This window comes from Ambystoma mexicanum, chromosome 12, assembly GCF_040938575.1.
Source record: "Ambystoma mexicanum isolate Mex_15411 chromosome 12, UKY_AmexF1_1, whole genome shotgun sequence".
NCBI lineage: Eukaryota > Metazoa > Chordata > Amphibia > Caudata > Ambystomatidae > Ambystoma > Ambystoma mexicanum.
Genome location: NC_090936.1, coordinates 527,555,895 through 527,700,073, shown reverse-complemented (window position 1 = coordinate 527,700,073; position 144,179 = coordinate 527,555,895). Strand labels below are relative to the sequence as shown.

At 42.7% G+C, this 144,179-nt stretch overlaps 1 protein-coding gene across 2 annotated transcripts; it reads left to right on the top strand.

Annotated features, from left to right (window-relative positions):
- The first annotated feature begins 27,841 nt into the window (after nucleotides 1–27,841).
- LOC138512987 (lectin-like) lies at nucleotides 27,842–110,285 on the top strand. 2 transcript variants are annotated; one of them, XM_069627704.1, is made up of 6 exons: nucleotides 27,842–27,895; nucleotides 53,310–53,445; nucleotides 73,301–73,441; nucleotides 93,246–93,360; nucleotides 101,315–101,387; nucleotides 110,159–110,285. In XM_069627704.1, the coding sequence occupies exons 2-6, from the start codon at nucleotides 53,416–53,418 to the stop codon at nucleotides 110,175–110,177; spliced, it is 378 nt and encodes a 125-aa protein (XP_069483805.1). In that variant the 5' UTR covers nucleotides 27,842–27,895; nucleotides 53,310–53,415; the 3' UTR covers nucleotides 110,178–110,285. The 2 variants fall into 2 exon arrangements, with proteins under 2 accessions (XP_069483805.1, XP_069483804.1); XM_069627703.1 differs by having other exon boundaries at nucleotides 27,848–27,895; nucleotides 53,315–53,445.
- The last annotated feature ends 33,894 nt before the right edge of the window (nucleotides 110,286–144,179 follow it).

Here is a 144,179-nt window from a genome sequence, read left to right as displayed (position 1 = left end):
TATGGTTCAACAACCTGTCTGTCCCATGACCCATCATCTAATTCACAGCATGCAAGCTCTCAATCTGACCCAACTCATATCAAGCCCCACACACATTGTAGTTCACACCTTAGATGTAGTGTTCAGGTCTTCCAACCTGATCTCTTCCCCCTCACCTGCCCTCTCATCTGGACTGATCACTCTGCTATTCTCTTCTCAGCCCTGGCTCCTGCCCCCCCTGTTGCCTCCCTGCCCCCTGCTGCCTCCCCCAGAATCCAACTGTGGAACAAGGTAACCATCTGCCCTGATCTTTTTGCTGCTCTACTCTCCTCTGTTCCCAATATCCCCCTCCAGGGAGGAACCCCCTCCCCAGACTTTTTCAACCAACGGCTCTCAGATGATCTGTTCCCCTTAAGCCCCACAAAACCCCAATCCCACTGCACAGGTCCTTCCCCCATGGGGTTTAGCCCTCACCTCAAATTTCTCAAACCCTCAACCATGGCCTGCAGCGACACTGGCAGACCAACCCTTTTACCCAAAACAAGGCCACTCTGGCTAGACAGACAAGAGCCTACAGATCCGAAATTAGAAAAGCCAAACATGCCTTCTACACCTCCTGTATCACCAATGCAAACAACCCAAACAAAGAAATCCACAAGATCATCTCTGAGTTCAAGACTCAGACCTGCTCTTCCTCTCTGCCCCCTGTCTCCCGGGTACAGTGCAACACCCTTTCTGACCATAACTGCAATGTAGCCATTGAAAGGAACCTTGCCATCCATGCTAAACTACCAACCCCTTTGGCCCCTATACAGACAGCACCCCGTCTGCTGCCCCCACTTGCACCCTCTTCAGCTCCTTCTCTGTAGTGTACCTTACCAAGTTCTCAAGGCTTCTCTCCAATATCCACCACTCATGTTTCCCGGGAGAACCCTGAACCCGACTGTCCTCTCCTCCACCTGTGCTGGTACCATCGCCAGATCTGTAATCAACCACTCACTAACAGCAGGAATCTTGCCACCAGCATACAACAGCTCTCACATGAAACCACTACTAAATAAGCCCTCTCTTTACCCCCTGCTCCCCTCCAATTACCGCGCCATCTCCAACAACCAAAGTCAAATTACTAGATCGCACAGTATACTCCCAACTCAGCCTCTTCACCGAGGCCCACTGCCTTCTTGACCCTGCCCAGTCTGGCTTCAGACCCCTCCATGGAACTGAATCTTCCCAGGTCTCTATCTGGAATAACTTGAAAAGAACAGCAGACTCTGAGGGATGTGCTGCTCTCATCCTCCTTGACCTCTGAGCAGCCTTCAACATGATTAACCACTCCATCCTCACAGACTTGTTGACCTAGGCATAGGGACCTTGCCCTCAAATGGATCTCCTATTTCCTCTCCAACCACTCCCAAATCAACTCTCTCCATCCTTTTTCATCTGCCCCCTGCCCAGTCCCCCATGGAGTCCCCCAGGGAGCCTCCTTCTCCCGCTCCTCTTCAACCTCTATTTTTCACCCTTCCTCAAGCTTCTCAATTCCCACATCCCACCTGTTACAACTATGCTGATGACACTCAGATCATCCTCAAGATTCCCAACTCTTCCTCCCCACCCCACCCAGACCTGGCATCCTGCCTCTCATACATTCACCTCTGGATGATGAAATCACCTGCTCCTCAACCCTGGAGAAAGCGAAATCCTAATCTGCGTGAAAACTGCTCTCCATACCCAACCTATCTCTTGGCTGCATTCATAAGGAACCGTGCCCACTGCATCCCCCCTCAGTAAAATACCTAGGATGCACTTTCAGCTCAAACCTGTCCCTCTCCCATCACATCAATGCAGTCTCCAGACCGTCCACTTCCACTTCTGCATCCTCAACCAGATATTTCCTTATCTCTCATACCCCCATAGAGGTTCTGCAATCATGGCCATTATCCTCTTGCGCCTAGACTACTCTAACTCCCTCTACCTAGGCATGCCTACATACCTATTCGGAAACCTACAACAGATTCAAAACTCTGCTGCAACGCTCCTCCTTGCACTCTCCCCCAGACAAAACATCAACCCTGCACTCAGGACACTTCATTGGCTGCCCATCAGTCGGTGGTCCTCCTTCATAGCCATGTGCATTACCCAGAGCGCAATGTACAAGAAAGATGCGGAATTCCTCCAAAGCAATCTCACTCACTACCATCCCACCAAAATCCTCAGATCAGACTGAGCACACCTCCTGGTAGTCCCTCCTTTCAACTTCTCCAGATTAGGAGGTGCCTGTTTCTCTGTCCTCGCACCCAAGTTCTGGAACTCCCTCCCCTTCACACTCTGCCTTTAATGTGATATTTTCAGTAACAGATGCACATAATTTGTGATATGGTTGCTTGTCAATGAACTATTTAGCCATAACCACTGTGACTACTGCTGCATATATAGTTTCCCAGTCCCTTCTGATTTGCACTTCTTTAGATCCAACACTGTACCTATGATATTGCACACTGTTTGGTATATTGCCTGTCTTTGCACTTGATGTGTTGTTTACTCCCATTGTTGTCCTCCAACGCCTTGTAGCCTTGGAAATGCACAAGGCACCGGACATTACCAGCTGGCTCATGTGCCTGTTTTCCAATTGGTCCACTCATAGCTTCATACACACACATTTACTGTACCCTTACTCATTCCTTCTACCCTGTATACTATGGGCCCAGTTCCCACATGCATCTTTCCATGCCGTTCCAGGACCTTGCCACTGGTCACACTCAGTGCTGCTCACTACTCACCAGGCTCCAGCACTGGCTGTACTTCACTTGGCATTTTTTCATTTTTTCCTTTCCGACAGGTACTTAGCTATGCCTCCTCTTCATGCTGCATTGCCGTATTGGCCCCCAACTGGGCCAATACCCCCACGCACATGCGCGGTGTCCCCTAGTGACACTATACACGTGCACCGTCTGCTCCACAGAGAAACACTACTCTCGGGAGCATGCCCAATGGCGTCCCACACCTTCTACAGCGCATATACTCAGCTCTGTTTTTCCGGAGTCAGCACAGGTGCCACACTTAGATGCTGGTCCTGATCCACAGCGCCCAGACTTCTGCAGGTAAGCCTGGCTGCCCATCCTACTGCTGGCCTCTCTCCCTGTGAGGCACAGCTCACTCATTGACTCACTTTTTGGCTTCCACCAGGCCTTTCGCTTTTCTTATTCATGGTTCTTTTTTACAATATCTTGCACACAGGGCGAGCTCTTCAGTCTCTCTGCCTGCCATTTCCCATGATGGCTTCCACCTGCGCTGCCCACATTTAAGCCCCACTCCAGCACCTGTTCTTATTCAGATGGATCTTTAAGGTAAACAGTGCCCTTTCATTCTTTGCCTTGTCTAGCACCCAGCACACCTCTCCTTTGTGTGCTCTTAGCAAATGCAGTGTCTCTATTGTTTCAGGGTTCCTGCCCCAAGACAACCTCCCGGACCTTGATTCAACTCCCAGGGGGCCCACGCCTCCACCAGGCAGTTTCGCCTCCCTCTATCCGGCTACCATCAAACTATCTGTCCTACTTGGGACTTCCGACCTTCCAACTGCCCAGTCTGTACCCCCATACTAGCATCTACTCCTGCTCCTAGCACGACCAGTGGTGAGTGTTGGATGTTACTGGAACTAAATAGGTTTTGTCCACATGATTAGATACACCTTTTTACCCACTTAAGCACACAGCTGCTTTTTTAATAAATGTATACATTCTTTTTACTTTTCTCCCACACAGAGTGCCTGTCACGCTCACCTGGTCTCCACGGGGGCATAGCACGTAGTCGTATGACCGATATCTGTACTGGCGTGGTTTTGATGGTATGATGGTGTCTTCTCCCCTGTTATCTCCCCAGGAGGCGTTAGCCTGCAATGTTGAAACAAGATGTTAGCTAATGAGTGGGTTGGATTGGCCCCACTTTCTGCAACCTCCTGATGCCCGACTCCTCTCCGGCTCACCTTTGAGTTTGGTGAGGTAGGCTCTCCGTCCTGCTTGACCTTCAGCAGGGGCGCAGTAGGCTCAGTCTTTCTCTGGCCAAAGTTACTTCACTGTTCCTGAGTGCCTGTTGCTTTGTTTCGGGAATGCTTGGATTAATCAGGTAAGTCTCTATCTCAATGACAGCTTGGTATAGATGCTCAAGTCTTATTGTTCCAAGGTTTAAACGTGTTTTGCCTTTCTTGCAGATGCGGTCTCGTACGGAAGGTTAGAAGAAGAATTGACTCTCCTAGAATGCTGAACTGGTTGTCTCCAGGTAAGTATGAGCGCGGAAGAGTGGCGCTGGATGGCTGAACAATTGTTCGTTTTTGCATTGTGCGCGACTAACCTGCTGTTTTCTGTTCCCTTTTTGCAGGCGCGGCGCGGCCCCAAGATGAAGAATGGAAGAACCACTTCGAAGCAACCCGGAGGAATGCAGAATTCCACGTGCGTATTGGATGCCTGCGCAGAAGTCCTTTTCCAACGGGGGCGGCGATCGGAAGTCCAGCTGGAGACAGAACCGATGGACGGAATTGGAGGTAAGGCCTTTGTCGCTGAAGTAACACCTGTTCCTCTCCTTTTCTTCTTCCAGGCACCAATGGATGGAAATCTCAGACGGGCATGGCTGCAGAACTCGAGGACAGAGCAGACACAGTGATCGTTATGCTGCAGGAGTGCAGAATAACGCAAAGCGTGTTCTGCCTGCAGGGTGTGGCTTAAATATCCTTGCAAGTAGTCCCAGGTAAAGTAGTCCCTTTACCACACCCTGTCTTCTCAGGAAAAGTAGTCCCTCTGCCACACCCTGGATATACAGAAGGCTCAGCCTCACTAGGCAGATTAAATAGTTCCATAAGTTCAGCCCATTTCATGAGCCTGGCGCCAACGGCGCCAGGACTGAGTCCATGAGGCTCTGGGGCATCCTTGGTGGCTGACAAGTCCTTCTGGGTGACAGGGACTGGGGTGGGCCCAACTGCTCCAGGGGTTTCGGAGCACGCATCATGACAGTGCCCTGACTCTGTTGGCCCTAGAAGAAGGCTTTCATCTCTTCAGCCGAAATGCCAGCAGCACACAGACCCAGAGTACACTGGGACTCTACCGAGTGCTGCACTGATATCTCTAACATTTCACCTAGACATAGACCAACTACGAGGTCAGACTCTAGCCGGGCATAGGAGACCTTCAGTTAATGTCTCCTTCATTTTCACTCTCATTCTGTGTTTACTGAACTTAACTACAATGTTCATCATGAATTGCTGTTCACGAAAAATACTCAAATAATATGTAAAGCAAAACCAGAATATCAGCTAATTAATAAAAAGCTGGTATCACCAAAAATCAAGGATACATGTGCTCATTAGCAGTTTGCTTTTGTCTCAAATGGTGAATGCCCTATTTAATTGGGTTTTCACAAGGGTTCAAACCATTATGCATTTAAATTGGATTGCATGAATTTGAATTCTAGAGCGTAGGACAACCCCCAGTCGTAGATCAAGGAACACCTGGCCTTCAGGCAAGCCCTCTAAACCTGGCTGGTCCCTGACTTCTTGATCCTCCCGCACCTATTGCTCGCCTCTCACACACACATTTCATCCTGCAGTCCCCCACCCCCACATCCTTGCACACTCCATCACCTGCCCTTCTCTGCGCTACTAGCTTCTTCTTTTCTTTCAGCTGCTTTGCTCTGACACCCAACCTTCCCTGAGGGATGCCAAGGACTCATGTAGTCACTCCAGCAACTTGCACCTGGAACGAATCCTGACAGTGGGCCAGGTCCTGCACTCATGGGCTTGGAGGTTGGGCAATGCATTGCATTTAAAATGCACATTGGAAAAATCACGCTGATCATCCCGTTGGAGGACAATCAGGCACCTCGGACCCCTCGCTCGTGGTTGGCACTGCATGTAACTCTAAAGCACAGGTGGGTGGGCCAATGCGACCGAATGTAATCATGAAATGGGGACCTTGTTTTCGAACTAAAAGGAACTAGGAATGGCAATCTCTCACTTTAAGAAACTCTCAGAGGGTGAGTATTATGCACTCATCTATCAGTTAGATTGCTCTGTGCACATAGACGGAAACCAGGAAGTAGACATAGTTGTTTGTGCAGGGTTTGTGCACCCGATTCTCCTCTCGCACACCACACCTTTGAAACTTAGCGGAAGTCACAGGCTCACTCCACACACCCTGCACTCATTTATAACATAAACACTATTGCACATCCCCTATGCCATAAGAATGAATCTACTTTTAACAACAAAAAAACGAAACTGTAGCTTCCCACATAACACTCTATCTCCTTAAACACAATCCCCCCTTTAGTCCATAGTATACCTCTGCCGCGCCCATACACACTCCATTTAGACATAAGTCGCTCGCAGGGTCTTGGCCACGCTTGCATAACTTTAATGGGTGAAATGCACACATGCATAATAGTACCTCCCAAATTCTCCCAAATTTCTGGACTACGGTCCCTCCAAGGGCATTCAACCGAAAGCATAGGGGACCATAATTATGCTGAAATGCACTAAAACAATCACAAAATTAAATTAAATGAAAATGATTACAAAGACTGGCCTATGTAGGTCTCCTGCCTGGCACACCGTCTGCATTGTCTGCCCTCTTTAGGGATTTAAATCTCCAGCAGCTATACTGTATCCTCAAGGGATGGCCGCACAGGCTCCCCCATACAGATGCACATTGGAATGCAAACTAGCTTGGAACTAGGAAGACCCATCTAGGATAAAGTTACAGATATAATTCAATTAATATAGCTGTATAGACCGTGGGAGGGGTTGTTAATGTGGGGTAATGATGCACTCCAAATGTATGGCCCTGAAGCAAAACTGAGGGCCATACGTCGGGAAAGGCCGTTCTCCCAAGTAGCAATGACCCCTCCAGTGATCTACAAGGATATTAGAGAATAGTGTAGTAGCAATACATGTTTTGCAGTGATGCAGTAAAGCATGTTAGTTTATTTAATAATGAGCAAACTGCACACAATGTGTTAGTAAATTATACGTGGTTTCATTTTTATAATATTTAAGGTAATAGGTTGTCTGTATATCGTAAGCATTTTAATTGTAAACATTTTTGAAAATGAACAGTTTGTAGCATGGGCTTATTTTAGATGCAATGGTGAAGTGAATGGTTTTACATTACAAGCTTCATAGTAATGATCCATGTTTAAGCTTTTCTTTGCTGTGACAGGTTATGCTTGAATGTCTTGTTGAAAGAAATCTTGCTGGTAAATTGCATTGCTGATTCTTGAATGAAGAGAAATGACTAGAATGCACCTAATACCAATAAATATTGACTGAATTCTGAAGATTCTGATTGATTGGGAGGAGGTCAATTATGACTTATTATGATGATCTATTGGACAAATAGCACTAGGGGAGATTTAATTCCATTTGGACTCATACCAAGTTTTTAAAAATAGTTATATTGTGCTGGAGATTTTAAGATCAATCGCTTAGGCAAAAAGAGAGAGCCTAAGGCAACGCAAATCTTTAAGTAGCTTATAGAGTGAAAATTGACTAAAACACTGATGGAGTGTTCATGCCAAGAAAAATAGTGCATTTTGATGGAGGCCAATGTTTTTATATTTGGATGAAACTTTGAAGTTGCATGTAAACGACATATGTGTGAAACATCCCAGAATCAATATCTTCTACTATTCTATCGTTCAAACAATGGGTGGGTCTTGTTTTAGAGGCATTAAAGCTGAACCTATAGCAAAATTTAATAAAAATAGAAACACCTTAGCTATTTCCTCAGACACCATTTATCAAACAAGGAGACACATTAATTCTGATCTAGTTTAATATTCATCAACTAGCATGCCTATCCAACCACTGACTAGACCTGTTGTGAAATAATTAGACAGCATACAACTTCAAACATTCTTTATTTGTATTAATTTACTGAAACAGTTTATATAGTGCAATCTAACATGAAGGTAACAAAGCACATTAGAATAAAACAAGACATAATATAGACATACACAATAGTAATTATTATAATAAAAAAAACATGTATTAGATTTTGGGAGGACTAATAATACAAGGTCACAAATTAAAACCTTACCAAAAACTAAAATAAATGCCCCCCCACATAATACGAAAAAGACAAAAATTAAGGCTCAACTACAGAAAAGCAACAGGTATTCAGGGCTTTTCTAAATGTTGGGAAAGTGGGGAGTAGTCTAATGCCTGGATGCAAGACATTCCAGGGCTGTGCAGCTGTGTCTGCATGTGGGCATTTCTGAAACAAGGGATGCAAAGTCGAAGAATGGCAGCACTCTGGGTGGATCTTGACCCCCAACATATAGCGTTTGGCAGCAAGTTAGGTAAATTGGTGTAAGACCGACACGCAATATGCATTGCAATAGATATTAAAAAGGGAATGGAAGGGAATTGGGAGGCTCTGAAGTGAAACTAAAATGGAGGTGATGTGCTCAAATGTTCACAGTCCATTAATCAAGCGGACTGCAACATGCAGAACTGATCTCGAAGGTGTAAGTGAGAAGTCTGGAAGTCCATTGAACATGGTATTCCCACTGCCCAAGCAAGATATAATTACGGCCTGGACAGAAAAGATGTACTCTTTCGAAAAATCAACAACCAAAAAAACCAAGATTGATTAAAATGAGAAGTATGAGATTCGAAGTTCAAGCTTCTGTAAGAATAAAAACATAAAGATTTAGCACAGGATACTGGATAGGAGTGAAACCAAAAGAAGGGAGGGGAGAAAGCTACACTTTGGCTTGTGCAGAAAAAGAGGGAGAATAAGAAACCCGGAGAAACTCAGTTTCAGAAGGGTCAAGTTTGAGAGAAAGTGCAGTCATCCATTCCCCATTTACCTTGAGACATTGAAGATGAGACCATAAGATAAATATGGATATCATCTGCATAGCTGTGCACCTCCAAAACCGATCTGATAAATAGACCTCCCTGAAGTTCCATGTAGCTGCTAAACAATATGGATTGCAGAATCGACGCCTGATGATCCCCTCACCACACGGGCAATGGGTCAGATCTCACTGATACTACCTGAACTGGCACCACTTGTGTCCAGAATGCACCGTCCAATAGTCATAGAGCATCATCCATGACCAGAGGGGTCATGGGATTATTGCTATGCCAAGGACGGAAACCAGATGTATAGTTTCTTAGAAACCTATGATGTAACAAGGGAAGGAAAGTTTGAGCTGCTGTTCACTTTTCCACATTTATACCTATAAAAGGCAAGGACGTCATGGGCAAATAGCTGGCATTATCAAAAGGGCCGAGGCTAGATTTCTACAGGAAGGGGTGCATCTGACCACATTTTAATGAATCAAGAAAGTTATGTATTTATCAATAGGAACCAGCGAGAAGACATTATATCAGGGATGGACTAAATGAGGGGGACCAAATGAGAATCATCCAAATAGAGAGTAGGTTTCATAGCAGGGAGACATTTTAGAACAGCATAGCAGAAAAGGAGAGACAATCTGTCCAAACTGTGGACATCTGTTCGCATACCAAGAGAAATAGAGGTCAACAAATGAGAAACTTTGCTATTGTGTGGTAGGTGACTGCTGCAGTCCTCAACTAAAGTTGAGGACCTCTTTTGAGAGCTAATGTGACCTAGCACACAATGAAGACCAATGGTAAGTCTTTCATGATGTTACAGCTTGTGTGGTTGGGAAGGGTGCCTGACCTGAGGCTTCCTGGGACAAAGATTGTTCATAATTGAAATATATTTGTTCTTTTATAATGCACTTAATACCAGCGAGTGGTTTCTAAGCGTGGGATCAGGATTCAAACCTGTGTTGTGCTGTGTTGTCTTGCTTCCAAGACAAACACGGTGCCCCAGAGCTATCCTTCCTCCTTCATGTCTCCTTCACCCTTGCCCAGTGTGTATGCAACAAAGACAAAGGTTTGGAGTGCAGCCTTTAAAGGCAGTTTGAGCCTCCATTCTAAGATACTCGATTGGCTTGAGTACTCTAGGCTGTGAGAATTTCAAAGGAGAAGGGTAGAATGCAGGTTTCTACTGAGGATAGAGCCTGGATTGCACATTTGCTGACTGCCCAAAGGGAAGAAAACATGCTTTAATTAAGCTTTACATACTGTGCCCAAGGCCTCTACCAGGCGTTATGGGCCCTGAAGATGAAGTTAAAGGTCCAAGGACATTTAACAAGGTTTAAAGGTCATGACATGCATTAGGGCCTGATGGTGGGGTCTATACAAGCTATTGTAACCCACATGTGAAAGAATAAAGAGTCAACATGTCAGGCAGGGTGGATGTAAGTATTGCTTTTGTAGGTCTCGATAACAAGTGGATTAACTGTCTTTACTTCCTGGCGGTAGTACCCAGTCCACTTCTTATATAAACATTAACATGAACAGGCAGGTTAAAAGTTTAATCTGAATGGGCAGTCATGGGGAACTGATTTAGAGAACATAGGTCGGGTCCGATGACAGAAAACAAATCCACCTGGGCGGTAGCTAGGACTTGTCTGACGATAAGCTCTGTGCAGCCAGTAGCCTTTGTGTGTAGCACACTGCCGGCACTACCAGCCCTTAAAGCCTGCAGATTGTTCGGTTATAATGGCAAATTCATATTCCAGGTGTTATAAATTATTACTGTGTCATTCAGGAGATATTTTACTTAACAAATACCTTTTCGGGCAAACAAACCCCTCAAAAACATTTACCTTAACTAAAGCATGATTGCATTTTGAAACATTGAATGGCACCAGATATTCATGCAGGTCTATCAATCTCCCAAATGAAAAATTAACAACATCAAACAGCCCAAAAAATAAAATCAAAATGTATTGAAGAAAGGGGGCAGTTGATAAAAAGTAAAGATCAATTATAATGAAATCCAAAGTCAATAATTCAAAAGAAATATTTGTGAAAGTGATGCACCAAAAGCAAAAATAAACGTATTCAGCATGAAGAAATTGAGAAATAATCAAGTCATTTTCTTTTTAAAAAGATCACATGGAACCTATCCCATCATTAACCTGATCTTCTCCAACAATCATGCATGTCAAAAGGTACAGTACATGTGAGCAACTTTTGTACGATACCTGTCAATTTTCAATGAAAAAACTCACATTCAAAAATAGAGAGCATAAAATATAAAAAAAAAATAAATTTCAATTTAAAAAGAATTGTAGTGTTTAACAACGAAAATATGACTAGATACCATTTTAAAGTAGAGGCCTAGTCTAGCAGCTTGGCAGAAGGGAAGGGGCAGTAATGGATATTCAGTGGGTGACCCCTGAAAATATATATATTTAATTAAATAATACATATTGTTCAACTGTCATATTATCCCAGAAAAGTCCACTAAATGGCACAGCATGACAGAAAAACAATCAGAACAAAAGTAAAATACAAGGGAATTAAGAGGTGGCGGTCGTCCTATGTCTTTTTAATGCTGGAAAATATCTATTTAAAAAAGGTGGGATTAAGGTCGATAAAAATGCTTACTCATTTTTTTAATGAGTGAAATTAAATGTGTGTTATGTTATTAGAAAGGTATTCTTCCAGCATTAGAACCCTTTCGTATATATTACTTTTTTATCGGCTGATTCAGCCATATGTTCCCCAGACTTCGACGCTGGTTTGTCACCAAAGCTTCTTTTATACTGATCACATGCCGCCTTTGAAGACACTGCTAATCATTTCACCACTATGTGGCTCTGTGTCAGTCAATGGGACAATGGTAGCAGCCATACTTTCATGCACTTCTCCTGGCCACATGTGCACTTTGATTCACATTCAACTGGGTCCCAGGCATTTATTCAGCCTTTGTTATTTTGCTTTTGATTTATACTCTGCATTTTGCATGTGTTTTTATATATTATCATTTTTTGATTTTTTGGTAGCAGGAAATAAGTGCCAGAACTTAGTGCTCGTGAATGTGTACATTGTATGTTGTTGTTTGTTTAAAAAAAAATGCATTTAATCCTTCATGTCGTCCTACAGTACATATTGAATGCATGGAGCGTATTTGTATCTACTACATCCAACACAAACCGAAACACTCTACAGTATGTTTCCCAAAAAACACCCTGCTCTACCACCTTATGTGAAAGCAATGCTCAGCTCAACCTGTCTTCCCGCTCGGTCAACACCCCTCCCCAGCCGTTGTCACCTGAGAGTAACAAGATCCCATATAAAAACATGCAAAACCTTGCCAGTGTCCAGAAGAGGAATAAAGGAATATGCAGCATGTTAATATCACCAAAAGAGTGCTGCACCCTCAACCTCATGGCATAGCCGCAGGAGCAGCCACCAGAACCTAAAATTAAAGGGCATTGTAAGAAAGGCAAGACCTTAAGAAAGGCTGTCCAAACCATTGCACACATTTCACAATAAACCGACAACAATGTGGTTTTTCTAATTTTACCAAAAAAACACTTTGGTTGTCAAGCAGTTCTGAACCTGTGCTACTATGCACCTTTAGAGTTTATTTCAAAATGCCCTGGACAACTCGATAAATGGAGACAGTATCTTCATTTGGAAAATCAGTGCACAAGTGTGAAAGTATGACCAACCAAGGCACAAGGGTAATTGCTTACCCAAAAGTCGATAACATGTGCCCCCATGCTGTGCTATCTTTCTGTGCACTAAATATTAGTGCTCTGTTTATTATTTGTATTGTTTTCCTATGTTAACCCCTTAAATGCTTAGGGTTTTCCCTTGCAGTGCTGAGCCCCTTTTTGGAGATTTCGGTTTGTCACATTCAATCCCTTCTAATTTTTTCTGTGGAGCCCCAGCAGGGTCCCCCTCACTTCCCAGAGGTAAATTCCGAAATGCAGCCCAGCCAGAGCTCCAGGATGGTCGGGGTGATGTCCCTGGCCTCCGGAACCCTTCTCCCATGTGGGTCGACCATCCGCCAAGCACAGCGGCAGTCCCAGGGAGCCATGGCAGGGTCTGCATCCATTCCCAGAGGGAAATTCTGTAACATAGCCCATCCAGAGCTCCACGGTGGTCGAGGGGATGTTTCTCCCATGTCGGTCGACCATCACCAAGCCCATCCTGGAGCTCTGGCTGGGCTGCATTACAGCTTTTCCCTCCGGGGAAGAATGGGGACTCTGACCGGGTTCCCTGGAACTGCCGCTGGGCTGGGAGACAGCAGCCCATCCAGGAGCTCTGGCTGGCCTGTGTTACAGATTGCTGAATCACATGCCATTTAAAGGGCCAGAGGGCACACGTGGTGGAGAATGTCTGATCAAGAGGGCCCCCATGCTGCTATCCAGGACATGCAGGCAAGGGGTCAGGAGGCTCCACAGTCCACGGCTCCCAGATTCATTGGCTGTTCAGTTGCCAGGGGCCTTCGATGTGTCAGATACAAGTAATATGGGGCCAAGATGGGCCAAATGGATCAGGGATTTTGCTTATAATTTTGGGCCACAGGGCCCACATATGAAGAATGAAGAAAGGCAGAAATGCCTCCTTAAATAGGTGGTGGGATCAGCAACAAGGGACATCATTGATGAAATGTCAGCAACCTCCATTGTCTCAATTCAAGATCTAAAAGGAGCATTGCCAGCCTACTTCACCCACAGACTAACGTAGACTATGAGCGCCATTTATTTCATAGCACAAAGCAGGCAAAGGGCGAGACAATGGATGCTTACTTCATGCACCTATGCATAAAAATGAAGCACTGTGACTTTGCTAATTATTACAACACTGAGGCCCTACGGTTGCAAGTTATCGCTGGCTGCGAGTCTCTGACATTCAGGCACAAACTACTCCAGAAAGCACAAACTCTCCATGAAATCTTGACACTCAGAAGGGCGGAACTGGCGGTAGAACCCCAGGTCAAGAGCTTCAACACTGCCACAACTATAGAATCTGTAGACCGGTTGCGCAACAAACAGATCAAACTACACATAGATGAGGATGTCCCGCCAGTAGCACAGGACTACAGGGGCATATTGGTAAACATTCAGGCGAATGTAGAAGAGGAATTATACAAATTGCTTGAACAGGTTATCATTGAACCAGCCACGGGACCCACCACTTGAGTATCACCCATCGTCCCTGTGCCAAAAAAGGGATCAGACGCCATCCACCTGTGCATTGATATGAGAAGACCGAACCAGGCTATTAAAAGAGAGAGGCGCATGGCTCCACGTATCACAGACATTATACACCTGTCAAACAGTGCCGCAGTCTTCTCAAAGTTGGATGTACAAAGGGGCTATCACCAGCTGGTATTGAGCCTGGAAAACAGGAACATCAACACTTTTGTCACACACTTCGGGTTGTACAGGTATAAAAGACTGAGTTTCGCCATATCCTCCACCACTGAAATCTTTCAGGTAGAGATTCATAATCTCATTAAACACATACCCAACGGTATAAACTACAGTGATGACATTCTGGTGTTTGGGACTGAGGTGGGAAAACATGATGAGACCTTCTGCAGAGTGTACCCATCCTTGGAAGAGGCCAACCTCACCCTCAATCAAGAGAAGTGCAAATTCAGAAAGGGCACACTTAACATTTTTCACTCATATATTTTCAGACACCTGACCCGGACAAAGTCACGGCGCTCAATGAAACACAGCCACCGAGTTAAGATCATTCCTGGGTCTTGCCACTTATTGTACGCGGTACCTTAAAGACTTTGCTATGGTCAGTGAACCACTCCGATCACTGACAAAATCAAAATGCTGTATTTAGCTGGTCTGACGAATGCCAAAAAGCCTTCACCACGATACGAGACAGGGTGGCTCGAGCAGAGAACATATCTTACTTTGACACAAGTCGGAAATCTGAATTAGCAGTTGACACAAGTCCAGTAGGGCTGGAGGCAATCCTAGGTCAAATTGACTCCAATGAACCCAGTCGCACCCACATCATAGCCTACGCCAGTCGCAGCCTCTCCATTGTGCAGCAATCATACTCTCAAGCGGAGAAGGAGAGTCTTGTGGTCGTGTGGGCTTGCAAACACTTTCATCTTTTTCTCTATGGAAAACCATTTAAGGTTGTGATGGACCATCAGGTGCTACTCTTTCTCTACGGCAACCCCAGGCCAAGATGGAGACTGCAATGCCAGATGGGGATTAAGGCTACAAGACTATTCATTTTAGATAGTTCACCGGCCCGGTAAGGAAGAAAACCCGGCTGACTTCTTGTCTCAGCACCCGAAAAGTGGCAGTACACCCAAACTGTCAGTGGCGGACCACTATCTCTGATACCTTATACGTATATAAAACCCGGCTCAACTGGCCCAAGAAATTGAGGCAGACAGGGAATGCCAGATTGTATGTGAGGAACTTCCAGGCAATGGAGAAGAGCAAAAGAGAGAGGTTGCCTCAAGTCAGACGACATCCGGAGAGAAGCGGACAGACTTATACAGGTGAAGTAGGAATTGATCCTCTTTGAAGACAACATTCTACAAAAGGACATAATATGGTAATCCCAACATCTCTAAAAAGGAAAGTGGTGGAACTTTCCCATGAAGGACACTGAGGAGTCATCTCCACGAAGCACATGCTCCGACAAACGGTGTGGTTTCCATAGTTACACTCCTTGGTAGAGGAAATCCTAAGAGGGTGTCCGACATGCTGTCTCATCACTCCAAACCGCAATCCTGAACTGCTGCTAATGTCAGAGTTACCAGAAGGAGTATGGGAAGAGCTAGCGGCAGACTTCTTTGGACCAATCGAAGGGGGAAAGTATGTGCTGGCCCTAATGGATGAATACTCCCGATACCCAGAGGCTCAAATGGTGGTGTCAACAGCGGCTCATCACGTCATCCCCATATTGGACCGCATCTTTACAGCACATGGTATTCCTCGAAGGGTAAAAACAGACAATGGACCTCCCTTCACTTGCCAAGACTTTGCACGGTTCAGTGAGTACATGGGATTTCATCATCAAAAAATCACACCGCTCTGGCCACTGGCAAATGGTCTGATTGAACGCTTCATGGAGAACATAAAATGTGCCTTGCAAGTGGCCCAACTGATGGGTCAACCCTATGAACAAGTTCTTCACCAATTTCTGAGGAACTGCAGGAGCACACCCCACAGCTCCATAGGGAAAAGTCCAGCTGAAGTGATGTTCAGGAGGAATGTATGCACCCGACTGCCTCAACATGGACCCCAACAGGGCGAGTGATTGACTGCCGTGGAATTGAGGGACTTAGACAGAGCTGCCAAACAGAGAATGAAGGAGTATGCAGACAGGCGAATGAGAGCCCAAGATCCTCTGCTGGAAATAGGAGAAGTGGTAGCCGCAAGACAACTGCAGACACACAAGCACACGTCAGTGTTTAAAGAGGAGCCACTCATCACTGAAAGGAAAGGTTCATTGATTATGGGTCAGGGCGATCATGGACTCACCACCAGAAACTCCTCGCATTTCAAAAGGTTTCCCCTAACCAGCCCCAGAAGGTTAAGTGGAAGGGTGGAGATCCGAATGACTATCTCTCGGACAAGTCCTATCAGGGAGATCAAGAAGATGTGGACACCTCTGGCATGGAGTACAGAGGCGGATCAGCGGAAAGATGTTCGATGGACAATACGAACTCGAGACCTCAAAGAGCGAGGAATAAGCCTCGGCGGCTCATTGAACAAATGAACTGATTAGCCTCATCTCTAGTTCATACAAAACCCCCATTTGGGTAACTGTTTAATTTGGGAGGAATATGGTCAATGTGAATGCTCACAACCTGCTACTTTTTCATTTATAGTCAAATTTGTCAAGGTTTAATGTAATTGAATAGGGTGCAAGCCCACTGGAAGGGTGACTCAGTGAAATGGCACACAAGTGAAAGCGAGAAGAAGACCTTGGCCGTGAAGCCAGCAGTGCGGGCTGCACTCCCAAATACCACAGTGTGGTATAATTCTCTTTGTGAATTCTTTCGAATGATTTATCTCAAAAGATTGCCTCTAAATTGGGTGATTTTTCAAAATTAGCTTACTTATTTCCTATTTCCACATTAGCGTTATACAGTTATGAGTCACTGTTCTGGCAGATGCATCAAATGAGCTGTAATTGGCCTATGCATTTCGGATTTGTATCCTTCCTCAGGTACAGCTCATGCTGGTTGACGCCTTTTTTTATCCAATTACTGATTGGAGCTATGTCCCACCATTCGTAAGAGTACAAGCAATTAACCATGAGTACAGATATAATTTCACGTGATATTCATTCCACAATTTATTATGTTTATAGGAGCCATCAATTGCATGTTTGAAAAGTGATCAATATCAAATTGTCAAATGCGGTAAATTGACAATCAAGAAACAGTACGTAGTTGCCACAAGTGCATTATCCCACATTATGATAGCCCAGCATTGGCAGTAGGTGCAATATACATGCAAGTCATTCATTATGTTCAAGAAATAATCGTTATGCATCCATATTAGGTATATTTTGCATGTACATACATGTTTTAGTGTTGCCACATATGATGTTGATGTGCAGCGCAAAGGAAAAGAAAATAATCTAAATTAGCAAAGTAAATGGTGGTTATAAAACTGTTTTTGACAATACACTCTATAAGTACTAACTTCTGGTTCAATCAAGCGTACTGACCTGTGTCAGTTGTTGCCAATGTGTAATTTGGGGGGGATGTCATGTTGACAATCAGTCTCCGGGGTATTCGGGCGGGCTAGGGTGGGACAGGAGGTGGGGAAGGAAGTGACGGGGTATTAGGCGGAAACCTGTGCAGTTCCCTCTGGGACCACTGCAAAAGATTTAGGACTAAAGGCGTTGGCGGTGAACCCACTTGGTAGCAGTCTGCACCACACAGATTCACGTGGTAGCTGTGGCTGAGCAGTCAGACTTCTCTCAAGAAAAGTTGAGCAGTATGTGGAGTATACAAAATAGGGCATTTCTTCACATCAAGACAAGCAAACACGCAACGAGGCTTAGTGTAAAGATATCAAGGTATTTATTTATAACACAACATCTATGGAAAACACTAAAGCAAATCACGGCAAACAAATCAAACACAATTACTCTACGAAGTAGAAAACGATCAATCCCCCTAGCAAAATATCGACAACTCTAGGTTCTACTGGTACCACTTATTTTCAGACAGAGGTGTACCCTCAACCTAGATGACACTCGAATATTAGTTAGGAAGGGAGAGAAAAAGATAGGCAGGTTATGAAATCAACACAGTTCAATCCTACGCGGATAAAATGCAAGACAGGAAGGCAAGAATCGCAATAGATCATAAAGTTCAGAGGCCAGGCCCACTCGGAGAGAGGCAAGGCGCGATGTCCCAAAAAGTCTCTAGTGGAGATGCATTCAAGTCTTTATAGCAAATTGTTATCGGCAGATTGAACCAGTTCAGAACAAAGAATGAGCAAAGCTTGGAGGCGACCCAGCGGAACGGAGAGGATTAAGACACCTCACTCGAACCGAACGAAAGGGAAGCCAGGCGGACACGGTACCTTGTTGTGGAGGGCAGCTCCGGCGGGGGCAGTTGTTCCTGGTGGTGGATGCACGTCGGGTCTTTGCCAAGAGTAGAGATGATCTCGTCGTCGAAGGAAAGTGAAGTCCGGTGCACCACCAGGGAAGAGACCAGCCGCGGAGTGCTCCGTCACAAGGCACCACCTTTTGGTTGCGGTTCAGGGGTAGTGGCTATCCGGTTGCCGAGGTGCTCTGCACGGGCAATCTGACCACTGCGTCCTGAGGCGAATAAAAAGCAAAGGGGACTGGTTGTTCCCACCAGTCAGGGGAAGAGACTCTCTGGCAGGGAGATCTCCTCTGTCGTCGGGAAGTGGTGAGTCGGCTCAGCAGGGCTCCACCGGAGTGTCGTCGTTGCAGGTCGGCTCAGCGCTACCCTCGTCGGATTCTTAGGTCCTGTGGCGACTTCTGAAGATCCAGTCCCAAAAGCCCTGCTTTTATGCAGAGGACCCCTATTCATTCAGCCTAGCTGTCAATCAACACAAGCTAAGTGGTGAGCGGGAACGCTCACCACTTGGGCCAATCACTCCAGAGTGCGACCGGAGTTGGCAAGGCAACTCGGTCCAGGGTGCCTAAACCCCCTCCCACACCCCAGTGGTAACCCAGACAGAATGGCACCACTTTGGAGGGTCTCTGTACAGAGCCCGCCAAAAGTGGAACAAAGGGCTCGACCTTTGGTTTAGGAGTCACAGAGACGAACACAGACGCCATTTAAAAACCGAGTTCTGGCAGAAAATACCATCCGATAAACTTATTTAAGATAAGGAGACCGGTGGTACGTTAGAGATTAACAAGAAAAAGAGCCAATCTCCAACAATGGGACGAATCCCATAGGGTTATGTTCAGGGTCGAACATAACAAGTAGTTTCCACTGCCACCAGCCAAAACTCGACGAGGGGGGACGGGACAGTGCCCCCTCGAGTAACAGATCTAGAAGTAATCGAATTACCCCTACTAGAACGTCCACAATAAGATGGTTTGTACTAGTTCTGTTAGTAAATTTAGGTCTAGTAAAGCCAATGGTGACTTTACATGCCCGGGGAGACAGTAGTCAGTCCCCGGGTATGTAGTCTATGGTGGAGGTCCGCTAGGACGCCCCAGTGTTACGGCACGTAGGGTGCGGTGTAACACACATAGAAAAACTTATGAGACCCTATGGAGTAAAAGACCCCATAGCCCATCGAACACATTGACATTTGAAAGGAATCATACACATACATGTCCAAGAGTGGGAGGAAAAGAGTCTCACTCTTGGCAGGATGGAAAAAAACAAACTCCCGAAATCCAGCAAAGATGCTGGGGGACTCACTAGGTTAGGAAATTCAGCCTAAACAGAGAATTCTCCCTAACACAGGGCATGGGGGGGGGGTAGAAGGGCAGTGCACAGTTAGAGTTGATGAAGTAAAGACATGTTCTGAAGCACTCCTGGCTCCGCTTCATTATTTCCTGCACAGCGTGGTGCGCGGCTGAAATCCAGCTGCCCCTCACTAAGGGAAGCTGCTACATGGGCATTCATACTACTTGTTTTTCGAGTAACGTTATGAATGTGTTTGTTTATGCATGCCACGTACGCTTATATCATCAAAGGGCGCTTGACGTCATTGAAAGTATATAAACCTGTGTTTCAAAATGGCTTCTGTGAACCCGCGATTTGATATCCATTTCTACAAGGCAACGCTCAGCCTAAACACTCAATTTATATATCTAAGCAGCTTGCGTTTTGGAGATTGCCTCCATTAGATTATTCATGTTGTAGCATGCAGGTACACCAGCCCTGGTTTCTTCATTTGTGATGAGGCAATTTTTTAATTTGCACACATGAAAGTGATTCGAGCGCCAGAGGGTACTAAGATACAGCAGATTTGCAGCCTTGCAAAATATTTGACTAGATTTGGAAGGAATTGAAATGGCACTGTTTGTTAGATTCTGGTGCATTATTCAGTTTGCACAAATACATAGCTCTCAACTCACACGCTTTTGGCGGGTGTCACCCGCCTTGTAAAGGGCTGACTCACCCGCCAAGCCTCCTGCACGCCCATACATTCCAATGGGCGCCTCACCCGCCAAAAACAAAATCGGGTGATTTCACCCGCCTTTGCAACACAAATGGTTGAGAGCTATGCAAATAATAAGATAAGTTTCGGTATTCTGATTTCAGCTTTGATTGAATGGATCTACGTAATTACTGTGCACTGTGTTTAACCGAATCCGAAATTGTCGACTTCACAAACAGCAGAATGCAGTGAGCACATGGTTTGCACTGTGCCACTTTCCCCTACCCCAACGCCCGCTCCCTACTTACCTTTGCCTCCTCACACTTACCGTTATTCCCATCTCTTTCTAGTCGCCTCGTCCATCCCCTGTGATGTAAGATTCCTTCTCCTAATGTGGGTAGGGACTCCTGGCACAGGGTCCCTTTTTTTTCTTTTTTGTTTTTCCGGTGCTGCACTCCCGCACTCCTCGCATTGCAAGCTGGGGACACCCCCTGCAATGCCTGATCCCATTATACCAAACAAGGGGGGCGGGGGACACCCCGCAACCCCCATTCAGTATAATGGGATTCTACATTTTGGATCATGCCGAATGCGTAGTAATTGCGCATTCAACATTTTTTCCCTGGTATTTTGGGGCAATGCCGATTGATGCTTGGAAGATAATTTAGCCAGCATTGTGGCTGACTTAATGCCTTTCAATAATTATTCTGTTAGGTGAGTTTACAATTAATGCACAGCTTTAGTAAATGTGTGCAATTTCATGAGTAAAAATGTATTGGAATGTTTGTCTAATTGCGTTACACCGTAATTTTCTAAAGAGCTATGGTTGTCCTTTCACAATAAGCAATGTTGCAAATCAAGAAGTACTCATCACTTTTTGGTGCACATTTTCTTTACTGGATTGCCAACACGTGTTTTGACCTAAACACTCAGGTCTTCTTCAGGGTTGGTATACAACAAATAATCCCAAATTGTTACAAAACGATACAAGTAGAAAATCCATAGAAAAATATATGTCCATATGTGATTGCAATGTGAGCCATGTTAAGACGGATTTCTGAACTCTGTCCTGGAGGCGCAGAAGTTCAGAAGGCCAACCTAATTACTTGGAACAGGGTAACCTCTGGACAAGCAAGACCAATCAGGGTAGCGATCGCGGCGGTCAAGACTAGGTCTCAAGAGGGGTGAGGGTGACTGAAAGCCCGCAATGAGCACACAAAGCAAGGACACTTACAAACTACTCCAAACAGGTGTTATATTAAAAATATATACACATTTATTCCAAGGCCTTTAAAACAATGACGTAGCGAGAAATCACAATACAACTCTAGTAAACCAACACATACCAAACCAATACAATATATATACAAATACAAACAAGTCTAAAGCGTTAGATGCACGAAATGTGTAGTCCACCTAGAAGGGAAGGAAAACAGGCAGTGCAAAATAATGCTTAGACCCAGTCCGCCTTCAGAGGCACCTAACTAAAAGGAAGTCCGAGGCCTACGAAGAGTGGAGCCTTGTGCTCAAAAGTACCTGCACATGCTGGTGCCAACGGGCAAAAAAGGGAGTCTCTTCGAGGGAATCAGGCAGTTCAGTTTGGTGCACAAATGAAGAAGAACAGAGTTCCGCGACTCAAGCGCAGCCTCCACTGTGGGCAGAAGCAGAGCGCGAGTACGGAAAGGCGTGCTGGTTTGACACAGCGGGGAAAAGCTATGGGCTCCTGCAGGAGGGCGACCAGTTCCTAGCTATGCTACTCACCGGTCCCCGATGCAAGCAGTCCCAGACTTCTCCGCGTCAGTTTCAGTGCTGGCAGGTTCAGGAGAGCAGGGGACGTCTCGTCGTTGTGTAGATTCTGCAGCAGCAGAGTTGAGTACAAGATGTCCCAAACGAAGTGAACCCTCACAGTTTGTTACCACAGCAGGGCAACGGAGCGGACGTGTGTATCTCAGTCAAATGTACTCACTACTCACTTCAGACCTGGGAACGCCTAGTGTACGAATCGTGTGAGAGTGAAAAGGACTAGAAATACAACACAACCTGGCGGCGGTTACAGAGCAAGACTCCTGGGTAGGCTGGTCAGTCTGCTTGATGGCCCAGAGACACTTCCGAAGGCTTACGTGCAGGAGATGGTGAAGATGCCAAGAATAGCTGTCCCCGCTATTCCAAGGGTCGAAGTACCAGTACAGGCCTTCTGGTTCGATCAGAGGTAGAAAGGGTTTCACAAGGCGACAGCAGTGCAGAGGAGCAGTCCTTCAGCGGGTCACCAGCGATTCCTCGGTTCAACCTCGTGGTTGCAGGATACTTGGCTCCTGTATTCCTTTGTTCGTGAAATCTCAGGAGATCGACATGGTAGTGGCGTTTCCAGCCCCCTCTTATCCACGGTTCCCTTCGTGCCAAAACGGAGGGGACCCAATGGGAGATCCGCTCATCAACACTCACACCATACGTGGACCTATCACGGACCACGGTGGTCCCAGGCATTCACACCACCCTAGACTCTCTGGCACCCGGGATGTGTATTGGGACCAGACATCCCAGCCCACCTCCTGGAGGCACACACAAGGCCTGTAGAAGCCTGCGAAAGCATCCGTGTTTCGCGGGAAAGTACATGCCCAAATAAGGAAGGCCTCGGGTCGGCTCGACCTGGGGAAGGTGAAGGGAGCAAGACAGTCAGCGGACAGGACAAAGGACCTCGTGGTCTGGCCATTTTGGGAGCCAGGCCACCATTTTGGGCCAAGCTCGAGAAACGCGCTTAAAATGCCAAAAGGAGCTCAAAACATAAGAAACGATCGCTGCCACCATTCCCGTCCGTGATTCACTTGCACCGATCAGTTACAATCCAAAAAGAGTATCTAGGGCCTGTAGAAGGCTAGAGACCCAAGAGAGCAGTAACTTAGCTTACAGTGCCCTCTTGTGTCATGTTGCACGAAAGCCGCAACATGATAAAGAAACTACAGAAAACAGCGTTTCCCGGTACTTACTGTCTTAAGGGCATGTCAGTTTCCCCGTAAGAATGGAGCGAAAGCCCAGAGGAGTGCGGCAGAAGGCTGCACTTCTCTGGCAAAGTCTAGATCATGGTGAAAACAACAGCAAAAAGTTTAGGGGTTGCCACATGGAAGGAAAATTACCCACAATTACGAAATCTTTCCTAACAAGCCACATAAGGTAACCAAGATGAGTTACAGTGACAAGGGAGAGAGATATATGGAAACATTATTTAATTAGTCTGATATAGACAATTCGTTATTCAAACAAACAGCACTTACATATCCAGTGCCCACCAATTGACCAAATTACTGTATCAGGTACAGACTTGACTCCTGGAAAACCACCTACTATCGTCTTATAGGCAGTTGTGCTCACCAAAAATAAATTACACCCAATGTGTCAACAAAAATACACAGTATCCCATCTGTAAAGTTACCAGTGCCACCTCATTGTGTCCAATTGTAATTAACTAAACTGGCCAACTATAATTACCGTTAGAAAATGGGTTGGTAGTTATTGAGGTCTACCAACTATACCACACACCACATTTTTCCTATATATCACCATTAAGCTTAAAATACACTCACCAGTTTTTGCTCAGCATCACACCCCGCAAATAAAGTTATACAGGAGCCTGGTACCCTACCCCAAACATTTGTGTAAGTCCACACTTAATATTTATGATAATTCTAAATAAATGACCTTGAGTTGATGGTCTAGAAGAATGTGCTTGATGTTTCTAGTTAGGCAATTCTTCTTAATGTATTAATTTTGCAGGTTCAATCTGTTGGGATTGTAGACTGTAGCATCCCAATTAACCATATTAAATTGCTTTTGCATAGCAACATCCAACACGTTGCTAAAGAATTGACCGTCAACAACTCACCCATGTTGGTGAATAGAATCCTTACCTCCTATCCAAAGCTTCTATTGCCTTAATGTTGCTAATCAGATGCTGATAGATATGTCAGGATAGTTTGTAGATCAATTATCTAAAAAGATAATAACGTGCACACCAAAAAAAACAATGTACTACAATTATTCCTGTAACCCGTTCCTAGTCTACATCAATTGTGATCACCTCTAATTGGTTTGAAAACCATTCCCCATCCATAAACTTACTTTAAGAAGGGTTTGTTGTGCCCCTCACCCTAATGGGACCAAACTGCAGAATTATGTGTGGCACTGCCATTTTGTAATCCACTCACCTTCATATTCAGTAAGATGGCAGAACGTATGTGATGTCAGACGCCTTACGTTTAGTATAATGACTGTTTACCATGTCAAAATACACTGTGGCAAAAGATACATAACGCTCCCAGAGCTAACTAATCACAATGTTACCATTCTGCTAATAGGCACAGTGTCTTATTGTGTCTATTTAAAGCGGGATGAAGGAATGTAAATAATATTAACACATTTATGTGTAATTCTCCTGCACGTGAGAAAGGTGCTCACAAGAAATTCATAATTTGGTGGTGTGATTTCATAATGACAGAACATGTTGTTATAGGGTGTACTGTACCCCAAGACCATGTCAACAATTCCACACAGTACACACAACTCCCAACATGCAACAATCGGCTGTCAATCTTAGAGGGTTAGTGCACAGTGAGTCAAAGAAGTCTTCAACAAATAATTTACAACATGTCTCTTTCTTGTTAATCTCATTCTCAGCATTTGATGACTAACACCAATCCAAAAATGGCTACTAAACCCAATGCTACTAAATACTTACAATCCCCTAGCTTGTCTCCCTAATGTTATAATACTTTGGTGGTGGCTGCATGCCACAAAAGGTTTGAGCAATATAGACTGCTTCATTGCAAAATGGGTTTGCTCACCATGTTTTTATCAATATCCTCTTATAAAACAGATAATTTAATCCACTTCTTTAACATTAACAAATACACCCATAATATTCTGGGTATGTTGCATCACTACCTGTCACAAAAGGTTTAGACAATATAGACTGCTTCATTGTACCAAGGGTTTTCTCCCCTTCACTATTCTCAATATCCTCTCACAAAACAGAATTTTAATCTGCTCATTTCCATCTGAGGGCTACATAGAGGCTATCTAGAAGAGAAGCTGATTAATCTGGGGCCAGATGAAGAAATTGAGTTCCAATTATTGTAAGTTCTCAATGAAACCACTGCTAAAATTCTACTCCATTAAAGCCATTCCAACATTGACGTATGGCATAGATGTACTCCCAGCAATCGTAACAATGAATTGGGCGAAGTTGGAAGGCCTATTATGGAAAAGCATTTTCTCCCTTATGCAGTCCCTCCCTTTGGTTTCATCAAGGTATGAATTGGGTCTTCATTCTCTCCGCTACCACACAGAGTGGAGAATAGGGACTGCATTTAGATTGATTAGCTGTCCGCAAGTCAACACCCTCTATGAAGACCTTAATACCGAACTAATGAAAAAGGGCAATCCGTTCCTATCAGGCCTAACTGCCTATGTGCAGGACATTTTAAATTCCTGCGATTACGAAGCAAGTGATCTTTGTGATAATCATGTGTTTTGTTAAAAAATGACTAAAAATAAAGGACTCCATAACAATAATCACAGAAATTAGATCAAGAAAATTGTCGCATTCTCACTCACTTCACAATAAACCAGAGGGTTTCCTGCCGGGATACCTAGGGCGGTTTCCAAATACTTGAGGTGGGACTGATTACTTAAGATTCCGTCTGAACATTTTACCAACAAGGGAAATTCTTTACTCCAAGCATAAGAACCTGTATAGCGACAGTACACGCCGAAGATGTAATAGAGTAAGTGCTGAGATGTTGAAACATGTCCTGACTGAATATCCCGGCATTCACTTATACAGGATCAAAAAGCTAACAAGATTTGTGGACAAAGTATGATGGCTGGAGATCCAATCTTTTTGGGACCGGCTTAGTTCTGGACATGAAAGTCTTTCGACTTGGGCGGTGATAACTATCCGATGTGATTTCAGCCTCTTAAAGTGAGATCATGAACGAAGGGCCAAATCCTGGAATATGACAACCTTTTCTGCCTTTTTTGTTCTTATTTTTTCTATTTTATTTCCCCTCCTTCTCTTGTGTTGTTTTATAAAACCTGGATGAAAATGTGTACATTTTATGAATTGTTATTTGTTTTTTTTATCTGTCTTTTGCTATTGTAACTTTGTGAAAAGTCAAATTTGCTGTATTTACTTTGACTGAAACACAATAAATATATAACAATAATAATACACCCACAATATTCTTGGTACATTGTATCACAACATTAAGTCTCCACATACACATCATATTGCATATGAGATGTTCCAAGGCAGAACCTGATTAGTTTTCCTCTCATTGATCATGTGACTTCTGCCAGAACTTGTTGGTTCTCTCTCACAAGTGGTCATTCTCAGGGTTAGCCTTATCTCTGGAACCAGCAGGTGAATGTGGTGCATTTCATTACAATAGTGCGCCAGCTACACCTACACCCACCAAGCGAGCTGGCGTGGAAGTTGGGCTAATGTGGCGCTCCAGGTGCTTGCCCTTGTGGCACGGGCCTAAAGCCGGCCCTTGCAATCTTTAAGCACAATTCACGATCTAATAAAGTACTGGTGTGCATGGACTTACACGTATGCCATCAATGGCTTAGGACTTTTTATTGTTTCTACTATAGGGCCTTTACAAATTTAATTAATAATGTGTGTTTTATTTTTCTCGTCCATGTCTTCCTTTTTGCCCTTCTTTTTCTGATTTGTCTTTTATTCATGTGTTAATTTAAATATGGCAATGTTTTTCAGATGTCTTGCTGTGATTGATTTCTCAGGTTTTTAACACATATTTCACTATTTTAATTTGCAATTTGTAATTGTATTATAAATTACAATTTGACATTCTTGAAAAAGACCTGAGTATAGGTCGAAACATGTGTCGGCTGTGATGTCACATTGAACCTTAAATTCAGAAACAGCAATAAAGGTCCTTAAGAATTTTTCAAAACGTATTTTTAGTTATTCAAACCACTGTTTTTTTTTAGTACATGACGAGAACGCACGTTGGTCAGGACATTGCTTTGCAATTATGTCCAGACATAGACGTACATTTCGTGTGGCTTAACTTGTGTCAATAACATGATTCATGTTAATATTTCTTGCTATCAGGCTAATTAACATCCGGATCTCCGGAGTGTCTTCCTTCCTAAGCTGTGGCAATCAGTTTTGACAAAAGACTATCCGATTCTGTGACTCCTCAACTCATGAACACTCGTTTTCATGGAGCACTGCTCTCTGCTCAAATCAGCCTACCATGCAGCTATGTTAAACCCCTCACCTGCTCCCTTTCAGGCAAATGTAAAACAAGCACCGTTCTCGACACGCTAATAACTGCCTAAAATAATTTAGAAATGTAGTGGATTGATCGCTACTTGTCATACATGTTGATGCTTTCATGTTTTATGTTCTAGGAGAAAATGGAGAAGCTGTACCTAACGCTGCTCTTACTGGCTGAAGGAGGTTTGTCTTGTTTATTCATGTATTTTTATCTGCAACTTTTTGCGCAAATATTTCATCAAGTTGATGTCTTAAGAGACTGTAGGCAATAGCACACACCTCTGCAAATATGTATGACATGGATTTATTTTATGTTTATGTTTATGTTTATTTAGTTTATATAGCGCTTTAATCCAAATTGTTAGACTAACAGTAAAAATCGTAAGCTAGCCGACTTATGTGGTCTTTATCTGGTAGATAAAATAATAGATACGCCATTTAGAGAGGGGAGTCGGGGGGGAGTGAGGTAGAGAAATTAAAGAGACAAAGGAGCACTAGGCATATACAGCCTGAAGATAAATATGGGCACTTGAATAGAGCGGAAGAGCCGTTCAGGGTAACAGTTGAGTTGAGAATGGTGGATCAAGATGAGAGGGCGGGAGGGGCAGAGTGAGCAGAAGGTGCATGATTGAAGAAGCTGAGCTGAAGTTGTGGGGAACATGAACAGGTGGTCAAATATGTTAGTATGAGAGGGATCGTCCACTGAACCACTGTTATATTGTGCAAAAGTGCAAGGAGAATTCCTGAGGCTGGCGGCTTCCTCTTTGCGTCGTGAATAAGATTTGTACCCAGAAAGGGATGGTAATTGTTGGAATTAGGAGATCGGAAAGGTGATGTAAGTCATTGGATTTTAGACCACATCATGCCTGTTCTTACCTTTCAGTGCTGCTTACCACATCAAGAAGTGCTAGTGGCACCCATTTAATTCAAGCGGACACTCCCAAGTTTCCTTTCAGCAGAGAGAGGCAGTGATTTGCGATAAAAAACCTAAGAGCTCAGTATTAGATTAAAGAGCTAGAGTAGGAGCAGGAACATGGCAAGAGAACACATGAGCTATTTTGGAGAAGTCTGGGAAGAGAACTGCATGACCTGTAGTGGAAGTAGAGTCCAGGAGGCTTGAAGATAGGTCCATGAGGCTGTGCCACACTGGAGCCTGGGAACTGGAGGAGAGAACCAGAATACTGTGCTGAGTAGCTAATAGAACTGGAGCTGCTGGTAAGGAGTGACAGTTGGGTGGCCAAATAGAGTAAAAGTGACCTGCAAGAAAGTTGAACCCAAAAGGGTGAAGAGGGCAAAAGGGAGAGAGGATAAGAACCTGCTAAAATACCTTCCCAACGGGGTAAGCCTGGAGAAGTGGCAGAGCTCTCAAGATGGGTAAAGATAGTGACCAAAGGTGCGAAGAAGATGAAAGAGAGAAGTATCTAGGAAGTGGAGACAGTGACCTCTAAAGTGTTGAAGGAAAGGAGGAACAATCTGGAGAGTACAGAAGGTTATGCCCAAGTGAGAGATAGTTATGCCAAAGGGGGTAAAGGAGGTGAAAGCATGACAGATCTGAAGAAAGACAATAGCCATGCTAAAAGGGGCGAAGAAGAAAGAGAAGGTCAAGACTCAGAATTTGTGACAGATTCAGCACACAAAGGCATAGAAGGTGATCAAGAGAGTACAAGAGGTGGAGGATGAATACATCGATGCGAGATGGCTAGAAAATAAGCAATATTGGAAAGGAGAGAACAGCAGTTCCTGGGAATTCTCATCACAAAAAGAGGCAGGTTGTACAATGGAATAAGAGCAAGTGAAGCTGAAGAGTCTAGTAGAGGAATAGGGAAGCAGGACCATCAAGATTTGGAATAGACTACCCTAACTGGAATAGGGACTATGATCCTAGGAGGAGTAGGTGACCCACCCCTTAACCTACTGAGCTTCTTCACCTACCTCCTGGACTTTGGGAAGGACCACACTTGCCACCCAGAATCCTACTTCCCCCGTTACGAGAGAGTGGAGGCATGCCAGGGGCGAATGCCTTTAAGTCCACACCAAGGGAATTACTGTTGAGACTCACCCAGAGCAGCCCAGCAAGGACAAGGGTTAATGGAGAAGTAGAAAGAAAGGGGGGCATAGATGTGACATCAGTGATTACCTCAGCACTCAAGGAACCCTGCAGAAGGCAAATCACAGATACTGGAAAAATGACAGACTGTTTTTTAATGACATAGTTGTTTCTTTTTGCGCCATTTAGCTTCTGTATTAAGAACAACACTCCAATATATTGTTTTGGTTAGGTGAGTAAATTTTTTAGCAAAACGAAAAGGTGATGGCTGGAAGGGCGAAACATGTTTGGGGATGCTTGTGGTCTCGTGCAGAAGGGATGTGGCCTAGCAGTTCGGGCTGGACTGCCCCTTTTGGGGTGGGGCCAAGCCTGATTTGCATATGGTCTTTCCCTTCTGTAATGGCTTGGCAGGCGAAGAACGGTGGTCTGGAGGGTTGCCCAGAGCATTGCCAGTGGTTAAGATTAATTCTAAACCTTCCAGCCATCACCTCTTTGTTTTTGCTATGTCACCCCGAGTGGGACGGGTATGCCCAGACGTGGGTCCCGTGCCTGCTGGGCCTAGAGACCCAAGCTACTCCTCACTGATGAGCCCCAACAAGGGTGAAACATGTTTGGGGATGCTTGTGGTCTCGTGCAGAAGGGATGTGGCCTAGCAGTTCGGGCTGGACTGCCCCTTTTGGGGTGGGGCCAAGCCTGATTTGCATATGGTCTTTCCCTTCTGTAATGGCTTGGCAGGCGAAGAACGGTGGTCTGGAGGGTTGCCCAGAGCATTGCCAGTGGTTAAGATTAATTCTAAACCTTCCAGCCATCACCTCTTTGTTTTTGCTATGTCACCCCGAGTGGGACGGGTATGCCCAGACGTGGGTCCCGTGCCTGCTGGGCCTAGAGACCCAAGCTACTCCTCACTGATGAGCCCCTACAAGGGCGAAACATGTTTGGGGATGCTTGTGGTCTCGTGCAGAAGGGATGTGGCCTAGCAGTTCGGGCTGGACTGCCCCTTTTGGGGTGGGGCCAAGCCTGATTTGCATATGGTCTTTCCCTTCTGTAATGGCTTGGCAGGCGAAGAACGGTGGTCTGGAGGGTTGCCCAGAGCATTGCCAGTGGTTAAGATTAATTCTAAACCTTCCAGCCATCACCTCTTTGTTTTTGCTATGTCACCCCGAGTGGGACGGGTATGCCCAGACGTGGGTCCCGTGCCTGCTGGGCCTAGAGACCCAAGCTACTCCTCACTGATGAGCCCCAACAAGGGCGAAACATGTTTGGGGATGCTTGTGGTCTCGTGCAGAAGGGATGTGGCCTAGCAGTTCGGGCTGGACTGCCCCTTTTGGGGTGGGGCCAAGCCTGATTTGCATATGGTCTTTCCCTTCTGTAATGGCTTGGCAGGCGAAGAACGGTGGTCTGGAGGGTTGCCCAGAGCATTGCCAGTGGTTAAGATTAATTCTAAACCTTCCAGCCATCACCTCTTTGTTTTTGCTATGTCACCCCGAGTGGGACGGGTATGCCCAGACGTGGGTCCCGTGCCTGCTGGGCCTAGAGACCCAAGCTACTCCTCACTGATGAGCCCCAACAAGGGCGAAACATGTTTGGGGATGCTTGTGGTCTCGTGCAGAAGGGATGTGGCCTAGCAGTTCGGGCTGGACTGCCCCTTTTGGGGTGGGACCAAGCCTGATTTGCATATGGTCTTTCCCTTCTGTAATGGCTTGGCAGGCGAAGAACGGTGGTCTGGAGGGTTGCCCAGAGCATTGCCAGTGGTTAAGATTAATTCTAAACCTTCCAGCCATCACCTCTTTGTTTTTGCTATGTCACCCCGAGTGGGACGGGTATGCCCAGACGTGGGTCCCGTGCCTGCTGGGCCTAGAGACCCAAGCTACTCCTCACTGATGAGCCCCAACAAGGGCGAAACATGTTTGGGGATGCTTGTGGTCTCGTGCAGAAGGGATGTGGCCTAGCAGTTCGGGCTGGACTGCCCCTTTTGGGGTGGGGCCAAGCCTGATTTGCATATGGTCTTTCCCTTCTGTAATGGCTTGGCAGGCGAAGAACGGTGGTCTGGAGGGTTGCCCAGAGCATTGCCAGTGGTTAAGATTAATTCTAAACCTTCCAGCCATCACCTCTTTGTTTTTGCTATGTCACCCCGAGTGGGACGGGTATGCCCAGACATGGGTCCCGTGCCTGCTGGGCCTAGAGACCCAAGCTACTCCTCACTGATGAGCCCCAACAAGGGCGAAACATGTTTGGGGATGCTTGTGGTCTCGTGCAGAAGGGATGTGGCCTAGCAGTTCGGGCTGGACTGCCCCTTTTGGGGTGGGGCCAAGCCTGATTTGCATATGGTCTTTCCCTTCTGTAATGGCTTGGCAGGCGAAGAACGGTGGTCTGGAGGGTTGCCCAGAGCATTGCCAGTGGTTAAGATTAATTCTAAACCTTCCAGCCATCACCTCTTTGTTTTTGCTATGTCACCCCGAGTGGGACGGGTATGCCCAGACGTGGGTCCCGTGCCTGCTGGGCCTAGAGACCCAAGCTACTCCTCACTGATGAGCCCCAACAAGGGCGAAACATGTTTGGGGATGCTTGTGGTCTCGTGCAGAAGGGATGTGGCCTAGCAGTTCGGGCTGGACTGCCCCTTTTGGGGTGGGGCCAAGCCTGATTTGCATATGGTCTTTCCCTTCTGTAATGGCTTGGCAGGCGAAGAACGGTGGTCTGGAGGGTTGCCCAGAGCATTGCCAGTGGTTAAGATTAATTCTAAACCTTCCAGCCATCACCTCTTTGTTTTTGCTGAGTACATTTTTTAATACATTAAGTAGGTCATGAGAGATCTCCCAATCACCCCAGACATCTTGCTAGCAACATTGCAAACACAATACCTTGTTGAGAATTTTCATCAAAATGAATTTCAAATGTTATGTCATCAGTGATGTCATCAACGACATCTGTGATGTCACCTTTGATGCCTTAGGCGTTAGTCTTAGCAGTGCACGGTGGTGGTGCAAGTTATGGTTGCTTAGCTTATAATAACTGGTGAATTTCAAAGGTTTTTCAGTTTTACTTGTAATCATAACATCCCTTTAACAACGTTGTTTAACTGAATTTCATAGGTTTTTATTAGTGCAACTTAACCAAAATATTCCTTTAACAAAGTTTTTTCACTGAATTTCATAGGTTTTTACCAGAGCCCCTTAATTTGCTACAATTGCCTTTTACCTATTGTTAATGATTACGCCTAAAAAATCACACTCATCTACAGTGTAGCTACCCCAGAATCTGCGGACAGTGTGATTGTCTGCAGACATCAGGAAGCATCCACAAAACCCAGAAGCACAGGGGACAATAGAAAATATTGTACCCTTCAACCAACAAAAACATATACATGAAACAACATTACTTATATTTACTACACCCAAATATACCTTTTTGTACAATTCATCATTTCAAAATGTAAACATTATTTTTTCATTTAGAACACAATATAATGGAATGCACCAAGCACAAACCATATCTGTACACCTCATATGTTCACTTCACTACAGCTTTTCATACAGATACACCAGGAGCTCATTACAAAACAACTTCTTACCAAACAGTAAGTACGCTGTGTTTATTTCTCTAATATTACCATTCATTATATAAACATTTCTTATAAGCAAATATTACTATTTTTTATTTTAACAGAAATGGCAAACACACTTGAATGGTTTGAAGAAAACTTTCAAAAAGAAGAAATGAATGATGATGACATCTCTAATGGTAAACCATACATCTTTCTATATAAACGAATACTGTAATTTATGCAGAGCTCATTGAAATAATGTCTTCTTTTCTTATAGAACATAGTTCACATGAAAAAAGAGCACCCCAATTTAATTTTGGAGAATCCCAAGAATCACAAAGACAACCCCTATCCCAACTACACATGAAGAAATCACGAGCTTGTCTTCAAAATTGGATGAATTTAGTAATGACTTTAAGGAACTTTTAAAATATGTTAAAAATCATGTTATTAGAAATTTTGATTATCACTGTCCTTTTTGTACCTGCCCACTTTCCCTCAGCAATCCCCCCATCAAATTCCCAAAATATAAATGAAAGACCCTTTGATGAAACGTATCTGCCCTCCTCCCCTGATGATCATTGCATAGAAATTACAAATTCTCCCACTTATGTTTCCCATTCCGATAACCCATCCCTTTCATAAATACATTTATTTTCTATACTATAAATAGCTTGTATATTATTCTGTCATATTTATTTTATTTAAAACCCCAATTTATAGTCCACGGATTATAAGGGTGTTTGGGGTGTCCATTTATGAAATAGGATCTTCGCAGACATTGCGCTGTTTCCAGACACATACAGTCTGACATGATACACTTTTAGACAGCATGGCCATTTGCGGACATCCATGCACATGCTCCCAGTGTCCCCTGCTCGATGGTGTCCACAGAAAAACCCATTAGTGTAGCGGACGCTCCCCAGACGTGATCATTTGACTGCACCCATGTAGCAAGATGGCCTGTCTGCGGATGTTGTTTGTGACCGTGGACAGTTTAAAACCACATTTTCGCCCAATCTAGGATGTTTCAAGTTGAACGCTAACGCTTGCAGAGCTCCTAGACCCATACTTATTGATTTTATTTATTTACTTTGGCATTTATAGCAGTGCAGCAAACCCACAGGCATCAGGGCGGTAGTTAGATACTTTCTTAAATAGTACAAGATGGCATATGTAGAGCATAATCTGGCAAAGCCACACCTTGTGGTGTGGGGGGGGCGGGGTCTACATCAAGTAAACAGGTAGATGAGAGTCAAGAAAGAAGTAGATGGGCAAACTGGCACAGCACACCTCATGGTGCAGGGGGCTACATCAGGAAAACAGATACAAGAGGGAAATGACAATTGCAGTGTATCCAGGTAAGTTAAATGTGAAACACAGCACAGGGCTGCTAAATGTCAATCCAGTGGTTATAGGTAACATTAAGGTAACGTCAGTCTGGCAAAGACATGCCTCGTGGTGCGGGGGGTTGTATCAGGAATACGTATACAAGAAGGAAGTTTCAATCTGGTGGGGACAGGTAGTATCAAGATCAGATGGTGTGTGCAAATCTGGAAGAACCTTGCCTCCTGGTGTGAAGGGCTACTTCAGGTATGCATGATAGAGCTATAGTAGAAGGCGGTACCTTGCTTAGTTCTGAATATGACATGAGCGCATGCAGTATTAATAACAGACAGAAGTAAGGGAACATTAGGTGCTAATTACAAAGATTGACATAGGTGCAAGGGCAGTGTGAGACTGGTGAGACAGATGATATGCATGTATATCTGTCCGTGGATGCCAGGGTACTACAAGGGCTGGGATCTGGGTTAAGTGGTGGTCAGGGTGGTAGGAAGGAGCATAGGGAGGGCCAGAAGAAGAATCATCAGGTGCGAGGAGGGCGCCACTGCACCTCTTACCTGGCATTGGAGCATAGGTAGCTGGAATGCTGGGTAACATCAGTAATTGTACGCGGGAAGAACATGGAGTTACCAGAGCGGCATTACATTCAGCAATCATGGCAAGACAGGAAAAGACAGGGGTAAATGGCCTTGTAGCCGGCCCTTCGGGCTGGGCCGGTTTCACCCTCCGGCTTGATCGGGCCGCTCCTTTGGTGCATCCATCACCAATCAGGATTCAGATTAGGAGCAGGCCCTTCAGGGTACTGAAGGTGCCTGTACTCAGCGTCACGCTCCACGGCGGCCATCTTCAAGGGGCTTATGATGCTGAACGGCTCTGCTGGTTGCAAGGGGGCACTTGCTGGGGCATTGATGGTGCTAGTTCCAGCAGTGATTGCCGAGTGATGAGACCACCACCACTAAGTTGATATGTCAACTTTTTACAACTTTCCAAAGACTATTTTCAACTAGTTAGTTCACGGACAGTCGGGTGGCCCGTGAGCGGTTCCTCTGAAGGGCCCCACCCATTACTTTTAGTCATTCTCAATCTGGCAGGCCAGGAGAGAGCATCTTTTCATAGCTACTTGCTGCAGGAGGCCTAGAATGGCATCTGAAATGGCCATCCCTTCTCCCCAGCCACCACCACTACCACAACAACCACCTGGAGGACCTGGTCATGGGAACAGGCACAGAGCTGCAGAAGAGGTTGAATAGGAAAAGCAAGATGAGGTAGAGGCAGTGCCTACCTCCAGCACCCAGAGTGAGTCATGGGTGTGGTAGTTTTTCACCACTGTTGGGGGTGTACCACAGGCTCAGGCAGACAAGGTGACATGCACTGAGTCCCTCAGTCATGGAACACCTGGCCTGTACTCCTATGGGACCACCTCCATGTACCGCCACATCAGATCCAGCCAACAGGGTGGTTTAAGAAAGCCGGTTCCTTTCTCAGGGAGAAGCAGGTTGACAACCTCTACCCCATCTTTCGCGACCACTCCTGCAACCACACAGGCTACTATGGTGGGGCAGAGGATCCCATCAGACAACTTGCAGGCCATACAGGATGCTCTTTACTTGTACATTCTGAGGGTCACAGTACTCTGCTTTCTTCTTGTTTCAGCGCATTTTGGATATTCAATTGAAAAATCTGATTACTGACATCAGTCAAATGCACTCCATTTCCTCGAAAAATACAATATCAAACTTGATATTTTCATTACGAAAAGATGTAATTCCAAAATCCTGCAAAGAACGCACATACAGCTTGTTTACATTGCACCTTGCTTTCTCGATTTTTGGACAAAATAAATTAGAATGCATCCACATTTGTATTTGAGTCAACTTAGAAAAATCTATCTTGGAATGTGGGAACAGTTCCATTAACTTTGCAAATGCTTCCTTCATGGCAAACTGTAAAGAAATTCCTGTGACATAGCCCAAATAGTTGCCTCCACAGTGACCGACAATAATGTCCAGATGCTTGAAAGTAACCATATTCCCACAAAACATGAGCAAATCTGCCCACTCCATTCCTCAAACTCCATACCATGAAACTTCAAATTCTTCAAATCCAAGATTCTCAGACAATCCACACTGTTCAGAATACAACTTTAACCAATGGACCCAAGAATCGCCCATGATCCAGACACTCTGCTTCCTCAAAGCCATAGCTATAGCCATCTTCACTGTTGTGCATTTAAAATGTAATGTTTCTTTTTAGGATCATTTTGATGAAAGTAAAACAATGCATATGTGCATTTATAGCAGCACTGTGTGTAACTTTTTTCTAAAAGAAAGAAAGAGCAGATGGAAAAGATTTGTAGAAAATCTTTAAGTAGCACTTGGCGTGTTGAAGTTTAATATGTTGGCATTACAGGCGTACTTGCTAACATGACCCGTTCCAATCTGTAGGTGCTTGTCCGGTCTTACTTTTCTCTATGAATTCTGGGACTTGTAGTCCACGCTTTATAATGGGAAAAGTGGAACTACAAGTCCCAGAATGCAAAGAAAAAAAAACAAGACTTGATAAGCACCTACAGATTGGAATGGATCATGTTGGCAAGTATGCATGTACTGCCAACATATTAAACTTCCACACACCAAGTGTAACTTGAAAACTAAAACTTGTACCTGTAAAAATTATAAACCTCTGCTCCTGTATGTAAGTTGTGAAGCTGCTTCTGGTAAAACGTTCTTAATTAAAATAAACAGCAAATTTCTACAAGACTTAACAAACAACAACCTTTCTTCTTTTGTAACATCCTCCATAGGTGTAGCTGCCTACAACTGTTTGCAGTGCGTATAAAGTCATACTGCTCTTCCCAGTTGAACATCAAAACAAATTAGAATACCACAAATGATCAGCAAGAGCTGCTGCTGAAGTACGCAGAATTCTGAAACAAATAAAAGTGCAAAGCAAAAACAAAGAGGTGGTGGCTGGAAGGTTTAGACTGAATCTTAACCACTGGCATTGCTCGGGGCAACCCTCCAGACCATCGTTCTTCGCCTGCCAAGCCATTACAGAAGGGGAAAGACCATATGCAAATCAGGCTTGGCCCCACCCCAAAAAGGGCAGTCCAGCCCGAACTGCTAGGTCACATCCCTTCTGCACGAGACCACAAGCATCCCCTTCTGTAATGGCTTGGCAGGCTGAAAAACGATGGTCTGGAGGGTTGCCCAGAGCTTTGCCCGTGGTTATGATTATTTCAAAACCTTCCAGCCATCATACTTCTGTTTTGACAAATAAAAGTGCTCCTGATAGATGAAGTAAGCATGGTTTCCAAGCATGTTGGCTTTAATTCATCTCAGAAAGCAAAAAGCCCTAAAAACTGACTACTAAGAACTGTTTGGAGGAAAACACATTATAGACCCCCCACCATTAACACCAATAGCAGGTCAACCTATTTTCAAAATATTAGGACACAAACAATGCTGTAACACACTCAGCAGCATTGAAAATGTAAATCATTGGCAACATTTTCCCTACAGAAAACTAACTAAAAACATGTGTCAGTCTACAGATCCCACCTATGCAAACATTTAAAAAAGCACAGCTCTGCTTACTAAAGATGCAAAATCCATCTTATAAATACTAGACTAATCCATGAGCTATATGGGCCAAACACATCTGCACCCTGTGTAATGGCACAATTAACTTAACACAATATAAAACGCATGTCCTTAATGCCAACCCTGGCAAGCTGTAGTCAATTCAACAATGCAATGGTGAAAAAAGAAATGCAACCCATGCTGCATATCAGCTCCACAGACAAACTAGACATGCACAGCATGACACTTCCTTTATGTCAACAAGCAACAGCACAACTAAATAGCTTAGAAAAACGTATCTCCAAAATGGCTGGATCAGAACAATTATTAACTCTGTGTCTGAACTGCATAGTATTTCTAAAATGTAACCTTGACATAGAACACGTTTTAGTCAAAGCAGCAATTGGTACAGTTGTTGGCTTCCAAACATATCCACATGATAACAACATTCAGTTTGTCAACATCCACTTTGACAAACTTGCAGAAGTTAAAATAATTTGCTGCACAATAGCACATTTTCTTCTTTTCAAAGACATGTACATACGCAGAGAATAATTCTCTATATCTCTTGCATATGCTGTCACTATTCACAAATCGCGAACTCTAACCCTAGATCACACATTGATTGACAATAGCAGCAAAGTCTTTAAAGAAGGTATGAATTACGTAGCATTTTCGCCCCTGCTTGCACTCAATGGTCTATTCCCAGTTAACTTTGATGCAAACAAAGTCATTGTTGACATTCCTTGCATCCTAGAATACAACAGGCTATGTGCAGTGTACACACCATCTAGATATGTACCCTGTACCTCAAAAAAGGAAATCTTTTAAAAGAAAACTAATACAAACATACCTTGTAACAGGTTTCCCAACAATGCCACTAAAGAAACAAAGAACTGCTGCTCCATCAAATAATACAACTACAAAACTGTCTAGTCCAAAAACAACTCCACATCCATCAAAAGACAAAGGGACAAATGTCTCTTCTCAAAAAACAACTGTAGGCCCATCAAAGTATACAGAGGCACAACTCTTTGGTCCATTTAAATTTAGCAACACTACTGGAGTAAACTGCTATGCAAATGTAGCAGACAATCTTCTCTTCCAATTGCCACCAATTGTTCACAACCTTTAGTTCAACGGCTCAATTGGGTTTGCAAATGCTCCTCCTTCGTCATAATGCCAGAAATAATCCTGCCAGTACCTACAATGTCTCAGGTATAAGGCAAGAATTGAACTACTGTACAGGAATGTTAAAATTCACCACAAACACACAGGAAGATCCACAAGAATTCCTAATGTACTTACTACAAGTACTAGAAACCAAAAGCATCCCCAAAAATGAGATCTTCCAGATTTCATAAACGTGGAAACATACATGCACTCTCTGCAACCATGTTTCACAAGTGCACATCCCTAATGAATGATTTTTGTATGTATCCATACCAAATTCTGAATCCATTCCATTTCACCAGCTTCTGCAGAATGCAAATCATAGCATATTATGCCATTTTTGTAATTCGTTCCAGCATACAAATAAACTCAAATGGCCAATATGTGATATTAATGCTTCTAAGGTACAATGCAGATGGTATCAAAAACAACTGTAACTTTACTAGATTCACACATGGCCATGTATCTCTTGCAGGAAAGCTTCACAACAGTGGACATAATCTATCACACTGGGCCACAACTACTTCAGGCCACTATACTGGATATGCCAAAAAAATAAGTGGTTGGTTTGAATGTAACAACACTTCTGTTACTCCAAAACGTGGGTTATCAGCAAATCTAACACATTCCTACTTAATATTCCTTCAACCCAAATGTACTCACTAAAGTATAACACAATAAACAGAATACACCAACGGGTATCTAACTACATCCATACTACTAATATAGTACTTTTAAAACCCAATACCATTAGAATATGCCAACATGTATCCAACTACTTCAAAAATACCCTCCATTGCAATTCACTTCAAATATGCCATCACAGTTCTTATTACTGTAATACGTCTTGAAAAATCCAATATAATTACAATACACCAATGTTACCACCAAATCTAAGAAATGCCTACTTAATATTCCTTCACCCCAAATTTACTCACTTAAGTATAATACAATAAACAGATAGAATACGCCAACTGTTATCTAACTGCATCAAAAATACTACAATAGTACTTTTAAAATCGAAGACAGTTAAAATATGCTAACAGGCATCTAGCTAAATTACAAACACCCTTTTTTGTAATACACTTCAAATATGCCATCATAGTTGGTCTTACTGTAAAATCTCTTGTAAAGTCCAATATAGTTAGAACATGACAACAGGTATCTAACTACTTTAAACATTCCCTTAATTACAACACACTTCAAACAAATATATTATCGCACTTACACTCACATAATTACAGTAGGTTTTATTTTAATCCACTATGGATTTTTTCCCATATGAGGGTCACAAAGGAAATCTAAATGAAAAAATTGTATGCAATTAAAAGTTTTAAACTATCTTGCTTAACAAATTATACAGCTTTTTTCACAGAAAAAGAACCAGAGATTCCAGCTTTGTTACAGTATTCAACTAAGTAACCATACAAAGTATTATCCACAAAGAAGCAAATACATATTCCATAAGCCCTATCCTAAATTGTACTACAATCACAAATGCCATATACACTTCAATGATGTCAATCCACCGTATTACAAATACTGTAAACTTTCCTTACAGTACCTATTATGTATTTATTTATTTATTTACATTTGAATAGCGCACTTGCAGCCCGGGGGGTATAATTACTATACATATATTACTATAGTGTGTGCCGCCAGTGGCCAGAACCACAAGAATATAATTAAACCATATAACTAGCACATACAATACCCCTTCAAATAACAAGACTCACCCAGAACCCCCTGTAATCCAAAGGATGTCCGCGCACAGCAAAATTGACCACAGGCTCGGCAGCACCTGCACACCATTTTTTCACCTATAAAAAGAGCTCAATGTCAACTTCATTCCACTCCCCCACCCTGTCCAGGCCCTCGTTAGGCCACCAAATAACACATTTATTTTCCAGACTTTTTTGTAACTGCACTATCCACGGTCAACGGCAGACTCTGCGACACCTGCAAACCTTTTTTTCACCTATAAATTCAGTGAATTTCATAGGTTTGTATGGGTAAACAAGGTTTCATGATGTTACATCACTGTATATAAGCGATTCATATTTCCTCTTTTGACATATATGAAAGAACTATAAACCACCTCAACCATGACCCCCACCCACACCAAGCGACCTACCACTGCACATACCCTGCATCCTAGTTCAGTGTCCACTATAAACTCATAATGCGACCAATGGCCAGTGCTGAAGACTTGCAGCCATGGCCATTCTCCACAATCCTGGGGGCATGGATTTGGCAAAGGCATATGCCCCAATAAGCAAATCATAATAGACATGTTTCCTTGCCAAAGGGCCAGGCCCACTGCCCAGGCACCAAAGTTATATCTATTTTATGTACTTCAATTTTGACATTTTAGAAAAAGTAAAATACAGGACAGATGTGCAAAATCATGCTTTCAGGTCCTTGCTGCTGCTCCTCATGCAAGTTGTATGCAATCCTTTCCATCACTTCAAGCTCTAGCCACCAGCAAAATGTGTTTTCCCATTCAAAACTACGGCTTCGGCCATGCTGCATACCCCAATAAGCAAATCAGAGTACACATTTCTCCTTTCTGCGGGCCAGGAACATTGCCCAGACACCAACGTTATATCACTAGTTTTTGTACTTACATTTTGACACTTAGGAAAAAATAAAACAGGGGACAGATTCACAAAAGCATGCATTCGGGTCCTTGCTGATTCTCCTTACGCACGTTTGTTGTAATCCTGTGCAGCACTTTAGGCTGTAGCCACGAGCAGACATTTTTTTCCCATTCAAATTAGGGCCATCCTGCATGCCCCAATCGGCAAATTATAGTACATATTTGTCCTTGCTCAGGGCCAGGCATGCTGCCCAGGCACCAAAGTTACATACATGTTGACACTTTGGAAAAAATAAAACACTGGGCATATTTGCAAAACCATGCTTTCAGGTCCTTGCTGATGCCCCTTGCTCAAGTTTGCTGCATTCTTGTCCAGCACTTCGGGCTATAGCCACCAGCAGAATTTTTTCCCCATTCAAACCTCTCCCAATTTTGAAAAACTTTACTACATAGACGTCCCTGGTGGCCGTGACCACTTCAACCTGATTGCCGGTCCCTCATGGTCATGGCCATTGGCCATATTGTACAGGTGTTGCCCTGACATTATGCCATGACCCGGACTATCTGTCCACTGCCCATGGCCACAGGCTATACCTCCTGTCACCAAAGGTATAGCACTATTATTTGTACCTACCTTATGACACTTTAAAAAAAGAAACGGACACATTTGCAAAACCATGCTTTCAGGTCTTTTCCAATGCTCCTTGCACCAATTTGCTGAAAATTCATCCATGTTTTATTTTTTGCAAAGTGACAAAATGTACATGCAAATAATAGTCATAAAACATAGCCCCTACTTGACAAAATCCATTCAGACTTTGCACAAAGATTCAAAGTTGGGTCTATAATCTCTTTGCAACCGTTTTTGCAGATTTGTCGAATGGCACCGAAGCTATTAGCCATCTAAAAATATTGAGACCCCCCCTTTAATTGTGCCCCTCTTATCAAAATGCCACCAAACTTTGCAAAAACATTCAAAGTTTCAGTCAAAACATTTTTTGCAAATTTGCACGCAGATACGTCAAACGGCACCAAATTTATAAGCAGTTCAAACATTTTTGGACCCCCCTCTAATTTTGCTCCTTCTAGAAGAAACACTCTCCAAGCTTCGCAGAACCATTCGGGCTGGGTCTAAAATTGTATTTCAAGATTTCATGCAGTTTCATTGAGTGGTGCTAAAATTATAAGACATCCCAAAACTGCTTTTCACAGACATTATAATGCAGAAATATGCATGGATGTCCTCAAACTTTTGTAAAGTTCGCAAACATCCCAGCACTCCCTCTGAACATCTGAGATGTTTGTGGACTTTTCGGCGACAAAAAAACACCTGTTTTTTGTCTTTTGATGGCCATGTACCACCCCATCCTCATCACCCCTCACCTCGCCAGAGATTGTTCAATTAGTTTGACAAGTGTAATGTTGTGTTTTTATAGGTTTTTAATGCAATGTTTGCAGACTACAGGCGCAGTTCGCGAAATCACCATGGCATCCATTTCATGTTTTGAATTGACCAATCAGTGGGTCTGTATGATGTCCACGAAAATCATGTGGCTCTCTGATTAGTCCAGATGCATCCGTGGACACCGAATCAGGGAGTGAGTCCGCGGACCAGACGCAGATATTGCTAATTTATTTTGACCTACTTTTTGGCCATTTTAAAAATATCTACTGGACGGATTTACAACACATTTGCAAAAGCATGCTTTCGGGACCAGCCCATCGCTCCTCACGCAAGTTTGCTGCAAATCTATCCATCGTTTGGGTCTGCAGGTGTGAGCACATTTTCTTTTTCCATTATATATTTTTTCAAGGAAAAATCTTTAGTTGAAGTGCAGTTAAGGTGAGTAAACTTAACACAACAACACCCTTGAAATTCAGCTCATTGGGAAACTCAGGACTGGCTTAAATCCATATGTTCCCATTGCAAATCCCAAGAGCACATGTTCGGCTGTGTCAACTGGCCATGACTAAATGCCGTGGCTAGTGTGCCCAAAAGAAAACTATTGGTACAACATGTAAAATGGCCAGGGCCAAAGGCCATGTCTAGTGAGACCTCAAACTATGCAACATGTTCGGCTGTGGCCACTGGCAATGGCTAGTGGGCCCAAAAGAAATCTATTGGTGCAACATGTACAGTGGCCACAGCTGAACATGTGCTCTTGGGACTGAAGATTTAAAAAACTTTGAAATTCAATGTAACTGCTAAAATTGAGCACTTTCAAGCAACTGCACTTTAACTATGCGGCCCCTGTTTTCCAGTGTATACCCACAATGATGACATCATTGGCGACATCACTAATTAATTCACACATGGCATCACTGATGTCATCACTGGTGGTGTTACCAATGACATAGAAGACATCACTGATGAGATCGTAATTACATCATATATGACATTATTGATCATATAAGTTAGAATATCTTTGTTCACCTCTTGTGATACATATTTTATTTTATTACTTTACAATAATAACATAACATTTAACAACAGGCTGATGCAGAAGTATAATTTGATCAACACATATTGGGAGCGCCCCTTTTTGCAGCGGTTGCTGGGGTAAAATAACAAAAGACACATATAAATCCACCATTTAGATTATTGATTCCAAGCAATAAGTAAAACATTTCAACCTGTGCAGTATCAGTAAAATCCCGCTGGGTAGAGTTCCCAGGTGACACTGAACACAATATAGAAAGCTAAATTATAAGTATCAGATGGCAGACAACAATGGAAGTTATATTGAATCACTATGGTTTAATTTTTATCAATTGTATGTCAAGGAACAAATCAATAAAGTATACAATTGAGCAACAAGGTTTGTGTGACAGAACCAATAAATGTGCAGTGGGGGAACAAAAGACCCAACAGGGGGGTGATGGTGTTTGAGCTAAAAATTCAAACAGATCAGCACCGATTTCTGTTGTTTCCAATATCATGAGTGAAAATAAGAAAATGTGTTTGAAAAAAATACAGTAGAAGGATCAAAAGGTAAAGATTTAGGATGGGGTGAAAGACATATGCAATTGTTTTTTGGATTATGTCATCAAAACCACTCCTAATGTTCAAACCAAATTGCCTATCATTTGGTTTGTTGTACAGTTTACAGCATGTATTTAATACATTGCTTACTGTTGATAACATACAGAATGTGTTTAATACATTACTTGCACGATAGCTTAATTTCCTGACAGAAGTTCTAATTGGTACATAATGTATGAAACTAATTTGGCTATATGTCTGCTTTCAACTGAATTGTAGAATGCTAAAGTTATTTCTGCTTGTGGGTCTGCCTACGTGTGTGAAGTTTCACAAATGTATAGAACAACATGGCTTGTACATCAAGGATCCCTCATCTGTACACGTTTTGGCGGTCGACGGACAATTGTTGAAAACGTCTTCCTCAGGGCACGATAAAGACCCTAGAGGGACATAGACATGTGCATCAGTGTCACTTAAGAAAATACCCTTCTAATTAATCTCAGCCCATTGTTCAACACCCTGGGGCCACTTACCCTGTATTGGCAAGAGACGTGGTTGTTCCATAAATCACAACCCATACAAGGGCATGCATCATGTCTGAAGAGTTGGTCCTGCACTACTTTGACATATGTAGTTGAAGTACCTAGTTTTAAAAAAAACATACCATTGGCGTGGCTCGGAATAACAAAAGTATGAATGCCTAATTGGTCTGGTGCCACAAGCAACCCCTACCTTGTTGTCCTCATAGCCGTTTGTGACTTGTACTGCAAGTTGTCAGGATCTGGGAAAGAGGAAACATGAATAATTGTCAGACTGGGCTCTAGGTCAAGTGAAAGGTATGAAATGCATCATTATTGATCATATAAGTCACAATAGCTCTGTTCATCTCTTTTGATACATATTTTATTTTATTACACTTAGTAATAATACTAACATACCATTTAACAACATGCTGATGCAGAAATATCAAATTATTACACTGGGTCATTCATTTATAGTACTTATCAGCGTATAAATAAAACAAATATGTAACGTTACAAATGGTTTGAATCCCGGGCATTAGTAAGCAATTAGAATACTGCATTGCAGGGAACATACTTGATTAAGGAACATCTATTTCAGGTATTTCAAACAAAATATAATAATGATATGTAGTAGTAAAACAAAATAAGAATAGATAGAAGTAGAAACCGGTTTAATAGTAAGTGTTATGAAAACAGTAAATGTACACATTTCAATTTACAATTGTCCTTACTGTATTAACATTACATGAACACATTATTTTCTAAATGACAAGTTGTATTAAAAAAATAATCAAATAAAATATAAAGCGTGTTCCTGGGTGCATTGTAATAGTATGGAATCTAAAAATGTAAAGTTTGGGTAATATACAAAAACAAATCAGTTTTTGTATACTATATAATGATATGTAAGAAAACAGAGTTGTCACATTTTAAAATGTAATTAATGAAACCATGAATATCATTAAGGTCATCAGTGATGTCATCAGTTATGCCATCAGAGAAGTCATCAATTATGTGATGTGTGATGTAATTAGTGGCCATGGCTTCTAAATACACCTATTGGTGCAATATGTACAGTGGTCAAGGCTAAATTTCAAAGGCCATAGCTAGTGGGCCCCAAAGACACCTATTGATGCAGTATGTACAGTGGCCAAGGCAGAGGGCAAAGGCCATGGCTAGTGGGACCCAAATAAAACTATTGTTATAACATGTACAGTGGCGAAGGATGACAGCCGTGGCCACTGGTCACAGCCAAAGTCTGTATCTAGTGGGCCCAAACAAAACTATTTGTGCAACATGGATAGTGGCCAAGGCAGAAGGCTGTGGCCACTGATCATGGCCGAAGGCCATGGCTAGTGGGCCCCAAAGAATGCTGTTGGTTCAACATGGACAGGGGCCAAGGCTGAAGGCTGTGGCCATTGGCCATAGTCAAATGCCATGGCTAGTGGTCCCCAAAGAAACTTCTTGATGCAACATTTACAGTGGCCAAGGATGAAGGCCATGGCCACTGGCCATGGCTGAAGGACATGTCTAGTGAACCCCAAATAAACCTATTGGTGCAATATGTACAGTGGCCAGAGCTGAAGGCCATGGCTAGTGGGCCCCAAAGAAACCTATTGGTGCAACATGTGCAGTGGCTACGGCCGAAGTCCAGGGCCACTGCTCATGGCGGAAGGCCATGGGTAGTGGGCCCCAAAGAAATCTATGGGTGCAACATGTAAAGTGGTCACTGCCATAGACTGTGCCCACTTGTCATGATGTAAGGCCATGGCTAGTGGGTCCTAAAGAAACCTTTTGGTGCAACATGTACAATGACCAAGGCCGAGGCTATGGCTATTTGGCCCCAAAGAAACCTATTGGTTCAACATGTACAGTGGCCACTGACCATGGCTAGTGGTCCCCAAAGAAACTATAATATAACAAAACCCTTGAAATTCTGTCAAAAAAACTTTAGTTAAGAGAGAGTTAATGTGATCAGATTTAGTCTGAAAAATACATAGCAACAACACATTTGAAATTCACTGAAAACACATTGCAACAAACCTTTCGAATTCAGTGAATACATCTTAGTTAAAGAGACGTTAAGATGAACATTTTATGGAACAAAACCCTTGAAAATCACCAGACAATTCAGGCAAAGCCACTTTAACTACTCGCCCTCTGTTACACAGCGTATGACCACAATGATGACATCAGGGATTACATCACTGGTGGCATCACTAAGTACATCATACATGATAACACTGATTACATCACTGACGACATCAGACATAAAATCACTCATATATGTTGAAATATATTTGGGGCACTCTCTTTGTACATATGTTATTTCAGTATACATAACAGTAAGAACATGACATGAAAAATAAACTGGTACACATGTATGATATGAGGACTAGTGAAACATTCATTTGTAGTGTTAATTAAAGGATGACATTTAAAATATAAATATGTAATATTTTAGAAATATCCTTAATTTCATTTGTTAGCAAGCAATTAAAATAGTCCATTCCGTAGAATGTACCTGATTGTGGCATTGCCCTCTGCACAGCCCTGGCTTCCCAATTCACCTCTAAAACCTAGGACATCCTATCCATCTGTTCATCCTCTCCTACTCCTCCCTCTATTCTCTCCTCTATCTCCGGCCCCCCTGTGGCCACCTCTCCTCCCTCTTTCTCTTCCTTTCCTCTATTCTCCCCTGACAAGGTTTGTAGACCAATCCAATCTATGAAAGTCTTGTCAAAACAGGTTCTTCCTTGTTCTTCCAAATCCATCAAGGACCACATTGACACCCTCACTCCTGCCCCGGCTGACTTCTGCAACCACTCCTTCACCACTGGAGCCTTCCCTTCCCCTTGAAGCACTCTCTTGTGCACCCTATTCTAAAGAAACCCTCAGCCAACTCCTCCTGCCCAGACAACTATAGTCCAATCTCCATCAATCCTTTCCTGGGCAAACTCCCGGAAAAGCTGGCCATCGCCCGGCTTAATCTTCACACTGAATCTGCTGGTTGTCTCCATGACCATCAGTCTGGCTTCAGAGCAGCCAGAAGCATGGAAACTGCTCTCCTGAACATCCATGAAGAACTGCTCTCTAACCTTGATTCTAATCTCCCCTCTGTACTCATTTTACCCGATCTCTCTTCTGCCTTTGACATGGTCATCCATGCCATCCTATTCAATCGTCTCCGTGATAGCCGGGGTATCACCGATCAGGCCCTGGCCTCGCTGACTGTTAGACAGAATCACCTGAAGTACCCTTTGGGAACACTACAGGCAATTAGGACTACAGTGTAAGCACAATTTCACCTTTGGTACAAGCCTGTACTACACAGTAAAGTGGTAGCGATGGCTGAGCAGCCAGACTTATCTCAAGAGTTTAAGTGAGCGGTAGAACAAGTTACACAAAGGACCAATAATACAGCGATTCAAATAGACACCTACTCAAGGTTTCTTGGTAAAATAATATACATTTATTTACACATTTAGTTAGAAAATATTTCACTAGCACAAGCAGCTCAATATCACACACTAATAAACCACAAAAATCCAACCGGCAAGTAAATGAACAAGTTTAGCTCCAAAATGAAGTGGGAGCAAATTGGCACTTCAAATACATATAAAAGGGTGGAAAAGGCAAAGTTATGATAATAGACAGCCCAAATACATTCATAGGCAGGGCAAAGGGTTTCAGTTACATACAACCAGCAATTCTTCTCAACAGACCTGGGCCAAAGTCAATGGTTCAGAGTCTTTTTTGTAGGATTGCAAAGTTCTGGTGTATAACAGTTAAGTCTTTGCCACAGATTTTTAAAGGATTTGGCTAGGTGAAAAGTTTGACGAATGTTTAGGGAAGGACTAACCTTCAAAGTTGAGGAAAGCTTCACGCACTTTCTCGATGGGCCGAAAATATTTCCAGACCGCGTTTGCACAGTACCTTTTTTAACGAAAAAAGCTGTAGCAGAGACAGTCGTTCCTGGCAGGTCCAAGCAGGTCTCGCAGTTCCTGAGCTCCAGTCATGGGACAAGAAGGAGAATGTCGGGAGGTTCCTGCACTGCCCAGGGATGAGGCCAAAGCTGTAGCAAGATGTCGCTTTAAGGTGTGAGTGCCTTAAAGACCACAAACTGGTTTCCTTCCCAACGGCTATCCGGTTTTCAAGCAGCACTCTGCTGAAAATTCAACCAGTCAGGGACGGTGTCCAGGTGGCTTACGAGTTGGTTGTTCCCACCAAATTCAAGGGAAGAAGGTAACCTTGAAGGGCTTCTCTGTCGATTGGAGTTTAAGGCAATTTGGACCTGCAGCAGGTCTTCACCGGTCGTCCAGGAGTAGCAGCAGTCCTCTTCCTTCAGCTCGTCTTCGGTTCTTTTGTTCCAGTGGTGACTCTGCTTTACAAGTCCCAGAGACCTGCTTTTAAACAGTTTTCCCCATTCATTCAGCCTGGCTGTCACTCCCCCAGCAGGGTGGCCGTCCTTGCCAGACAGTCAACCAGTCAATCACACCAGAGTGCATTCAGGTCTCCTAGAAGACTAAGAACAGGGAGTTTGGGGCACCTCCCTCACATCCTGTCCACCCCAGACACTCTGGCACCAGAGGAGGGCTTCAGCACAGAAGCCTGCCAAAGGACACGAATAAAGAAACCAAACCTGGTTTGGCGCACAGAGTTAAACACAAGAAGGACTTTTCCTAAAAGAAATGGCGAAAAAAAGTTGACCTGAGTCTGTTTTTACAGATAGGTCTGGGGGGCCATATTGAAAAACATGGCTGCCCTTGATTTTGAGCTACCATTGGTAGCAGTCACGAAAAATCACAGTAGTTGATCTAAACCACTGCCACAAGCCATTTAAGAGGAAAAGCTAACATTTTACTGTTACATGAGTATTTTGACTCAGGGGAAGCTAAGCAGCCCCTCCAGCACTCTATTGGAAGATAGTGTGTGCTGGGTCAGTAAATTTAAAAAGACTAGTAAAGCCAATTTAACTTTACATGCTCTGGGAGACGATAGTCATTCCCAGAGAAGGTATTTAAACCTTGGGGAATCTGAAAGACACCCCTGTGCCACTGCACTGAAGGTGCTGTGTGACACACAGATAAAGATGATGCCTCTGGAGTTGCTTTAAAACTCCATAACCAAAGAACACAAAAGTAAAACACACACTCTACATGGAAGAGTGGAGAACAAAAAACGGCTCACACTCTTCCCAGGTAAACAATTAAATCCCAGAAATCCAGCAAAGTTGCTGGGTGTCTCAAAAGGTAAGTGAAATTAGTACAATCTTGAGAATTCTCCCTAACACTGACCTCCTTCCTCTCTAATCGACCCTCCCAGGTCCAACCTGGGTCCTTCCTTTCCTCTATCTCATGCTCTACTTGTGGTGTTCCCCACAGGTCTAACCTCTCTCCTGGCTCTTCACCCAATACCTGGCACTTGACACCCATGGCATTGCCACTCTCTGCTCCAACTTCCAGTGCTATGTGGATGGCTCGTTTTCAGGCTCCCCTCTGCCACCTCTTCTCATTTCTGACTGGCTGTCTGCTATCCAGGAGTGGTGTGCAGCCAACGATTTCTGCCTTAATGCCAGTAAAAGAGATTATCCTCATCCGCACACCTGCACCCTAATTTCCTGTCACTCGCTGGCCGGCCTACCTTGGCCTTCTTCCAGCTCCCACCTGTGAGTCTAAGAACCCATAGGTCATCTTTGACGCCACACTCTCCTTTTCTCCTCATATTTCTGATGTCTCCAAGAAGTCAAACTTCCAACTGCACCTCCTCAGAGGTATTCGTCCTTTCCTCTCCTTCCCCCAGAAACTCAATGTCTCTAGAACTCTGGTTCTCTCTAGACCGGACTACTGCACCAGCCTCTTTCTAAATCTGCCTTGTTCTACTATTCGCCCTCTCTAGCTCATCAAGAACAGGACTTTAAGACTTGTCCTTGGCCTCAAGCCCAGGGATTGTATCTGTCCAGCACTGAAATCTCTGCATTGGCTCCCAGTGGCTGCAAGGATTAAGTTCAAGACCCTCTGCATTGTCCACAAGGCCTTCTGTGGCCTGGGTCCTGAAAACTTCCAACTCTCTCTTCTGATACTGCACTGGTCACCTGGCTACCCTCTGAATTCGTGCCCAAATCCTTACCGCCTAGTTGCACACCCGCACTGCCACCCGGCAACCCTTGCACTTGAGTCTGTATCTGAAACCCTACAGTCACCCTACCTGTACTTTTGGACACCTGCTGTCTGCACTTACCCTGGCACCTGCCACCTTCTGGCTGCACTTCTTGTTATTCTTTTGATCCCATGTACAGCACTGCCACCTCCCCTTTGGCCTGGCACTTTACCCCTCCCCCTCCCCTGCACTTGCACGATCTCAATGTCACTTGGCCTAGTAACATTGTTGTTTCTGTCCTCTTTCTGTTCCCCCTTCCTTGCCTCGTCGTGCCTTGAAACACGTGTGTATAGGCACGTTACAAATGCCATATCATATCATATATCGTATCATATGTGTAAGATAATATAATACGCATATACAGTAGTAAAGAAAATGACAATAGGAATAAATAGAAATAGAAACATTGTGAATCCAGATGTTAGGAACATTTCTAAATGAACAGATTTACATTTTCTATTAGCAATAGCACATGCACCTATTGTTTTCTAAATGAGAAGTGTTAAACAAATACATGTAACAAAGGTACATGCACTTATCTATTGTGATATATAATTTAAGAAGCTAAGCATGGTATTGGAAAAAATATATGAATACCACATAATTAAATATAGACAAAAATATTAAAGCTTAGAAATTGAAGATTTACTTTTAGTTATCTAATTGGATTTATATTACTTCCAGTTATTTCTTTTCTAAATTAATTATGACTTTTTATTCCACCCTAAAAGATGGCATGCCACAAGAAATGAACCTTTCCATACTGTACTCATTTTTGTATGTACTTCAACTTGTGGACCATAAACTAAATATGAAGAAATTACAGCAGAATAAAATGTACTTTGAACATATGTATATGTGTTTTATGTAAAAGGAAATAGTACTAAATTTTGAAAATGTAATCAGTGCTTTTATCAGTCAAGTAATTTATGATGCTATGTCTGATGTCATCAGTGATGCCATCCGTTATGTTGTATATGATGTAATTAGTGATGTCACAAGTGATGCCATCACTGATGTAATCTCTGAAGTCATCATTGTGGTCATACTCTGCACAACAAGGGGCAAGTAGGCAAGGTGCCTTTGCGGGTTAGGACGAAATTACCTAAGTAGAAAAGTCCTACCACCAAAAGTCTGACCCCCATTTATTCGCATATGTATATATGGGGGGGAGTAAAGTTAATAAAAATGTATAGTTGTAAGGAGGGGAGGCTTTGGGGGGGTCTCCCTCCATATATATATATATGCGAAAAAAATGAAGAAAGCAAAAAAAACAAAAATAAAAAACAGACTTTTGGTGGTCGGGCTTTTCAACTCAGTAATTTCACGCAGATCCGCCTTTGCCAGAATTGTCTTTTGAATTTCAAGTGTTTTGTTGCATTACATTTTCACCAAGTAGCCAATATTTTAACTATTTTGTGATGCACTTTATGTAATAAAATCTTTTTACCAAGCAGTATCTACGAGTGCCGGGGCATTTTTCTGTTTCTCTATATGAAATGTGAGCTTAATGCCTCAGTTTGTTTGGGAGACTGTGCTATAGCTATATATTAGGCATCCATGTTCATTCTTTCATGAGCATGCTTTCAAATCACAATCCCTTTATCTTCTTTGCTCATAAGTATGTTTTGTTTGTTTTGAACAAGAACAGTCATTGCTGGCGGGTCAAAACAACAAACGAATTGCCTGTGTGCTCAGGGTTTGTGCGACGATGGCTGGGTCCAGTATTTGAACGCCTGTTACAAGCCAATTATGGAGCGGGTGCTTTGGCCAGATGCAGAGGTATGGTTTCAATGCATGCTCTAAAAACAGTAAAATCAATATTTAAATGTATTTGGTGGATGAGGCGGGCAGCAGCAGGAGATATATTTGTGACCATTACCTAGACATCACCCTATTGCCATGTCCCTTGTTATATTGCAACAAGTACCACATTCCTTTCAAAATTTCTAAACCAGAAGCTGTCAGTTTGTCGCTTCCAATCAACTTTTATCAGTATCATGAGTGATGCATTCCACTGTTCTGTGTAGAACCACAATGCTCACTCTTTCTCTGCCCATCAGCAAGCTTTCCCTAAATGAATACATCACTATTTCTGGGGCTGGGATGTGTGATTGCTGCATCTTTCTTGCTTACAGTCCTTCTGCATGTCCAACTTCCACCTTAGCCTTTTCAGAGGCAATGGCTTGTGTTGTAGTCAGAATTTCACAAATGTGTGCTTGTATATTCTGACTATATGGCAGTCGGAACAAAACGTCAATGTCTGCCTCATTTATGCTCCCCTTTTAGTTGTTTTTTCCTAGCAGGAGTGCTATGTACTAACACCCATGCAGAACTGTTGGTTTACAGCCATTGATCTTTTCTGGGCTTTCAAACGAGAATAATACAACACACACACACACCATAATGAGTATAACATTATAGAGGAAAAAACTAATCAGAGTACTATGAAATGTGGATCGATATGTTAAAAGTGTAAAGGGAGCTGACAATCTAATACGAGTAGAGAGCAAATAAAAAGAATAAGGACAACACATTGGGGTCTAATCTAGTAATATCTATATTGTGTGTGTTCAATTGAGATCATTATTTCAAGGATGTTGATTTCAAGCCCTACCTTCATCATTGCCACACAGTCTTTTAATTGTATTTGTTGATTGCAATATATCGCTTTATTAATTCTAGGTATATTTCATGATGTACAAGTCCATACATTTCACCCTATTCACTGACTGTACAGACCTTCTTCCTAGTTGTATTTGACAATCAGAGCTACTTTGGGATTCCTGAGGTGCAGGAAGGGATGTCTTGAGTATGTCTAATAGAGATATATGCATGCCAGGAGGCAACGAGAACATGTGTGTAGTTGTAGGTGGCAGGAGGAGTTACAAAACAAGGACCCAAATATGTGGCTAACAGAAACTTCCAAAACCTAATCTTTGCATGTCCTTAGGTCCAGACTTCCCCAAGCTGAAACAAAGATGTTACAATTATTGGCCAAGAGAAGAGTTCACAAAACCTATCCTGCGATGTCCAGCCCTAGTCTTTAACAATAAAAGGACTTATTCTTGGAAAGGTTATTTTAGAATTACTCACAGGATGTACCCTTCCATTGGTCCTCCTGCTTAAACAATGTATCTCCGGACCCCTCACAAGTTTTAGATGCTCAGCATTTTCTTGTAGGTTTCATCATAGTCTTTTTATCTTTGAGGTTCTACTGGTTTTTCCTTCAGGGTGTTCTGCTGCACTTTTCAGTTTAATCCACCTATTGTACTTCACACTGCCAAATAGGTCTCCCCTAGACCTTAACATTCATGGCAGGTCTTACTGAGACCTCAGGTTCAGGCTTGCATGACTCACGTCTATCATAGCTAAGACAACAAGGCATTTTCCTGTTGGGAAAGCTTTCAAAAGAAAGGGCATAACATCACTTGTTATTCACAATACAAATAAATGTACAAGTTTACTGGCAATCAATGTCCCAATGAATTACATTATCAGGATGGCAAAAAGTTATACATTTTTATATGTTTCATTATTATCGCCAAGTCTAAGTCATTCATGAAGTGACAACAAGCAGGGAAGAACCTTTTTTTCAGAAAACGTTTTAAGCATGATGTTTTATTCAAACTATGTCAAAAATTAGTGATACAAAATACAAAGACATTTAACTGAAAAGTATCATATAAAATGTGAAACATAGTAACAAAAAGACAAGCATACTTGCAATGTGTAAACATTGAATGCAGCATAGAACATTTTTCTTAGAGAGAACATTCAAAGTACCAATAGCATCTAAGTATAAAAGTTAACAGTGCAGAGATGTTATCACGCATTATCTGAGCTCATAATGATTACAACCGGTTTTTTAACCTCTGGTGTCTCGTCATTTATTTATACAGGTCTCCACTAGAACTTGGGGTTCCCTCAGCATTCAATAGTACAGGTCTCTGCAAGAAACTGTGGTCCTCTAAGCATCCAGATTACGGTCTTTCATAGACGTTTGGCAAACTGCAAACCTTTGTGCCAGGGCTTGGCTAGCAAGTAACTTCTCCAGCAAAGTGTCCAGTTTGTACCAAGTGTCAGTCTTCCTGCCATGGGAGGAAGTGGCAAGGGACACGCCTTTCTTCTCCCAGTCTGCTGCTGCTTCACAATACCAAATAGGTCTCTCCTAGTCCTTGACATTCATGTCAGGTCTCACCAAGACTTCCGGTTCAGGCTTGTATTACTCAGGTCGATCATAGACCTCTGGTGTCTCAGCATTTACTATACAGGTCTCCCCTGGAACCTGGGTTTCGCTCAGCATTCACTTGTGAAGGTCTCTCCTAGACCATAGATTTCTGTAAGCATTGACTTATACAGGTCTCTCCAAGAAACTGTGTTTCTCTCAGCATTCCAGATCAAGTTCTTCCATAGCCGTTTGGCAGGCTGCATACCCTTGTGTCAGGGCCTGTGCAGCAAGTAGCTTCTCCAGCAAAGTGGCCACCTCGTGGCAGTCTTCCTGCCTTGGGAGGAAGTGGCGAGTGACATGTCCTTCTTCTACCGGTCTGCTGCAGCTTCTAAAGGGCTCATCCAGCCCCTTTAATAGAAACTTAGTGTTATCACTATTTGTGTCGGCCGTTGTGAGCGGCTGTGGCCGCTAGGCTTTTGTCTCATGGTATTGAGTTGGGGGTTCCATTTTATTCCTCTTAACATCGTTGTGTGCTATACCGCGTCAGCACCAACTTTCAATCCCGCCTGCATCAGCTCTTCAATTCATGGCATTCTGTGTCTTCCCTGGATGGACAAACCTACTGTGGTGTCTCCGCCTAACTGCGTGATTTGTGGTCACACAGTGTCTCAGCTTTGCTCAGCACGTAAGTTCAGGGACTGTATTATGAACATCCTCCAACTCCATGTAAGTGAATGCAGAGCACTTCCTGACAATCCTCTGTTTAAACCCAAACTGTTCGCCCCACACTCAAAGGGGTCTGACACTTGTTCTCCAGTTGGGAGTTAAGGTCTTAAACTAAACAAATGGAAACATACAATGCCTAGGTGAATGTGGAGAGCCTGCAGGATCCCCCTCCATCCACCATGTGGGAGGCTCATTGGGTGGCAGCTGGACTAACCCAATCTCTTGTAGCTCAACCCACTCATATTTAATTAAATGGAATTCTTTCATCTCACCACAGTGCCAAACAAATACAAAAAAAATGAAAAAGGCTGTCACCTTGATGCCAAAAAGGTTATTATCAAGAGTTGGTTCCAGGGTATGCCATGCTAGACCTTTTTTATTTATTTTTTATCTGAATTTATAGAGCAAACGGCCGCCCAAGAGCATCATGGCGCTGGAGAGGAGAGCTGCTTGCTAAAGGGGAAGACCTATGGAAAAGGAGGGCTAAAATAGAATGGTCTTCAGAGCTCTTCTGAAACCAAGATGGTTAGGGGTGTTTCGGAGTGACAGTGGGAGGTTATTCCAGAGTTTGGCAGCTGCAATGGAGAAGGCCCTGCCGCCAATCCTTTCATGGTTAAACCTTGGAACAGTGAGTAGGTTAGTGGTGGAAGAGCGTAAGTTTCGTTCAGGGATATATCGAAAGAATTTGGACTGCAGAAACTCGGCTCCTTGGCCGTGGATCACCCGGTGAACAATACACAGCGACTTAAAATGAACATGCTGGGCCACCGGAAGCCAGTGGAGTCGACGGAGGGACAGCCGGTGGCTAACCTGGCCGCCAGGTTCTGCATGTGCTGAAGTCGCTGTGTGAGGCCGATCGGTTGCGACAGGTATAGAGAGTTGCAGTAATCCAACCACGAGAGGAATAACGCAGCCACCACGGGGGGGGATGGCTTCCGGTATCATGAGTAGAAGCCTCTTGAGGACCCTGATCTGGTGGTGGGCAGACTGGCAGACAGCCGTAACCTGGTTGGACATAGAGAGGGTGGCAGAAAGAATGACACCCAGATCTTTCACTTTACTAACTGGACTGGGAAGAGGACCTAGAGAGCTGGGCCAGAAAGCAGAGGTCTACAGTGAGGGGTCAGAAGGGCAGCCCACCACCATTAATTCTGTCTTATCGCCATTAAGTTTAAGCCAATTCTGGTCCATCCAAACACTGACAGCCCTCAGGCAGTCATGAAGGCATGACGAGACCTCAGCCTGATCCTGATCTAGATGGATCAGGATTTGAGTGTCGTCAGCATAAGAGTAACAATTGAGTCCATAGGAGCGAATGAGGCAAACCAATGCCCAGATATAGATATTGAACAGGATTGGGGAGAGTGAGGATCCCTGTGTGACACCGCAAGTGAGGGGGCAGGAAGAAGAGAGAAAAGGGGGCATGGCAAGAGTCTGTGTACGGTCTGAGAAAAAGGAGGTAAACCATGCAAGGACAGAGCCAGATATCCCAATCTGCGCCAGGCGTGAGAGGAGGATGGGGTAGTCAACCGTGTCAAACGCGGCTGACAGATCCAACAGAATAAAAGCACCGACTCCACCCGCATCAACTAGCCTGGACATGTCGTCTTGTACAGAAACAAGCACACTTTCCGTACCCCTCTCTGGCCTAAAACCAGCCTGGGCAGGGTTGAAGATTTTAGAAGATTCCAGAAAAGAGGATAAAAGGGGTGTGATGAGAGATTCCAGAAGTTTGGACAGGAAGGGAAGCAGAGAGATAGGACAGAAATTGGCAAGGATAGTGGGATCAAGTGAGGGCTTCTTGGGAAGGGGGATGATCCTCGCAGATTTCAGCTCCGAAGGAACCCGTCCTTACTGGCAAGAGTTGTTTATGGCCCAGTAATATCTGCTAGAATGTCAGGGGTAATCTTCTTCATAATGGTGGCCGGAATGGCATCCTCTGAAGAAGATGATTTAATCTTTAAAATAGCCGCTAGGACCTCTGCCTCGGTGAACAGAGGAAAGGTGGACCAATTGACAGAGGGGTCGATAGAAGGAACAGGCAAACACACAATGCCGTCTGGGGTCATTATCGCAGGGGATTTGACGATGTTGGAGAGAATAGTGATAAAAAAAGAGGCAAGGTTTGCGAGGGCTTGACCATGGAAGTAAGGGCCTCAGAAGAGGCTAATGAGTATGCAATATAGAACAGAGTTTTGGGCTTGCACAAGGCATTTTCGATTTTCAGAGAAAAAAAGTAGATTTTGCCAATTTAACGCTGGCCTAATAGGTGGAGAGACCAAGTTGTATAATTCTCTGAGCGCAGGATTATAGCTTTTTCGCCATTTGCGCTCCATTTGTCTAAATTGCAGGCAAGCATATTTAAGCTGATCCGTAAACCAGGGTTGGGAGGGTAATCTGCGACCTTGAGTCAGTTTAAGTGGGGCGCAGAAGTCTGCGGCGATCACAAGAGATTGGGAAAGTGATGTTAAAGATAAGGGCCTCAGAGAGGCACAGTTGGAGGCTATATGGGCACTGAGTGCCTTGGGATCGACTGAGCACCAGGAGCCTAGTAGTGTTTCGGGGGGGAGGAGTCTGCAGGGAGGAGTAGCTTGTATAAGTGTGCACGATACCAGATGGTGGTCAGACCATACCACTGGTTCAATAGGGCCGGGTCATAGCAGGGAGTCCTTGGCAAATACTAGGTCAAGTGTATTCCCATGTGAGTGTGTCGGGGCATGGATCAGTTGATGCAGGTGTAGATCAGAATGACTATCAAAGAAGGAGTTCATCTCACCAGATCTTGGCAGGTTAAAATGCAGGTTAAAATCACCTAATATCAATAGGATGGTATATTGCAGGTTCAGATCAGCTATGAGATCAGCTAGACCTTTCCCAAAAGATCCTATAGGGCCGGGGGACAGTATGTGAGCAGGAAGTGGATAGTGCGGGAAGACATAATACACCGAAAAAATAGAACTTCCATATTAAGTGCATGGGGGCATAATAGCTGGGTAACAGCATACTTGTCCCTGAAGATAACCGCAACCCCTGCCCCACGTTTGGGGAGTGGGTGGTCATGGTGAATAATGAGGTAAGTAGGGGGAATAGCTTGGACCAGAGCTGGAGCCGAGCTTGATGTTAGCCAGATTTCTGTCAGGCACAGGAAATCCGGTTGCCTACTGGATAGCAGGTCCCAAATTTCGCCAGTGTGGGCCGAAAGAGACCTAGTATTCAATAGAAATAGGGTAGGAGTATACATAGTGGGCCCCATGCTATTGATACTAGTGGCGGGAGGGGGAGCTTTAGTGGGCGTATGATAGCTCCAGCCAGCTGGCCAGATGGTGTCTGAAGGGGCAAGGGAGAGCAAGAAACTTCTATCCAGCTGTCCCTCCCGTCCCCTCCCGGCACAGACGGGCACAGACAGGCTTGCCTTAAGCACGCCTTTGGCGCGCTGGCAGGGCACCCGCTGTGCACGCCCGCTACGCGGGCAGACGATCCTGCACATATGTGCCAGGATCGGGCTGAGAGCGAGGCATGGGGCTGGACCAAAGGGCATAGAAAGAGAACTGCGAATTAGTCCTACCCTGATGAGCCCACCCCTAAGCTGCCGAAGTTATATTGTCAAATGACCACATTTCAACTTAAAAACAGCAGACTTTTCTAATCATTCAATTCACTTCATCCACACACGAGATCAATGTCACGTAAGTTCTATTATAAAATAACAATAATAGCAAGTAAAATAGAGAGCAGTTAAATCCAGCAGCTGTCCTCTAATGGAGCAGCTTACCTTAAGCAATAAGCCCCATAGTTACAGGCCTGAGCGAAGCGAGGGCCTTAACTCAGGCCCTGGGGCAGTACTTGAAGCATTAATGACTCTCCAGTGAGGGGCTAATTGCTATTAGTAACCCGGTTATATGGTCGGGGTACTAATAGATTCTTTTGGGATGTTGTGAAACACTGTCAGCGTTTCCCAACTTAAAAACAACTGAAAAAATAGATGGCCGCCATGGAACGGGGAAGGAACTAAACATAGTCCCTTTTCCCTTTCCATGGCGTAGATTTGCATTGCTTCAGGGACACGAGGGGCCAGGCTGCACAAGGTAAGTGAGGGGTGGGTGGCAGGGGTACAATATGGAATATGCAAAAAAGGGGGTGGGATTAGGGAAGGGGGACACAGTGCAGGGGAGCACTTACCTGAGGACCCAGCAAGGGGGTGAGGCAGCCTCCTGCTCAGACGGGGGGCTTTACCATGTGAGCAACCCTGATTGTATATGATGGGGTTTCCTTCTATGTATATATACATTACTATATTTAAAGGAGTTAGGGAGAATGGAAATCCAAGACAGGCTGTCACAGATGCTCTTTTTGTTCAACTGGCTGTGTCAGGTTTTTTTTTTCTCCAACTGCCTCCTCTCTCAACATTATAACCCCCTCAAGCATGCCCGGAAGGCTTTCTAGGGGCCATTTTGTCCAAAGGCCATTGAACTGACCAATGACCTTTCACTACAGAAGCTGTACAACATGTATAGACAGGACTAGCAGAGCAAATTATCATAGTCTTAGTGGAAACTTAGAGTTTTTAACTGTCATCGGAAGATGTTGTAGTCCTTCAGTAATCTGATATCTAGTCGCAGCGAATTCCAGATCTTTGTAGCAACAGTGGGAAAAGATTTCCACGACTGCTAATCAGTTTGAATTTAGGCCTTTCCATTAGTTCTAGAGTTGATGAACACAACTTTCTTAAAGGCTCGTAAGGAGACATCAGGCTTTTGATATACCCTGGTGCTGAGCCGTATAGTGATATTATATGGCATTTATAATGCGCCTATACACAGGTGTTTCAAGTGCTTTGTGAATCAAAGTTGCCGCCTTAAACTGTAGGCGGGCTGGGATCGGAAGCCAATGGAGATCTTTATAACACTGAGTAATGTGTTCTCTTCTTGATGTTTTTTTGACGATGTGTACCGCATCATTTTGTACGACTTGTAGGTCGTATAGGTTTTTCTTAGGGGCGCCAATCAAAAGGTCATCGCCATAGTCCAATCTGGGTAAAATGATAGCCTGTGCGACTGAGCCACAGCTGGATTCCGAGAGAAAAGGTCGAAGATTTCTTCGTAGTTTCAGGTAATATGAGCAGTTCTACACGGTTTAATTGACATGAGCTTCAGAGCTTACCAGGGAGTCTAGGTGGAAACACACGGTTTTGGTTTTATATGGGACTTAGATGCTGCATTCATGGATGTCAAAAGCATGATATCTGAGTGCAAGTTTTGATCTAGAATTCCCTCAACCAAATATCAGCAGCTCGGTCTTGTTCCCATTAAGACACATCCAATTATAGTTCATCCAAGATTCTATGCAGTTGTGACAAGTTTGCAATTTGTTGGAATCAAGGTCATAATCACCTGTGAGCTCAAGCACCAGTTGGGTGTCATCAGTGTAATTGGTGATGTAGAGATTGAAAAGTAGCAGGGGACATACAGGCCTCCTGTGGGAGGCCAAAACTAATCGGGCAGGGGGTGAGGAGGAATCACCCCAACAGAGTCTAGTGCTCTGGTGGGATAGAAATGACTGTATCTATTATCTCTTAAAGTAGAGAGAAGTCGATCATGATCCAAGAGATCGAAAGCTGCTAATAGGTCTAATAAACCAAGCATTCCAGTTTTACCCTTACCCTTGGTGATCAGCATATAAGCTTGGAGATCCAGGAGGGTAGTCTCAGGGCAATGATGGGGACGAAAGCCAGATTGTCTTAAGTGTAGGATAACTGTTGTTTCCACGAAATACTGGAATTAAGTGGTGGCACACTTACCCAGGATTTTCAGCTGGAAATTACAGTTTATAATGGGCCTCAGGTTGTTTGGATCTTTAGGATCAAAGCCATGTGTTTTACTCAAAGGTGTGATGGTAACCTTTTTTATGGCATCAGGAACATGATAAGTGCGAAAAGAGGAGTTGACAAATATAACAAGAAACAGGGCAAAAATGTCTTTGTGCTCAAGAATAAGGTTAGGTGGAATTATGTTGTCTGTACACTGAGAAGGACCTAGTGTAGACAGAGTATTCATCATGTCAGAGGGGGTGATAGGAGAGAAGGAGAATTCTGCATGTCTCTCTGTTGGTGCCATGTTAGTGCCCCTAGATGTATAAAGCGAGTTTGTGCCCAGTTCATGTGTGATCTTCGAACAAGCCCTATCTACCTTGGCTTCAAAAGCCTGTTGTATTTTGAGAGCGTCCTGATCGGATGGACAGAAAGATGTACCTAAGGTACCCGATTTTACAAAGTTTTTAATGATTTCATAAAGCTTCTTTGGGTGGTTATTAGAATCCTCAATCTGTTTGTTGAAAAAGTTACTTTTTGCATCATAGAATGCAGCGTTATTTATTTCCTCTAGATCTCTCCAATTTGATTTGTTTATGTCGGAAGGATTTTTAAGCCATTTATTTTTGTCTTCTTCATTATTGTGAGAACCTCTGTATACCATTGTTGATGGATGTTGTTGTCTCTGACTAATTTGTTTTTCATGGGCACCACTCTATCCAGCATGGAGCATATAGCGTGGTTGAAGGCTTGTACCAGGACTTTGGGAGGGTCTTACTCTAAACCCTAAAAGGCTTATGCATTCCTGCAGGTCACTGGTGGTATTTCCTTTAAAATTACGGTTTGTTATTAGTTTAACTCGATTTCTTTTTTTCTGATGCAAGGATTCTGTAGGTAGGTTTGGAAGACTATGGCGTGGTGGTCTGACCAGATACAAGGTGTGGTGATTTCAATCTGTACGGTCAGATTCCTGGCCACTACTCAGTCTAGGATATTACCTTTGTCACGAGTTGGTGTATTGTTAATGACATGAAAGTCAATGTTGTTTAAGGCGGCTTGTAATATTGCAACTTCTTTATTGGTGTTGCTTTTATGCCACTGGTTGAAATCTCCAGCTAGCAAGGTGGAACAGTTAGGCCCATATATTTCTTATAAGATATAAATGAGCTCCTCGTTAAAGTTTGGTGTATCAATTTAGAACAGGGGTCCTGGAATCAGCTCTTCTAGGGTTACATGTCTTGAGCTTATGGTGGTTCATCAACTTTGGAAATCAAGTAATGCTCTTGCCAGTCTTACCTGGACTATTACAAGAATATGGAATCTCTGATCATCCTCTCCAGTAGTGTAGTCAGTCCATGTTAGAGACTCAGGCATGTCTACCTCTTCTAGGAACAGGTGGCCAACATTTTATGGAACTGGTGCTGTTATGTTGAATCCTTTTGCTATTCTGTTGTGATAGTTGTCGGGGAAGCCCGGTTTGCCAGAGCCATATGTCCATAGATTCTTCGCTGTGTGCTTCCAAGCAGAACCGGGTGATATTTCTGGGGTTTCCACAGGCATAACATTAATTACCTCTGGATGCTGTCTCAGCCAGGGATTTCTCTGACATGCCCAATAAAGAAGACCCATTCTGTGTTGCTGAGACAGGTCGGGCTGCACTCGATTTTCTCAGGGTTGGTCTCTCCTCTCTTCTCCAGCCTCAGACTTTGCTTCACCTGTCTTTTTGGGCCTCATAGCTGGTCCAAGAGTGCATAGCTCTCCGGTGTGCATTAGCTGTCTGAGGTTCTTCTTTTAATGAGGGTTCATGTGGCTGGTAAACTACTCTTTGTGTATATTGAGGCAAGGAATCCATTAACTGTTCTAAAACCAACACTGCATGGCCTCCCCATAGGTCTTTTGGTTTAACCATTTCTTTAATAGTTCCTTTACTCTACATAACTTCTGGCAGGGAGTTTCACCTTGGCGTAGTTGCAGATCGAGTATGATCCTTTGCTGCTCCCGGTCCTGCCATAGTCCTTAAAGAATACCTGCTTCAGGTCTTCATACAGGGTGGTCCTATCAGGGTGTAATCCTGGAAAGGTCAGTTGGATGTCTGCAGTTAGGAGTGGCAATCCAGGCCCAGCAATCATGGTGCCAGCCTTCTGACTTGGCCACTCATTCATAGTTCGCAAAGAAATCATCTCAATCCTCTACATTTCTCAATGTCTGTAGGATCATGAATGCACAGCAGATAATCAAAGCTCCCTGTAGGGCAACAAGTGTCTCCTGGTGTGATATGATAGGCTATTTATAACGCACTAAATACTCAGAGGTTTTTTAAGCACAGACCCAGTGATCGAACCTGTGTTGCTCTGTGTCGTCTTGCTTCCAAGGCAAGCACGTTGCCCCTAAGCTATCCTCCCGAGACAACTGTGGACAACTGATAGCCAGTTTGCCTTCTACCAGAGTCCTTAGCAGGTCTTCAGTGGGTGTTAACGCTGAGTCTGCTTCCCTGAAAGTGGGTTCCTCTTCAAGGGATTCAACCGGGGAGTGTGTTCCTTCGGTTTCTCTTCTTGATATGTGGTATGTATCCAGTGCTGAAGCACAGAACCTCCAGGGAGGCTTTCACTGATTGGGGTCTGTTACATTCGGCTTGTTCTATGTCAGGATGAAGTGCATAATGTGAGGTTTTAGTAATTAAGATACTCTGCATTATAAATACAAAAAGATGAAAGGAAATAGATATGCACAACAAACACAATAAATACACTAATAAGTAATGAGATATGCTTGGGGGAAATGAATGGCTTAGAAATATTCATTTTCTAAAAGTACAGTAAAAAGCTTGGTGTTGAAATACTAAACGCAGCACATACAGATGGCTTAGCCATGGCATGGGTTAAATTGCAAGTCAATAAGAAAGATATTTTACAACGTGTAGTTTAGAAAGGAAAGTTCACGAAGCAGGTTTTGCAGAATAGCAAAATGTATTTGCATAGAGCGAAGGTGGAGACGCATTTAACATATTTGCAACAGAAAGGAAGTTAGGCGGAAACCAATGGTCATTGTATTTTAATGGTGTGAGCGATAGAACAGGGGGATATCAAAAGGTGGGGTCTGGAAGCAAAGAATTGATTGGTGAAATAACAATAGAAACCACCAATGCAGTAAAAAATGCACTTGGCACAAACAATGATTGGAAAACTAAAAACAAACAAAAGATTGATAAAGGCCTGAAAGAAGGGGTGGAGCTTGTAAAGAGTCTGCGTCCCGTACACATGGAGATGCAGTCAGTCTAGGAAGGGACAAGTGTTTTCTGAAGGACAGGTGCAAACTCTTCTGTGAGTGACAGGTGCCTGCTAGCAATCTGCAATCTGACAAACAAAGGCGGCTGAGGTCGGTGAACAAGAGAGACATTTTCACATGCACTGAATTTTCCTGGACTGACAATGGAGATGAGCAAAGTTCTTGGAACTGCAAAAACCTGGCACCAGTAACAGGGTGAGACGTGATATAAATTTCAGGAACCGCAAACAATGCAGTCTATTCACAGATATAAGTAAAATATAGAGCTAGGGTTCGGTCCATTCCATGCATATGTACATAACTCGTGACCTATTGGCCAGTTACACTTTGAATACGTGATGCTGTCTTTTTTTTTCAATGACGTCTGACGTTATACACTAATAAATGTAATTGAATCAGTACACGCTTATAGTTCCATCTAGTTAATTGGTGTAAATCTCAACATATAAAATCACTAGAGCAGTGCACAAAGGTAAATGAAAGCATTCTTGGGAGCGTAAACCCTTATTTCTATGGCTATAAGGGCCATACATTAACATGAAATATGAAATGAATTCAAATAAACAATAAGGGTTTTAAACATGACAGTTACATGTCTATCTATCTATACATATATTTGTGAAAGTGTGTTTGTATGTTCGCGGTTGGCTCCAGCACCATAACATTTGGTGATCTGACATTTTGGCCCAAGGTCAGCATACGTAATGGCAATAGGGAAATCTAACTAACCACACCCATTCGCCCTGCACTTGGTGGGGCACAGCCATGTGCTATCAGTCATTGAGATTTCGGGAGATTGACAATTTTGCGACTATTCCAAAAATAGGAAGTTAGGACACAAGGTTGGCGTACCAGTCTGGGGTTTACTGGTGATGGTGCATTTTGGCCAACCCCAAATATGAACAAAAAGAAGATTAGAAATACCAACATTTGGAAAGTCAGGTGAGAATGCTGACTGAACAAATTGGGAAGTTATTCTGCAGTAAGTGACTAGTTAATGGAAAACTTTATCAAGACCAACCGAATCTGCAGAAAAACACAATCCAGAATTCTCCCCGTTGATGCATTTAGAGTTGGCATTGTTGGGAGTCATGACCAGAAAGTGGGCCCCAGAACAAAACACCAATAATGCAAAAACAGACAAAAGAAGAAGGTCATTTTTGATCTAGCACGCAAACAAATTGAAAGAATTAAAGAAATAGAATGCTTTGAAAAACAGGAACCAGAAAGGGAAGATAAAGCACCCCTACTGGTATGTCTCAGTGAAGAACGGAAAGAATAAGACCAAATCCCAGGAGTGTAGTGACCCATGATGCCATAATGTGAGAGTGCTGTAGTACCTCAACTAAATAACAACAAGAGCAACTAAGTGAGAGTGTAGCACACAGTAATTCCAAGATATCAGTTGTGCACAAGGATGATCAAACAACTGAAGATATATTGGTAACTGGAGACATAATTTCATTTAAAAACTCAGAACTAGCACCTTCAGATTGGATAACTCCATACCACATAACAAGTCAGAAAGTGAAAAACGTAAGTAAAATAGTGCCAAATACAGAACAAGAATTGGGCAAGGGAAGAAAGGGTGTATACAAATCAGAAGAGACACACAAGAAACAAAGCCAAAAGATCTCTGCTGATAAGGAAAGGAGGTGTTCTTCATTTTCTAATGTATTTAAAAAGCTATCTGATCCCAATAATCCTTGTAATAATGAAAATAATGTAATCAGTGAGCTGAACTGGAGGATTGCTTCTCTCCGAATAGTTTGATGATCGACAAGGAACAGGTAGAGTAGCAAATTCAGATGCTATCTATTCTTCCACAATATCTCCTATGCAGGTTGAAGGAAATATTTAGGAATGGGAAAAAAATTGATACCAAACTGATGTGGCATACCCAGAAACCCGTCGATTAATAAGGGCACTAAAGGGTCTGAATTGAAAGCTGATTTGTCAGGGTATAGAACCCCCGGTAGTTCCCAGATTGCTCTTGCAAGTGTAGGAGATAAATAGGTGAAAAACCGAGACATATCCAAGAACATAAACCTAGAGGAATGAAAGTCAATTCTGACACCAAATTCGAAGTTCCTGGAATTGCACATTGACAGCCATCACTCTTTTAAAAATGCACATAGAAACGAATACCCAGACACGTTGGTACCAACTCTCTAATTTGCAGAAAACCAAGTCCTTCCTTCAAGATAATAACTTCTGATCCGTAGCACAGGCCCTAATCCTTTCTCACCTGGCTAGTAAATGCCTTACTTACCTACTCACTTCACCCTGGCACTAAAGAGAAGTGTCCTTCAAACCATAACTAGCATATCCAACGCTCTCCACAAATTTCACCACATTAGGACTATGTTCATCAAACTGCACAGGTTGTCCCTACATACAAACATCACCTTCAATACGAGATTTATCATTTACAAAGCCATCAGTTTGCATGCTCCTTCCTACCTAGATGACAAGGCAGCATCTATTTGGCGCAACAGTGCACAAGAAGCCAGGACCTGGTCAGTACAGCTCAAAAAATGCCAAAAGGAAAACAATCAGGAAACAGGCATTCACAATCCATGACCCCATGCTGTAGAACTTCATGCCAGCAGCATTAAACTTGCACCCCCCTCATGAAATTTAGAAAGAAGCTCAAGACCATTCTCTTCAGGGAGCACTTTCTTCATGCACCGTAGAACCCCCAATCTCACTCGCTTGCTAAGCTGTACTTCACACTTAATTACTGGTCCTGTTGAAATGCAACCAATACATCAAAAAAGAAAATGTTTAGCCCCAGTCCCACCACATTGTAAATAGAACATCACTATTTCTCACACAGCTGGCCACCTGCCAGAAATAGAACTATCTTTTCTATTTTTCTTGCAGGACTTTGACAGCACTTGAAAAAAAGAATGCATGCAAACCTTACACTAGAAGTGAAAAAAAATTGATAAATTGAAAAATATTCAGAGGCAAACAATCACAATGAAAAGAAGTGAGAACTTTTCCAGCATGATCTGACCTCACGCTAGCTATAGAAAGATGTATATCTTTATATCCATTGTGGGAGCTATACAACATTTCCCACTGTAATACTGGGCTGTGACATGTTTTTAGGGTCCTGCATGAGATGGATCACGGCACTCACACACCAAGCCCTCTTCCTCAAACTTATCTACAAAATCACCCAAAAACAATTATGATTGAAGGGAATTTTAATCATCTGAAGTTGCGTAGTTCTCCATTTAATGGAACTGGCTTGAGCATGATAATTAAGAATGTATGTTTTCAGCATATTAACATTATTAAACAAAATTATTAATATAGCTTAATTATTAAGCTATATGTATGAGCAATGTGACATTTATTGTCAGGTCAAACCTTTTGAAGAAAAGAAACACCCCTGACACTCAAATTGTCTGCAAACTCACAAACCACCCAACAACGGACCCCAATGCCTGTCTCACTTGGATGGACTCCTGGATGACTGCTAACAGGCCTACACTGAACTAGCAACAACACAATAATAATGGTATGAACCCCCGACTGGAAATTACATGGAGGTTCCAATTTCTCCCTGCTACAAACCAAACTCTGGAATGCCATCCCCCAAAACCTCCATACAGAGTAGATCCCCGCCCTTTGGAAAACAGCTAAACCTGGTTCTTCAGCTGTCCTCCGTACTAAATCACCTTTCAGAACTGCCCAATCAGTAGACTAGTAGTCTTATCCCCTTCCCATTGAAAGCATCTTCAAACTGCAGAAATCACCAAGACCCTTACTTGACCCCACTGATTAATCTACCATAACAAACCCTACAAGGATTAGAAAGAACCCTGCCAAAAACATCCAACAAGTGTCCTAACTGCTTCACCAGCAGGCGCATACTATCTCGGATGCTATGCACAGTTACATTTTCATCTACTCTTGCCCTTTTATTATCCTCACCCATATGTCTACCTCCCAAAAAACCAACAACCCTCTTAAATCCCACCCTAACACCCTACATCTATTTTGAATGTCTCCTATTGATGCAGTCACAGGCCTACTCTATAGCATAGGAAGACCACCAAGCTATGCCTTATGCTCCTCTCTTTAACTCTATCAGATCTGTCTATTCAACAAATACGAATCTACCTGGATCCATAAGCATATGTCGTACTGAATAACTGTACGCTTACTCTGTTGTCAATCAATACTTGTTTTACAACTACAATGTCAAATATCCTGCATTCATCTGACAATTTTCTCCCATGTAACCAGAAAGATTTTACTATATTCATGTAACCTACGCCGTGACACCCCCGGGTTTGGGTGTATAATCAAATGCAATAAAATAAACATATAAATAAAGAATTCCCCCCACATCAGCAACATACCCCCAAATGGCAATGACAATCCCAAAGAAACAGCCCAACACGCCAAAAATTGGGTACATCGAACCCATCAAGAACACATATTTCACACCTGCTCCTCTGAATATCCCACCTAAAAGGTATCTCTCTCTTTTGTTAAAGAGCCATGCGCAGTGAGGAGTACTCAATGGCATAAGGGTGCTATACAATACTACTTTTTTGTATTATTATTATTATTATTATTAGTAGTAGTAGTAATAGTAGTAGTATTACGATTTAAAATGACCTTGACACAATATGACAAATAGAATAAAATAAACACACTTTTCAGGTTTTTGTAGCTACTAACAACCATCTGTGTAAGAAAAAATAAGTCTGAAGCAGGCTTTGTCAATGACTACCCAGAACAGCTGCACAACCATAAAGAGCCTAAGGCCGCAAGTCGGCATCACTGTTCAGAAGATATCCCATTGCTTGTCTTCTAGCTTGTTTCAATTGAAAGCATGAGTAAAGAAAAGTTCCATGGTTTGTCCAAGCATTTCTGCATGGGGATAACTCACCAAGCAGAGAATAAATCTTGTTGCTGGAGAGCATGCGGACACACTCCAATGGGGGTAGCACACACATCACAGCTTCTGGAATGTTGCAACTTAAAGCAAGGGTTAAGAAAGTTGTATACTTGTATATTTTGTCCTAGGGTTTTGCATGTGGATTATGCACTGTGTGAAAAAGTGTCCTGGTGGTCAGAGTGCATGAGCCAAGCACTGGAAAGGGTGAATCACACCCATCACATCTTCTGGCTAGCTGCAACTGAATCCAAGTGTTAAGAACATGAATAGTTCCTGGTGGCAGTTTCAGTATAGCAGAGCCTCAGGTAGTGGCATGAGGACATCCCAAAATTGGGCATTCATGGTTGTATTGTATTTGTTAAATTAAGCCTTTTAGCTGACATGCACATGTGTGAGAATGTTCGATTCCTAAAGAAACATAATATAAACTAGCTGTAAATGGTATTTCTCTGTCTCTCCCTCTCGCTGCTCCGTTTCTATCTCTCACACTCTCGCTTTCCCTTCCTCTGTGTCTCTCACTTTCTGTGTGTGTGAGAGTTGATTTGTCATATGCATGTTTACTAGAACCACCCCATCCCCATCTTTTGGTTGATATTATGTTTGGGGTTGCAAAAGCAGCTATTAAAAAAAGCAGAAATACAACTATCAACTAGCATTGCAAACTGGCTCTGTTTTAAAATTGTACATTGTTCATTTCTAATTATCAGTATATATTTTAGTCATAATAAGGACATTACACTTGTCCTACTGAGCGAAGCAGATTACCAAAACCTAGGATAACCACATACATTATTTTCGGAATGAAAGTTATCATCGTGAGAAGGACAGTCTGGCAAACTCTGATTATAATATTCCAAAAAATCCCTTGGAAAAAGGAGAAGCAGGCAGTTAACACTAGAGTTGGTTCATGCCTGACTTGCATACATTCATAGAGCTTTTTGGGAACATAAGAATGACTACAGATCTCTATATTTGACAATTATGTCAGTAATTAAAGGGATGTATTCTTGAATAAGTAAGTAGAAACCGCACACTGGAAAAGGTGTTCATTTAATTGTTGACAATTCTCACACTAACATTACATTATTTGTAATGTTGAGCCATATTTACTAATTTGGGTGGCCTAAGACTGCAAATCAGCAGTTACCATGCCTGCACTATCAATCACTCCACTGTAATGCAAGGGTTGTTGGAACTGAATGTTTACTTTTCCAGTGCATAATTTTAGCCAGTTATCAGGGAGAGTCTGACTGTGTGCATGCTCATTTCTCAATGCACTGCCGTTTTAAATGCATTAGATATAAGATCCCAAGTAACAGAACAAAATATTTACGAGCATTATATAACTTCCTAAATATCTTATTTTTATTTCTTCTGCTAATGAAACGTGCTATTAAAACAAACAAATGAACAGGGTCAAATGTACCCGCAGAAATATACTCCTATTGGATTTCACACACTGAACATGATTGTTTGACTGAAGAATTTTAATCTACAAACTAAAAAAATATTACAGGACGTTCATCAATTAACATAAACAGTATCCACCTGTGATACAATGCTGTTTGCCTAGGGAAATAACCTTAGATCTTAATACAAGAGACATGTACACAACCATCAGACCATAAAGGTAACATAGGAACAGTACATATTGGACAGAATGTAGTGAGTTACGCAAAATTGCAGCAGTGTATGAATTAGACACTGGGACAAAGAATAAAAAGGCGACACGACTGTGTTTCGGCCACTTGTAGCTGTGTTATGTAGCTGCTGTTATGTGGGCCTTCATCAGGACGATAGCAATTGGAGTAGGAATGCCCTGTAGGTTATGTATTAGAGAGACAGTAAGTCACAATGTCGATCCATGGCAAAAGGGAATGTCAAATACCCCCAAATGGCTAGTACGCCTGTGGTGACGGAGGTCACGCAAATCATTATCTGACGGTTGCGTTGGGGCCAAGTCGTGGGCCCTGTCCAAGTGGTGATGATGGCTGGGTGACTGGCGACTATTAATGTAAAAAATCACATGTATCCTAACTGGACGATTTCATGGGGGCAGGTTGTAGTTAGTTCAGCCTCCTTGTTGTCTCAGAGTACTCAGGTAAAGTGGCCCCAGATCGCCTATCAATGCTGAGTCATTTCCAAGCATTGCAGAGCCTGCGGCTACCAAATGCAGAGTGCAGTGTTTCGGCATTCGGCAGCCGGAGGCTCTGCAACTAGGAGCTCTTCTTTTTTGATAGTCCTTGTGCTATTATAATTCAAGCCAGCCCGGCAGCTGAAATACTTCTGGTAGCCCACAGTTTGAGTGCTAGCTCTTTTCCTGATAGCTGGCCCCTCATTCTGAATATGGCAGACACGGGAGAACATGGTGGCAAGATTATGTCAGTGTTTTTCACGGCCTGATTCCAGACATTCTGTAAAATCCTAGCACTTCTCCATGACGACTATGCTTTGTTCAGGGAATCCTAGATCTGATCGGCAGGGATGCAGCAACTTATTTTCCTCCACCAGGAAAAGGCAGGTGTAGTTCACAGAAATCAATGGACAACAATGGCTGCCCTTTTTATTATGGGGGCCACCATTGCTGATCTCCGCTATGTACATTTACTGTGGCACCACCTGTGTCCTTGTGCTTTTCAGAGCAGAATATGGTGAATTATCACAATGTAACATGATACAGAATCCTTTAATTTAGCATCATGCTTATTTTCGTCTTTTTTTTAAGGCAAAATGTCTCACTCATGAATCTCACCTGGCTTCCATCCATTCCTCTGAAGAAAATGAATTTGTTTTCAATCTGATGGGGAGACCTCTGAACCATAATGCTGGCAAGGCCTACTGGATAGGAGGACATGATACGTTCCAGGTTGGTGAATTAAATGTCTGCAAAGAAATCAGGTTTTCTTTATTTCTCTCTTTCTCTCTTTCTTCTTCTTTTTTTTTATTTTTCTTGTGTATTTCCTTTCTTTCTTCTCTTTTTACATTCCCTTACTACCCCTCCATTTTATTGCCCTCTCTAGATCTAGTTAATGGCATGGTTATGTTTCTTTACTTCTTTCTTTTGCAAAAGCCAACATCAATTCACCAAATAAGTGAATAAGGAGACATACAGTTGTGAAGAAATGGTTTAGGAGAGCAGCATGGTGTCACTATCACAACAACGCCACAACGTCCTTCCACCCTCAAGCATTTCTACGCCTGCATGGTAAACGTGAAACTAATAAAGAAAAAGTTCATCACATCTTTTTGGGGGGGGGGGTTGGGAAGGGCATATAAGGGGTTGAGGAGGCCGGGTATAGTTAAAAATAGGTGGGGGAGGGTTGGGGGAGGCCCCCCAAAAAAACAAAACAAAACATGTGATGAACTTTCTCGTTATTTTATACACGTTTAAAATGCGGGAGTAGAAATGCCTGACGATGAAAGAACATAGAACCCACACAAACATTGGGCCAAAGCTCAGAAACCTCCAGATTTGTATGTAGTTTTTCACAATGAAACTCATATACAAAAGTCAGAAAGATACATATATTATATCACATAAACAATGAACTTCCTAATGGTAAATCCTGAGGGCATGGTGTGGAAACAGAAAAATTGATATGAGGCCGGGAAGCCCAAAGGAAACACACCAACACAGGTTACAAAGGACATACAAAGCGCTTTATTCAAAGTTACAACAATTACCAAAAGTCAAATGACATACGGATAGCTATTCGGCCCTCAGAGTAACAGAACAAACCATCAACAGTATGTTGGCGGTGTTAATGTGAGAAACCGTACATTGGGATACTCGGGTTTTTATACTTTTTATCCAGCCTTGGCCAACCCCCTCGCGGGTTAACCATTCTTTGGACCAGGCCTAGGGTTCGTTGCAAGGTCAATCCCATAATGTATGCAATTTGATCAGTTCCGCTGATACAGTTGTTCATTTACACATAGGTCAGGGATAGGACAAGGCCTCAGTTCGCGACCCCAACAAGTGGCCTGCGGGCATATTACTTATTCAGGTGTGCGGAGGTCACAACGGCCAGAATCCCACTCGAAATGTCATTCGGCCTCCATTTTGTTGTTCAGGGTGACTTCCACACTGCAAGAGTACCTAAAATGGCGGCTTAATCCAAGATGGCGATTTGCACAATACATTAGGGTCAAGACCTTGCCGCGGAATCTATGTACACAATGTTTTTAGACAACTTGGCGAAGGCCAACATACATTCAAACAATGCGATAGGAGGTACAATATTCTTTCGATTTCCACAATGGCTTTACAAGACCATCAGAGCTCGACGCAATATTCTTCGACCTAACCACGTGACATGGGCCAGCTTCTTCTCGAGAGCTTTCCTTTATACCTAATGATATTAAAACTGTAGACTCGACATTCACGTTATAAGAGTTACAGTTCTCAGGCAGCTAAACCTGACCTTCATGTTCTAATGGAGAGCATGTGGCTTACTTCATCCTGGCTGAGCCTTATTGGCACTTTTGCATTTTCCAACCAATCACTATTCATTCTGTGCTACCTCAACTAGCATGCCACAATGATGGATGTTGTTCTGCACCATCAGAGTCTCATGCACATGCACCTACCTCAAGGAAAATGCCAACAGCCTCCACAGTTGCCACTTTTGTGCTTTCAAGCACTACCTTCCTTTTATTCCTGAATTCGTCCCCATTTCAGCACAATTCCAAACAATGTCTTTAGGCGACTGTTTGTGTTCCCCATAATTGTTCCTTCTGGGTCCCACTGTACCCCCACATCTAACAATTAATTTTTAGTCATCTACGTCGGTGTTGGTTTTTTGACCCCCTACTCCCACAATGACATTAGAATACAAACAGATGAGCACATTATGTGTACTATATCTGCATCATTTGTGAAATCTCTTCTTCCATCTTAGCTGGTTCATATTTACAATCTCCTAAGGCGTTGACATACTTTAAATCAGTACTGCTTACAATCAGTGGTAAGATCCACTCATTGCGAATATGCGTCGCTCTCTCTCGAATGTTCCCAAGGCAGCACCAGAAATAAAATATCACATGACATGAATATTGTGAAGGTCTGTCTAGTCAGTTTGAATGCCTTATTTTCTTGAGAATATGTTGCTTCTACAACATACAGCTGTTTCTTCCCATCAGTTAATACATGAATTTCTGGCAATCATTTTTTAAAATGTTCAAAATGATATGGCATCCTATTCATCCAGTCGTCCTACATCTATTTTTCAGTTGAATATTGTACTGTATCACTGCAGGCCAGTTGATGGCGTGACACTCAATCAGTGTTATTCAAAGGGAACATACGGGAACCATTTGACAACAAAAGCTTTCAAGTTCCTTGCCAGCATACTCTTCCTACAATAGTCATTATATCATCTTTGCCTTCTCGATACTTTGGACTTGTTGGGGTTCTTTAAGCCATAGAGTCCAATGAACCCCAAATCCAATTGATAGGTCCTAGTTTAGTTCAGGCATGCCAAGTACATAACAACTTTTCTCTCCTGGCACTTTCACTTCCCAGACGTCTTGGTGAACAACCTAGTCCCAGACACAGCCTGCCCAAATTATAATGGTCTGCTTATATGTTAGTGCCTATTTTTATTATTTATTTATTTTAGTTGATTTAATAAAATTAATGATTTTTACAAACGAAAGCGAAATCAAAACAAAGTGAAGAACAAAGAGTAAAGCTGAAAGCTGAAAAGGGAAGAGAAACTGAAGTGAAACCGAGGTGAAACCGAAGAGAAAAAAAAAACATGTTGGTGAAATTTGGATGTTGAGTAGAACTTATGTTTTCAGAGGGATAGAATAAACTTAAGAGTCTGTGTGGTAGCGATAGTCCAGGTATTTCTTTCTCCGCTCATCAGACCCTGAATAGGCCCATACCCCTGAATAGGCCCATACGTGCTGAATGAGCACACTCCTTCCTAGATGTTACGCTGCCAACTAGTGTACTAGCATGCTCTTCTCCACCACCACAGCTGGTTTGAGACTCCTGAATCTTCCATTAGTTCTTCTGGCCATGACTGAAGGATGAAATCATCCCAAATGGACCTTAGCTGATTATTCAGGTAATGTTCCACTTCCTCACAGGTGATGTCCCACTCCATTTTCTTTGCTGCATCTGTGATGTAAAAATAAGACCCATTAACATGTTCTGTCTGATATTTGTAAGATATTCTACTACCTTTAATTTCCATGGACTCACCAATCTTGTCAGCTGAGAACCGACCATCAAATCTATTAGCTTTCCTAACTCACCCAGTTGTTCTCGACTTTCATTTCCCCTGTAGATCGACCAAGCAGAGACCTCTGAGTTAAAGCCACCCCAGACTCACATTCCCAGAGTCCTTTGATTCCATCCTTTGCTTGACAGCATGTCCTTCTGCAGGGACAGTCTGATGGTTACTGCTGTTAAGCAATTGGGAAAGTGATCAGACACAAGGTTCAAGATCAGCAAGATGAAATGCATTGTGCCAAACATTGCATTGCGGATTGTCTACTTTTCTGGGCCGTGTTGCACTGTGCACATTTTTATACCATGGCAATTTTAGGTGCACCAGAAAACCTTTGATACAGCCTCTTAGTTTAAAAACATAGAACAGTATTTATTGTACATCTGAGCATATTAGGGTTTTCCTAAAGGGCTTCCTACGCGAACAATCTAAAAGTATTTCTTGCAAATAATATCTCTGAAGGTATAACTAACTGTGTGTGCTATTGTATAATACACTAATAAGACTGGCTTCCTGATGTTTGTCCTCCTCAAGCAGGGAAACACATCCCATGTCTTACAGCTGTTTATTCTCCATCTGACAAGGTCCAATTATCTTACAACTCGCCTCAGTGTTAAAACATACAAGCTCTCTACTGGTCATCCTTGTTGCGTTAGTCATTAACTGTACAATCATGAAGTGCACTTACACAGGAAATACACATATTTCACACAGCACTCTGTTAAATGAGTTTTCGGGTTCAGTCTTCTCATTTCAACCTTTTATATTTTCACGAAAAATTGTGCAAACTGCCAGCAGAAAGAGGCAACTTTGCAGGCCTTAAAATAAGGGAAATTCTATATCTTAAAAAAGGCAGGTTTTCGGGGGCATGGCTAGGCGGCGAGGCAAGATGGCTGCCTACAGGATCGGCTCCACCTCACAAAAATATTTAAATTGCATTAGGTTACATATTATTTTATAAAACGTACCTTATTCTTCGTGCCGAGCATTGCCGACATCCCGCTTTCACTCTGTGGAACTTCTCCGTGGCTCTGGCGTGCAGAAAGGCTTCACACGCTGCAAGCTCCTCTCACAGGCATCCGCATCGGACGCACGTCGGAACGCGAACCGCCCCTCATGAGGAGAGGAGCGGCGTTCCTTATCAGCTGACAACCCGGATTGGGCCTAGACGTGCAGCACCTTCCTACGAGTGCGCCACCTGCTGGAAGTCAAGACAAAGAAAAAAAAAAAAAAGTAAGGAACAATCTTAAAGCGAACTTAATAACTAGTTACATGAATATATACTGAAGGAAAACGTAAAAAAAAAGATTGTTTTAAGATAACAGAAAAGAAGGAAAAGCTGGATTAATGACAGTAGTAATACAAGTCTTCAACAAGTCTTCAACCTTATTTAGGAGACTAAAAGAACTTTGAAGCAGCCGTCAGTAAAGTCATACTGAGAATTAAAATTATAATACTGAGCACGTTATTCAGTCTCCCTTCTGCAAAAACTCTTCTCTCCTGTAAACTTTACACCACTGCCATACCTTATCGCTGCAATTTTCTAACACTGTACAGTCAGACAGGTTTACACGCATCCAACCGGCGTATTCCTACAGCTCCACAGGTTCAAACCTCTCTTTTTGGATAACAGCCCTAAACAACATATCTATTGTAATTTCCAGTAGTATATGCCTTATTATTCTGGGTTTTTCCATTTTTTGGTCTCTCTAGCTCAGAGTAAAGCCTTAAGAATAATATGGATGTAATAATTATATACTACAATTCATCATAAATAACTTCTACAAAGAATCATACTCCATAACTACTTATTCTTGTTAACTTTTGCTCAGATATGGGAGCCAGCAAAGCCAACCAAAAAAATGGTGCCTCTATTAAAGATGCTGCCTCCTCTTCATCTACTCTGAAAAGTCCCAAAAGTGACTCACCACCTCTAATTGGGATTGCAGACCCAGCTATTGAAGCTATTCTTGCTGAAATCAGGGCACTCAAACCCTTTATTGAAACAACAAATAATAAGCTACAGCAACTAGATGAAAGGTGGATGGGAGTTAACAACAGAGTGGAAGAGGCTGAGAAAAGAATTGGCGTGCTTGAAGATATTTCTCCTAAGGTTGCGCAAATGGAGAAATCCATTAAAGAACTCCAAAAACATAATGAAGACTTAGAAAATCGCAGCAGGTGCAATAACCTACGCATCTCTGGCCTTCCTGAAGGAGCTGAGGGCACTGACCCCATTGTTGTCCTACAAAAATTCTTACCGGCCATACTACATTTGCCTCTGGAAACTGTTTTTATTATACAACAAGCTCATAGAATTAGTCAATCCTCAGTCTCTTCCTCATCGCGTCAGACACCAAGAACGCTAATATTTTACCTTTTGGAATACTCTCAACTACAACTTATTATCTCCACAGTAAAAGAACGTAAATCTCTAATTTGGCATGGCAGTAAGTTATTTATCTCACAGGATGTGGCTAGAAGTACAGCACAAAGAAGAAAAGTCTTTTTGGCATTCCGTCCTGCTCTAAAACAACTTAATGTTCGCTATGGCTTGTTCCACCCATGCTCATTTAAAGTAACATACGAAGGACACTCTGCAGTCTTTGATGATCCTTCTGACTTAAGGCTCTTCATACAATCCATTAAGAATGAAAATATGGACACTTCCTCTCCAGCTGCGGCTTCAACTTCACCCACTACTTAAAACCGAATCTCTATCACTTAACTCTTACACTCTTATGTTTTTATTTACCTAATGCAATGATATTACAATGATATTTATTATGTGGGGTGGGCGCTCTTTTGGGCCCCACTTCCACTGGCGGTCGCTTTTTTCTTTTCAGCGACCCAGTTGGCGTTTCCTATCCCCTATCTATATTTCCCTCCAATTCCTTTTCCCATGTCCTATTTGATCTCTAAAATCACTCATTTGACATGGCATACTCCCCTCCAAGATTTGATTGAACCCCCTTCTCCTCTCCCTGACCCCCTATGTTCCTTCCTTCTGTTTAAATATTGGGGTATATATAATTTCAACCAAATGACAAATGTTATATGTTTATTATTGCACTATAGATATAAGTTGTATGAATATCAAATCTCTTCTAACTAAATGATCTTTAAATGCATAACAGGGAACATCAAGGTTGTAAGAATCCTATGAAAAGATGTAAAGTCTTATCTCACTTGAATAAATTCAAACCAACAGTAGCTTGCCTGCAAGAAACACACCTATCCATCAAAGAAACAATGAAACTTAAGTCTCTTTGGGTGAGGGAGGTTATCTCCAGTCCAGCTATATCCAAGAAAAATGGAGTTGCTATATTAATTAGTAAAAAACAACCCTACAAAGTTCTTGCCCAAGATGCAGATACATATGGAAGATGGGTTTGGGTAAAACTGTTAATTGACACGACACAAGTATCAATTCTCAATATTTATGGACCTACATTACCTGATCCCTCCTTTTGGAATAATATTAAACAAATGATTCTGAAAAATAACTTCACCAATTTGATAATGTGTGGAAATGTCAATCAGGTTCTCGACCCTTTTTTAGATCGAAAATCCAGCTGCGTGTTTAAACCCAACAAAACTCACAAATCCTTTATAAACTGCCTAGGGGAAACAGGACTAATTGATTCTTGCAGGATATCTCATCCTACACATCTGGATTATACCTTCCATTACCCCCCTCACAACACATTATCACGTCTTGATTATATTTTTGCTACTAAGACCCTTTCTGGATCCATTATAGACTCCAAAATATCCAATATTATTATCTCTGACCACGCTCCGGTCATCACTTCCTTCTCCCTTACAGATATGAACAGAGGCGCTTCCAGATGGAAACTTAATAATTTTCTTTTAAATGCCTAATTTGTCTTGAATGTTAGAGATTTGAACTTTTTCTTTTTTGGTTTTTAAATAGGAGGCAAGCATTTTACCTGCCTTATTAGAAGTTTGATAAATCTTTGTTTTGTATTTAAGTATAGTACCTGCAGCTAACTCTGAGATTTCTTTATTGATTTCAAAGTGTATTTCAATCCATCAATACTTTCATTCAACAATACTTTAACGAAAATCAAGACCACAATACCTCCACTGTTAATAATTGGGATGCTTTGAAAGCGGCCCTCAGAGGTCATATAATGGCCCTCTCAGGCAAGAATAAAAAAATTAGGAAAAAACATCTTGATGAACGATATTCTAAACTCACTCTTGCAGAACAACACTACTATACTGACACTAATTCAGCAAACCTACGACAAGTTATTAAAATACACTTTGAAATAAATAAAGAAATCTCAGAGTTAGCTGCAGGTACTATACTTAAATACAAAACAAAGATTTATCAAACTTCTAATAAGGCAGGTAAAATGCTTGCCTCCTATTTGAAAACCAAAAAAGAAAAAGTTCAAATCTCTCACATTCAAGACAAATTAGGCATAACGCATCATCGGTCTGATGAAATACTGGAATGATTTGGAACATTTTAAACTGATCTCTATACTCCAGAATGTGCTATTCCCAGAGAAAACATCGATTCCTTTTTGAACATCAGTCGAACCACCTACCCTGAAATTAATCTATCTCACCTTGAAAATGACATCACCTCCATCGAGATTACCAAAGCCATCCATAGCCTCGGAAAAGGTAAAGCACCTGGCCCTGATGGACTATCTACCGAATTCTACAACACATTTTCCCAAGTCTTAACCCCTAAACTTAAAAAGCTTTTTTCATATTTTATTTCACAAAAATGCTCCTCCAGATCCTTTTCAGAAGCTTTACTGATAATTTTTCCCCCTAAACTTAAAAAAACTTTTTTCATATTTCATTTCACAAAAATGCTCCTCCAAATCCTATTCAGAAGCTTTACTGATAATTTTTCCAAAACCTGACAAAGACCCTACTCTTCCCAGCAACTATCGACCCATTTCCCTTATCAATATAGAAAGCAAAATTTTTGCCAAAATACTAGCCAACAGAATTGAATCCTCACTCCCAAATCTAGTTAAACCAGATCAAACAGGTTATGTAAAAGGACGTAACATATCCTCTAACGCCAGACTCCTACTAAACGCCATCAACCTTGCAGCCAATGACAAGAAAGACATTCAAGGCTATGCGGCCATTGCATTAGATGCGGAAAAAGCTTTTGATCGTGTCGATTGGAATTTTATGTTTCAAACTCGACGTTGGCATGGGTGCGGTGAAAAATTTATTTCACTTGTTAAACTCCTTTACTCTGCCCCCAAATCCGCTATCTACTTAAATGGTCAGACTTCCTCCTCTTTTCCCTTACTAAGAGGAACGCATCAGGGATGCCCCTTCGCACCATTACTATATATCCTCTCTCTTGAACCGCTACTAGAATTAATAAGATCTAACAAAAACATCCCGGGAATTCAAGTCGGTGCCTCAATAAATAAAATAGCTGCATATGCGGACGATATTCTTATCTTAATTAAAAACCCCAAACTTCATATTCCAAACCTCTTGAGCGCAATTTGGTCAGGTCTCAGGATATAAATTAAATACACAGAAATCAGAAATTATGCCCTTAAATCCATACTGTCTTAAACACGACATTGACATTTTTGGCCTCAAATGGTGTTGTAGCTCTGTTAAATATTTAGGTCTTCGTTTTGGCCCAACTATCCCAGATACTATCAAACTCAATACTGTAACACTACTGGACACCCTCAAGGATCTTACATCCAAATGGTCTCCACTCTACCTCTCCTGGTGGGGGCGTTTAGATACTATTAAGATGATGCTTACTCCCATAATTCTATACTATTTGCAGCTCCTCTCCGTCCCATTATCCCTTTCCTTTTTTAAATCCATTTACTTTATACTACTTAATTTTCTTTGGGGAAAAGGAAAAAGTAAAAGAATTGCTCTGACGAAACTGAAAGCTCCCTATGACATGGGGGGTGTTAGATTCCCCGACTTTAAGTCATATCATTCTGCATTTCTTATAAAACAATCTCGACAATGGTTCATGGATCCTATATCCGTCGACATCCTGATTTGGTGTACATTAAAAAAAACAAGTAGTTCAACCACATAATATTACTGATTATATATACATATTTTACTGATTATATATACATATTTAAACATTCATCTAAAAATATTTTGGACCCTATTAAAGCATCAGTATTAGCTCTACAAACATTTCTCTTTCCCCATACTATAACCCCCAATAAGCATCTTTCCCCATTATTATGGCATAATAAAAACATAGTAATTAATAATAAGATCCTTAATCGCAAAACATGGATTCAAAAAGGTATCAGATTCATCCAACATATTATAGATGGCCCTCATATCCTCTCCTTCCAGCAACTCTCTACCACATTCAAAATACCTAAGAAGGACTTTCAATTTTACAATAACTTAATTAATTCCTGTCTTGATGCACTTGCCCAATTTTTTAATGAAATTCTTACTCCAGATGCCGTTAGACTAATGCACCTTAGCATGGTAACTGAAGTGCGAGCCTCTAAAATATATAGTTTACTCAACTCAACTTTTAAGATTTGCCCTATCCGTCTGAAATGGGAACTTGATTTAGGATACATGTTTGAAGATGATATTTGGCTCCGTCTGTTTTCCAAAATCAAACAAATATCGGTGTCAGCAAATATTTCACAACACTATTATTTCTTCATTCATAGAGCATTCATTACCCCGGCCATTTTGGCTTAGTCTAATCCGAATTATAATGCAAAATGTTGGACATGTGGCATACCTCCCGCCACGTATATGCATATGTTTTTTGAATGTTCATATATTGTCAAATTTTGTCACGAAATTTGGAAGTTTCTCAAATGGATTTTCTGTGTTGATGTTCCTTTCTCCTTTGTTAACATATTTTTAGGAAGCTTAGCCATTACAATTTATATTCTATCTGACTCTGCTAGACTTTATGATCTATTCATCTGTGTAGCTTTAAAATGCATCACTGCTAACTGGAAAGACTCTAGTTTGCTTTCTACCAAAATTTGGTTGAATACTATTTGTAACACTCATAAACTAGAAATGTGCATGGCCAATAATCAAAACACAATTCCTAAATATAATGCTAAATGGTATTATTTCACCAGGTATCTTAACTGTTTCAATGCAACTGCTCATGGTACATGAATTTATACTTTTATGTTTTCATCATTATCCATATGTCTATGCTCAAACTGAAATGCTTGAACTAAACAATATTAGAAATGATTAGATTATCTTCATGAAATAATCTCATATACCCATCCTCCCCCCCTATCCTCTACCCTCCTGGTTCTTGTATGTCTCTTGTTAGTCTCCCTGTACGTCTCCCCTTATCTCTATACTCACTAGATATAAATCACTCCTTACGGACTAGAGTTACTACTATTCATATACAACTTGTTATATTAATGTTGTTAATACATACTATAGTTCATATTATATTCGTAGGTGAATTTAACAAATGAATTAGTTATATAGAAAGTCTATTACAATTGATCAAAATCATTCACTATGTAAATTCTTTATGGTTCCTGTTTCATTCAAAGTCTGTAACTTGTTGATATTTGTATCATTCTCAATATTTAAAACAATAAAAATTATTAAAATAAAAAAAGGCAGGTTTTCAAAGCTTTTTTGAACGGTAAAAGGCCAGATTGTATTCTGAAATACAAAGATAAAGAGTTCCATATTGACACAACCTTAAGAGAAAAAGCACGCCCACCCATATGTCTCAAACACTGAACAGATAATTCACAAAATTGCAATGCAACAGATGAGATGTTAAATGTTAAATGTTAAGGTATTTATACTGTGCACGGTCCCCAACAGAGTTGGTCCACAGGTGCACAGGCAGATCTGTAAAAAAAGAGGTGGGTGGGTTGGGTTAGTCGGTGAAGAGGGAGTAGGAGAGTGAGAGAAGTGGCGTGCTGTTGGCCGCGTCAGTTTGGTTTCCACCATGCGCTGAGCTTTGGTGCGAGTATCGGACCGGAGCGAGACCTCGTTTGCTGTTGGTGTGGTTTATGTGTTGTTTGTTTGTTGTTGTGGTGTGGTCAAGTGCCTGCAGTTCGCTAGGCAAGAGCTGGTTGTGTGGATTTTCAGGTGGATTAGTTATGCAGAGATTTGAAGTTGGGTTAGTGGGTTGTATGTCCTGGCTCTAGTAGATCTTGTTCTATTTAACTAACATTCCTATGAGTAGGTTTAGTTGCTACTTTCCTTTCTTGACTACCTGACTGATGTTGGTGATGGTGTGGCACATTCCCGGCTATTTTGTGTTTGAACTGAGTGTAATGGTACAGGGTATGTCTAGTCTCCCCCTCTGGCATTGGAGCTGTGGGTTGGCTGCCCTCTATTCCCTTGCTATCTATTTGACAGTGGTCTGTTGGGGGTTGGGTGTGATTCGGGCCCAGTGTGCTATTGATGAATCGTCCATGTCCTTTCTTCTCGGTCTGACTATGTATACAGTCTTCAGTGTCATCCTATCATAGCTGTCTCTCAGTTTGTAGTTTGGTATGCCTTAGAATGGCTTCCTTAGATTCTGTTTGTGGTTGAATGCTTGGTGGGATCCAGGGTCGGTGTCTTCACTCATCATTGTTTCAGCCAAGTGTGTTTCCTTGTGGATGTTCTTCTAGTTATGCAGTGAAGAGCCAGGAATTGAGCAGTTTCCTGAATAGTAGGTGGTTTATTGCGTTATGTATGGTCTTTGGTAAATCGTTCCAAGTATTTGGTGCGAGGTGAGAGAAAGAGGACCCTCCGAGTTTTCTTTTGTTGTAGGGTTTCGGTTCTAGGCGGATGTTTTTGCTTGATCTGAGCGTTCTTGTTGGGTGATGTAGGTGTAATTTGTCTCTCAGGAATTCCATGCCATGGTTGTGGATTGCTCTGTGCGTGATGCACATTGATTTGAATTTGATTTGTTGTTTTATCTGTAGACAATGTAGCAGTCCGGCTGTCGCATTTTGTATGAATTGTAGTATTTTCAGGTCATCAGGCATACACAGATATAGGCTATTGGCATAATCTACTCTGGACATGATGAGAGCAATGATGGTAAGTGTTTTGTTGGCGAATGACAGGAACGGTAGGATCCTTTTTGCCATTTGCAGGAGAAAGAAGCATTTATTGAGTAGAGTGTTTACTTGTGGCTCTAGAGTAAATTTCTTGTCCATCAGGACCCCCAGGTTTATTATAGTCGAGGATGGGGCTGGCGTTGTACCGAGTTCCCTTGGCCAAGGGATGTAGTGTTTGTCTCTTCCATTTTTTGTGATGAACATTATCTCTGTTTTGCCTGGGTTGATTTTGAGGTATTTCGAGTTCATCCAGTTAAATACATCACAAAGGCAGTTCTCTAGTGTTGTGTTTTCTTCTTGAGTGTCTTGTATTTTGAAGACTATTTGTGTATTGTCGGCATAGTTGTAGCAAGTGACGCTGTGTCTTTTGATGATTTGATTAGTAGAGATAGGTAGATGTTGAATAGTAACAGGGTGAAGTATACTCTTTGTGGTACTCCGTATGTGGATTCTCTTGGGTTGAATTTGAAAGGTTTCATCCATATGGTTTCTGTTCTGTTTTTTAGGAAGGATTTGATCCACATTAGGGCAGTGTCTGTTATGCCCAATCCTTCTAATCTTGTGATGAGGATGCCGTGGTTAATTGTGTTGAATGCTGCAGAGAGGTCGAGAAGTATCAAGGTAGTACTGTTGTCTGAGTCTGGGTTTGCTTTTAGGTCATCCCATATTGAAAGCAGAGCTGATTCCATTCCTCTCATTGGTCTAAAACCAACTTGTGCCTGGTCTAGTAGGCAGCGCTCTTCTATGAATTCTTGTTTTTTTATATATGTATGTTTTAGCAGTATAGCTGTATATGGGATGTTAGAGATGGATCTGTAGTTGGAGAGGTCCGCTACGTTTCCTGCTGTATCCTTGAGTAACAGCCTGATATACGCTGATTTGAAGGATTGTGGCACTTTCCCTGTTGTGATTAAAATGTTGAGGACATTCCTGTGATATTCCATGGGAGTTCCTTGCTTGAGAATTGATATGTATATCTACAGGGGGAAGGGATATGATATAATATGATGGGTTATTTATAACACACTTAATACCCAGAGATTTTGAAGCGTGGACCCGGGGATTGAACCTGTGTTGCTCCGTGTCGTCTTGCTTACAAGGCAAGCACCTTGCACCTGAGTGAGCTAGGAGAACCTGTTTTGTTGCTTTGATTTACCAGTTTGACGAAAGTCTCCACTGATATTTCAGGGAAGCTTTGTAGTTTGTTCCGGCATTCCTCGTGAGGGTAGGTGGATTCCATAGTCTGATCGCATTCTCTGGTTTGTATGGTTTGTTGGATGGTAGTAATTTTGTTTTTGAAGTGGTCTGCTAGGTCATTGCTTAGTTTCATCGATGGTATTGGTGTTTTGTTGCATCCGGGTGGATTTTTTATTTCATTTATGATTTTGAAGAGTTCTTTTTGGGTATTTGGTGCTTTGAAGATTCGGTTGTCATAGTATTTCCTTTTTGCTTTTTGTATCTCCTTTTTGTATGAGTGGATATGTTGTTGAAATTTCAATTTATTTCCAATGTCGTTTTGGTCTTCCATTCCAGTTTTAGTTTTCGTTTTTTTCTTTTCATGGCGCTGAATGGTGGGGTGAACCATTTTGCGATTGCTCTTTTACGTGAAGGAGTGAAAGGTTTTTTTTTGGGCAATTTCGTCAATCGTCGTTATGATCGAGTTGTGGAGTAGAGCTACTTTTTTGACGAGGTCCACTTCTTTCATAATTGTTGCTTGTGGTTTGCTGAGTTCCAGAAGTTCAGTTAGGTTGGAGTTTTTGATGATTCTCCAATTTCTTTTCATGGTAATCTGTGGTTTGTCTTGTTGCTTGTTTATTGTGGTCAGTGTGATTACGAAGGGAATGATGAGGTGGTCACTCCAGAGTATTTGAATTAGGGGTGCTGTGGTAATTCGTTTTTTATTGGCGAAGATTGTGTCAAGCGCGTGCCCTGCCGAGCGGGTTGCTCCTTTGACTAGTTGTTGTAGATTCATTGTTGCTAGCTGGCTGGTTAGAGATTTTGGTGTTGATGTGGTTTCTTCCTTAAACCAGATGTTGAAATCTCTCAGTACGATCAGATGATTATGCTCAATGGCTAGGATGGTGATTGCTTCTGCAAAGGCATCTACAGAGGTTGCATCGTAGGTTGGCGGTCTGTATGTTTGGGGTCTACTGATAGGCGTAGGACTAAGGGTAAGCATTTATCGATGTTTAGTGGGTCTTCCAGTTTGATAGCCAGGTGTTCCTTGTGGATGATTGCCAGACCCCCACCTCTTTTGGTTTTTCTGTTTGCTTGGATCATTTTAAGTTTTCAGGGAGGCAGTTGTTGAGGGTGATCTTTTAGTTGTCATCTAGCCATGTTTCAATTACGAATAGGATGTCGATACCTCTGTCACATAGGAGGTTGTATATATTTCTGTGGCATGTTTGGACACTGACTTTGCATTGATTAGATTGCAGTGGAACTTTTTGTCTGGTTTTGTTTATTAGTTGTTCCTTGTTTTGGTTTGTAGTTGTTCAGTTGGGGTGCCTCTGTGTTGACGTTGATTGGATGAAGATCAGAGAAGGCTGCTTCTTCATTGAAGCAGTCTGCTAAATTGCTAGCTTGGCTGTTCTATCGTGGTGCTTCTATAGTTATGCCGATTGGTTGAAAATCAGCAGAGGCTTCTTCTTCGAATCGGTCTGTTAGGTTAGTGGTTGGGTTGCTAATTGCTGGAGCTTCGTCGTCCTGTGTGTTATGTTGTGGGTATCGATAGTGCCCTTCTGTTCTTGTGATGTATGGAGTGAGGGGGTTGGAATCTTCCCAATCTCTTCTTAGGTACTCCCGTCTTTATTCCAGCTATCTGGGGGGTTTCTTTGCTTTCTTTAGATGTGAGTGTCGTTGAGGTAGTGAGGCTCTGTGGTTGTCACGAGGTATGGTGTAAGATATAAGGAATTTTCTCTTACGATGTTTGTTCTGATGATGTCAGAGTTTGACGGGGTGCTTTCTGCGCTTGAGGCTGCTTCTAGTGGGGACAGTTGAATTTGTGTATCCGAGTTCCTTGTTGCATGCTCCTGCTCTCTTTCTCGCATCCATTTCTGCATCGAGGCATTTTGGTTCTCAGTGTAGAGTAAACAGGGCAGGTGGTCACCTTTAAAGTCTTGCGCTAGGACAGTATTATTTTTTTTTTATTCTGATGTTGATATGCCTGGGGGCTTTCGGGTGCCTTTGTCCTTCTGTCAGTGGGCTAAGTGTTTTCCTACAGCTGGACTGTCCGAGAGGTCTTAAGAAGTACTGGGTGTATGGTTGTCGGGTGGTCTCAATTACTTTTCTGCTGTGCAACGCAAGCAAGCAATCACAACACTATTACAATGTGGAGCAGGCCAGCAAACCACAGTATCATCACAGTGCAAAGCAGACTATCAGTTATAGTGCTATCACAGTGTGGAGCAGTCTAGCAGTCACAACACCATCATAGCGTAGGGTAATCTTCCGGGAGGCAGGATTCCAGTTCTGAGAAACCGCTCTATCCCTCACCCTGCCTGGTTACAATACTGTGTAGTTTGGGTACCAGATAGACCACAAGCTATGATATAGACCACAACTTGCTTTGGGTACAAGGTAGAACTCTACTGGATTTGAGATTCCCACACAGTGGGAGAGAGGCCTACGTCCCACAGTGCAGTCCGAGCACAGGACGAAACACAACCAGACTCGAGAGTCCCGTACAGTAAGAGTGAGGCCCACGTTTCACAATGCAGTTTGAGTACAGGATAAAACACAGCTGGATTTATGAACGCAGCTAGTCTTGAGATTCCTGTATAGTGGGAAAGAGGCCTAAGTTTCACAGTGTAGTTTGAGTACAGGCTAACACAGCTGGATTTATGAACACAACTAGACTTGAGATACCTGTATAGTGGGAGAGGGGCCAACATTTCAGTGTGGTTTGAGTACAGGATAACACAGCTAGATTTGAGAACACAACTAGGCTTGAGGTTCCTGAATAGAGGGATTGAGGCCTACGTTTCACAGTGTAGTTTGAGTACAGGATAACACGGCTAGATTTGAGAACACAACTAGATTTGACAACACAACTAGATTTGACAACACAACTAGATTTGAGACTCCTGTATAGTGGGAGAGAGGCCTGCATTTCTCAGTGTAGTTTGAGTATAGGATAAAACAGCTAGATTTGAGAACACAACTAGATTTGAGATTCCTGTATAGTGGGAGAGAGGCCTACGTTTCACAGTGTAGTTTGAGTACAGGATAACACAGCTGGTTCTGTGAACACAGCTACATTCCTGTATAGTGGGAGAGAGGGAGGCAGAAGGTAGTAATCACAATACCATCCCGGTGTGGGCAAGTCTGCCAAGTGGCTGGGCCTCTAGGGCAGAGAAATTACTCCACTCCCCACCAAGGCCACTCCTACCTTACTAGTAGCTGCTGGTTGATGACTGGCCATTGGCTTCCCCTGCTGACACCTGCAGACACGATGTAGAGCCGCCTCTGTTGGAGCCACCCTTTGCCTTGAGGCCCTTAGCGAAGGGGCTGCCCTGGGATGGAGAATTACGAGTCGAAGTTGGACCAATCGTGTATAGTTGGGAGGGAGGTGGGAGGTGGAGGGAGAGGACGCAGCAGAAGACCGGGAGAAACCAGGGACTGGGCTGAGATTTAAAAAACAAAATGGCAAAAACAAAGGCCCGGGGGGGTCAGAAAACCTTGGCACTCACCTGCACCGCCCAGATGGATCCTGGCTTGCAGGTCAAGGTGCCGTACCAAGGATTTCCTGCTAATTCAGCTCCGGCAACCAATCAGGTATGGTGGGCGGGGAGGGAGGTGGGAGGTGGAGGAAGAGGACGTGGAAGCAGACCGGGAGAAACCAGGGGCTGGGGCACAGATTTAAAAAACTAAAGGGCAAAAACAACGGTCCGGGTGGGTCAGAGTACCTTGCCACTCACCTGCACAGCCCAGATGGATACTGGCTTGCAGGTTGAGGTCCGGACCAAGGATTCCCTGCTAATTTAGCTTGGGCAACCAATCAGGGATAGTGGGCGGGGAGGCAGACGGGAGGTTGAGAGACAGGATGCGGCAGCAGATCAGGAGAAACCAGGGGCTGGGTCTCAGATTTAAAAAACAAAATGGCAAAAACAAAGGCCCAGGGGGGTCAGCGAACCTTGCCACTCACCTGCACAGCCCAGATAGATACTGACTTGCAGGTTGAGGTGCCGGACCAAGGCTTTCCTGCTAATTCAGCTCCAGCAACCAATCAGGGACAGTGGATGGGGAGGGAGGCGGGAGGTGGAGGGAGAGGAAACGGCAGCAGACTGGGAGAAACCAGGGGCTGGGGATCAGATTTAAAAAACAAAATGGCAAAAACAAAGGCCCAGGGGGGGGTCAGCAAACATTGCAACTCACTTGCAGAGCCCAGATTGATGAGCATTTTTTATTTTTTTATTTAGATGTCAGGCACAGAAGTATTTTAAATGTCAAGCAAAGAAATGTACATTTAATTACCTAGTCTACTGCCAGCCAAAGCAAGGTTTTAAAACATCATCTAACAGGGAAAGGCCACCATCTGGCAGCTGTATTTGGCAAGCATTGCAGGTGATGTATTCACTCTTGGTCCCAGAAGCAGGGAACTGTAACAGTCTCAATGCGTTACAGTGGTACTATATACTGTCATTCATTTCACCGAGAAAAGTAGAAAACGCATATGAAAAAATACTTTGAAGGACAGAAGGTATATGATCAGAAAAAGTTAGTTGGGAATCTAGCTTGACAGCTACGTTTGTCACTATTATGGACGGTGTACGTCCAGGACCAAAACTACCAGTCCATAATGTATTCAATGGCACGGCAACAAGCAAAATGCAGCTAATATTTCCAACATCGAGCTATTGAGTTTTGAAAGATGCTGAGGAAGCCAGGCATCCACTGCCTGGAGACAAGCACACGTGTTCTCAGCACTCATTCGTTGGTTCAACAAATAGGACCAAAGATGACATTACTTTATTTCGGGTGTTTGGCTACCATAATAATAGACCTATGGCCTTCATTTGGGTGCAAGTGATGGGGAGCTCCCTTGATGGCAACGCTCAACAACATGCCAATACAATGAGACGGTGGCCTTGCTCTATGGCTGCTGCCAGTAATGCCAGGTCACTCGGTGTAATCCCTTGCATGGTCGGATCCTGTTACCACAGTAAACCACATTCTTTCCCGACATGATGGAGCCGCATTTTGTATAACAGCACACTCGAAGGACCTGATTTACAAAGTGTTTTTCAATGGGAGTTCCCCATTATGAAACGCTTTTGAAAATCAGGCCCTACATCTGTGTGTCGCAACCTCGAGCAAATTAGGCTGAAGTTGAAACAAAGTGCAAAAAACCACAGACAGTTCGGAGCCTTGTTGGTTTTCTATAGAGGAAATTGCTCGGTTTCTCAAACAACAAAATTGTTATAGGGGCTACTAAAAAGGAAGGTATTTGCACGAACCTGTTTTATCCATGCAGTAATCTGTCTTTACATTTTAATTGCTTGTAATGAATTAAACTCATCTCCTATGTTTGTTATTCTACATTTTAATTGGTTATTTATAATGTGCTTAATACTCAGAGGTTTCTAAGCACGGGGAACCTGTTTTGCTCCGCGTCGTCTTTCTTTCAAGGCGAGCACGTTGCCCGTGGTCTATCCTCGTCTTTCTTCCGAGGCGAGCACGTTGCCCGTGGGCTATCCTCCCGGGACCTTGACATTGATTCCAATGATTATTCACTCCAAACCCCAAACTCCACCCCGCCCACAGGGTCCCATGATGCCAGTCTCACAGGTCATTGAAACTTCTCATCAAGGAGACAAACCTGAAACAGCCAACATACCTAAGAAGCCTAGAACTGGGTTGGCGTGGCTGGCTTCAGTATATTGTGATCAATGCCTGCATATAAAACATTCCTTTTGTTGGTTAACCACCATTGTAGCTTTCCCAATGTACCTTTCACATGAGTATGCATATCACCCTATTGAAGCTAACATGGCGCATGTGTGGGTTATTTTGTACTGTTATATAGTTCTGGCTTCTCCATTCTCTATTTTTCCTCTCCATATAATGTTGGGTTGTTCATCAGTATCTATAACTATCCCTCACGATCTTTCAGGTGATGAAGCCATGCGCAGTATTGCTAATACTGCCAATACACCTTATTTTCTCACAGGCGACTTAGGTCATCACGACTGAGGCTTAATTGTGTTCTAGGATAAGATGTATAAATGCATGATGACACTTTAATTTTAGTACTGAATGTCAAAAACCCAATAAAATGTGTGAACCGGAAAACGTTTCACCAGGACTGCTTTTTCATCCTTATATTTATTTTCATTTTTATATAAAGGAAGGGACACACATGTGGACTGATGGAACCAAGATGACATTTTTACAATTTGGTTTTGGCCAACCTGACAACCCCGGTAATGAGCACTACATTGGCTCCTGGTACATTGAAAATGGTGAGTAAATAGTGCATGAACCCAATTAAAAAATGTGATTTAAATCACCAACCTCACAGCTTGCTACAAATATGGCCTCATTTAATAAAAGCCCTCCTTGTACCACAGATATGATTGTGGAAATGTGCACAGAATATCGCCTAGCATGACCATGAGTAGACCACTCCATCAAAAGACTAAAAACTGCACAGGACTTTACGCCTGAAACCGGTATGGGCTTTATTTGAGGGGCCATGGAAACATAGAATGTAAAGTACACCTCTGCCAGTTTGGTGGGCTTCTTGTGCGTGGTAATGCAAGACATGAAGGGGTGGGATGGGTTAGTGGTGCAGGTCAAGAGACTGGTGCGGTCCTGCGGAGCGTGTGCTGCTGATAAGTGTAGGCGGGAATGAACCGAGTCCTGAGTGCCAGTGTGGTGCTATTGGAGTTGTGCCAATGATACTTTGTATATACTTTATTCAGAGTGTAAAGCCCAACGTCCTCTGGATGACAGGCTTGAGAAACTGAGAGAGTTGCTGGCGCAAAGGAGGGGATGAGTATGTGAACAGTCTAGCAGTCTGTGCAATGAACTTTAAGCGGATCCACCGAGTTTAATGTGGTGGGGGTATGCTGATGAGCATAACGCTGCCATGTGCAGGGTGGTCCATATGTGCCAGTAGAGAGAGAGGTAAATCAGGTAGCTGAGGGAGGGCTAGGTGATTTGGGGCTCCCTAACATGTCCTCTTATTAAAGGTTAGATCTAGACTATTGGGGACCACCTATGAGTGAACTCGCATCGGGTTGCATCTAGAAGAAAGTACCTAGGAGTAAAATGACAGTAGCAAACACCAAGGAGAACAATAACAGGGAGTTGTACCTACAGGAAAAAGTAAAATGGGGATCTGCTAGGAACGAAATCACATTGCTCTGTAACCTGGAACAGAATCACGGTAGGGAGCACCCAGGAGCATATTGCATTGGATTGCACCTTGTAGCAACATTACAGTTGGGAGAACCCAGGATAAACAATATAGTGGGAACGAATTAGGAGAACATTGGAATTGGGATGTTCCTAGCAATAGAACTACAGTGGGGATCACTTATAAGCAACATTTCAGTTGGGAATAAAAACATTCAATTGGGGTCACCTAGAAGCAAAACTCCTGCAGTTGAACGTGGCAGCTGGGATCAAGAGGGAGAGATGGCTTTAGGGGATTCCCCTGACATGGTCCATAAGTGGCTTCCTGCTAGGTCGATGGGGTCGCAGCAGGACAGGGATCACAGCAAAGAGGCGTGGCCCTTTGTCCTTGAACTTTGCGCCCAGGCAGATGGAGGCTTTGTTATAGTGCAAGAAAGTCGATCCATGAACATTCCTTGAATATTTTTAACCAACTGCTGGTAGGTAGTTGAGCTGGGGTTAAACTCCCGCCACGGGATGGGAAAGGTGGCTGTAGAGTCTGCACATTTAAGTCAAATACTCAAGAACCCCAGTGCAAGCTTCACCTTAACCCGTACTTCAAATGCATGAGGCTGGAGGGAAAGGGAAGGCAAGGTTACTACTCATCCGGCCAATTGTGTGATTCACTTATTAGGAATGCCGACTCTCTGACTTTGTGACACAAAGCCCAAACCAAACACAGCATAAAACAACAAACCGATTAAACTATGGAATCCTCCAGTAGGTTCCCAAAAAGAAAGTAGAACAACCTATGTACATTCCACAGATCGTGGGAGGGTCCAATCGTCGGCATGCATTATATTGTAGCCAAAATGAAATCAAATATAGCGTCTCAATAGGGGGAAAGATGGATCTGGGTAGATCTGTTCTGGAGGGAGATGCAGCACACCGCTTGCAAGTCTTGATCGCTGATATGGCAGTGGTGATAATAAAGGTTGGTTCAAGGGTCGGCTGTGGCAACAGCCCTTTCGAATGTATGGAGCAGATATTCAGGAACACAAGATGATGCATCGTAGTCTGTGTTCTCATGTTCTTGAAGTTCTCATTGGTCAATGCTCAAACATTACCATTCAGCGCTGCATAGCATTAGTCATCATCATGGGCCAATATAAGAGGAATTGTGTCTGTCAAGTTTGGATCTATCTACCGGGTCTCTTATCCAGGGGTCAGCGTGACCTCTAGGTTTATGTGCAGCATTTTTTCATCGATCCTGTGGGCTCAGGGGGTTTTATCTTCTCTGGTCAGTGTCTGTCATGGGTGACCAACAACCCTCTGTCCAGGACCCGGTCTTCCACCACTATGTTGTCTAAGGAAGTTCCAGGCTTTGTCCAGAGATTGGAATGAGTGCCACTGTTCATGATACTGGAAACACTGTGTTGCAGGGAACTTGAGATCGTATCGATGTTCCGTTCCCTTGGGGCATCAAATACTGAATTAAACTCCCTGTGCCACTTAGACACCTCGACCAAGAAGTCATTAAGAAAACAAATCTGTGAGCCACCTCTCTGGATCATTCCTTTAGCTCGATAGGCCTTTATTATCGCCAACTTGTGTTGAAAATTGTGGAAGCGTATAGTTATAATTCTTGGCAATTCCCGCTTGTTGCGCTTTGGCTGGAGAGCCCTGTGTGCTCTATCCATCATGTATTTACAGGGATTTTCCAACAAGCAGCCTCATGCCACATATTGTATAGAAAGCCGTCCAGGTCCATGCCTTCTGAATCTTCCGAAAAACCAACTGGTCATATATTATTATGTCTGGAATGATTTCTTGGTCCTTGATTTTTGCACCAAGCCATATTTCCTTAATCGCTGAATCCAGGTATGTAGACAACGCATCCTGGTTGTGTTCAACCACACTTATAAGTTGTTTGTTCTCGGTTGTGTGTTCAGCCTGTGAGTTGATTTGGCTAATAATATCTCTCATTTCTTTCATGATGTCTTGGACTGTGTTGTTGGTTTCTTGCGTATGTTGATTATTGGTCTTTATTTCCACCAAAATGGCCTGATGCTGCAAAGAAGTATCCATTTTAACCAACCACCCAGAGGACCTGCATGGGTTCATAGACTTCACATTGACGAGACACTTGTTTTTGGCTGCATCTGTGGTATCCAAGTTGGATGAAACAATGGGCATGGGCAGATTGATAAACAGGTATCCTCCTGAACTCTGGAAGTGTCGCTGTTGCCACACTGGGGCAGCTTGGTCCACAGTGTCAGGCCTTTGGTAGTATATAGGGTTAATATAGCAGCTCCATGTGCGTCCATCATGTGTATTTTCTCTAGTGAAGGCCCTCCACTGATCCCCAGCCACCCGTAGATGATGCAGCAGCAGGTCACCGAGCGTGGGGGAGGCTGTAGGGCTAGGTGACGTAACGACAGCTCCCTTACAGTGTTCACCCAAGCCCCTACCCAATTCATATTCATGCTGGAGTAAAGCCTGGCAGTCTTGCTCCTTAGACCTGCATTTTCAAATGTTCAAAATCAAATTGGAATGACCACCATTACTGAGCCAGATCATGGCCAAACACGCTTGTTCATTTGTTTCTGACTCCAGGGCAAATTCCGTGGATTTGTGCTAATGGTTGATGCCACATCGCAGTATATGTGCGAGTGGGAGCACCCCACCATACACATTTGCATGGCTTAGCTGTGGGCTAAGACATTGTGCAGCCATTCAGGCAACTATTCCTTACTGCCACCGGCAACAGAACATCCAACTTGCGGTGGAGGTTTTGGTCAGCTGCTTCCGGCTCGCAGCACAAGGTCCATGTCAGCAGCTCCCCTGAACCAATCATGCAATGGTCACAGGCTTGCTGCCCCGACCATCTAGGGGGACCGCAGCAGCCAGTGCCTTGCTACCTCACGTTTCGCACTCGTTCATGAGCCCCGCCAGAGTTGCACTGCTCCAGTTCCCCACTGAGATCAGAGGCAATTTACGCAAAGGGCCCACCCTCAGGGCGCAGCTGCTGTAATGTCACAGGGAATATCGAATCCATACAGCTATAGAAGTTGGAGGAGCATCCTCATGCTCAGCGGACCCTCACACACATCCTCATTCACTGACGCTCAATAACTCTGGGGCTCAGTACACCTACAGCGCAAAACGGCATCCACGCACCAGAAGCTCTGCTAGTTGGTGGCCATCTTGCTCGAGTTCTCGAGTGCCCTGCTCACATCCTTCTATTTCTGTTCATTAAGACTTGTGGTCTTATGCCCAATGCCAGGAAACAGTGTTAGGTTTGGTCTCTGACAGCATGCACTTTTGTATGTGACTTACTGAGATGCGTTGGATGGCCAAATTCATTGTTCACTGTCACACTATCAACTTTAAAATAAGACTTCCAACATTCTTCGATAAGGTAAACGTGTGCAACCCAATTCCCAGCCCTGCCCTAGCATAGTAGACTTCATTCTCCGCAGCAGTCTTTCAAGTTGAACTAATGCTGGAGGAAATGTGAACAGAATAAAGGGGAGTGTTCTACCAGCTCAGAAAATCACTCTCTACAGAATTCTGTGGCGGGGTTGGGAGAAGTTGATCATGTCCTATGACAGACCCTACTATTTAAGAGAAGATTTATATTTCAGTAGTTATGCTTTATTCATGACCATTTAGTGTGCAGGAGCCATGCTAGTAAGCATATACATCATATATTCTCCCTCAGAAATCCATGTCTATTGAAATAGAGTTGAGTATGTAAAATGTAAACCTATACTTTTGGTGCAGGTGCTATGGGCACATTCTCCACCCATGTTATGCTGGTCTTGGATCAGACTGGGGGTGGCTCGCAATATATGGGACACTTGATAACTGACTCTGCAGCTGTATTTGTATGTATTTACGTTGTACACGTTCACGGTCATGTTTGGTCAAGTGCCAAACCGAGAATTAAAACGCAGGTCTCAACATTCTAGTGGCAACAATATATCCAATAGCCCGTCTCTACCAAAACAGAGAATGTAACCTCCTGTACCTGAGCCTACCTCTTTCTGTGAGAGTGTCTAGGGAGATACTTGTTCACAGCATTTCTCCTCTTGAACTTTGTTGTTTTCTGATTCCAAGCAAAGTTTTATCAAACCTACTCTGTTACATCCACACATTATTAGAAATTAACAATTGTAAGCTATTGGTGTACTCGAGAGACTTCTGCAGTGGAATCCATATAATAAATAACGGATTCCTAAGTCATTGACAGCAGGTGTGATTGCAAACACTGTGTTGCCCTCCTTTAAAAGGGAGATGGGGTACTTCCGTGCTTGCAGCATGAACACTCAATGTGTGTCCCTCCAGATGTTTTGGACAACATCTCTCACAATCTTTAATAGCTGATTCTGCCAAGTAGGGCTGACTTAATGATAATTGCTATGCAGGAGTGCAGGGATGACTAGTCAATAAACAGCCTACCACGCCACACACTACTACTGAACCAGCAGTGATATCCATCACAAAAGTGAAACAATAATCCTCCTTCGCCTCTTTTGGTAATGTCGGCTGAGAGCAGGCAGTATTTCAGGAGGGGTGTAAACTGATAACATTAACAACCCAAACCATAATGGTTGCAAAATAAATAATATCCAATCACGTTTCTATAAAATGATAAGGGCTTTCATAAAAACAAGCATTGCAATCAAACTAATGAAACACATAAAATATCCACCCCTTAAAGAAGAACAGAGAGGATGCACACTATTGATAATAAGGGGCTCCGTGGGGTTGATAAACAGGTGTATTCAGGCAACAGGATTTCAGAAACAATGGGCCTCATTACGAGGTTGGAAGTAGCCATGCCGTTTTTAGCGGCATGGCTACCCCCAAACTCGGGTCCGGGTCCCGAAAAACCGGGCCATTCCAACCTTTGCAGGTCCGGTAATTCCCATTAGCGGGACCCGGACCTGGTACATCCCCATTCCTATTTGAGCCCCCATAGGGCTCAATGGGATTGGGGGGGATGCTAACAACGGTCCCGTTAATGACGGGACCATTGTTAGCATCCTGTTCTGCTAGCGGGTGCCACTCTGCACGTCTGGTCTGACCAGGCGTACAGGGCGGCCCCACGGGCAGAAATCGTAAAGAAGAGGTGAGGCAATAACGGCGCCAGTAGCACTACCGACGCCATTGATGCCTTACCGCCAGGGACGTAATGAGACCCAATGTCAGTGTTTGAGAATGTGGTCAAAAAGGCAAAGAAGGGGGCTTAGAATTCACTACGGTCCCCTTAAGTGTGCCAGGTGCATAGGGCTGCTTCAAAATAGCTTGTCTAGGATGCTGGGCAGCATTGCACTGGTCTTCTAGAAGCTTTTTCCGTGATTTAGCCAATGTGAAGGCTGTCGAATCATGTGGTCACACAGTGAGACCACATACATCGGCTCTGTTGCAGAAAAAGCTGCTAGAAGGCCAGGTTGTATACCAAGCAATCCAGGAACTCCAGTGACAAGGTGATGTGTCTGTTGGACATTCCCAGTCCAGGAGGTTGGCTGCCACATACAAAGGGTCCTTCACCTCCATTTAACAAGATACTGGTTCTATTGCAAAGCCAGCAGAGAAGTCTTGGTCCAGCAGCAGTGTCACTCCCACTGTTCCCTGAGGATGGTTAGGGAGCAGAGCTTGCCACTGTCTTGGCTGAGTTCTGCCTTCACCTCTCTGGCAGAGGACTTTCGAATACATTGTATTTCCATTAGAGGTCCAAAGAATCTTTCTTCGTGTTTTTAACATTCAACAATGAATCAAAGGAGGATAGTATTCCCTCTCCTTATGAAGACAAACTGTCATGGGTATTGGTCCAAAGTAAACTTGATGTAAGGTGCCCAATCTAGGCTGTTGTAACAAATGCCCTTTTTTCTTCTAAAATCATAGTCAGAATGTTCTTACTGCAGGAAATGGGGGAGGGTGATAGAGTTGCAGAGAGACCTAGCAGAAGCCAATATGGTGGAACCCCCTTCCTCAGACTACCTCTCTCCTTTGGCTACTCTAACTCCACCTCCCTCTGCTCACTTTATTGGGACTCCAGTATTTAGCACCCTGGTGTGAGTTTGGCTTTGTTATAACAGTGCTGCCGTTGAATCACCAGTTCCCAGGGGACATCCTGGGGAGGAGGTTTTGTGCCCTGGGAGTAAGGTGTTGGCCTTTGCCAAGGGAATCAATGAGGCCATCCTCCTGGCCATTGTCCCACATGCATTTGTGGAGACATCCAGGGCAGATGACTAACTCACATCAGCCTCCTCATAGCTAAATCCCTGCTTAGAAAGGTGGCACTATGATAGCAGATTCTGTGGATGTATAATTGTGAGACCTTAATAGCCACCATGTCTCAACCAAGTAACGTGTATTTTTACCACTTGAAGTGCCGCTGTGCTGACTAGAATACACAATTTTTATCATTTGAATCAGAGGTGCAGATAGTTAAAAAGCTTCCTCTGTTAGTTTGTATGCCAGGAGCTGTCAGGAATGCACATTTGACTTTTGAACTTGCCCTGTGACACTGCAGTGCTCAGCAAAGACACATTTTTGTATATTCATTTTGACATTAGGGATTTATGAAAGGGGAGTTCTGAGTAGCAGACCATCCTTTCAGAAACAGAATTACCCACATCATTGTATTTGCTAAAAAATTAAAAAGCTTTGGCAATGCCATCCGCACCAGATGACATTCTGTCACACTAGGGATATTGGGAGTTGTAGTCCAAACATCTACAGGGCAATGAATTGAGTACCTACAGCGTGCAATGGTATGATGTCCTACTACCATGCTGATATTGTGCTTATTTTGCGACATACCTATCTTCTCCATAGTTCACAGTGTTCACGGGAAACACATCACAAGGTCCAACCATGATCCAGTGGGTGGAGGATGTGATACAAGACTCCTTCATGCAGTGAAATCCACTTAAAATTGAATGATAGCGTCACTGTGTTGAGGGTGGCTAATCACAGATGCAAAGTATATACTGGGGGATAGAGGAGAGCATTCTTCCTTCCCTTCTATGAAGCTAGCATATTAACCTATTTCCTTTTTTTCAGGAACTATAACTTGGAATGACTATCCTAGGCACATCACCTTCCCTTTCATCTGTAAATATTATCTTGGAAACAGGTAATGTACCAACCTTCTCTGCAGATTTGCACATACACTCAACAGTGGCTGCCAAAAACAGTGGTAGGTTGCCTGCCTCCTGTGCTGAATTTTGATGATTATTTCCAGAGGTGGTTGAGGTTTGCGAAGGTACCGTTCCCATGGTTGACCTACTGAATCTGTGTTAGGCACTGGAATACAGCAGCTGCTACACGGAGCCTGGAAATCATTGTAGTTGGAAGTCGATAGAAACATATTATACTAACACTGTACTGAATCAAATAGAACCTCAACAAACCCATTTACTCCAATCTATTATTTGAAGAACTAAACTCTTACCTTTCTTTGCAAAAAGAACTCTCTCAGAAACACAGAATTGTAGGTAATTACAAGTAAAATGAATTGCCCCTAACAACAATGCTCCAGTTGACTAAAAGTATAAACATTCTTATTTACCTAGAAGACATATGATGTGCACATTGTGTATGATATTCATAATAAAATGGGTAGTTCTCAGAAAAAAAAAACAAATAAAAATGTAACATTAAGATAAATAACACCACATAGCTAATGATGTAAAGTTTTATGATTGAATGGAATGAAAGGAAAGAAATAGGTATATGGTATTTATTGGAATTATTAAAGTGCTTTTGCCTAAGTACTGCATAGCCATTAAATGAAACGAGGGTACAAAGCAAAGGTCATGACAGCAATACAATGATCCACAAAAGAGGAAAATAGTTAAATATTCAACAGGAGAAAGAGAAGAAGATGGTTTTGAAGATGGGTACAGAAAACATGAAATGAGGAGGAGGAGTGGTTGGAAAGGGGCAGGGAGTTGCAATTCCTGGGGGCTAGAATGGAAAAGGAGATTTGGGAACAGTAAGGAAATAGATTGGGAACAGAGAGGGTCGGAGGGGGAGTAAAAGGAAACTAGAGAGGAAATATAAATGGCTTCAAAACCATGTGGCTACTTATAAACGATGCAGAGAAAGTGCAAAAGCAAATGAGAGTCGAATGGTAGGAAAGAGACAGAAAGAAGAGAGGGAGAAATAGAAGAGTGAGCGGGGAGTAGGAAGAGAAGATGGATAGTGGAGCTGTAGATAGAATAAAGAGGGGTGAGATAGAAAGAAGGGGGACAAAGCAGGAGAGCAGAACAATAATCAAGGTGGGGGAAAATGAGGGAATTTAGAGGTGCATAATGAGAGGAAAGGGTGAGCATGGCAGAGATTTGTAAAGTGACAACGACAGATGTGGTCAGTATTAACAATGTGGGTTGAGAAGGAAAGAGAAGGGTCAAAGAGGACAATGTGACTAGAGGCAGAGGAAGAAAAAGGAAGAATGAAAGGGTGAAGAGAATACCAGTAGAGGGGAGGCGGGGAGAGCAGGGAAAAATCCATTGTTTGTCTTAAAGGTGTAAGAAATGAGAGCACATCCAAGATTGGAAGACTGCTAGACAGCATGAGACACTAAAATGGAGATAATAAGAGAAGACTGGATAGAAGAAGATGTGACAATCGTTGCATACAAGTGACAAAAGAGATTAAAGGATTTGATTAGAGAGGAAAGAGGGATAGTGTTAAGAGAGAACAGAAAGGTGCCACGTACCGAGCCTTAGGGGATATAAAGTAATGGCCATGAAGAAGAGAGGTGGGTGGCCCAAGAGATGGAGTTGGACTGATGAGAGAGATAGGAATGAAACCACTGAAGAGCAGTGTCTGAAAGACCAAGAGTGGAGAGAAGGGATAGAAGATTAGGATGGCTAACAGTATCGAAAGTCGCTGAGTGATCGAGGAGAATCAGAATAGACAAGAGCTTTTGATGATGTGCGGATAGAAGTAAGTTGGAGATGTTTATTAGTGCAGTTTCTGTGGAATGTGCTGGATAAAAGCAGGAGTGAAGGGGAAGCAAGAAGTGTAAGTTAAGGTAAGATGATATTTGAGTCTAGGAAACTCTCAGAAGTTTAGATAGAAATGGGAGAAGAGAAATAGGGTCAAGGTAATAGTGAGCGAAGGGTCAAGAGAGGACCTTTTCAATATAGGACTAATAATGGCATGTGCAAATGAGGAAGGGAAGACGTATGTTGAGGGAGAAAGATTGAAAAGAAATATGAAAGGGAAGCAAATGCAGGTAGATGGATGGTACTAGATGAGATGGAATTGTGCCAAGGGGGGAAGTGGTAAAATGGGCGCAGGCAAAACACAAAGCAGTATCAAATCAGTAAGGAGGGTGAAGAAAGGCAATACTGGAGTGAGGGTGAATGATGAGGGGAGAGGGTTATCCAAGGGCGGAGAAGTAAGGTAGCTAAGGAATAACAGGGTAAAGTAGAGAGGGGAAATGTGGAGTGTAAGAAAGAGACTTTGTTAGTGAAATAGTCAGCAACGTTAGAGGAAGAAAGAGGGGAAGAGATGGAGGGGCTGTGAGACGAGGAGGAGAATATTAATAAGAAGCTGAAAAAGGTGGTGAGGATGATGAAAGAGGCATAAAGTAAGAGCTGAGAAAAACCATTGTTTAGCATTAAATAACAGAGCTTTGTAGAAACATGAAAAGGCAGAAAGAGTGACTAAATCATTAGAGGACTGGGATGTTTCCACCAGCATTCAGCTTTGCCGAGAGAGGACCTAAGAGATCTAAGCGAATGACATATCCATTGTTAAGGAGGGTCCTCGAGGGGAAGAAATGGCAAGAGGGAAATAATGAGTCATGAGTCAATAGGATGATAGAATGAAGAGTGGAGGCCGCTTGCTCAGCTGAAAGGAAGTCTCTTATCTACAGGCGGTACTAAAGAGAGGGAGCATTAGAAAGGAAGAACAGTTGAAGATGCTTAGATTGTGCTGAAGAAAAGAAACAACTGAATGAGAAGGGGATGGGGTAGGAGGGAGAGAAGGGGAAAAGTAAAGAAGAAAGTGATTAGAGGAATAAATGGGGTGGGCTGAAACATGAGTAGTAGATGAGAAGGAAGAGAAGATTAGGTCAAGAGAGGAACCAGAGACTTGAGAAGGAGGGCAAGAAACATGATTGAAGTGAAAGGAGACAATGCGAGATAAAGAGGATGGAGAAGTGAGTGGAGGCAAAGGTGGAGATTGAAATCACTTAGAAAAATTAATGCGAAGGGAATAGGGAGAAGAAAACAGACATGGGAATCAAGGACTTTGATTAAGGTTGAAAGAGGACCAGGAGGACTGTAAAGAATGGGAACGGGAAGGAATAGTTGCCTACAGAAAGTAGAGAAATGGTGTTCAAAAAAGAGGGCTATATAGGAAAATTAGCAGGGAAAGGAAAGAGTCCAGGAACAGTGAAAAAGGATACCGACTCCACCGCCTTTGTCGATGAGGCGGGAGTGTGAGTAAAGTTTATGACAGAGGATAAGAAGCAGAAAAAAGGGATTGTGTTAGATGGGGTAATCCAAGTTTAGTTAAAGAGAGGAAATGAAAGTTGAATCTGAAAAACAGATCAAGAATGGGGGGTGAGATTTGTTAGAAACAGAGCAAGCATCCCTGAGACAGATGTAGACAGGAGATAGCTGCAGAAGAGGAAATAGGAGGACAAGTAAGGTTAGACACATTACGGGAACGAAAAGAAGATGAGGAGGGAGAAACTCTAAGGGGATGAAGTACATTAATAGAGATGTCATGATAATAACAAGAGTTTAAAATAAACATAGAAATGGAGGGTAGAGGAAAGGTCTCATGGAAGGGAGGGAGGGGGGATACAAAATGCCATTAGAGGGTGATTTAGCAATACAGAGGGAGGGAATGTTCATAATGGAAACATCCTTGAGGTGTGGATATAAGGGTACAGCATAATATGTGACCTATCACATAATTTTGGGAGAGCTAGCAACAGCTGGGCAGGGTTCAGAAAAGGGTCAGGAGTAGTGTAGGTTCTGATGGAGCGGGGAACTTGTGCAGCAACCCTCACTCTATTGCAAGAGAGCAGATGGTGATGGCAGCAGAGCATTTGCCTGGAGAACCAAGGAAGTCTGGTAAGAAAAACCATGTGACCTATCACATGAGAGCCATAATGTTGGGAGGGCCGGAGAAGACTGTGTGAGTGCAGGGGAGGGCCAGGAGCACCAGAGGCTGCACTGGAACAGGTACCTCAAGCAGCAATCCTCACTCTAGTGGTAGAGAGTAACTGAAGGGATTCCAGTCAGAACCAGAAGGGGTGGGTTTGATTCACAAAGATGTTAATATGAGTAAATCCACATACACTTGACTTGCAAATGGAGAGGACTATTTGATTCACAAAGAAGTTACTATGAGTAACTCTGACATACCCTTGACTTACAAGGAGGTTGTCAGCTACTCGTAATAACCTCTTTGTGCTCCATGTTTTACTAGTAATTGTGCAAGAAGTTGAATCAGAACCAAAGCCTGTAGTAAGACTGAGCAATGATACACTTGACACAGCATATTGAGGTTGTAAACAAATCTGTTTTTATTATTAAGAAATGATTGGACCACATACAAATATATACTTAGGAATACTTTACAAACAATAGGGCCTTTCTAATTAAAAACACCATCAAGGATGGGTCAACGTAAAGTGGGCTCTCTCTAGGTGTTCAAACCTTTGTAAATTGCGTTTCAAATCATGAAGTCTAACACTTACTCTTATGCATCCTTGCCCGCCCCTTGGGATACCCTATTCTACAAACAATGTTTAATGAGGTGGCCAACAGAAATGTCTAATATTAATCACAATCTTAACCTCCTGGCTACCTTAAACAAACAACACAACTGTTCCAAGCTTTGGCCAACAAAATAGTTCTCCAATCCTATTCTAAGTCAATCCCTACACTAATCAAACAAAACAAACAACTTAGGACTCTCCGTCAGCCTCTCTACTTTCACTACTTTTCATAAGACATTTCTTGGGTATCACGTTCCAGAACTTCCTCTCCATAGACCTCTGCTTGGCCTTGCAGTATTCACTTGTAGGTCTCAACCAGACTTTGGGTTTTTCTCAGCAGTCCCAAAGGGGTCTCCCTAGATGCTGGCCATATGCTAGGGTCAATGGCCGTGGTTGATCACCTGTAGAAAATATAAAATTACAGACCCCTTGAATTTCAGTGAATAATATATAGGACCTGATTCATGAAGCGTTTTCCTATGGGATTGCGCCATTATAAAACGCTTCAATGAATCAGGACCTTAGTTAAAACACAGTTAGGATGATCTGATTCATGGCAACAAAACCCATGTAATTTGGCGTACATGGGAAGTAAAGATAATCTTAATTCGGAGATCCCTTCTGTTGCTCAGCCCATTAACTCATACATGAGATCACAGCAGAGATCAACAGTGAAATAAACAATTACATTGTGGGGCACATCTAGAGGAGGGAGGCTCTGATTTAAGATTATCGTCACTTCCCACATCTGCCGAATTTCGTGGGGTTTGTTGTGATGAATCTGATTTTCTTAACTCTGTCTTAACTGTAGTTTTTCACTGAATATAGTATTGACACTGACCTAATAGAAAACAAATTCTCTCATAAATGAACCTATGAACAACACAGACACTGTCAACTATCAAAGTAATCACCATAGGCAACATTTCAATTCCCAAAGAAAGAAAGAAGAAATGCATCTACCAAATTTAAGAAAAAACAAAGCATTAACACACATCCACTTTTTAACTATCTACATAAATACAGCATTATTCAAGGTGATACATCACAGCCATCTTATTATACAGAAATTGGATGCATTTTAAACAATATTAAAAAGATTCCTGGCTGCATACGTTTGAAAGCAAACTCTATTGCAAAGCAGTAGTTAGAGTATAGAGAACACAAACAAAATCATTACAATCATACGAGAGATTAAACAGAGAATCCAAGCAGCATCGCAGCCACAAGAGAAAGTAGTTCAGAGACAGAATACTTAAAAGTATCAAATAAAATAGGACAGAGGCAATGACAACATCAATATTGGTTTACTTGTTTTCATTATGCAACAAATACAAACTAGAATACTCACTAGGAAACCATGCAAATTAAATAGAACTACAAATCATGTAAACCAGGAAGATAATAAATAAATGTATGCATAACTTCCATAATAACAAGAAGATAAAGCACTGTTTCTATAAGTGGTATGGGTTCCGGGCCAGAGATTGGGGTTATACAATAGAGATAGGCTTTCTAAGTGAGTCCCTGATTAAAATGTATCTCTACTGCATTGTGTGATGTTTCTGTGGTAATCCTTCCCTTTTTTAAGGTAACAAACTGTTAAATGGAATTCATGTACTTTATGGACTAAATTTGGTGTAGGTTTCTAATCTCAAGTAGGGGTCCAAAACAGACATTACTACGAGTGGTTATAAAGCATTTTATTTTATTTGAATGAAGCTGTACCAGCCTTAATGGTGTGGTACTGTTTGCCCAGGACAGAGAGAATCTGTTTTAAGACCAGACCTGATATCCTTAAAACAACTCCAAACTTTCCAGTAGGACAATGCAATCCACTGTGTTGCAGAATCAGCAAAATCTGGATTGCTGAAATGTCTTTTGGTCCCATTATGATTTTGAAACCAATTCCTGTGATCGTCACTCAGCATGAACGTAAATACACCAGATTATGAGTGGTGGTAAAGCAGAGTTATTCGCGTTGTCCAGTAAAAGTAATGTTAATTCTGATAAAGACTCTTTAACTGCACTGCCATTGTCAGAATGACCCTGTTTGGCCAAACATTCAGGTCGGTCCATGCACATATTAATCAAGATTAGTTCAGTGCTTCTCTAGGATCATGTGTAGGGTTGCCAATCATGAAACATATGGTTGGACTCCTCAAAGTGTTGTGGTTGCCTTCCTTGTTCTAATTTCAAAATAGTATGGGATACAGGATATTGCATAAGGGCCAACAACTCATAGTTCCTTTGGGTTTGTTATTGATTTCTTTTAGGAGGTGTACGATGATAGCATGTGTGTATGCCTTTGTAAAGCATATGACTGTTGGAAATGTTGATGCTTTAATATTTGCTGCACCAAAGGGCATTATGGGGTCTGTTAAGGAGTTGCATATTTTTGGGACAGGAGATGATTCTTCTCTGAATGTGAATTGATGAGTTTCTTTTATTTTGTAAACTGAGAGTGCCCCATTGTTTAGTATGAGGTTGCTTAATATACCCTCCCCGAGTATGAGTTCTTGTGTTGCTAGAAGGGAGAGGGCAGAGCCTTGATGCAGTGGACATATCATAGGCAATGCAAACATTGCTTCCAGCTGATTGACACCAAATTGCAATTAGAAATGCCTCAATTATCTCTTAGATCATTCTAAAACAGTGTCTGTAATGTCCTAATAAGGTTCATCTGCTATTCAAGCTTGTAGAATAGAGACTAATTTAGGATGAATGCTTAGACTCCAAGCATACAAGCAAGATGAGTCTTTCCTGCATGTCATGAGTTTATGAGTTGGTTCTACTGCCCATGATCTGAGCAAATACTTGAGATTACTATTTCTTCTCTGAGCAGGAACTTATGCGTTGCTTCTGCTTCTCTTGCTCTGATCATATTATGATTTTAATATTGCCTCTCCGAGTCATGAGTTGCTTCCACTGGGCATGAGTTGATGTATTACTTCTGTTGCTGTATCTGGGGATTAATATCTCCTCCCTGAGAATGAGTGCATATGTTGCTCTGCTGCTCATGCTCTCAACATCCCTTGCAGAGTAATGTATCCTCTCCGAATATAGTCTCATAATGTTATGCTGATGTGCATAATATGAGAGCATTCTATTGATTAGGGATTCATTCATGAGTTTTCTTGCCCAGTGAAAGGAGTGTAGCCATGGTGCAATGAACCAATAAGAAGTAATGGTTATACAGCATCATTCACGGTTGACTGCTCTATTCACTGTAAGCCTGTCTCATTCACTGGTCTCACTATTCCACTCACTGCTCAGAACCCCCAATTTACAGTTCAGCATGCCCCATTCACTGCTTAGTCGACCATGTTCAGTTTCCACTGCCACATTCACTGATCATCTTACCTCATTCACTGGGCACTGCATACTGTTGCCTGCTATGTTTCACATTCACTCAATACCATATATCCTTCCCTGGCACCTCACCTGCATCACTGGCCCATTCTCTGATCACTCTGCATAATCAATCCACATGCCTGTCCAATGTCAGGGGAATCCCAATACACAGATTTAGGGTAGCAAACTGCAATGTTGCATACATGTATTTTTCCAATTGTAGAATTTGTTCTGCCATTATTTGCACCAGATTGGTCCCCTCATCCACCCACCTATATGTTTTGTGCACCATGATATACCAACACAATCTTCTACAACATACTCTAATCAACTCCATGTACTAATACACATCAATTATTTGATTTTCATCTTAGTGACCGCACCAATAAGGTGGTGTTTTGCTGCTATTTAAGCTGAATCCTAACTCTGTGCTCCACTGTCTCAATGAGTGATGGATTACAACCTTGTGCGCACACCTATGGTAGTCTGGTGTGCTCTCTAGATAAAACACATGTAAATAAGCATAGCTGTCAAGACTACACTGAAAACAGACTTACATGTGATGAAATGGAAAATATAGCAGTTTCTGATAAAAATTCTGCGTGCATGGTGCATAAAAAATGAACTGCTGCAAATCATTATCATTTGACTGCGATGAGAGTATGTTGAACTATTTACTCTATATTCATTCTTGCTTCACAACTCAACATGTGCTATTTGTTTGATTGCCAACCCATTGGGGATAAATATACACCTCTACAGTTGCCTTGTCACTAACTCTGTCTACATGTGTTCCATTTTAGATTGTGCAGCAACCCGTGAAGTGAACAGCCCAGGCGGCATCTGGTGATTAACGCATAAGAACAGAGCAATGAGGACAGATCTATATAATATGTGTAAAATGCCTGATAGAGTTCAATAAATATTGATTCCCTTGCAAAGCACTTCAAACAGTGATTTGTGCTTGTTTCTTTTCATTGGCCCGGGGCTGTATGGGTTAGATATGCCAAGTTTAAACACCCAAATGTGATACTCTTCCATAATTGTGATACAGTCTTGTTTTTAAGTCTGACATTATTGCTACATATTGTAAGAAAGAGAACATCCTCTAGGTTTAATTATAGCATCTAAGGTGGTGTCCTCAGAAATTCAGAACAACACTGTTTTGATGATCCTGAGATGTTTAGACTGGAAAGCAGTTCCCATAGCTCGGTGAATTTCACACTCACTGCTGAGACCCCTGTTTAATTTTTAAGTCTCAGTTGGGGATTGGGGATAGTGGTAGGGCCGAGCATCCTCCCGAGCTCAGTAATCTAGCTCTATTATATTGGGTAATAGCAACACCCTCTGACTAGAGTTGTTATTGATGCTTTTTCATCAAACTAGAAAACATATAAGATGCAAGGTTCAATTTTAATTTGGTCAAGTATACCTTGAAGTTCCACTGATTAAATACAGTATGATGTGACATTTCCAAACTGTCTGTGATATAAAGAGTCACAAGAGTATGGCCCAGATTTTAGGAAGCTTTGTGAATCTGACAGTTTTCAACATCATTCCAGTGGGAAGATTCAAGCCATACCTACCTTAACCTTGCAAGTGCCTAATTTGAAATCCCATAATTGAACCCGAAGTTGGACTTCAATATATTCACTTTTCCGACAAGGAAATGGATCCGACAGCAGTGCTTCCTGATTGAAGTGAAATATAAGAATAGTAGTATATTTATATTTGTGAAAGTCTGTTTGTATGTCTGGCTTTATGCTATAAGTATAGGCATTTTTGGGAGATTGACGATTTTGCAAATGTTGGCTCCAGCCCCACACTGGTTGGTGGATTGAAATTTTTGCCCGAGGTCAGCATACCACTCTGGGATATACTGGGGGATGTTCTATCATACTGGCAATTTTGGGAGATTGACGATTTTGCGACTTTTCTAAAAATAGGAAGTTAGGACACAAGGTCAGCACACCAGTCTACGGTGTATTGGCCATTGTGAAATTTGACCAATCAGACCCATTCGCCGTGGACAGGGGTTGAGCGGGGTCCGGCCCTGTGCTATCAGAATAGGCGATTTCGGGAGATTGCTGATAATAGGAATTCAATAATAGTAAGTTATGGCACAATAAACATACATGAGGCTATAGCAGACCCCTACGTGCATGTTAGCTACAGACCCAGGCAAAGCCGGGTGGTACCGCTAGTAGTAAAATACATACGTCTTAAGAGTTTCAACCATATAGCCATCAGTCTGTACTAAACAGTCTTTGGCCGAAATCGTTTTTCCCCATAAGATGGTGATGTTTCTTGAAGCCTGGGGACAGTCTGAGATCATCTTTACAAACAAGTCTCTCTTACGCAATTCTATTCTCAGAAAGTTGGCCTTCTTCAGTCAAATGAGCAATAAATAGCATAGGTCCTTATACATGTTTTCTCAATGTGCTAACTTCAAAATAATGTCTTCTATCAGCTGCACCTGGTGAATTTCTTCAATCAAGGTGTATTCTTTTTTATTTATTTTTTTATTAAAATGATATAGCTTATTTCTAAACTTTTCATTTCTATACATTGCTTATTCATACTATGAGATTTTTTCAACAAATTAAGATAACATCACTCCTGTGTTTTTATGTTTTTTTTAACCATATATATTAGTCTCTTATTATTACCTAGCCAGATTTGGTCCCACCGTTCCTTTGCATCTAGCTGTAGCGTAGACGTCAAATACATTAGTCTATGCAGATTTCATTTTTCAGTCAGATCCTTACATTCAGGGTCTTCACAAAATCTGCAGAATGCCTGTGTGCTCGTATTTGTTTAATTTTAGACAAGCGCTCTCGCGTCGGGAGCAAATTAAGGCCTAATCGCAGGAATAGATCTATTATGTCTTTGTCTGGAAACAATTTCAGGCAGTTCGGAAGCTGGTTAACCGGCCTTATCTCAAGATCACAATTAGGGTTCATATGATATTGTGTCTTCACTGGCATTGTAAGTATCCAGTCGTTTAGCATTATTCTTCTTTTCACATCCTGTGGGCGTTGGATCAACATTTCCATTGAAATCTCTGACTTCTCAAGTTGTCTTTCCATTTTATTTTTCCAATCGTTCACCGTTTGCTTATTGATTGTTGCACAGTTCGAACAAGGGATTTCAATTGATGGAATTTGGTCCTTGCTCTGGAACAGATAGAAATGTTACCACATTGTGATGGATTGTAGTGATTGAGTTGCAATTTCATAGCGGATCCTGACCATAGGAAACGTGGGCTGTAATGCTAGCACCTTGCGTCAAAAGATAGCTTCTAGTTGTTGCCATATAGCCGGATCAAGATTGATCATTGATTCCGCTCTGTAGGCTAGGATTGCTACCACTTTTTGACGAAAAAAGGTTACAACTGGCTTCAGTGAATATTTGCCATATTTCCTATGGATATATGCTCTTTGTCTTGCTAATTCGGATGCTTTTGATTTTAAGTGTAGGGCCCATTCTTCTTCAGATTTGGATTGATTGATCCATACACCTAAATATTTCACTGTGTTGACCTGCATAGGTTTGTTGTTCTGTAAGAACCAAGTGAATTTCGATTTCAACTGTTTCTTTGTTAGCAGCATGGTCAGTGTTTACTGTGTGTTCATTCTTAGTTCATTCAGCATCATGTAGCTTTCCAATCGATCTAGACATATCTGCAGACCACGCTGTGTTTTATCGAACACCAAAATATCGTCTGCATACATCATCTGTGGTAAAGAGATGGCGTTGACTTTTGGCGGATTTCGAGACAAGATATTCATGTAATCATCGAAGTCAGAGGTGAAGAGGTTGAAAAAGGTTGCCGCCAGTGGACAGCCCTGTTTCAGGCCATTCGATGTTATAATCGGCGCAGACACTACGCCATCTGCCGTCATGTGAATTTGGATGCTGGTGTTACTGTATAGTAAGTTGACTGGCTCCGGGATTTCAGGGGGACATCCCCAGGTTTCCAATTTGTTCCAAAGTGCTTGTATGTTAATAATATCAAATGCAAGTTTTAGATCAACAAACACTGCGTATATCTGAATGTTGTCACGGATAGCCTCTTGTTTTAGGAGGTTTAGTAGAATTGATTGATGTTAGTGCCAGACTTTTTGACAAAACCAGTTTGCCTTTTTGCTTGCCGATTATTCTTTGCAGCCCAAATGTCTAACTTTTGCAATAGGTATGAGGCAAAAGTGTTCCCTAACGGGTCAAGTAGGGCAATGGAGCGATAGTTGTTCAGCTGCTTTCTGTCACCCTGCTTAAAAATCGGCACAAGTATGGCAGATTGCCATGTTCAAGATATGGCATTTGAGTCTTCAATCAGTTTGAACAGTTGCATACATAGTTTAGTCCAACAATGGGGTTTCTGCTTGAGAACCGCGTTAGATAGCCCATCTGGTCCTGGTGCACGAGACATATTCAACTTGGCGATGGCTGTCTGGATGTCCTTTTGATTATATTCGAGTGTCTATTCCATCGGTTGTTTTTCAAGTTCTGACTTCAAGTTGGAGTCTCGTGCTTTATATAATTCTGTAAAGTGAGCAAACCAAATTGGTTCTGGAACATCGGAGATCAATCTGTCCTTAACTTTGTCATGTTGGTTGAGGATGTTCCACAGATTTCTGGTATTCTATTCTTTAATGCTTTGAACATCTGTTCAGCATCGTATTGGAATGCCATGGATCTGTGGTTTTTACTCCAATGTGTGTATCGCTGTTTCTCCTTCCTGATCAACTTTACTTTGTTTTCCTCCCGGCCTTTTGTGATGGTTCTGATGTTCCTATGCATTTCGGCTTTCTTCTCTTTTCTCTCTGCATTGAAACAGTGTGTATGATGCAATCCAGGTTTATATTTGCAGGTTGTTTTTTTTAAAAAAAAAAAGGTTTAAGAGCCATTCATAGTTTAGTTTCTCTGTTCCTGTCTGTGTGGTCACGAGAAAGGTTTCAGGCAAGGATCCTATGTGATTATTCTTCAAGCGTAGTCTAGTTCTACTAGAGGTAGGCATATTTTTGCTCTGGCTTGGTTTGTTGTTGACCAGGTTATGTGTAGCATCCAAAGTTCGCTCTGACTGGAGTAGATGGTATCAGTTTTGATAAGTTGCTCATTGATCCCTTGAGAGGTATAGATGTAGTCAATGATTGCCCTCGAAGAGCCTCTCGACCAGGTTGGCCATATCTCACCTATATTATTTTAAGGTTTGGTCGTGAGCGATAAGTTATGATAGTCCATTTCTTTTGTCCAGCGTCTCGCTCTAGGGGATTGTGTCTTATTCCTCGGTGATCGTAAAGATGTAAATTCAGATCACAGCATATGATGAATTCCGTGTGCTGAAAACATCCCATGGCATTGTCAATAGCCGTGAACACGGTATCTATGAAAACCTTGTCATTTATTGCTGACGGATTCTAAGTATAGGTTTATAATAGTCAGCATCTTTTTCTCCCGAGGCCGGGTCCCATTTTCTTCTACCTTACTAGTTGATGCATTATGGCTCAATATGGTCATTTGGATTCATGGCTTACATTTATAGTATCCACAATTTCAAGATTTGCATCTACTTTTATTAACATCAGGCGTGTTGCCTCTGGATGGCCTTTCAGGCCTTCTAGCACCGGATTCTTGAAGGTAAAGTATCCTTCACATACTCGTTGTTGAACCAGCCATGTCTCCTGTAGGCAGATAATCTGGATGTTGTTGAAGTTTCAGTTGTCATGTTGAAGATGGGTATAGCCTCGGGAGTTAAACGAGCACAGGAAGTTCTCGCAGATACTCACACTAGTTGATGGTTAATATATGGAGGTACTTGCATGGGGCCGCAAGGTCTCCATCTAGTCTGTGTCTCTCCATATGGGGTGTTTCCAACGGTGTGTACTTACTTTCTTCTCATCATAGTAAGTACTCAAGTTTCTCTCGTCTTCACTGTTATGTGATGCTGGGGTGCTACTTTCATTGCATCTTGAAACTTGCTTTACCTTAGGGTCACGTTCTTGCTTCATTCTTTCGATGATCTTATTTTCATTCAACTGCTGTTTATTAAATATAGTACAGAGAAAGCCCAGTTGACAGAATAGATTTTTGTGTTTCAAGATGTTTTCCATTACCGCTCTGTCGTAGAAATCCACCCATACATCATCTAAAGAGCGTGCCTCCAGAAACTGGACTAATTTTATATTACTTGAACATATAGTTTTCAGTTGCGGTATGGCATGCAGTAGCCATATTATATTGGTTCTATTTAATATCAAACCTTCTTTAGATTCTACTATTCTTTGTATCTGTACTCTGTTCTCCACTTGTTTCTTTCTTGGGTCGATAAATTTGGGTACTATCATCTGGTTTCCTTTTGGTTTCGTCTCCAGATTTCACTGGTTTGGACTAGTGCCAAAGGTGCTCTCTGATATTGAGTTTTTATCGTTAGAGGTTAAATCAATGATTTCTAGTTGGTTTCTAAGGGGACTTTCTGGATTACTGTTTGACACATCTTCGCATGAAAGTTCCATATTGCAGTCTCCAAGGTCATCGTCTGTTATATCCTCACAGGAAAGATGATTCTTCACTGCCTCTTCCGACTCATCCTCATCATACTGATCAATGATTATCAGAGAGCTCATGTTTGAGTCGTTTCCATTCGCAGGAGATTGAGGTATCTCTATATTACTTAGCACATCGCTGTCCACATCCTGTTGTAGTTGCATCTTGTGGGTACTAGGATCGATTTTTTGTATAGTACGGTCGAGTTCTATGGAATTTATTAGGTTTAGTCCAGTATTAGGTCTTAGTTCCAGTACAGGGTTTTTGTTTTGTTTTGTTGTATTTTTATGTCATTCTGAGGTAGTGACAACTGTCATAGAAAGGCCCTTGAGCCTTTCTGGTTTTATTTAGTTTGAGCTTAGATTCTTTTTTCTGTTTGATCTTGTTTTGGGTCGTTTTGGTCGCAAAAATATCATAGGTCTCTTTCGGGTTCATCTTTGTTGTGCTATTTGTAGAGGACCCACATTTTCTTGTGGTGGTTCATCATCTCTGCCCAAAGTAATAATTAGTTCCACGTCAATAGGCACAGCAGCAGTGATAACATGATTAAGTTCCTTTTGTCGAGCATTCCTCTTTTCATTTACTGCTTCATTATGGCAAATATTCATCATTTGGTTTGAATTGGACAGTGCTGGCTCTTCAACTACTCCTTTGATAAGCTGTTGGTTAAGTTGACTAATATTTATTTTTTATCAGCACTAGTTCTTCAGCTATGTTGTTTGGGTTCAGCATAGATAGTAGAATATTGATTAATTCAGTTTTATGTGTCTGGTCATTTCTTACTAGGTCAAATAATCTATTCTGCCATCGAATGCTTGCTTCTGCTTCAATGTTTATCCGCTCTTGTAGTCTGTTCATAAAGGCTTCTGTATATATCTGCTTTGAGTGAATTAGTGCCAAGAGAGTTGCTTCATCCTTCATTGCCTCTACATTTGTTTCATATAGCTTCCATAGTGGAATAGAGCTTCTGATGTGGTTACTACCAGCATGTTTTGTAGATCCATCATAGTTGTCGGAATTGGACCTTTTAAGTATCCTCTTGTCAGGGTACAGTGGCACTTGTCGCCTCGCTTATCAGTCACTGGCAAGGAATCCATGGATTGGTTCTTTGAGGTTTCCTTCTTCGCTAAGTTTGCAGGTGTTAGGATCTCATTCTGTGGCGATGATGGGTTCAACTGCTGTTCTGGCGATTGACACTCGGGGCTGGCCGTCGCCGATGTTGATGTCGGTCGTTGGCTTCTTATGTCTATCTTGCCAGTTTCGGCGAAAACGTTGTTTCTGTTTTCATTTTTAGACATGAGTAGATCAATTTCTGTGATGTCAAGCGATAGCCGTGATGCGTGCGCACTTGGCGTGTCAAAGGCAGAGAGCCTTACATCCTCAGATTTAGTTCTTTGCACCTGCTTTATTTGCCAATGTTGTTTTGCTGGCAGAGCTTTCTTTTTTGTGACATCTCCCACTTAACTCGCAGCAGTAAACAGCTTAGGTCAGGGTCATGAGAGTACACGCCTGCAGCAAGGTTGCTCCCTACTTGACGAGTATTGATGGTTTGTTCGTTTGGGATATTCGTTGAAGGTTTCCAAGACCTGGGCTTATTCTCATTCGTGGCACTGCTTAGAATCTTCATCCATTGCCATGAAGTATAAGCAAACTGTTCTAATTCCCTTTCAGCAACTTCTCTGTCAATTCCCCTGTGTATTGGTACCTCTTTTTTTGGAAGCTGTCTCTCATGTAGTTGCACCCCTATTATGTTTATCCCATCTGAGTTAGCTGGCTGCTGTAAGCCAATGGGTTGCATTATTATTTGTGTGGTGGGATTTGTGTTCTGAGTGTTCAGACTAAGCAAACTGACTGGCGCCTCTGGCGTGGCCGTAACGCCTTGCACTTCGGTGTTTTCCGCTCGCGTCAGAAGCTGAGGCTCCATCGTATTGCCCTCCCATGCCAAGTTCGTCAATACTGCTAGTACTGTTTCGTCCTCCGCACCTGATAGCTCTACATTGCACTCTTCCAACGGGGCGAGTTTCAGGCTGGTTTCCCCAATTTCATTCATCTTACCGTTTGAGTCCAACTCATTGTGGGGGTTAGTGGAAGGCGAATGCAGTGTATCTACAGCAGTCAGTGTTTTGAGTCTTTGCCACGTAAGTGGGCCATTTGTAAGTGTAATTGTGGTATTTACGATGTTGCTTACACAGCCTTCAGCAGATTTCACTAGGTCTCAATGTATGTATATGTTGAGTTCTCACCCGGTGTTCACAGGCTTGAGGTTGTATGTGAAAGAAAAAGGTGGTCGGGGTCTGTGTCGCCTCCCATGCCTTGCCCGAAGAGCCCAAAGACCACAAGACTCAACACCTGACTCTGGGGCCACTCCGTGGCCGGATTATGTAGGAGTCCACAGCAAAGTCCACAGCAAAGTTCTGCAAAGTAGAGAGAGAACTGGTAGAGCTCTGTGCAGGCAACAGGCATAAGACTCAACACCCGACACCATGGCCAGGAGTCGGATTATGTAGGAGTCCAGAGCAAAGTCCACAGGAAAGTTCAGCGAGGTAGAGAGAGGACTGGTAGAGCTCTGTGCAGGCAACAGGCACAAGACTCAACACCCGACCTGAATTGGTGTTATTGAGCAAGCATAGCAAAGCAACTCAAACCAACACATTGAGCGAGTGCTTGGGGAGTGCTGTTCAGCTGGAATGCTATCTTCCTCTGTGACCCAGTGAACATTATTATTTCACTCCCCTGTGAACGTGAATTGGACTTTTTTCAAACTGAACATGACTCCTTAATGGCTAGCCCCACCCACTTTGCCTTGTCTCTTTAAAATCGATGTATGCACGCATTTACACATGCACATGGAGTGCTGTTCTGCTGTTCAGCTTGTGAGTAGGAGAGCACACAATTATTAGTGTGATCCTCAATTGCATTTGCATGTGCATATTAAAAAAAAAATGTTTATATTTACCTGGATTTCTACATTTTGTATTCTGTAGATGAATTCTTTCTTTGGTTTATTATCCTTTGCTTTATCATGTATACCCTCAAATCTGCAATGCCTCCAGATGCTGGCCAAACCGCTCATCTCGTTCCCAGACTGGCCCCGCTGGCGGTGCTTACTCCTGCCTGCGGCACTCGGGAATTCAATAGCAAGAAACAATGTTCAAAATCATTGTCTACAGACATTAGGTATTTACTGCCAATTGAATTTAAGAAATGCTCACACCATACCTCCTACCATACCTATACAACAGGTTCCCTCTCATGCAGTCCATGCAGAAGTTCCTAAGTTAAATCAGTTGAGACATGAATTTCCTGTCTGTAACCTGCCTGTTGATATACCAGATGATGTCTTACTGGCAGAAATGCCTCAAACAAATCCAGGCTCTACCCAGATTTTGCCTAAACCAATGCCTTTGTCTCACTAGCGAGGCTTCTCAAAATAATCACCAATTGACAACCAATGTGCAAATTCACTCACCAGATGTGCATCGAACACCCATATTTTATTCCCAACAGATGCACATGTCTCTGCGATTTCAACATGTTCTGTTCCACCCTTATCCTGTCAAGCACTTGCAATGTCAGATAATTTACCTTCCATTGTGCCACCCTCTCTTCCTTTCGTGGAAACTTCGATGTTCGTTCAGGAAACTCAGTTAGATGAGATTTGTGCTCATTCTTCTTGAAATTTGTCTAACTCCCCAATTCTCTATCAGGGCTCCAAGAACTCCTCCTTTAATTCTTCATTGAGCTCACCTGCATCGTTTGCAAAACCTATTCTGAGGCCTTGATTTGGTATGAAGCTTCCGGTTAATCCCTTACTTGAGGTCACTTTGGTAGCAATGTATAATGGTTTGCTAGGATTAACCAGGCTCTTTGAGAATCTCGAAAGTAAAGCTAATGACCAAACACTTCTTATTAATTAAATCCTGCACAAAGTAGATATGATCCGACCACAAGTTGATACACTACTTCAGCCTCTGTTAGAACAGCAGGATTTTGGTACACTTAATCCAAATATAAGTGATGCACCTCCTGATTTTCTCCAACCCATCTCTGCTCAGGGAGTTTAGATTATTCAATCTGGTATAATTCAAACCATAATTGATTCCCAACACTTAGATTTACAAGACCCCTTTGTTGTTTCCCCTATGCTATTTGAGCTATTCAAAAATAAGAAACCTCGAAAGAAAGGGAAACATTACTAACTCAGGAAAAAAAACTAAAAACCAATCTGCCACATTCAAATCTGCCATAAATAGCCATAAAAAATGCATAGACTACTTAACAATTCCTCGTAAGAAACCTAGCTTGCTGAAACAAACAATTCAACAGGTTCCTACCACCCAAGAAAAAAGGATATTGCTGCAAATCCAAGTGCCTCAACCTTCATCCCCCCAGGCTGACAAGTCCTCTCCGACTCCCTTGGCTTCTAATAAGTTAAACAAATCCTTGGATCCTCCATGTGAAGACGACGACTTGATGGATTTATCCACCTATTCCATGACATCCCTACCTCCATGCTCACCGCCAAGCGGCTATTCATCTGCTCATGAGAATCTGGCCACGCTAAATAAGACTGCACCAATCAATGAGACCACTGGGGCTCTTGTACCTGACGATGATTTTATCACCATGGAACAAAGGAGGCTGCGCCTTTTGGTATCATCCCAAAAAAAATGAGTCCCGTCTAGATCCTTAAATCGGGACAAATCTTCTTCACAGTCCTGACATGGCAAGAGGGAGTTACTACCCCTCTAAATACTGATTCTCATGAATTCATTCAACATGAATTTAACAATATAACAACCCAAGTCTCATCTCTAAAATCAGAAAATCTAAAACACTCAGATTGTTTACATTTGTTAATGAAGGATAGGCAGAGATATGATCTGTATCCTAATCAAATTACAATACCTACTCTTCTCAAGACAATTCTGAGCTTAAAAGACATACAAACTGAAGATATTAAATACATTAAATCCATAGATCACTTCAAATTGGATAAAGTTTGATGAATAATTCCATCTCGACTAATTAGACAACTACTGTGGGATGCGAAGGAACAACTTCATCACCGTGGCTTTCGTTTGAACATAGCCAGTGAGTCGTACCATAGTAATTTGCCTATTAGCGCCCCTTTGAAATATCCGTCCATAAAAAGCACTTCAACTTCCATAGCTGAACCATTATCTATTACATGTCATGGGACTCAAGGTGCCTTTACATGAGACATTGTGTTTAGACGACCCCCGCAAACATCTAGAGACTCTTCTTGGACATGGTTTGTGAAGGCAATCAAGGATAACTCTACTTTCACTACTTACTAGTGCCATGCTCCCGAATAGAGTTCAAGGTTAAACGTTGTAGCCTGGAACAGCAAGGTTTTAAACATCTTCCAACTCAAACTGAAACTACTCTCCTTATTACCTTTGATGTAATTCTCTTACAAGAAACTTGGATTACGACAGCCCCTCCTTGGCCGGGCCTAGATGTCTGCTAGGTTACCGCAATAAAACATCCAAAAGTCGCCCACTTCTCACAGCCATTAAACTAACTAGATCTTGGCTATACCCTGCTTCCTTGGACCTCTCCCCATCCATTTATTCAACTAACTAAACTTTGTTCAATAGCTATTTACTACCCTCAGAACAAAAATACAGCTATTCTTAACTTGTACTGGAACTCCTTTGCTATCTCTGACGATAGCCCTTAACATCTGTTGCTCATATGCTAGATCTAGCAATGTCTGATGACGCAATTGACATTATCTTGATAGCTGGTGACCTAAATATCCAGTGTTAGGTCTACACAGCTATCTCCTAGAGCTAAACCGTAGATGTCCCTAATGAATGACAGAGGTTTCACAATGATAAACGGAAATCGGCCTGGTGATATTCTCTCTCTACCTACTTGGCATCGGGACTCCCTCATGGCCACAATAGATTACAAATTTGTTACACAACATTCCATTTCTTTTTTGGAATCATTTGAGGTTCTTTCTCCACTTAAGAGTGATCACAATTTATTAGCACTAATCATGCTTCATCCGAAGCAAACCTCTCGTGAGTACTACAAGCACACCATAGAAGTTCAAGGAGGTCGAAAGAGAATCAAGTGTACGGAAAATAAGCTTCATAATTTCTTTGGGTGTTTATCTGTCCAAGGAAAGTTTTCTAACTCTCCTTCCCTTCCATTATAAACTGAAGTCCTTCATCTTTTTGCAGAGAGATCGCAGATAAAACACTGTCCACTCTTTACCCCTAAGCACCCTTACAACCATGAGATTCAAGCCATGAAGACCGTAGTTAGGAGAGCCCGAAGACAAATTATTCGAGCTAATTCCCTGGACAAAACCTTAAAATTAAAAAACATTAAAGCAAAGTACAAAAATTGGTCCAAGCAGCACCAAATCCATAAAACACAAAAATATGGTGAAGCAATGCTAGTTGCTTTAGCTTCTAAGTCTAGCACCAAGATTTGGTCATTACTTAAGTTCGGGGCAAATGATACATCATTTCCATTGCTAATTAATGTAATCAACAAACAGACTTGTTACCTTCATTGTACCACATTCTTTGCAAAACCACTTGTTGCACCTTCTATATCTGAACTTCTCCGAGTTGATTAGCATCATTTTATTTTTACACACGAAGATATCTTCATGGAAATCACGAAATGGACTACTTCCACAGGTCCTGGGCCTAATGGCCTTTTTAATAGGACCTTAAAAGCCTGTCCAGATAAGTAGACATCCATCCTTTTCTTAATCTTTCAACAAGTGCTTAATTTGGGTTATATTCCTCATTCCTGGAAGCAATCTATAATTATTCCAATATTCAAGGAAGGCGACCAGTCTTTACCATCTAACTACCAACCGATAGCCCTATTGGACATACCGGGGAAATCTTTCTCAACTAGTTTTAAGAGATCTTCTAAAATGGCGCTTAGCTGCTTCATTACTTTAAGTCAAACAATCCGGATTTGTACCCAATATAGGGACTGCAGTGAATCTCCAAATTTTATCAGCTATAAAAAAAACGTGATTTTCTGTCAGGCAAACGATTATATCTTGCTTTTATAGATTTTAAACAAGATTTAGGTTCTATTCCCAGGGAATTGCTTTGGGCTAAATTTCTGAAAGCGGAGTGTCCTACCTACCTTTTGAATGTATTAATCTAATTTCACTCTGGCACCTCCATTTGTGTTAAACTAAAATCATGAAGGACTTTTATCCCCAGCGATTCCGACTTTTCGGGTCTTAAAAAAGGTTATATTTTAGCATCGGTTCTTTTTAAATTTTTCATTAGGGATGTTGGTATGTACTCAAATTCTGTTTCCTCCTTTCCTCCTAGATTAGGCAATATTCTAATCTCCTGGTTACTTTATGCAGACAATCTTTTGCTTTTAGACAAAACCCCAAAAGGATTACAGAGAAACACACAAGCCCTAAAACAATATGCTCTTGCCACCTCTCTTCCTATTAACACAGAGAAATCTGATATTCTCGTCATGACCAGACATACATTCACACAATCAATTCTGTATAACTGGACCACAGATACCAACAAATTTAATGTTGTTCAAGAATACAGATATCTAGGTCAGAACATCAACTCTAGTAAAGCAGATACCCCTTACAAAACAGAATTGAGCCATGAGATGCAATCTTTAGCATCTCAAGTCACCACCATTCGCCATGAATATGGAAAGTTTTCTTACATCGATGTTATAACCTTCTACAAACAAAAAGTTGTAACTATTATTACCTATGCAGCACATGCTAAACTTCGTGAACACTGTCCAAACTGGGAACTCCTTGAAGGTGTCTTCTGGAAGTTTACCTCTGTCTCTGCCTATACAAATCATTTATTATGAGCTACGATTATTGTCCTTGAAAATAATTGTTGCCTGGCATTCCATCGTGTTATATTGAAAATGTGTTATGAACCATTCATCTCATACTAATCTATTACCATGTGTAGCCTTTTCACTAAAGGACAACTATGACAACTGCCTAAGTACTTGGAAGAATCATTGCCTTGATTTAATGCTCAGAGCTGACATTGATGAAAAAATGATTTTCGATAGATCCTTCAGGGCTAAAAAGAAATTAAGGGAATATGATTGGCGTGTTACATGGGAGGAGTGCAAACAGTACCATTTATTCAAAAATGGAAACTTTAAATCTTCAAAAATGTAAAACTCAATCAGATTCCAATGTAGTTACAGAAATGTCCTGATCCTACCTACTGTAGCAATTTCATGCGATTCAGATTTAAACTTTGTCCGACAAACAAAATTTTAGCTACTTGTGCCAACGCTGTAGGGACTCAGTCCTGGTGTATATTTTATAAGAATGTCAATCAAATTGGAACATTAAACCACATAATAGTGCACTGTCTAATCCTTCTAGCCCAGAGGAAAGAAAGCTTTTATAGATTATTTTCTGCATTTAAGGCTTGTAAGTGGTTTCAAACAGGCATCTACCTAAGTCAATGTCTAGCATGCGATGCAGAGTTGGAACCCTTAATTATATATTTTTATGTCTAAAGTTCTTTTATTTCTGAACGATGTACCATTATATCACGCCCCTCTCTTTGAATCCCCCCCGGTCTCACTGAACCAAGAAGTAGGTTGTTTTGCAAAGTTAAAAGATGTATTTGATGGATTTGAACAAGATATATATTACACTTTTATGAATTTGAACAATATCTAGATATCACACTATTAATATGTATACAATGATCAGCGTTGGGTGATATTACAATCAACAATCTCTTTAATCAATAGGAGTATGGATGAGAAGAATAATGTAGCATAGAATAAAACTTTTGTGTGTTCAATCAAATGCAATTTAATCACTCTTTCTCCCTGATACTACTCAATCCACCTTAATATGCAATATAGAGACGGAAGGAGAGAAAACAGGCTTCAGGAATAAACACTCAACAACACAAACACTCCCAATTCCCCCTAGCAAGCTTAGAGAGAAACAGGGATGATTTCAAAACAGGTCAAATGCTTTTGAATGTGGTTTTGTAATGAATGAGAAAAATACTGAAAATGAATTTAATTCTCTAAATTGGATTCAAAACTAGCGGGAGCCACTTTGGATAGGTTCAGGTACACACTAGCAATGATGGTTGGATGCCTAGCAGATAGGAAACTGAACTCAGAGGTTGAATGCAAGAAATAGCTATTTTACATGTGGTGAAATTGAGCCAAAGCCAAATGCAGAATCGCAGCAAACTTTTCAGTGTGCGAGAAATGCAAATACAGACAAACTATGTCGGAAAGATGCGCTTTTGAATTACAAACAAGAATTTTCTTAACACTAAGAGAGGCTATGAAGATGCATGATACCCAACGGACAGCCACCAGAACAGCGGTGCCTCCACTCTGACTTTTGCCCGCCAAGACACTTGTCCTTCTTCAGCAAAAACATTAGTGCAAAGATGATTTTATCACTACAATTAACAAAGGACTATATGTATGAAGGAAAGATTCAGAACAGACAAAGGAGATTCGATTCTACAATGCAGTTATGGATATGCTAGAATGGTTTGGGGTTCGATTACTTAAAGCTAAGAGATTGGCTACGGACAATTCTATGCTAAATACTCACAACTATGGTTTTGAAATAGGCCCGTCAGGATCTGGTCAAAGGTTTTGGACAGAAATTCTGCTAGCCCACCAAACAGGACTCAGGCACCCGGTTCTGCACGCAACACGGCCTCTGGTTCTGGATCTGACGGGTTGGTTCTGGAGTTTACAGCTATCTGGGTTCAGCTCTGCTCTACTGGTTTGGATCTCTGGGTTCTGGCAAGAGTTCTTGGCAAGAAGCAGAAAACAGAACAGCCAGACTGTTCAATTTTTGATGTGCCCCTTGGAAGTCTGGGGGTAAATTCAGGTTGCAAGATTTTAAAGGCCAGCTGAGAAGGGTTCAGCTTTGGAATAGGCCTTCTGCTTTCAGAGTTGTGGAGTCTGGATCTGGATTCTCCTGCAGAGCGCTTCGCCAGTAAATCAGTTGATGGGTGAATGTGTGTCTCTAGGTCCTAAACAGTCCTTATTTATCTATTTCCCAAAGGGGTGGATAGGCTGATTATACTAATCCCAACCTCTAGGAATCTGATTGGTCAGAGAATTTCCTCTCCCCTGATTTGAGAATCAACCAGAGTGTCATGATGTGTCATGATGACGCTGTGTTTATGGTCCAGGGACTACCTCCCCTTTGTTTCTACACAGAAAATCTATTTTTCATAAAAAGCATATCTACATTATCACCAACTTGCTAATAGTACATATTCACATCACATCTTTAATAAAGCACGTATCCGTCCAAGTCCCATCTTCTTAAGAGTTTCGGTTCAAAATTGACAGTTTTTCGCGCTTTTGGTTGGTTACCCAGTGTCAGATCTGCACACATTTTTCCACAAACATGCACATGACATCTGGGCATAATCCTGTAAACTTTCATATTCCTAGCCTGATCACAATTGCTACAATATCAACATTTTAGTGGTCCGGTCTCTGAATATCGCACAGATTCCAGAGTAGCTTCAAACTGCGAGCAGACATTTCATTTTAACAACACTATATTTACAGAATTTTACCATTTTTGTTCAGTGTTCTATGAGCCTTTTTCAAAATATACTTTTCAGTGCTTTCAGAATAAACAAAACTGTCTGTCCCCGCCTCCAAGGTTTGGCTGGGCCAGAGCAGTCCCAGGCTTCTTCCTGCCAGCAGTTGGCTTCTGTCGACACCCGAATTTGCATTTCCTTTCAGTTCAAGAAGCCTATTGTCTCTTTCCCAGAGCAGCAGAACAAATCCCCTCCCACCTCCATTAACCACCCCACGCCAGTTCCTGAGCTGAGAGCAGGGGGGAAGATGCTTTTGTTTGGGAGAAACTGTGGAATGTCTTTTAAATCCAGTGTAGCTGCCATTAATTCACTTTAAAACACTGTTTAAAAATGGGCTTTCCTAAAATACAATTTACATTTTCTACAAATATCCACACAAATCTCTTCATGCCAGTCTTTTTGAAACATAGAAATTGAATTGTAGCAACCCATATTTTTATTGATGGCAAGTCTCTTCTTTTCTACAATTTGATTTTAGACACAAGATTTAAACTGACAGTATAAGTAAAGAGAGCTTCTGACACAGGCGAGCAGCGGCACTGCGCCCATTTCTGACATATTTTTTCCATGCAAGCACCTTTTGAATGTGGATTTTTTTTTATGATGAAAGGTGTTTCTCTTGACATTGTGCTTATGGGGATTCCTTAAATAAGGTGATGGTGAACACCCCATAAGGATGTTGGATCTTCTCTGCTGTTTGAGAATCATTATTTTGCAAATTTAACAGCCAAGGAAAAACGGATTTTAGGCACTTCTGGGTTTTCCTTGGGATGTAGCACTGCCTTTTCAAGCAGTTCTATTTTACTCTGTGGGCAACCCCATGCCACATTTTGGCAGTGTGGTCTCCTGTTTGACTACTGACATAGGCAAAATGGATTTGCAGCCTATTTTTCAGGTCTCCCCGTGCACTTCTCACAGATTTTTAGTGCGCATTAGGCTTTCCGGCAGCCATTCTGTTGTTTTTGATGAAAGCAGTGCACAGTGATGTTGCAGGGCATAGACTAGTGGGTCAGAACATCCCACAAGTCCCCCCTGGTGATTTGGCGATGTCCGTCCATCAATGGGAAGTCGCAAGCCTGGGATGATCTGTCTCTTTTCCTTTGGTTCCAAAAATGGCAAAGTTCATCATATTTTCTTCCATCAAGGGTGGTTCGACCAGTTCTCCTCGCCCAGTTCTGAAGCAGGTATGTAGGGATGCCCCGGGCCCCTTGGTTCTCTGCTTCCGGTCCCTGCGTGGTCCTCCTTGGTTTTGGTCTCCATGGTTTCCAATTAAAACTAGGATGACAAAGCAAAAACCTATTCGTAGACATTTCCCCACCACTATTAATGTAGTGGGGCGGACACATACATTTTGACAAATCAGGACACATTTTTCAATTATAATTTATGGACTATATATGGAATATTTTATAGTGGGAATTTCTAGGGAGTTGGAGTGATCCCCTCTAAGGTTCCAGGAGACTCCTCCAGTTGCTGCAGAGTGTGCCTAGGATGGCAACACTCTAGTTGGTTAATATGGACCCACTTATCTTCCCCCTCTGCCAAATTGCCTTTGGGGATGTGGATTTTGTAGGCGACTGATGAGATTTTGTCTGCAATTTCAAAAGGTCCCTTCCAGCAAGGCAAAAATGTGCGCTGTTTGGATTGGTTCCTTTGGAAATTGTATAAATAGACCTGGTCTCCTACATTGTATTCTTTTCTTGTAGTCTTTAAGTCATAGTGGGTCTGCATGCTGTCTGCAGATCTTTCTAGATTTCGCTGAGCATAGGCAAAAGCATGTTGAAGGTGTTTTCTTAGATTTTCAACATACTCATGAGTTGTGGGGGCATTGATCAATGTCTGCTCTTGGGTTCTGTAGAGCAGATGCTGGCGAAGCACCATCCTGCGTCCAGTCATCAGCCCAAACAGTGACATTTTAGTTGCAGATGAAGGGGTGGATCTGATGGCCATTAGGACAAGAGGTAATCGAATATCCCGACTTGACCCAGAATCTGCCACAAACATTTTTAATATGCTCACAATTGTTTTGTTGTATCTCTCTCTACTGCACCACTAGAGGATTGTCGGTAAGCAATGTGTAGCTTCTTTTTGACCCCAAGTATCTCCCACATCTTTGTCATTACTTTGCTAGTGAAGTGGCTACCTCGGTCTGACTCGATCCTTTGGGGAAGTCCAAAACGCGAAAAGATGTGGTTGATCATCAGGGCAGCGGCTGTTTCTGCCTTGCACTTTGACACCGGAAGACATTCAACCCATTTAGTAAACAAGCATGTCATGGTCAACATGTACTTATTCCCCCAAGATGAGCAAATCACGGGCCCGATATAGTCAACTTGTAAATCTGACCATGGCAATGTCATCCCTCTCTTTTGGAGAGGCGCACAGTGTTTGAGGGATGTTGGCTGAAATTGTGCACACACAAGACACCCCTTCAAGTATTGGTCGATGTCCTGCCCCATGTGTGGCCAGTATGCAACCTCTCTTAAGATTTCAAGTGTTGTATGAAACCCCCTTTGACCGGCTGTGGCTGCATCATGGGCATGACTTAACATCAGGCTTCGGAATGAGGTAGGGACCACCCACTGATCATGGTCAGCTAGGGATCTCCTTACCAACAAACCGTCTTGGATTCGGAACATTTTTGGACATTTCATCAACACTCTGAGGTCCTCTTTCCCTATGTAATCAGTATCAGTCAGTGGAAAGTTCTCAGGGTCCTCAATGTGTTGATTAAACGTACCAATTATTGGATTCCCTTTTTGAGCCGTAATCAAATCAGCATCTGGGGTCTCCTTACTCCATTGTGCAGTTGAGAGTTCATTGTGAGCATTTGTCTGGGATCTAGTGATAGCAGTGACCTGGATTTCCCCCAGCAGGGACTCGATCTCAATTAGATACCCTTGGATGGCTCCAGTTTTGGCCAGTTGATCAGCTAGGTAATTTCCAGTTTTGTCTGGTCCCTCTATTTTGGAATGACCCTTGATCTTTTTCCAGTAGATGGTCATCCCATTCGAGGTGACCAGATCATCAATGTTTTGAATTAATTTCCCATGTTTCAATGGTTTATTATTAGCACATAGCATGCCTCTGGTTTTCCAGTTAACCAGGTGCTCCACGAACCCGTTCCGTACATAATCCGAATCTGTGATTATGACCAGTTCGTGGAGTTGATGTTGGACAGCAGTGAGGATGGCTTGATGCACAGCTATCAACTCTGCCACTTGACTACTTCGGGGACCAATCTTGTACCCAGCGGAGGGTTCTGGGGTCTCATTCACCCATGCATTCCCTAAGCCGGCAACAAGTTCTTTTTCCCTGTTGTTGTCAACATGGTAGGAGCATCCATCCACATAGACAGTGGGCATTCCCTCACACTTGTCTTCTTCAAAGACTTTGTGTGGGGAATTGAGGGATGCCTCCAAGTTGTCCTTGATTTTTAGACTCTCGTCCTCGAGACAGTTTTCTCTGGCACAATCATGCAAGTCAGCCAGACCTTGCGCGAGGGGACTCTTCTTGTTTTGGCCATATCTGACCTCCACAGGAAAGCTTTGCATTGACAGAATCCAGGAAGTAATTAGGGAATTACTCACATTTCCAGCCGGATTCTGTCAGTTTGGAGATATTGCAGAGGCTGGTGTGGAGTCTCCACTAAGATGTGTTCCGCCTGGATAAACGGGCGGTAATTCTTCAATGACCACACCTTTGCCAGGAGTGCCTTCTCACAATCGTTGAATTTTTCCTCCACAGAGGATAAAGTCTTACTCGCATAGGAGATTACTTTATTGACCTTGTCGTGCTAATGATATAATACTGTAGTCAAGCATGTATTAGAGAACCCTGTCTCCAAGAAGAACTCCTTGTTTTTGAAAGGGTAAGCTAGGCAAGGCGCTTGTGAGAGGCTTCTTTTGAGTTGTCTTACTGCCTTGGCTTGTTCTGGACCCCACTCCCACTTGACCACCCCTTTAAATGATGAATCAGGGGTCTTATGATCTCTGCATAGTCCTCAATGAACTTTCTACTGTAATTAGAGGCTCCTTAGTTCCCGCAGAGTTGTGGGGTCTTTCAATTTCTGGAGTGCTTCCACTTACTTTTCCTGGGGACAGAGACCCTGAGGAGTAATCTCATGCCCAAGAAATGTACACAGGTTCTACACCAATGTGCTTTTTGAAAGGAATGTTTTGCTCCGGCTGCCCTCAACTGCGTCAGAACATAACGGATCTCCGCTATGTGTCCCTCCACAGTCGAGCTTTTGATGAGAACATCATCTACATATGCCAGGTTACCCCTCTCAACCAGGTCGGGCATGGCCTTATGTAGAAAAATGTTGAATTAATTGCCGGAGTTGATGTATCTGAAGGGAATCAGGGTCCATGTGTACTACTGCCCCCCAAAGGTGAAGGCCAGCTTGTATTGGTCCTCCCTACTGACAGGTACAGTCCAGTATCCATTGGTCAGGTCTATTGCAGTGAATACCTGTGACCCCTGGATCTGGGCCAGCCCTTGGTCAATGTAGGGAAGAGGCCATCGGGAAGTATGGACACGTTTGTTGAGCTCCCTAAGGTCGGGGCAGAGTCTCCACTTGCCGTTTGGCTTCAATATCCCCAGCACCGGATTATTGAAGGTGCTGTGGACTGGATGGATTATCCCACGGGACTCAAGGTTCTTAATTATTTCAGTAAGGGACTCCATTGATGCGAGAGGCAAGCGATATTGCTTCACAAACACTGGAGTCATGCCAGGGTCCGTGGGAATTGTTGTTGTGTGGATGTCGGTGCGACAACAGTCACATGAGTCCAACGCAAAGAGATCTTGAAAATCCAAGAAAACTTGTTTCAATATTTGCTTCTGCTCCAGAGTCTCACAGGAATCAGCTAGGTTGACTATCTCTTCAACCATCTGCCTGAAGCCTGGAAAGACTTCTGGTTTTGCTATCTCAGCGGCCTCCTCCAGCTGGGTGGAGAAGTCCCTGGTCAAAGTGCTGATTTGGACTGGTGGCTTCAGTTGGGGAAGGCAGTCCTCATGGACCTGGAAAATCACCTCATCCCTCCTGAAGCCAAAAGTCACATCTTCCTTACCATAAGGGCAGGAAGTGTACACCAGGAAGTTCTCCTCATGCCGGGTAAAGATCCTGTCTGGTGTTGTGTTGTCATCACTATCACTGTCAAAACAGTCCTTGGGGATTGGTCCTAACAGTTCATTGCCTAAATCTATGGAAAAATGTCGGTCATCAACCGCCATTCCAATAATGGTGCCTGCGGCTAGAGTGATACTCTTTAAGTCGCTGTTATCCACCTCTTTTGGAATGGTGTCATGTTCTATATTGACTAGTGTTGTTGGGTTTACCCCCAACTCTTGCTGTTGGAAGTAAGCATTTAGATGAATATAGACATCAGGGTTTGTCAATTTCTGTCCTCTTTTAACTTTCACTTCCAGGGAGAATTATTGGGTCCTTTCTGGGATGGTGACTTCCTCTCCAATCTGAATTTCAACTGCATAAGGCAGCAGTTGAGCTGACCTAAATGCTTTCTCTGGGTCATCAAAGCCCATGGGATTATCCACTAATTGGGACCAAGCTTTGAAGTTGATTAGGTCCAAACTAATGGCAAAGTGATTGAGAATGTCACTGCCTAAGTAAAAGGCGGCAGTGACGTCTCGCACGACCCAATCATTATGGACTATGTTCTTGTTGCCTATGGAGATTTTGAGCATGCACCTGCTTGGCAGGAGATGTTTGGAATTGGGAGTTTCCAGATTAATTTCCCATTTGTCTATCAGTTTAAATGTGGCTGTAACTTTGGGGAGTTGGCAGAACATGGCTTCGCTGATGAAGCTCTTACGTTGTTCACACACACTCGGGCGAGAACAGAGTCCTTCCCTTCATTTAACTGAATAGGGATGAACAACTAGGCCAATTTGTTGAATATCAGCCAGGCTTTGAGCTGATTTATTATCTTTCTGGGCTACAGGAGTGGGAATGTCTGATTGTGGATTGGTAAAGAATTTCAGAGTGTTTTCTTTCAGTGTGGAATGCCACCTTAAACTGGAAGGAAGGTTGATTTTCACAAATAGAGAGGACCGCCCATCACCTGTTTGTTGTCCTACTGCTAATACTGTCACGTCTGGGATTTGGTTGTTCTGGAAGTGAAATTCTGCTTGGTCAGATTTTTGTTCAACCATGTGGCAGGTGCCGTTTAAACTAACATTGTTGACACTCTGTTTTAACTTTATTGGTCGGCTGGTCTGGGTCCAGAGGACCTTGTTTACGCAATCTATTAGGGGTGTCAACCTTCGCAGGAGGTCATTCCCTAGTAAGCAAGGGGTGTCCTCTGGAGTTACAACTATGACTGGGTATTTCACCTTGTGTCACCCAATTTTAATATCCAAATCCACAGTCCCCTCAACGGGAATTTCCTTCCCGTCAAAGTTCTGAAGTTGTCCAGGAAGAAGGGTGAGAGGGATTTGGTAAGTCTCCCCCCTTCCTGAATTCAGTTTATCAAAGGCCTTTTTGGACAGAAGGGTAGCTTGGGATCCAGTGTCCACCAGTGCCAAAATTGTACCCTGCCCCTGTATTTGGACCGGGGCATAGAATCTTCCCTCCTTCTCCGCAAGGGGGCACAGATAATGTACATTTTTGGACAACTGGTGGGTTAGTTTTTTAGTTTTGGAAACTGATAGGGAGGTGATTTGGGCAGCACTCTGTTTGGAATCTAGGGAATCTGAAAAGAAAAGGTGACAACTAGATATGGGAGAAGTTTTGCGTTCCCCTGCTTCCTTTTCTAGGCTGCCCCCCCCCCTTTTGGAGGCAGTCACCAGGATGGGTTTGAACCAGGGGATTTTCATGCTGTTGGTTCTGTTTTGGATGATCGGTGGCGCTAGCTCAGTCCCCACATCTACCCAGTCTGGATGTGAATTCTTTGGGACCCATTTTTCTTTGGGAGGAGTTCCCACATTTCTGAAGGAGAAGATTATTTTCCCAGGATCCTCTGAGGATCCCTCTACTTCAAATTGGAAGATTTGTACCTCATCCTCAAAATGGGTCTGTTTGGGTTCTTTGTTTCTACTACCCTCTCTCTACTCCTTGGGCGGCAGACTTTCCGGAGCAGGAGATTTTGGTTCTAGTTCCTGGTTTTCCTGGGGATTTTTACAAGTGGGGAAGGAAGCTTCCTCCAAGGCTTTACACCCCTCTTCCCCTTGCGCCTCCTCCCTGGGAACTGGTGGATTGTCGGGGTTCTGCCTCCGTCATTGCTCTGGAGCACCAGGTCCGGAGTTTGGGGCATTCTGAGCCGGCATGCTCATCTGAGGGTTCTGTTGAGCCCTCAGCATGCGACCCAGATCCTGTGCCATGTTTTGGACCTGGCGCTATAGCTGTGACTCCCGCTCAGTCTGATACAGGGTTCTCATTTCGCCCCTGGGCTGATCCCGAGAAGGGTAGCTATCCCTTCTCTGAAAATACCTCGGGTTTGGAAAATGTGGGTACCCCTCCACCCTTGGCCTCCCCTCTCCCGGATTGGGTTGTCTGGGCTCAGGAAAGTGGGGAAAGAAGGATGCATTGTTCTGGGGTTGAAGGTTTTGTGGATACCTGGGGAAAAAGTTCTGTCCAGGATTTGGGGAATTTCTGCCCTCCTGGGGGAAGTGAGGAGGGAAGTTCCCTGGGTTAGCTGCAGTTTAGTTGGATCCCCCTCCTTGGGCTGGAGGAGTTCACACATAACCCAGGATGGGTCTGTTCCCCTTGTAGCGGGGTCTTATGTAGTCAGGGAAATGAGGGATCCCATTTGTGGGACTACCTCCTTGGCTCCCTGTCTGTGACTGGCCTGAGGGCCTTCTGGGCTTGGGATTATTCTGCTGTGCAGGCGGGTTTTTAGGCCCCCCCATCTCCAAATCTAAAATGGGTGAAACCTTCACCTCTGCCAACTTAGCAGCAGCATGGGTGTTGGTTGGTTTGGGTCTTTTTGCATTATTCTCATTTTCTATGGGCTTTTGCACCTCATAGATTCGGGTGGCCTGTTCAATGACCCAGTCTAGTGATCTTTTCTCATAAAAATCTCTCACTAGCTGGGTCATGATGTACTTTGGTAGAGCGTGGAAAAAAGTATTCACAAATTCGTTGCTGTCTGTGCGCACCCTTCTGGAGGTCTGCGCAAAGGCACACTTTGATTCCTGCACAAATTCTTGTGGGGCCTGATCCTCCCCACAATGCAAGTTGTAGGCTGCCTTGCGAGCCTCCTGAGGATTTCTGTGCACAGAAAAATGCTTCAAGATGGCCGCCCTATAGGTGGACCATCTAGAATGATTTTGGTCCTCCAGCCCCGCAAAGAAACTGGAGTATTCTGGTGAGAAGGTCCATTTCACATATTGAATACAGCTTTGGCTGTCCTTCAAATGGAAAGTTTCCATCATCTGCTCAAAGAGCTCTAAGTGCTCCCAAACAGAATACTTAGCCTTCTTAAGCTATGGCGTGATGACGCTCCTTATCGCCTTGATTTGCTTTAAGGGGTCCTTAAGCAAGGCCCTTTTTGCCATATTGGCCTTCTTGGTTCGGGTAACCCTGGTCCATTCATCCTCTGACTCAAAGGCACTGCTCCCAGAGGTGCCCGTCTGTTCTTCTAGGTTTTCCCGGACTATGTGAGCCTTGGAATGGCTGGAAGAATGTGGGGACCTAGTCTCCTGTGTCCTGGGACGCTCAGAGGAGTCTTCTGATTCCTCCTTGCTCCCAGGATTTGATGGGTACCCCCCCACTGTCCTAGCTGGGCAGAGGTTTTCAGGATGCCCTTAGTGGGCCTACTCTCATGGAGTTCCCCACTAAATTTCACAGTACTTGGGTACCCATACCCAGATGCCTGCCCATCCATTCCTGGGAGGTGCTGGTCTATGAACCCCATATTTCTGATTGGATTGAAATCTGCCATCTCCGGGGCCCTTGGCTCATGTGCGCCAGTGGACATGGGGGTGGCACAGTCCAGGGATTGGGAGAGGTGAAGGCCTCTGGTACTAGGGTTCCTGAGATTATGCTCAGGTGTTTCCCTTTCCCAGCAAACCTCATCTCTATCAGCCCCTGCTCCCTGTTGCCATGCAATAACCTGAGCTTTCTGTTCCTCAATCAAGGCCTTGCTGGTTTCTATCAATCACTCTTGCATAGATACCTGCCTCTGGAGCCTGTCATTGTTCTCACAGAGAGCCTCCTTTTCTCTCTGTGCTTCCTGTGTTGTCTTTGAGTACTGGGCAAGTCTTTGCTGCAGGAGGGTTACCTCCTGGGTCCTGTCCATACTGGCCTGGTCCTTCCTTGCCAGAGCCTCTTCCACCCTCCTAGTGTGCTCTAACAATTTTTGATGGTCCTTTTGGAGGTCGCCCAGTCCCTGGAGGGCCAGGTGATTTTCCTCCAGTTTCTCTTTTAAATGACAGACTTCCTGGCCTAAGGTGTCCCTTTCCTGAGTAAGAACCCGCCTCTGTGCCGCCAGGTCGTCCCTCTGTCTTTGAAGTGCACCAGCTTTCGGGCGCTTTTCATCAAATTCTGCCTGGGTGTCCAGGTCTTTCAGGATTAATGTATTGCTCTCTTCTTTCTCTCTCTCTAGTTGGCTTTGCAGGGTGGCTACCTGCTCTGTGCATGCCCTGAAGTTTATTTGTTGCTCCATCTTTTTCTGACCCTGTAGTAGAGAGTCCAAACTTTCTTGGTACTCCTTCTGCAAGGCCAGCATTCTGGTATCCTGTTCTGCCTTTTCCTGCTGCAGGATACCCATGTCCTCTTTTATTTAGACTATATACTGCCTACTTTCATTTTCTGACTCCTGGCTCCTCTGCAGCCTCTGCTCAGAAGAGTCCAGGTCAGTTTGGGACTTTTCTAATGCCTGCAGTTGCCTGTTTGCCAGATCTTGACCCTTGGCATATTTATCCTGTATGGCTCCAATATACAGGTATAGATATGCCGCTATTTTGGCAATCTTGTTTTGTTCTTCCTTTGCCTTAGGGGCCATATATAGTTCACTCAGGGCCATATGTAAGGGACCCTGATCTTGCCATGTATCTAATCCTGTTGCAGTGATCTGTTCTGTGATTGCCTGCAACCACACATTCTGATCCTGCTCTGTCCATTCACCTCTCACAAAAAACTTATGAAAAAGGTGTTCTCTAGCCATATTGATCTCGACCAATGTCGCCATTCTGGAAATATTAATTTCCTTCCTGACTTAGAAGTTTTATTTTATTTTTGCAAAACTGACCATTTCCTTAGAGCGTTCCCTTTTGAGGGGTGCTTTTCACAGTGTAACACAGCGTGGATTTATGTACCCTGTCAGTTAGAACACTGTATTAGACTGTCACAAGTGGTATATCTAATTCAGAAATCCACCAACGAGCCCCCAATCTGTAAGTGGTTTCAACACGGCTTCCACCTAAGTAGGTGCCTAGCGTGTGATGCACAGTTGGACCCCTTAATTATATATTTTTATATCTAAAGTTATTTTATTTCTGAACGATGTACCCTTATATGACACCCCTCTCTTTGAATCCCCCCCCCCGGCCTCACTGAACCAAGAAGTTTTGCAAAGTTAAAAGATTTATTTGATGGATTTGAACAAGATATATATCACACTTTTATGAATTTGAACAATATCTAGATATCACACTATTAATATTTATACAATGATCTGCGTTGGGTGATATTATAATGAACAATCTCTTTAATCAATAGGAGTATAGATGAGAAGAATAATGTTGCATAGAATAAAGCTTTCTGTGGGTTCAATGAAATGCAATGACAGGAAATTAATGCAACACAGAAATCATACTTTTGTGTGTTCAATCAAATGCAATTTAATCACTCTTTCTCCCTGATTCTACTCAATCCCCCCTAATATGCAATATAGAGATGGAAGTAGAGAAAACAGGTTTCAGGAATAAACACTCAACAATTGCAGTTTCAATCCCAATTCCCCCCAGCACGCTTGGAGAGAAACAGGAATGATTTCAAAACAGGTCAAATGCTTTTGAATGTGGTTTTGTAATGAATGGGAAAAATACTGAAAATGGATTTCATTCTGTAAATTGGATTCAAAACTAGCGGGAGCCATTTTGGATAGGATGGTTTGATGACTAGCTATCTGGGCTCAGCTCTGCTCTACTGGTTTGGATCTCTGGGTTCTGGCAAGAGTTCTTGGCAAGAAGCAGAAAACAGCGCAGCCAGGCTGTTCAATTTTTGATGTGCCCCTTGGAAGTCTGGGGGTAAAATCAGGTTGCAAGATTTTAAAGGTCAGCTGAGAAGGGTTCAGCTTTGGAATGGGCCTTCTGCTTTCAGAGTTCGGGAGTCTGGATCTGGATTCTCCTGCAGAGCGCTTCGCCAGTGAAGCAGTTGATGGGTGAATGTGTGTCCGATTGGTCAGATAATTTTCTCTCCCCTGATTTGAGAATCAACCAGAGTGTCATGATGTGTCATGATGACGCTGTGTTTATGGTCCAGGGAAAAACCTCCCCTTTGTTTCTACACAGAAAATCTATTTTTCATAGAAAGCATATCTACAATATCACCAACTTGCTAATCATTTTCCAGATACATGTGCATGACATCTGGGCATAATTCTGTAAACTTTCATATTCCTAGCATGATCACAATTGCTACAATATCAACATTTTAGTGGTCTGGTCTCTGAATATCGCACAGATTCCAGAGTAGTGTCAAACTGTGAGCAGACATTTCATTTTAACAACACTATATTTACAGATTTTTACCAATTTTGTTCAGTTTACTATGAGTCTTTTTCAAAATATACGTTTCTGTGCTTTCAGAATAAACAAAACTGTCTGTCCCCGCCTCCAAGGTTTGGCTGGGCCAGAGCAGTCCCAGGATTCTTTCTGCCAGCAGTTGGCCTCTGTCGACACCTGAATTTGCATTTCCTTTCAGTTCAAGAAGCCTATTGTCTCTTTCCCAGAGCAGAAGAGCAAATCCCCTCCCACCTCCAATAACCACCCTATGCCAGTTCCTGAGCTGAGAGCAGGGGGAAGATGCTTTTGTTTGGGAGAAACTGTGGAATGTCTTTGAAGTCCAGTTTAGCTGCCATTAATTAGCTTTAAAACACTGTTTCAAAATGGGCTTTTCTAAAATACAATTTACATTTTCTACAAATATCCACATAAATCTCTTCATTCCAGTCTTTTTAAAACATAGAAATTGAATTGTAGCAACCCATATTGTTATTGATGGCAAGTCTCTTTTTTCTACAATTTGATTTTAGACACAAGTTTTAAACTGACAGCATAAGTAATGAGAGCTTCTGACACAGGCGAGCAGCAGTACTGCGCCCATTTCTGACATATTTTTCCCATGCAAGCACCTTTTGAATGTGTATTTTTTTAATGATGAAAGGTGTTTCTCCTGACATTGTGCTTATGGGGATGCCTTAAATAAGGTGATGGTGAACACCCCACAAGGATGTTGGATCTTCTCTGCTGTTTGAGAATCATTATTTTGCAAATTTAACAGCCAAGGAAAAACAGATTTTAGGCACTTCTGGGTTTTCCTTAGGATGTAGCACTGCCTTTTCAAGCAGTTCTATTTTACTCTGTGGGCAGCCCCTTGCCAGGTTTTGGCAGTGTGGTCTCCTGTTTTACCACTGACATAGGCAAAATGGATTGGCAGCCTATTTTTCAGGTTTCCATGCGCACTTCTCACAGATTTTTAGCGTGCATAAGGCTTTCCGGCGGCCATTCTGTTGTTTTTGATGAAAGCAGTGCACAGTGATGTTGCAGGGCATAGACTAGTGGGTCAGAACATCCCACAGGCTTTCACACCTGATTGCATGTAGAACATGATTGTTAATGGCCAATCTATTTCACTAAATTTGACCATGATAAACTATCTGTTGAAATTGAACTTGACTATTTAATGTGCTAAATACATTTATTGATTATCCAGTTTAGTTTTTTTAATGGAATAATTACAAATTACGTTTTTGAATTATATGTGTTTTTAATTACTCTGACTTGAGGATTGGTGTGATCTCTGTTTAAAATGCTACTTTATATTTGAAATTGAACTAATTTAATTATATGTTTTAAATGTCTCCAGAAGTTGGTCTTTTTCTCTGTATAACTTGTACTAACTACTTTTGTATTGTAGGTAAACAGTTTGTATATATATATATATATATAATGATGTAAGTCTGAAATGTCAAAAATGTGTGACCTTCTTTTGTAACTCATATTAACTGCTATTGTACTGTATGTAAACAATTTGGATATATCTTCAATGTTGTAAGGTTGAAATTTCAACAAAATCAATCAACACAAATATATACACAAACCAACGCAGGCAAGTTCATTGGGCTTCTTCCCCAAGAAGATTTTTAAAATGATGTATTCTATAGTATGAATTTTCCAGAATTATGAGTTACAAGCAATCAATTAACAATTAGTTATATGGGGGTAACACATGAACAAATACAAGAGATGCCAGGTCACAAACAGTGCACAGCAGCATTTTACAACACATTTCCATGATGCCTGTGCCAGCTATATGTGCCACCATCACCAATGTAAAATAACCATTCATAATTTCTGTTCCCAGAAAATATGTAGTTCCTCCACATGTTCTTAATGTCCACTGTGCCCACAATGTATGCCAAAATCCTTTACTTGATCCCATTATGCCATTCTCACAAAATATACCAGCATTGCCACTGTAAAACAGATGCTATGAAGCCTGTTTCACAATGTATACCATCACTGAAACTGTAGAGAAAATGTTAATGATGTTTGCCCATATAATATATGCCTGCATTGTCTCTATAGCTTTATATATAAAGCAGAATGTATGTATGTGTGTGTGTATGTTTGTCCGGCTATACAAATCCAAACTGTTGAACCCACATCTGCCAAATTTTGCGTGTATTCCTATTTCCTCTGAGGCAAGATTTTAGTCTATGCTTGGATGCAAAAAATGTACTCTGTAGACACCCTACATTATTGATGTTCACTCCGATTCACTACAGTAGGTACTAGACGGAGGCAACATGTGGGAAAATGTCTGAAGCAAAATGATTGATGTGTTGGTTATTCCTTTGAAATGTGTTACTACTGTATACAGTTTGAAAGTGTTTATTAAAGCATTTTTAAAGGGAATCAAAAAAAATGTAATTTCGAAAACCTTTTCATCACTCAAATCCAAATATGGGAAATGGCATTGTTACAGTTTACTTAAGTTCATTCACGAGAAGAGAGCACAATCAATCAATCTTTCATGGACATTTTCTCAAATGTGCTGAAGCCATTGAGTGACTGAAACATGGCGCACAAAAAATGAACATCACTTGGAAAAGCTCCATCTGATGCAAAGCAAAAATCAATATCAAGAGCTTCTGCAAGACAACAAACAGTAGCACGACTTGCCAACCTGAGGACAAGAGCAACATTCTCCAGGGCAAATAAGATATCAGAGCAAACAGATGCAAGACTTACTGCCATGAGGACAAGAGTAACATCCTCCAGGGTACATGAGACACCAGAGCAAACTGAAGCAAGACTTGCTGACAAGAGGACAAGAGCAACATCCTCCAGGTCACATGAGACACCACTCGATCGAAATCTTTATAGCTGCACCCACATAATAAAGCTGAATGTTCAATATAAGAAGACCTTTCCATGCTTGTTGTGTCCAATATATGACAGTATTAACAATGTAAACACACTGAATGTGCCCTGTTTATGACGGTTTTTCCACTGTAAAACAGTTTCGTGCTGCTCCGCCCAAAATATGTAATTACGGCCATAAAAAAACATTTGTATGCTGACTGTGCCCATAGTATGCCAATTGTGTCACTGTAAAGCAATGTAATGCTGGATGTGCACCCAATATACCAGAACTGCAATCTTAGACACATTTTCAAGATTAATGTGCCAATTTGCCTCTGTATGCCAGTGTGGCACCACAAAAAGAGATTGCTCACTAATGACAGGCCCTACAGCCCCAGCCAAATGTATGGTAGGAAACTGGCATGCATCATGGAAACCTCAGACACAGCAGACAAAAATGCCACACACAAAAAGACAGACCCAGTCACAGAAATATACATATGACATATATAAGCAATCCGACACACTCTCTTAGTACTCACTCAGGTGTGCGCCCTCATTTAAAGAAAGAGACACACATAGGCACATACATATTTTTTATATTTACCTTTGCTTGAACCACAGCAGTTTTGATGGTATCCTCCTCCCTCTGTGGCACCATAAACCTCTTCTGCAGTGGACATGATGAGTCATGCCGCAGTGGCAGTAGCCAGGATCATAATGCTACCCATTCCTCTCCCTGTTCCAAAATCAGAACGCTGACCCGACCCTTTACCAGAGAAAGACAGGTAAAAGGGAAGTAAGAAAATTCATTTTTGTATGCCCAGCAGCAGGGTTAGCCAGTGCCCATTGAGTATAAGGAGGGCTGTTATGTCATTTCACTCCAGGTCGCCCCAATGCCATGCAGTTGTGCTGCATATGACTCAGGGTCTGCGTAGCTGCTGTCAGCAGCACTGACCAGTGCACAACACTTTTCAGGGCATTAGAGTAGAGACACCATTCTTTGTATTTGAAATTAATTTGACAATTACAAAGGCACCATTTGCATTATCCATAGAATTAAAAGTAGCATTGCCACTGCTGCATTTCTCAAAAAATAGAGGCCGTGCCTGATTGCCCCCTTTTGATCAGCTGCCACTGGAATCAAACACCTGCGTTGTGCCTGGATTACAGATGAAGAGCCATATTGCAAAAGATGCATTGTTATCTAAGACAGACACTGGATATATCGGCTTGTTGGAAAGCCCTGGTTAGGGTGGTTTTACAAATAGCAATTCGACTGTGCCTGGGTCACTGGGGAATATGGCTGAGTTACGGATCTTCTTCGTCCACCTATGCTGCCGTTTCTGCCTCATGGAAAGGTCATGTTAAGGTCTCTCCAGTAAATTGTGAGAATCAATCTATGCTCCCCTCCCTACTCATGGGTAGGGCGTGAGACAGCCACCAAAGATTTACCATACAATCTGAAGGTCTACAGGGCTGCTCGTGATGCCAAGGGAATGTGCTGAAGACTGCTGTCTGCCACAGGTAGAAGGTGTTTCCAAGTCCACAAGTGTCTATTATTATTATTATTATTATTATTATTATTATTATTATTATTATTATTATTATTATTATTGTATTTATTGAGCATGGACCTAGCTTTGAGAAGCAGCAGAGCACTTTACAGAGGGATACACTAATACACATACACAATGGAGTGCTTTACAAGGGTATATAACAGTACAGGTGCATAACTGAGTGCTTTTCAGAGTAATAACAGAACACATATACAGCAGGCAATAGGATACAGAGGGGTACAGAGGAGGGGTACAGCTGAACAGGGTGGCAGGGAGAGGAGAGGGACAGACGGTGTCTAGCAAGTCAGGTGGCGTGGGGGGCAACGTGATGGCCTAGATGTTGAGGGGGAGAGACTCCTTGAAGAGTTGGGTTTTGAGTTCTTTTCTGAATTGTAGGAGCGTGGGGTCAAGTCTGATTCTGATGGGGAGGAGGTTCCATAGTCTTGGGTTGTAGGCAGAGAAGGCTTGTTTTCTGGTCTTTTCCTTTTTGCAGTGGTGGATTTCAAGTTTGAACATGTCCTGGACTCTGGTGGTGTGCTGTCCACTGGAGATTCTGAGTTTCTCCATGAGGTAGCTGGGTGACTTGCGGGTGACTGCCTTATAGATGATGCATCAAGACTTGAAGGTGATTTGTGAATGCAGTGGAAGCCAGTGAAGGTCAATGAGGGCCATGATGTTGTGGTTGTATCTGCGTAGACTCTTGATGAGGCATACAGCTGTGTGTCGGACACTTCTCAGGGGCTCAAGGGAGGATGGCGGGAGTCCTTCAAGGAGGGAATTGCCTCCATCCAAGTGGGTTAGGACCAATGCTTGAATGGTGAATCTAAAGCTGTCTGGAGGGAGGATGGGCTTGACTTTCCGCAGGAGGGTGAGCTGATACCAAGCGGTCAGAGTTTTCTTAGCTATGTGTGTCTTGAAGGAGAGGTGTTTGTCGATGTGGAACCCAATGGAATTGGAGCAGGAGGTGAGCTTGCGTATGAAGCTTGTTGATAGCCAGGTATGTATGTCTGGGTGTTCAGTGTTGTTGGTGAGGGGTAGGAATTCAGTCTTGGAGGGGTTGAACTTCAAGTATGCCCCAGACATCCAAGACTGGATCAGTGAGAGGCAGGTTTTTGGAGTCTTTCTTGAGGTATAGTTGTGTGTCTTTGGCGTATTGGTAGATGTGGATGTTTTGTGTTGTTAGGAGGGCACTCAGAGGCTCCATGTATAGATTCAAGATCAATGGGGAGAGGATGGAGCCCTGTGGGACTCAACAGGTGGCGGGAAACATTGGTGATCCAGAGGAGTCCATCTGAACGAACTGCTGGAGGTTGGCGTGGTAAGACTTGAACCAGCGTAGGACAAGGTTCCTGATCCCCATGCACCGATGTAGGGTGTCCGAGAGTGCCTGGTGTTCTACTGAGTCGAAAGCAGCCGTGAGGTCGAGTAGAATCCGGATACAGAGGTGGCCATCATCAAGGAGGTTGAGGGCGTTGTCAACCACCTGTATGGTTGCCGTCTCAGTGCTGTATCTGGGTCTAAACCCGAGT

Excerpts from the sequence above, each read along its gene's own strand:
- LOC138512987 (XM_069627703.1), top strand. The coding sequence starts at position 27,853 with ATGGAGAAGCTGTACCTAACGCTGCTCTTACTGGCTGAAGGAG. Across the intron at positions 27,896-53,314 it reads GCTCTTACTGGCTGAAGGAG|TCATTGCTGGCGGGTCAAAA; the intron begins GTTTGTCTTGTT and ends GAACAAGAACAG. Across the intron at positions 93,361-101,314 it reads CTCCTGGTACATTGAAAATG|GAACTATAACTTGGAATGAC; the intron begins GTGAGTAAATAG and ends CCTTTTTTTCAG.